General features: G+C 43.8%; 4 protein-coding genes across 8 annotated transcripts; 2 read left to right on the plus strand and 2 right to left on the minus strand.

The window, feature by feature from the left end:
- Window positions 1-2,757: 2,757 nt before the first annotated feature.
- On the minus strand, window positions 2,758-11,243 carry MCM7 (minichromosome maintenance complex component 7). The gene is made up of 16 exons (XM_075206489.1): window positions 11,132-11,243; window positions 8,054-8,133; window positions 7,754-7,918; window positions 7,516-7,640; window positions 7,209-7,389; window positions 6,988-7,125; window positions 6,711-6,860; window positions 6,503-6,617; window positions 6,291-6,422; window positions 6,032-6,115; window positions 5,725-5,936; window positions 5,352-5,533; window positions 5,151-5,234; window positions 4,449-4,617; window positions 3,381-3,490; window positions 2,758-3,299 (listed from the first exon to the last, which is right to left on the minus strand). The coding sequence occupies exons 1-16, from the start codon at window positions 11,157-11,159 to the stop codon at window positions 3,092-3,094; spliced, it is 2,163 nt and encodes a 720-aa protein (XP_075062590.1). The 5' UTR covers window positions 11,160-11,243; the 3' UTR covers window positions 2,758-3,091.
- On the plus strand, window positions 10,771-21,319 carry AP4M1 (adaptor related protein complex 4 subunit mu 1). Of its 2 annotated transcripts, none has more exons than XM_075206490.1 (16): window positions 10,771-10,873; window positions 13,445-13,517; window positions 15,399-15,487; window positions 16,316-16,422; window positions 16,504-16,600; window positions 16,688-16,798; window positions 16,916-16,996; window positions 17,073-17,135; window positions 17,443-17,509; window positions 18,426-18,479; window positions 18,768-18,874; window positions 18,956-19,047; window positions 19,964-20,011; window positions 20,094-20,144; window positions 20,360-20,477; window positions 20,652-21,319. In XM_075206490.1, the coding sequence occupies exons 2-16, from the start codon at window positions 13,460-13,462 to the stop codon at window positions 20,847-20,849; spliced, it is 1,341 nt and encodes a 446-aa protein (XP_075062591.1). In that variant the 5' UTR covers window positions 10,771-10,873; window positions 13,445-13,459; the 3' UTR covers window positions 20,850-21,319. The 2 variants fall into 2 exon arrangements, with proteins under 2 accessions (XP_075062591.1, XP_075062592.1); XM_075206491.1 differs by lacking the exon at window positions 10,771-10,873 and adding an exon at window positions 11,466-11,566.
- On the minus strand, window positions 21,286-82,842 carry STAG3 (STAG3 cohesin complex component). 2 transcript variants are annotated; one of them, XM_075206487.1, is made up of 33 exons: window positions 82,738-82,842; window positions 78,270-78,452; window positions 77,376-77,484; window positions 76,140-76,220; window positions 75,943-76,039; window positions 75,436-75,509; window positions 75,099-75,303; window positions 73,736-73,887; window positions 59,274-59,347; window positions 56,437-56,560; window positions 56,260-56,358; window positions 56,102-56,181; window positions 51,027-51,134; window positions 50,673-50,772; window positions 50,470-50,575; window positions 49,798-49,901; window positions 49,343-49,435; window positions 48,564-48,653; window positions 46,985-47,185; window positions 45,847-45,917; window positions 45,557-45,644; window positions 45,401-45,481; window positions 39,400-39,492; window positions 39,068-39,236; window positions 35,823-35,950; window positions 35,288-35,389; window positions 27,538-27,686; window positions 26,941-27,063; window positions 26,181-26,431; window positions 22,760-22,907; window positions 22,206-22,289; window positions 21,693-21,771; window positions 21,286-21,604 (listed from the first exon to the last, which is right to left on the minus strand). In XM_075206487.1, the coding sequence occupies exons 2-33, from the start codon at window positions 78,434-78,436 to the stop codon at window positions 21,557-21,559; spliced, it is 3,678 nt and encodes a 1,225-aa protein (XP_075062588.1). In that variant the 5' UTR covers window positions 78,437-78,452; window positions 82,738-82,842; the 3' UTR covers window positions 21,286-21,556. The 2 variants fall into 2 exon arrangements, with proteins under 2 accessions (XP_075062588.1, XP_075062589.1); XM_075206488.1 differs by having other exon boundaries at window positions 82,717-82,789.
- A 3,965-nt stretch (window positions 82,843-86,807) lies between these two features.
- Window positions 86,808-105,448, plus strand: GPC2 (glypican 2). 3 transcript variants are annotated; one of them, XM_075206495.1, is made up of 11 exons: window positions 86,808-87,239; window positions 92,720-92,899; window positions 94,311-94,469; window positions 95,878-96,191; window positions 97,836-97,916; window positions 99,008-99,173; window positions 100,276-100,406; window positions 103,021-103,155; window positions 103,239-103,375; window positions 103,550-103,725; window positions 104,220-105,448. In XM_075206495.1, the coding sequence occupies exons 2-11, from the start codon at window positions 92,749-92,751 to the stop codon at window positions 104,465-104,467; spliced, it is 1,698 nt and encodes a 565-aa protein (XP_075062596.1). In that variant the 5' UTR covers window positions 86,808-87,239; window positions 92,720-92,748; the 3' UTR covers window positions 104,468-105,448. The 3 variants fall into 3 exon arrangements, with proteins under 3 accessions (XP_075062596.1, XP_075062594.1, XP_075062593.1); XM_075206493.1 differs by lacking the exon at window positions 86,808-87,239 and adding an exon at window positions 89,777-90,227; XM_075206492.1 differs by lacking the exon at window positions 86,808-87,239 and having other exon boundaries at window positions 92,562-92,899.
- Window positions 105,449-130,815: the final 25,367 nt, after the last annotated feature.

Raw genomic sequence — 130,815 nt, forward strand, 5'->3', positions numbered from 1 at the left:
CCCGAGTGTCTAACCTGGTGTAATTTCTCCCAGCATGTCACTTATTGTTCCTGCAAATTTCCTGTCCAGTTGCTTCCGCTATATCCGTGAGATCCACTGTAGGCGGAAAGCACGCAGTTTCAGGCTTCTTGTGTTTGGATAATCGCCGACCTCAGAATCCCTGGTCTTCTGATTCCACGAAGTCCAGGATTTGACGTTCCCCCAGTACCAAGTCCTGTATCCCCTGGTTCCTGATATTCTCATCCCAGTCTTCCAACTGCGTAGAGTCCGAATCCAGAAGGCAAAGTATGGGAAAGCCTCGAGCACTTGGCTCTGGGTGCTAAGAGTTTAGGGGAATCCAGAAACCAGTTCAGGTGGTCCAAAAGCTTTCCTAGAGAAGTTGGCGAGGCGAGTTCAGCCTGTGAAACCTGGAAGAAGGGGAAGAGAACCTGAGGAACCCCGACCCCCTGTGCCCTCTAAGGCCGGAGAGTTCCCTGCTGCCACAGAGGCCCTTTGAGACAGGAACTAGATTCTCATTGACCAACGTAGATCATGATTACGGACCTGCCTGCCCACCCTCGTTCCCCCGCTTCACACTGCCCAGTCCTGTTGAACCACAAGCAGTTTGTCTGAGAAGGTATAAAATTTTATATGGGAATTCTTGACATTATCACTTTTTTTTTTTGTTAAATATAAAACAAACAGTACAGGTAAACACAGTAATATTAATTTCTTGTTTTGACCCTGGTTAAAAGCCTCATAACAGTAAAATCTGTAATAAAATGAATCAGTAGAAGCTAGCTTAAGGATTGACCCAAGTGCATATGGAGCCTAAAGTAATAACCCTATGTATCTATATAGTTATTCTAAAATAAGGCAATTTCTCAGACTTCCCCTAGCTAGGATACTCTGCTGTATTTCAGGAGGGCAGAAGGGAAGCCAGTAGCAGATGGTGCTCCATTAGTGATGAGTCCATCTGAGCGGAGAGAAATGGCACAAATATTCCCGCTCTGGGGCATAACAAGTGGGGGCAGTCCCCACACTAAAGGCTCCTGTACAACCTCTAGGGAGAATCCTCTCAGCATCCTACCCACTGTGTTGCAGCGCGACTGCTCCCTGCATTCCTTTATCTTGTCAGCCGTCTCTCAGATACTGCTCCGGCTGTGGCCAAATGAGATCCAATCCGTCGCAGCAGGGATCTCCCAGAATATTGCCGATCCTCAGACTAAGTCCCAGCATGCTCTGCCAAAGTCAACCCCAGACCTGTTGAGAGACTGAAGTGACAGCCACATGATGGCAGTCACTGGTTCTAAGCAGACAATGTTTTTTTTTTAAGAATTGTTTAATTAAAAACATAACTATGTTCAATTCAAACTCTAAGAGGATCAGTGTATACAGTACACTTATCCCCTCCTAACCTATTACTCAAAAGGTACAAAAACCAGAAACAAAATCTAACCTAGCAACAACTGCAGAGCAATAACCTAAACAGCCCAACTCCTTGGGCTCGTAAGCAAAACAGAGGTCTGTAGGGGTTGCAGACGGGAAAAGACAGCAGCAAGTTAGTTTAAATTTAAACTCCACGCTCCCTCATACAACCCCAGGGTACCAGTGCCCCCCAGAGCGGATGACTGAGAAAACACTTTTTGAATACAGAAAATCCCATGTTGAAAGTATTTGGTTTGAAGCATTGAGCAGCACCATTTTGTTGTTGCTTGAATGCACAGGAAGGGATGGCATGTCTTCTGTTTGTGTTGGAAATATGATAATTGTGCTGAAGAATACAAATGGGTCTTGTTAAACCTCAGTTTACATCCAGTTTAAGATTATGCTTTGCTTACTGTGCTATCCACTGACGCATTAACATAAATATGTGGCATCCCAGTGCAGACTTGGTGGTACTAGGCAGTTTGCTGGATCATTCCTTAGAAGAGCCCTTTAAGAACAATAAACCATCACTTAGTCAGGGGAAATCAGTCATTAGGAAAGAAGTGCTGCAGCAGCTATACAAAGTGTTCAAGGAGCCTGGTGGCAGCACTATCCTCCTACAGCTAGTTTACAGTTGGCAGGGGTCTAGTGACAGCAGAAGTGGTCAGTAACTGTAGGGGTCTAGTGACAGCAGAAGTGGTCAGTAACTGTAGGGGGTCTAGTGACAGCAGAAGTGGTCAGTAACTGTAGGGGGTCTAGTGACAGCAGAAGTGGTCAGTAACTGTAGGGGGTCTAGTGACAGCAGAAGTGGTCAGTAACTGTAGGGGGTCTAGTGACAGCAGAAGTGGTCAGTAACTGTAGGGGGTCTAGTGACAGCAGAAGTGGTCAGTAACTGTAGGGGGTCTAGTGACAGCAGAAGTGGTCAGTAACTGTAGGGGGTCTAGTGACAGCAGAAGTGGTCAGTAACTGTAGGGGGTCTAGTGACAGCAGAAGTGGTTCAGTAACTGTAAGTTAGAGACAAACAGAAACTGGAGCAAGACTCCCTCAAATGGAGTACGTGGTAGCAGACTAAGCAGAGGCACAAGGTTTATTTTTCCCCAAAAGGTCAGTGGGATAATTGGGTTTGACAACAACTTCTACGTGTAATAAGCACCCTCAATTATGTTACAAGAGGGCTCTTATGGTTATATTGAGGTAGGTTAGAAGCAGCCTAACTGGTGCAGTGTTTATCTTGTCTTACTCTCCACTATGAAAGGGAGGGGAGGGGGGGGGGGGGGGGGGTTCAGGGGAGATGGCAGAGACCAGCACTGGGAGCAAATCACAAATGAACAAGATCAGAAGCTCTTCAACTAAAAAACAAAACAAAAAAATCTTTATTGAACTTACTCCAGAGATCATGATTCCCATTCAGGCAGAAATTGCTCTCTATAGCAAGAATAGTCAGATATAGCAGAAGTTGGCTAAAGAGGTGGGGGGGGGGGGGTTGTAAGGGGATGGGGAGGAAGCTAACTACTTCTGACTTATACATCACTATGCAAAATCATTTTATCAAAAATATCCTGCTAAAAATTATTTTGCTTAGATCCACCTAGCTGAAAGTTTTGGCAGAGGTGTAGAGCTACAAAACGAAGCTGGAGCACATGGATTAGGAAGTCTGTAACAGGCAGAGTGTGTGTGGATAAGGTCACACGAAGGTAATCTTCGTCCGGGCCTGATTAACCAGCCAGACGTTCAGTTCCTCATATTCTTCTAGGGCGACCTCGAACTGTGCCGGGGTAAAGCCTTTGGACACACAGCGCTGCTCGGCCTCCAAATACTTGACATTACGCACCCCTTTCTCTGGGACCATTTCACGAATTGTGGCAAAGATGACATCGGCAGGTCGTTGCGTCCTGGAGGGAAAGGAAACAGTTAGGGGTGGTCACCTCCACTAGGCCATTTTGGAAGACATAGAATAGGGTGTGTTATGTTACCTTGAGGTCTGTCCTCTGTCGCCCAGCAAAGAGTCTTTAGACATCTCCATTAGCCTCATGGCTTCATTCACATCCTCCTTCTCTACAACATCTTCAAGACGCAAACGGGCCTAGTAGGGAGTTAGGATTAATATTGCCATCAAAATCAGTACACAAAATGCTCAAATGCAACCTCCAGAGTTATACCCCTATGTTGAGACCATCAAGTATTCAGTTTATTTTGAAGACAAAAAATCCTGCATGAAATCTTGCACATAAATAAGTCCCAAAACAAAACGATTTATTTTCAGATAAAGACTGGAGGCACGAGGGAGTTTTGAACAGCCACTTGTAGAGGATTGCAGTATCATGGAGCTATATGGTAGTGAAGGGAAAGAAATTACCATGCCTCAAGTTAAAGCATTTTCGTGACCAGGTATCTTTTCCTTTCACTGCTATGTAACTAAGACAATTCAATAAGGAGTTGTTCCTATACTGTTGCCCTCTCTATCCTCTGACCCACATTTGCACCGGTGTTATCAACACTGCTCAGACTGTCCTGGAACCTCACACTAAGTAAACAAATACACAAGAAAGCAGCACCCCCCTCCATATCCGCCCCACCCTCCATATCCACCCCACCCTCCAAAAAACCCCCCCAAAAAAACAAAGAAACGAAAAACAGAACAAAATAACTTCATATTGTAACCTGGTAAAGGGTAATAAAAAAATTGCTTCTTATACACGTCGAACTGTTTTGCCAACACTGTCAGACCGAGACAAGTGCAATGCTTCCAGGACACACCAGCAGTTGCTCCTGTCTCTGCCTGTCAACATCGGCCCTTCCGTTGAGAAGAGTGGGGGAAACGCAGATCACACAGTTTCAGAACAGCAGCATCGGGGGTAGAACAGGGTCACAGTGAGCACAGGAAGTGCTGTCCCTACAGTAGGATCACCACAAAGCTACCTGCACGAACAGCACTTTGGAGCTCCAAGGACAGAATAGGCACCTCTGGTCTTCCAGCAGGATAGACGGGGTAACAGCACAGCTAGAGAAAGTGACCTGTGAAAGCCTAGAAGACATCTTACCAGAGCTGTGGAAAGCCGGAGGACAGCAAGAAGGGTCCTTGCAGAAGTGAATGTGGTGTCCTTACTGGTCCGTGCCTCTTTCCTCATCTCCACGTAGGCAGCCGTCAAATAGTCAGCAAGGGATTCTGGGATTGCAGGTTGTTTGCTCTTACACATACTGATGTAACGCCTACAGGACAAGACGACAGACAATGTCATACACTGCAGCATGTTTAAGACACATCAAATAAACCGAAACTGTAGCCACTCTCATATTAACCAACGTGTCCTCCTATCTGGCATTCTTTACCCCCATTCATATATCTCATCTCAAAATACTCTCCCCCTCTTAGATCTACCTCTGACCAGTGCCTTCTCTCACTTCTGGTAACCACCTCGCACTCCTACCTAGAGAACTTCTCCCGTACAACTACCCACTTCTGGAATTCCCAACCAAGCCTGATCAGACTCCCACAGGCTACAAATCTTTAGACAGTCCCTGAAAACCTATAATACACACACAGGTACTAGCGATCACAATACACAAGTATCCCAATCGTCACACTAATGCACTCGCTTGCCTCAGCTGTGCCATTTTCCAGCTAGATTGTAAGCTCACAAGCAGGTCCCTCCCAACCATTGGTTTTTGGTCTATTTATTTTGTCAACCTTGTAAGTCCCCATCTTCCCCACGTCTATTGTACAGAAGTGTACCTAGACCCACCTCATAAGCTTCATATCCAGAGCCTCATACTGAGACGGTGGCTGTTTGCTGTGCTGATGGACGTAAGTGATGTGCTGAGCCAGCCTGTAGAGAGATTGAGAATTAGACACCAATAGCACTTTACATACAGGAGATGAAAGTATTCCAACAAAGTATTGTTTGATCCAATTACAGTACATATACAAAGACAGCTGTGCGCACCTGAGATCGTTGTCCCGGTCTGGCTTGTCCTGGATTAGCCAAAGCAGGTCAAATCGAGACAGTAAGGCCGCGGGGAGCTGGATGTTTTGCTCCACAGTCTTCTTGGGGTTGTATCTCCCATAGGCAGGGTTAGCAGCAGCAAGGATGGAGCACCGAGCGTTCAGCGTTGTCATAATTCCAGCCTAAGAACAACATTTCGGTTGGTTACAATTATAACAATAAGGTGGATACACACTTGTCTGTACACTTAATGACCTAGACGGGATCCATCAATTCTAGACGCCAGTTACAAGAAACCAAGATCCATCTAAAAGGTCAAACCCTATTATAGTTTGGGTTATAGTGACCACAGGTCAGGGACAGAGCTACTTACTTTGGCAATGGAGATAGTCTGTTGCTCCATAACTTCATGGATGGCCGTACGGTCAGTGTCCATCATCTTGTCAAACTCGTCAATACAGCAGACTCCCTGATCTGCCAACACCAAGGCACCACCCTCCAAGGTCATCTCCCCGGTCACCGAATCCTTCATCACAGCGGCGGTGAGACCAACCCCAGAGGATCCTCGCCCTGTCGTGTACTGACCTAAGGGATGGCAGAGAGGATATTCAGTCTGAACAACAGGAGTCCAGAGTACAACACAATGTGGAATTATGCTGTACCACTAAGAGGATACTCACTGCGAGGAGCCAGGCGATCGATATAGGACAAAAGTTGGGACTTGGCTACTCCAGGGTCTCCCATCAGGCAAATGTTAATATTTCCTAGAGTGTGAGAGAACATAAGTTAAACCTTGCGATTTCTATAGAAGAAAGCATCAGATATCTCCAATATTCTGTGGTATAAGGTCACAGCTAATCATAACAGAGGGAGAAAATTAAATAAAATCCACACCCCTACAAGACAAGTGCCATTCCACACAGGTGACTGGTGGCTTACCTCTTATCTTCATGCCGCGGGGAGAGTGGTCAACACCACCCACAAGGAGAAGCAGAAGTGCCTTCTTCACATCCTCATGACCGTAGATCTCCGGTGCAATGGAGGAAGCTAGCTTCTCATAGAAGTCATCCTCTGGAAATGAGATATCCACGTTATGGTAGGCAGACCAGAAAGAACTGCTGGTGTCTAATGGGCTACAGCTTCCTCCCTACCTGTGATCTGCCTTAGCTCCTCCTCACTCAGCTCCTCTGTTCCAAGCTCATCATCCTCTGTTTTGTTCATCTTCACCAGCCTATGGGTCTCCAGATAAGTCTCAGAAAGCAGTCCCTGAAATAGAGTACATAAGAAGTGACTTGATGCATCTGCTGACCCAATCCTGACCTGTGCCCAATTCGGGTTACCCGTTAACTCAGCACTTACCTGTACAACTTGCCGGAATCCTGTTCTTAGCATTGGGAGAAATACTCCAGTAATCCCAACATGGTCACCAGGCTGTACCAGACGCGTGTTCTCCCCACGTACATACACAGTCATGCAACGAGGAATGTTCCCGACCGGGACTTGGTCACTCTAGAGTGAGGAAACGAAAGTCGAATTTGGTCGCTAAAATTTGCAGTTACAAAACTGGACAAACATAAAATCCCAATAAATGAGCCCATAACGCCATTAAACAGATTTAGAAGTGTCCCTGACTCACATGTTCTTGAATCTTCAGCTCCTGAAACTTGATGAACTTTGAGCCTCTGGTCTGCAGGTAGAGCCTTCCGCCCGACCGATTAGTCTGACACTCTTTACTTGGACACATTATGAGAGGCATGAAGGTTGGAGACTGAATCTAGGAAAGTAGAGAGATGAATAAATGATACAACGACAGGGAGGAAACTACCACAATTTCTGCATACAACACGTGTTACTTACTGGTTGGTAAGTCTCAGCACCACACTGGTCACAAGTGTAGGTTGCCACCACCATCATGGGCTTGACCTCGGTCACCCTAGTGACGATTCCTCGGACTAAGACAAGTTTGCCGATGGACTCAGCTTTCACATCGCGAACAACAAGGGATTTGACAGTGGAAGGTGCCTTGAAGTACAGCTCACTGGAAGAGAGGTCCAAGAATCAGTCTAGAACGTCATGGCTGAGGGACGTCGCCCCCAGATACCCAACATAAGGTAGAATGACTGAACTGAATAAGCAGTGACCACTGTCATCAGAGAGTACTCACAATCTACGCATGAGCTCTGGAGGGTACTGGTTGTGGGAGTCTCGTATCTCAGTGGGGTCCCGGCCCTTCTGTTCCATCATTATTCGATGCTCTATGTAGACATCAAGGGAGTCTTTGTTTACCACCTGGAAGGAAGCCATGTAACCATGTTAGTAAAGGGTCTGGACCCCTTCATACGCTAGGTACTCTACGAAAAGAAGCAAAGCCAGGAAATACCCCACTAGAGTCCAGCTCTCACCTCTTTATCCTTATACTGAGGCAGCAGCTCCTGGACAGCATCAGCGAACAGATTGGTGTATCTCCGGGTGTTCTCACAGATGGCGTCCACCAGCTCCGGGTCTTCTTCAGCCAGGTCATCTAGATCTACGTACAGAGCAACCTGCTCCCTGTGAGCAATGCTAGTCTGAAATGAAGACGGAAGAGTTAGATGTTCTCAAATCAGGTTGGGTGGGTCCCACAGGCAAAACAGAGACCACCCATAGACTGAAAGAGAAGATAAACTGTATATACAAATGTTTTAACCAAGCCGCAGTCTCACCAGCTGTTCTCCATACTTGAAATGTTTCTTTCCAAACTCATCATCCTTGTAGAATTCCTGAAGGAAGGTCTTCAGTTTTTCTGAGGAGAGAAATGGAGATGTGAGTCACAAGCTAGCTGGAAATTGTTGCTATAAATAAAAAAGCCACCACATTCTCTTCATTCATAGCTAGAGAGGTAGCACTACACAATATAAAAACAATCAAACATAAGCACATGTAATGTACTATGAATAGGGGTAACACTAAAGGTTTCTCCCCAGGAGAGTGGAATACAGAAGTGTACTAGTTATCGATAAGCATCAACGCAGCTAATTTACACTAAACCATGTTCCTTAGAGAAAGGTTGGTTTGTTCCTTTGTTTGCAGTACATGATTGTGAGGCTTAGGATACTGCTAGCGCTGCCCTGCCATACAATCCAAGCACCAAGATTAAAATACAGTGTAGACAAATTGGAAGAGTCCTTGTAGCTTAGTGCAAGCAGCCAGATCTCATCTGGCACCACAGGGGCACCTTACAACCCTATTTACCAACATATCTGATAGTTTCATCAATTTCAGGAAGATTATTGTTGTGTCTCATTGTTTTGGGACCAAAGACAGGGACATATTGGCTTGTCTGAAAATGTAGCTTCACTACTCAACCGAATTCCACATCTGGAGTTACCAAAAGGACACTTCCAGTAATACAGGATCATATGATATTGGCCAACTTGTCTTGCAAGTGAACCAAATAATTCCTAACAAATGGCAGATCACTGACTATATTATACAACCAGGGATACAGGTATAGCACAGCTGGGGGAATATAGATATCTACACACGCAAATACAGTGTTCTTCGTAGCACCTATTTCCTGGGTGCTCCACCCTCCTGTTTTTACTTGTCAACCAGCTCTTGGAGCCAGAGTTCTATTATAGTATAACAGGAGAAACAATGGTTTATTATAAGAGGCACTACAGTCAGCAGTGTGTTGAGCCACTGATCACCACAGTCCTGGCAAGTGTGGGTAATAAGCTCCAACATTTTTCAATATTATTGCAAGGTATTACACTGCCACCACCCAGCTAGAACAAAAATATTGTACAGCCAGTAATACAGTTATATGGCAGCGGAGGGGAGATACATACACACTGTGCAAAGATGCTACAAAGTAAGAATACTTTTAAAAATAAAATTCTATTTTTAAATCAATTAACAAAATGCAAAGTGCATGAACAGAAGAGAAATCTAAAATCAAATCAATATTTGGTGTGACCATCCTTTGCCTTCAAAACAGCATCAATTCTTCTTGGTTCAATTCTTGTTCCAAACATCTTGATTTCAGCAAGCCTACTTCCACAGCAGATCAGTGATTAGTTCTTCCTGTCTTCATTTAATCCCAGACAGACTCAATGTGGAGATCAGGGCTCTTTGGGGGTCATATCATCACTTCCAGGACTCCTTGTTCTTTACGCTGAAGACAGTTCTTAATGACATTGGCTGTATGTTTGGGGTCATTATCATGTTTCAGAATAAAGTTGGAGCCAGACACCTCCCTGTTGGTATTGCATGATGGATGGACCTGTCTGTATTTCTCAGCAATGAAGACACCATTAATTCTCACCAAATCCCCAACTACAACTTTGCTGAAATGCAGCCCAAAACTTATAGGAAACCTCCACCATGCTGCACTGTTGCCTGCAGACAGTCATTGTACCACTCCAGCCCTTCTGTGAACAAGTTGCCTTCTGTTACAGCCAAATAATTAAAATTTTGACTCATCAGTCCAGAGCACCTGCTGCCAGTCGCTTAGCCTTGTTTCCACCAAGAAGGTAATGGCTTTTGGCTGCTATTCTTCCATGAAGACTGCTTCTGGCCAGACTTCTCCGAACAGTAAATGGGTGTATTGGGGTCCCACTGTTTTCCAGTTCGAAGCCGATTGCACTGCTGGATGTCTTCCGATTTCGAAGGGAAGCATGATACGTCTTTCATCTGACGCACCAAGTTTCCTTAACCGACCGCATATACGGGTTTCATTGCCCGTTTCTTTGTGCTTCTTGAAGAGCTTGAACAGTATATCTTGAAACCGCAGTCTGCTTTGAAATCTTTGCCTGGGAAAGACCCTGCTGGTACAGTATAACTACTACCTTGTTGCTGTGCTCAGACCTGTCATGGTGACCTGTGACACGAAACTGTCTTCCACAACCTCACCTGTGCAGCAGAGTTGCTCACCCAGTTTTAAGCTCTCCTACGAGACTGTTTCTGTTAATGATTGTTACCAGCTGCATCCAAAAATCCTCATATGTTTGGTATGATTGGTTAATCATACACTGGTCTATAATCCAGAAGAAATCCCAGACTTTATGCAAGTGAACTAAGACTTGATGCTGTTTTGAACACAAAGGGTGACCATACCAAATATTGATTTGATTTAGATTTCTGTTCATTCACTTTGCATTTTGATAAGAAAGAATTAAGACATTTTTTTTAAAATTATTCCTACTTTGTAGCATTTTTACATACAACTGTTGCACAGTAGAGAGTGTATAAAGATAGATAGAGAGAGAAATACAGGTATTGCACAGCAGGGTATGTATACACACATAGGTACAGTACAGCTGTGATATATGTATTTATAGGTGTAATAAATATATATATATATATATATATATATATATATATATATATATATATATATATTCACCATGACCTCCCTCGGTCACGCGACACACATGCCCCGGAACCGGAAGTAGCGGCGCAGGGACCGGCTGACACTGACCAAAGAGATTCTCGCTCGAACCAACCAGACCCCGGCTGTGCGGGCACCGTGGCCCCGGCGGGTGAGTCCGGGTGTATCACTGCCCGTAGCTGTACCCTCACACCGCCCGCCCGGGTGTAAGTGTGCCACCCGCCCCCTCCCGCTGCCGGCTGGGCGCGGTAACACCCCCCGTAGACCCTGCTGTGAGCCGGGCAGGTTAGACAGGGTCACCCGGCACAGACTCCGCGCACTCCGGGCGGTACAGAGGCCTCTGCCCTATCCCGGGCGGGGTATCCGGCCCACCAGATCCCTAGCACACCCCTCCCCCGCCGGCCCGTACCTTTCTCGGCCTGGTAGTCCCGGGGCATGGCTGCTGGTACCGGCTCCGCTGTGCGCTGGCTGACTGCTGGCTCCGCTTCTTTTCCCGGGCTTTTCTTTTCGCGGGCTTTTCTTTTTCTCTGCGCTCCTATTGGCTGCGGGTAACCAAGGGGCTGGTTACACCGCCCTTAACAACCGAGCTCGGGGCAGCAGAGCCAATCGGCGCTGGGGTTCGTTGTCGTCGTCCGGCGTGTCACCGCCCACAGCTCCTCCCCCGATAGTGGCAGAGGTCCCACGTGACCTATCAGCCAATGGGAGCGCTGGGTGAGAGCTGTTCCCGCGCTTTTTTCTTTCTGTGAATGATAATGTGACAGTCACACAATGTCCTCCCCCAGTGTGTCTTATTCCAACCTCACTGTGTGATGCCCAGTGCCCATTACATGGGCTGGATTTAGTGGTAGTAACAATATTTGCATTACATCTGATGCTTTTATAAGTGGAAGCAAATACTTTATGGTCTACCTCAGTGTTTAGTGTGAATGCCTCAGTGATCTCCTATTAAATGGTATTCTAGTGTCCACAAAATTACTCCCCTTATTTAGAATATATCCCAAAAATGTCTTCCTCTATTGAAAGTATATCCACAGAATGGCTGCCTCTATTTAGAGTATGTCCACATAATGTTTCTTATAGCTATTCTCAATTGCAAATCCAGCTGTCATCTTTCCACATGTTGCTTGTTAATAAGATAAGCTTCTAAGCAGGGCTGAGCAATAGGGGAGACCACCCAGGGCGCAACTCTGAATGGGGGCACAATTTTGGAATATTTGGTCATTATTGTATAGACGCTGTGAGGATCTGTTCACAATTTTCTCTTGTTGGGACCTGATGCTATTCATGCACCATGCCAGTAGGTCTCTCTGTGCGGTTAGATGATGCTTTTATAATGATCGCACCGGGAAACAATGTAGCTGCAGTCATCTTTTAACAGCAATAAATAAATAAGTTACCTATAACTCCCAATATATCCCTCTGTGCATGTTGCATCTATAAGATGAAATAGTGCAGTAAGCCCTGAGTGTGAGCCCTTCATGACTGAAGGGTTTCACCCCTAATGACCAGGGGCCTGATTCATTATGGATCTTAAATTAAGAAGTTTCTTATTTAAGTCTCCTGGACTTTTAAAACCATGTTACAATTCAAGGGGTGGAAATTAGTTTTCTGTTTTGCACATAAGTTAAATACTGACTGGTTTTTCATGTAACATACAAATACTTGATAGATTTGTACACTGAAATGTAAAGTTGATATTTGTGTGCTACATGAAAAAACAGTCAATATTTAACTTATGTGCAAAACAGAAGACTAATTTGCACCCCTTGCATTGTAACATGGTTTTGTCCAGGAGACTGAAATAAGAAGTTTCTCAAGTTAAGATCCTTAATGAATCAGGCCCCAGATCTTGAATTTATTTGGACATTTTTGTGTGTGTAAATTGCTCCCAACATTCGTCCAACTCAGCATCAGGCCCGATAAGCGTGCTCCCCCATTTTCCTACAGTGTTAATAAACTCACTCTCCTATTAGAATTCCAAATTCGGGTATTTGAAGAAAGACTAGGGAGTATATTTACTAAACTGCGGGTTTGAAAAAGTGGAGATGTTGCCTATAGCAACCAATTAGATTCTAGCTGTCATTTATTTAGTACATTCTACAAATTGACAGCTAGAATCTGATTAGTTGCTATAGGCAACATCTCCACTTTTGTAAACCCGCCGTTTAGTAAATATACCCCCTGCACTCAAATTTGTTCTTCCTTCATTTGTGTTTTGTACAGGAAAGTATATGTGCAAAGCTTGTATGTTTTTATGTTATGCTTTTTTCGGTAAATACATTTCTATGGGTGACAATGAGTCTGTTTACCCCCTGTGGACATGTGTTTGCTCCAACCACACTAACAGCCCACATTGCCAAATTGGATAGTGATTATGGCACTTGGACAATGCACCACCATCAGCCCGCCTGTGGTCAGCTTAAATATGTTGAGGTAAATATTTCCAGTGGTAAAAGTCAGGAGTGTTCTTGGAAAGAACAGTGGTTGAAGTGAACGTTTAGAAGCGGCGGTATGAAAAATGTAAGATAATGGAATTTGATAGTTTGACGGTGTATAGCATACCACCATATACACACCCATTTCCACCACCGTCTTATCACCCAACAGTCCCGTTTTGCCGGGATTTCAAAATGGAAAAGATGGGGGCATGGTGAACTTGATTGGAGGCAGATCTTTTTTTGTATTAATTTTTTTTGTTTTCAAATGTTGTTCTCTTTTTCAGGGTTGAGGCTGAACCATGATCTCCCAGCTGCTCATTCTGTCCTCTAAAGGAGACCTCCTGATACACAAGGATTGTATCCTTTACTAATACTCCCATACATACTGCCCAAAACAGACCAACAATCCCGAGCAACGTGCAATTATTATCCTATAGATGTCGACCGAGACGGCCTGAAGACCTGTTTAGAGTATGGGGTATATTTACTAAACTGGGGGGATTGAAAAAGTGGAGATGTTGCCTATAGCAACCAATCAGATTCTAGCTTTCATTTATTTAGTGCATTCTACAAATTGACAGCTAGAATCTGATTGGTTGCTGTAGGCAACATCTCCTTTTTTCAAACCCGCAGTTTAGTAAATATACCCCTATGACTCTATGTATCCAATCAATCATAGGCCAGGCTGCTCGATCTGCATGGGTATAGGCACCTGTAATATATCCCTCTCCTCATCCCCACGACGAGGACCTGGCCATATATTTTCCAGGCAGCTGAAAAATGTTATATATTTATTATTGCAATATTATGCAACGTGTAAAATAGTTTCTAAGCGCTGCCTTAGAATAGGAAATAATTAAATGCACATATGGTGCTGCCTTGGCAAAGTGGGGTAACCCTCCCACCGATTTTAACAGTGTAATCACAAAGGAAAGAAAATGACTAGTGCACCATTAGAGACTTCTTAATGGTAAAACTCAGGTATTCTATGTAGTATGTGGAAAATGGTAGTATTCAAATGTGTACAAATATCTCTGCAGTATTGCAAATAAATAAGTACAAAGATGTTTTAAATGTTGCACGTTTCTCAGTTACAAATGGACTATAAAGTGGCCAAATGCAACAAGTCAGCAGAAGTACAAATGGTTTATTCTTTTATTTAACATCAAAAAATAGTGGTAGGGAAAAAATCAATAGGTGAGAAGAAAAACAAAATAAAAACTAAAACAAAAACCAAATGCAGAAACAAAGCAAAGAACAAAAAACAATATCCCTGAACAAACCTATCGAAAAAAAATGCTTCGGAAAGAATAACTCACTGATATGACATCATTTTTGCACTTATTTAGTTGCAATACTAGAGATATTTGTACACATTTAAATAATTCCATGTCACATACTACATAAAATTTTACCTGAGTTATACCTTTAAGAAGTCACTAATGCTGCGCTAGTTATTTTCTTTCTTTTGTGATTATAATATTATGGACAGATCTAAACTTGCACAGTGGATAATATCAATACTAGCGCTTTGTAGCTTAGTGCATTTTCAGCCACCTCTCATCCTGCATGCAGTTATGACTGTGTCAGGCAGTGATTCGGTGATGTCACTAATTCCTAGCAAATTGATTGGTTGCATGCTGATTCACTCTCCAAAATGGTCAGACTATAAGATTGTCTCTTTTCAGCAGAGGACAGGATGGTTGTTCATGGGCACATAGCAAACTAATATATTGTAAATTTGTTTTGCTAGGTGTTGGTTAGAGGTAGGCAATCAATGGCTAACCTCTTTTGGACCTACCCGCTTGGGCTTAGAGGTCCACAAAAGCTGGAGAGCAGTAGGTCACCCAATCTTGGTCTCCAATCTTAGGTTATAAACCCAACCTTATAGTAATAATATTGTATAGTAAGTTCTTCTATTTAATTAGACCCATCTTTGTCTGACACTAGAATGTCTGTCTGTACAAAAGAGGTGTCTATGTGTCAGAGATCTTAGTTCCCAGTTGGATGATGATTCTCTTGGGGCTAGATTTACTAAGCTGCGGGTTTGAAAAAGTGGAGATGTTGCCTATAGCAACCAATCAGATTCTAGCTGTCATTTTGTATAAAGTACTAAATAAATGAAAGCTAGAATCTGATTGGTTGCTATAGGCAACATCCCCACTATTTCAAACCCACAGCTTAGTAAATCTAGCCCTTGGTGTCTTTTCATTTTACCTTCCTTACAAATCAACTCAGACCGTGGCTTCTCTGCAGCCACCAACTCGTCCGACGGTCTCTATCAGAAACTCTCGTCACTTCCTTCAGACCAGGCCCCCGTGGTGATGGTGTGCAACAATTTTAATATTTATATGTGAAATCATGTATCCGCTACTGTAAATTATAAGGGAACAAGGAGTTCCGTGACTATATAAAAAGCACAATGTTGCAGGTAGAGTAGGGTATAGGCAAACCGAGGGGGGGTTTTCTAGTGCCTAGAAACCCCCCTCCAAGTCTAAGGCATTGTATAATTGAGGTGGCTGGACCCTTCTCCCGCTTCACACAGCTCTGCTTGAAAAGGGAGAACTGCGTGCACCTAACAGTAGTGCATGCAGCATTGCCCATGTATATTATGGGGATAAGAAGAGTTGGAGAGCAGCCAAACACTGTCTAAAATTATAGCCTCGCCCCCATACTTGCTGGTCACGCCCACTGGCGGTGTGGTGTGGAAATCTCCCTCTACAAATCCTGCGTTTGCCCCTGTAGAGGGTAAATAATTCCTTACAATAACAAGTTTTAATAAATAAAAACCTGATCATTGCCCAGAAAATTGAGTTGTCGCTTTCATATGTGACTACGTTGAAGCCACAGCAGTAATTTAGTCCAAGGATGCGGCCTACAGTCAATTCGCGACTTCCTATTTCCCAGTGTAGGCATCCTTGGTCTCAGGAGCTGCCACGGTCATGAACAATACCGGCAGCACTAAGATACACTCAGTTACATCTTTGTAATGTTATGTCAGTATATACAGTACAGCATATTAGACCATCTTAGTTGCGACAAACTCTCAGATTGCAGAACCGCTGTCCTCATATGTCATTTTCACAAGTATGATTAGATGCCTGTTTGTTTTTGCCGCAGTCTAGCACCTATAATTCTCCATATTTCTCTACTAGGAATTTGAGGGTTCTCATTATATTCACACCCGTCACCGAGGTCTGTATTTCGTCATAAGCATTTGCTTCAACGACTCTCCGTTTATGTACATCGACCTTCTAAACCGGTGAGTGTGTTTCTTATTAGCGCACTGCATAAACCTAAAAATATGTGTACATTAATCCATCCCGCTCCGCCTGTGTCCTAGACTGGCTTCCCTGATCCGCGATTACTGTGGCGATCTCAGCGAGTCGGTCGTAAGACTCAACTTTGCTTTGATCTACGAGCTGCTGGACGAGGTTCTAGTGAGTGAAGTCTGGAGGTTTCTATCTATGTAATTCTCCCGTATCTTTTTAGTGGTCTACATAGTACTTGTGTTCTCCCCCACACAGGACTATGGATATGTCCAAACAACCTCCACAGACATGTTGAAAAATTTCATCCAGTCGGATCCCATCGTCAGTAAACCGTTCAGTCTTCTGGATCTGGGCAGCGTGGGGCTGGTGAGAGCTATGTACTTATCACTTTTACACTCTCCCGTCTGCACAACAACTTCATAACATGAATCTTCACCATCATTTCTCCTCTACTGGCTCCTTCCGCTACTTGATGATCTCCAGTTCGGAGCGGAGACTCAACAGAGTAAGGTCGCTCCGAGCTCAGCTTCCAGCCGGCCTGTACTTTCATCACGTCATGAGCAGGTCAGTCTGAAATCTTATACTAACTTCGACCGTTTATAGAGGGAGCATAAAATAACCTCTCGTTTCTTATTACTAGGGTGAGCAAAATGAGATCTTTCTGGATGTCATAGAACGCATGACAGTGGCCATTGGAGCGAATGTAAGTGCCCTCATTACAGTCTTTAAAATACCCCATTTCATCTATTAATGGGGTCCCTTTAAGGCATGGACCCACTAGAATTGTTGCTGCAGTGGCGCGCACCTGTCTGGAAACACAAGGTTTTGTACACACTGACACTTTACATACACGGACCGGACCAGAAATTCTATAAGGTGTGTTCTGCGCAGACCAAAACGTAGTTGTGTACAAACCACAACCCCCCCAAATCTGTAGTGGGTACGGAGGGTTGGAGTCAACCTACTGAGGAACTGTTCATTAGCCTCATTCTTAATCATTCATTTTACAGGGTTCTCTGTTGAAAACCGATGTTCAGGGTGAATTACGGCTCAAAAACTTCTACCCAAACTGTCCTGGTCAGTAACGTTTATTACTGTATTTTAGAGGAATGTTTATTTTGTGTGTGCAACTAAATCCTAAATCTCAGGACTGGCAGTATACATTTTTAACAATGACCCTCACAATGAACAATCGCACAAACTAGATTAGAAATGACTACACCCCACCAAAGTAATACATCATCGCCAGTGACCGCCCCTGCAGTGCCCTGTTGTTAATATGTATGATTTAAGGGCCACTGCACTTAAAATGCTTTATTTAACTTAAAAGTGGCTTTATTTTAAACATTCACAAAAACTGGAAACGTCTGGCACTCCCGATTCTCAAGAGAAAATTACTCCAAAAACAACGTAACAGGGACAGTCACCGATTTCACTCACTAAATCCAGTCATCACCATTTATCATCACCATTTATTTATATAGCGCCACTGATTCCGCAGCGCTGTACAGAGAACTCACTCACATCAGTCCCTGCCACATTGGAGCTTACAGTCTAAATTCCCTAACACACACACATAGACAGAGACTAGGATCAATTTTGATAGCAGCTAATTAACCTACTAGTTACTAGTATGTTTGGGAGGAAACCCTTGCAAACATGGGGAGAACATACAAACTCCACACAGATAAGGCCATGGTTGGGAATTGAACTCATGACCCCAGCGCTGTGAGGCAGAAGTGCTAACCACTAAGTCACCGTGCTGCCAGTCCCAAGTTTCCATTTAGTTAATGAACTTTCCCTATCCCTAATGAAAGTTTATTAATATATACAAGTTGAATGCGAATTTTCATATTGGGTGCAATACTTGTTAAGTGCATTGGTATAAGTAAAATATTGTAGAGCGCTAGCAGTGGGTAATCAGAGTGGATATCAGGTAAGCCAGGGCCATGCAGACAGTTTCTACATTTGTTTCTATTGTTTTCCCTTTCAGAACTGAGAATTGGTCTGAGCGATGAGTTCTGTGTTGGGAGCTCAGAGTTGAGAGGTTAGTGCCAAGACCTTGTTGTCCTCTCATTAGTATACTCTACAACTCTTCAATCTCGCTCTCCGTTCCCCCTCAGACTCTCTGCCGGTCCCTTTACTCTCCTCTACTGATCATACAATGCATACATTTTCCTCTACCTCCATTGTCATACTTGATGACTGCTTTCCCTCTCTACTATTGTCCTTTTTGATTGGCTTTGTCCGTAATTTTCCAAGACGAGTGCTTCACCACCCCCTATTAAGAACCACATTACAATCCTCATCCCCTGCTCCCTAATTGTCTACGCAGGATATGGCTCTGCAGTGCGAGTGGACAGCTGCCAGTTCCACGAGTCGGTAAAACTGGATGAGTTTGAGATCTGTCGGATCCTGAAGGTTCTCCCTCCCCAGGGAGAGGTGAGACGTGTTTATGTTACCTGACTATGATCAGATTTTGCACTATCATTTCATTTAATGTGTTCTTTGTGTGTATTTCAGCTTACACTCATGCAGTACCAGATCTCCGATAGTCTTACCACTGTGCTCCCGTTTCATCTATTTCCCAGCCTGGAGAGAGACCAGGGCAGCAGGTAAGACATCGGGAGACATTTATGTCTCTACACTGGCTGCCTGTTTTCTACCGAATCCAATATAAAATACTTTTACTAACCTACAAGGCCATCAACAAAGCTGTACCAACATACATCTCCTCTCGTCTCAAAATATTTCCCAACTTGGCAACTCCGTTCTGCGTCTCTTATCCACCCTCATTACATTCTCCCATTCCCGATTACAGGACTTTTTTCAGGCTCCACCCACTCTATGGAATTCTCTCTCTCGCACAATAAGACTCTCCTCTGGTTTACAAACGTTCTCTGTAAACCTATCTCTTTAGACAAGCTTATAATATTCCTCAACCACCCTCTTAACCTCACTACCTTACCCTATTACCACCCGTTACACAAGACAACTACCCCCTGACCAATATTGTTGTGTGACGGGATCATTTAGCCTACGAGTCACTTTTACCTTTGCAGCCGGTCTGGGCTGAAATGCAAAATGTAGACTTGGCCTTATGTGTCAAACTCCCATAGTCCCATAGATTGTAAGCTTGCGAGCAGGGCCTTCTCACCTCTTTGTCTGTTTTACCCAGTTTGTTTATTAGTTTACTATGTTTGTCCCCAATTGTAAAGCGCTACGGAATATATTGGCGCAATATAAATTGATGATGATGAAATAACAATGTGCAGGTGATAGAACTTTTTAGGATGAGACGTTGCTGCCTACATACAAGACCACGATCATACACCAGAAAGTGGGGCGTATTCTGTAAGCACCCTCACTTTGATGGTCAAGATATATAAATTACCTTGAATGTGTGCACATACCTATGGGGCGTGCACCCATGTATATACTACGTAGACAGTACATGTGGCTAGCTAATAACCCTTACAGGTGTCTCATGAGGTTATTCAGTCTTTGCAGTGACGACATATTCTCTTGCAGTCGCCTGCGGATCTACTTGAAACTGCGTTGTGACCTAAGTCCAAAGAGGTGAGAGGTAGATACAAGAGAAACAAAGTGATTAGGATTAGGAAGTGTTCTAATGGTTACTCTTGTTTGTATTCACTTCCAGCCAGGCAATAAACGTCCGTGTGCAGATACCCGTGCCCAAGGGAGCTACCAGGTAGGTGCAAAGCAGTCCGTCAGGCTTGTATTTCACTAGTGCAAAGAAATATGTACAGCAGCGGTGTCACTATGATCATCGAATCAGAACGTAGTCTGAAACAAAGTACTGGAGAGTTGACATACGTAAGAGTTAAAGACAAATACCTTTGAGTTTATTAGGCCATAAACATCTTGATTGTTTCATCTAGACTCATGAAATATGTTCTGTCATAGCGTATCTCAGGATCTGAGCAGCCCGGACCAGAGTGCAGAAATGTTACTGAATGCGCAGTCTCTAACCTGGAATATTCCAAGAATCCACGGAGGAAGTCAGCTTTCTGCTCTCTTCAAGGTAGCCACGGCTATTATCACACGTTCTTGTCCCATTAACATGTTGGATTTGTCTGGATCTCTGCATAAGTTATTCCTCTTTACCACCAATAATGTCTTCCTTACAATCACAGCTACATCGACATATTCAGTGGAGTTTAAGCCTCATTACGCTCTGTGTTTTTCTCTTCTATAGGTGGATGTCTCTGGCTGTCTCTCCCCTCCATCTGTTCTGGACCTACCTCCACTCAATCTCTCCTTCCAGGTGCCATCCCTCACAAGCTCCGGTCTTCAGATCCGATTCCTCAGGCTCCGCAGTGAACTTCCGACCATGATCCACACATGGGTCAGATATCTGACCCAAAGTGACTCGTACAGCGTCCGGTTTGGCTAGTGGCCATTCAGCAAGTTAAAAAACTTTCAGATGCTGGATCTCACTCTGCAAAATATCTCTTACTAAGTAACTCAAATATCGCCCACCTGATTTAAATCGTGCGCTACACCTATCCTGAAACCAAATTTAGCTTCTTGTCAGTCTAAATCAGTGTTTCTAAATTCCAGACTTGAAGAACTCTAAACAAGCTCATACGCTCGATTAAAGATAGATTACAATTGCTGGACGCAAAGTCACCTGACAACCAATCCACTCAGCCAGAGACCAACTAGCGTTAATGATACCACAATGTAACTTTGGATTCAGAGTGACTGGATAATGCTGGTTGGGGTAACACACGGTAGATATTTAGGGCAGAAGATATTCACATGGCAGAATATACAGGACAAGTTGCTCACATTTGTTCTGTATGGAAACAAACACAATGTAAATATAGTATTGCATAATAAAACCTTTTAATGTATAACAAACCCAAACGCGTGAGTGTGTTCGTGGTCTATGGCTGAGCAGGGCCGTATACAATGGTATATCCAAACATTACAAGAGCCTTGCAATGCACCTTGTGGCAGGAAGGAGACCATCTGACAGCTACAAACATTCAAGTGTGAAAACAAACTTTTTTTTGGTGTGTTCATATATACGGGTGTGAAATGCAAACATTACAAAACAGTGAATATTAACATGTATGAACACTATGTTGGAGGGTCTCACTCTATGCTTTCCAAGCTGACCGAATCCAGAAGGTCAGGAAGCCACTATAAAAAATAAAAAATAAAATAATCAGTAATACTTTGGAGCAGTGCTTATAGACTCTATATATATATCTATCTATCTATCTCTTACCCCCTCTCCCGCTGTTGAGTTGACGCTGCTCGCCTCCTCATCTATCACCAGCTCTTCCTCCTCCTCCATCAGACTCATCCTGTCACAATACAACAAGGTTCACACATCTCGTGCATTATTATTATTAATTTTTATTTATAGGGCGCCACTAAGTGTCCGTAGCGCCGTACAGGGACAAACAAGTACAATACAAGGTGGGACAGCACGGTACAGTAAACAATAAGCACAGTAACTCAGTAAGCTCAAAGCACAGCTAGAGAGAGGGGGAGGGAAGACCAGCAAGCGCTGGAGCCCAAGAGGAAGGGCACGGATGACGGGGAGACCCCTAGAGGGGTGGGGGGAAGGGTAGCTGGAGAGCAGAGTTAGAAGTGAAGGAAACAGGAGTAGAGATGGCCCTGCTCAAGGGAGTGTACAATCTAAGGGGAGGGGTAGACAGACAGAGAGACACAGGGATGAGTGCATGTTGTGAGGATCATTTATAAACATTTCAGGCTCTATGCTTGGGTATCTCACCTATCGAGGGTGGATTGCAGTGCTGCTGGATTTCTTTCCTTCGGAGAGAAGGGTAATGCCCGCATGGAACGGCGGGTACAGATACTACTCAAGAGAAGAAGGTTACAGTTTGTTTGTAATAGTACTTGGTATGATGGCAGGTATGTAGACATAAATGGAGTCATGGAAGAGAAAGGAGCGCAATCAATCACACTGAAGTTCATTCAAGACTGATATATAATAGCAATTCTTAAGGAGACAGATACATAGATTGCTGAAGTTCCATTTCCAGTTACTGAAGCCTCTTAAAATTTCTCACAATGGGGTAAAAAAAAAAAAATACTTTTGTCTGAATTCTAAAAGTAGCAGAATGTTGTCCTGTATAAACTGTGCCATGTACTGAGGATTCGCTACTGGGGTTTACGTTGAGCAAAGTGCTTTGATAACAAGGACACTCGCAGTAAGTACGTAGGAACGATACACACAGGGAAAGGCGTCAAATAGATTGGTGTAACAAGGGAAACATATATAGCATACTTCAAAGAGGAAAATATAAAACAATATGTATTGCTGACCGGCTATCGTAATCAGAGTCAGAATCATCTGCCGTTCCTCTCACTGGGCTTGGAGATATCGGCTTCCTTGGCAGTAACGTAGGACTGGTTACTGGTGTTCCCCTCTCTGCACCATCACCCAGGACTGGGCTGGAATCTTCTAAGCCATCTGTCCAAATACAGCGAGAACGCTAGAAGTGAGACTATTATTACAGCTGACATACACGGGAGGACAATGTTCCAGGAAACGTACTCGTACTGGGCTTACGTGTGCAGAGGTGGCCGTACGGAAACTATCAAACAAAGCTGTCGGAAAGGCAATTATGTCAGTGTAGACAACAGGTTTATGTCAATGCCCATTGTTCCCTCCATTCATTCATAAAGCTGCCATTGCAATTGTAACGCATACCACAATCACTGGCAGGGCCGGACTGGCCATCTGGCCCTTCTGGCAAATGCCAGAAGGGCTGATCCGGTCTCGAGCAGTCAGTGCACGGTGTACTGACAGCGTACACCGTGCACTGACTGTCTGGTGGCTGGCTCCTCCCCAGGAACTAGCCAACAGATCACATGTGCAGCGCTGCACAATGTCTCTGTGGCATAATATGATTTGGGGCACTATTGTGGCATAATATCAACTGGGGGCAGTATTGTGGTATAATATCATTTGGGGGCACCATTATATGAACTGGGGCACTATTGTGGCATAATATGATTTGGGGGATATTAATTGAAAGTGGGGCTGTTTGGGAAAAAAATAAACCGTCTATTTATTAAATGTGAATAGGAATTATTTAATGGCAGTGATGGTTGGGGGAAATAGGTATATTTCGTTAACGTAAATGCGATTTAATTTATTGCTGGGGTTGTTTGGAGGGAGGTATATAGGTTTATTTATTAAACGTGAATACTAGAATTTTAATGTTGAGGCTGGAGGGAGGCCTAATTATAAAACATGGGTTGCATTGATTAAACACCAGGGCTGGTTGGAGGTTTCTAAATAACATGTACCCATTTTTTTTTTCCAAATAGGGCCTCCAGCATTCGAGGATCCAAACAAGCAGCAACTAAAGACACCAGGAGCCACAGGTGGTGTAAGTGACAAGAACACTGGTGGGGAAGTCTCGAATTTTGGTGACTGTCTCGTTTAGTGAGATTTTGTCCGACTACAAGGACAGTTGGGAGGTAAGTCCCACTTCACACTGTACTGCTAGTGAGGGCAGAGCTACGTGTGCACAGTAGTGCACACAGTATTGCCTGTTTATTTGTCTAACATTTTGTCTAATATGATAACCATGATACATAATAGGGGCCCCTTGTCTTAAATACCCTTAAATAGATTTGGCAATCTCGTGAGACTAAGGGGGGTATTCAATTGTTAGCGAGATCCCCGGAAAACGAGCGCTCTAAAAATATTAGCATTAATACGGTAATTACTCGCTGAATTTCATCTCGCAGCTCAGGGAATTCAGCGAGTAAACTACCGTATTAACGGTATTTACGCGCATATTACCGTATTAACGCTAATATATTTTGAGCGCTCGTTTTTCCGGGGATCTCGCTAACAATTGAATACCCCCCTAAGAGCTTCCCTGCTCACTCTACAGGAAGTTCCCACCCTGATGGATGTCAGCAGCACCAGAAGCAAAGATAAGTACAATGGGCTGGAGGTGTATAATGTGCTTGGGGGGATGGCATGATGTGGCTGGGAGGGCGTAATAAATGTAATGTTTTATTATAATGTATGTATCAATGCCCCATGTTGGCCACACCCACAACACAATGTGGCCCTGCCCTTTTCCGCGCTGCCGATGCATGGGGGTACGCGATTTCTTTCCTGCTGGACCTAAGGTGGGCTTGTGTACTTTAAATGCCAGGGCTGGTTTTTAGCCCCAGTCCGGCCCTGATCACTGGAGATTACAAGGTTTGTTACTATGGACTTTTTAATGGTAAAGAACCTTCTCCTTAAGCTGGACATTCACTAACACCACATATGCAGATTAAAATCAAATCAGTAGGAAGTGTCTTAAATTGTTATGGGCCGCGGCAGTGCCCCGTACTCTGCTTGCTTCTTGGATGCATCCCGATAGTCACCATGACGAACTGGGCGTCATTTCTCCTTCCGTCCTGACCGTTGCCAGGACAACGGTCGGGACCCTCTCTGCTAATAGCGCCACATCCCGGTGTGACCTATAGCTGGGCGCATGTGCAAGTGGTGTATATATATATGGTGAATTTAGGGAGCCAGTGGCAACAGTTTTTGTTATTTATAGTATTGGCCCATATTTATATTATACCATTTTCCAGGGTTGTGCTGAGGTCCTATGCAGCCTACAGTAATTAATTAGCAGGCTCCTGGGCGGATTGACTGCCCTGTGCCTCCCCTTTTACCTGATTGGTTCATCAAAGTATTTAAGGCAGGGAGGACTTAGCCTCCCTGCTGGTTATAGCGTTAGTGGGCTGCACAGATTGCTGACCTGCTGTTGGATACTTTCCCTGTCCTTAGATTGTTAACCCGTTGTGACCCTTGGCTTGTTTATTGGACTCTGCTTCTACACTTGTGACCCTTTGACCTTTGTCTTTTTTCTCTGCTACCAGTACCAACCTCTGGCCTGTCTCGGATATCAGCCTCCAGTATTCGGTTTACCTCCATCCTGTACGGCGGTTATACTGATAAGCCTTTACTGCCCTAGAGTCTAAGTCCTGGGGGCATCTGAGTACCTCCGAACAACAACAGTTCTAAGGGAAAAGCGGCTGCTAAAGGTGAAGACCTCTAATAGCTTGGTTCTAAAGGCTCATCTACTTGCCGTGGTGATAACAGAAAGCTGCCGCTGTACATGAAAAATAGGAATATACTGTTACTATCCATCGTCATATAACTCCCACTAACATGGGATGATGCAATCACATATGCCTTGGCTGTTCATGGAGAGTTTATCTATAGAATTTTCACCAACACTCCACCCTTCTGTAGTCATTCTGGTCATCTGTTATGCTTAGCTCACGTGGTTATCCAGAATGCAGACACAATCAGTGAAGCATAAGGTCAGGATGCAGGTGTTCTACTGTAACGTTCCTGGCCGAATAATGAGTAGAGAAACTCTTTAGTTTCTTGTTTCACGATGTAGTCCAGAAGTTGTGAAAGAACTACGTCTTTATGACCTCCATGTACGTTCGGAACAATTTCCTACACTGACTCACCCGCCTGGTTATGAGCTTGATTCACACTCGTCAGTTCCACAATGTCCTTTTTGGTGAAGCCACAGAGGTTTCGTCAACAGTCCTACCTCTAAATATGGGGTTTTTACGTCTGCACTGACATAATGAGATTCTGAGACAGGCCTTTAGTAGCCTCTAGCTATCGGCAGATTCCAATGCAGCATAAAGGTTCTGTGTAATACAATGACAATTATTTAATACACCAACTTTTTATTATACAAACCTTTTTCCGATTCCTCCCCCTTGCTGGTCCTTCTCCTCTTCGCTTGCGGAGAGACCAGGGGCACCGGTGGCTTTCTCTTGTCCTTTACTCTACGTGTGCTGGCACGGCTCGGGGTAGTATTGGCAGACTCGCTGGTTGTACTGAGCGACTTCTTATATGCATGCAAGGGTGCCCACATTGCATTCTCCACGTCATTGTATTCCTGCTGACGGGGAATGTACTGCTGACAAGTCTCGCCAACGTACTGAAGGCTGGAAAATGGTGTAAGAGTCTGAGATTTAGACCACTGCTCCATATCAAAAGTTCAATATCCGTGCTATGAAAAGCAAAGAGAGGCATTCTACTAAAAAGTAGATGGGGTAGATTTATCAAGCCTTCTAAAAAGGAAAGGTGGAGGTGTTGCCCATAGCAACCAATCAGATTCTAACTATTATTTATCTAGCACATTCTAGAACATGACAGCTAGAATCTGATTGGTTACTACGGGCAACAGCTCCACTTTTCCTTTTTAGAAAGTTTGATACATCTACGGCTCTTAAGTTAAAAATTCCCAGGATCTCCTGACATGGTAGTATGGCTGGGACCCTTTCTTTCCTATTGTATCCTATCAACAGAAACTTATTTTCACAGGCACGCTAAAACTGACAGAAAATAAATACCTTTTAGCTGAAATAACCCCTGCAAGATTCACATGTTCCGTGTTTAACCTGTTTCTTTCCTTTATCTGTCACCCTGCCCTGGGTCTGCAATGTCTACTCACAGTGCTGCTTTGTCTTGTTTCAGAAGTTTGGGTGAGAATTCGCTCAACACATCAAAGAAGAGCAGGTTCTGGGTAGACCACGCATTGAACGAGGAGACCCACAAAGAAAATTTAATACCCTCTCTAGAAAACAAAAAAAAAGACAAACAAAAGACAGGTATGCAGTGGAGGTCAAATCCTGAATTTGGTGCAAAATTTTGTAGCTATAGGAAACATCTTTAATAATAAGTTTTGCCAGCTCTGCACAAATTTGACCAGGTTTCATTCATCTTTGGGCTACTAGATGGCGGTGTTCTACACAAGATATTCGGAGAAATAGAATGATAACCTTTCACTAAACACTTCTAACAAAGCAAATGTAAGGCACTTAAACACAAAACACCTTGAAGACCGGACAGAGACAATATTTTTTGGAGATCCTGGTTAACCAAGAGTGTCAGACTGCTTTTCAATCTGTCCCACATGTGATCAAGTTGGGCTATCGAGAAGCCACTTGAATTGTGCAGTCCTGATTTAGAAGCTTTAATAAAATACATGGAGGACCTAGGTGTAATATGAAGAGAGATAAACTGGTGTATACAGCACTACTGCTCTCACTTGTGCAGGAGTACAAAGTCCTGACGATTTCTCAATTGGTCCGGCCCAAACAGGAGGGAGAATCGCTTTGCAAGGTCTCGGATTTCCAGGAATGGACGCTTAAATCGGCGGTCAGGAGAGTTGTCCTCTAAGCTCAGACCCGTGTATGCCTGTGTAAATGGAGACGTGTTCATAATTCCAGCATGCCGTGAGACAATGATGACAATAAGAGGATTTTTACTTACCGTAAAATCTATTTCTCTTTCTCCACTGGGGGACACTGCCAGACATTGGGGTATAGTAGTGGGATTGGGAGTTTAGGCACAAAAAACTCTATGATTTTTACTCCCCTCCTCTGCTATGCCCCTCCTCTCCAGTAGATACCTCAGTTTTGCCTAACCAAGTGTACTATAAAGGGCAGAAGAATGTAAATCAAAAACATTCATAATCAGATCGTCTACAGAGCAATGAAGGTAGCGCATTGGGGACATACCAAAGCAGCCTCTATGGGAGGGAATGCTCTGGAGCGGCTGCACGCAATACTTTCCTGCCAAAGCTCGCATTAGCAGATGCGAAAGCCTGCAATCTGTAAAACTTTACAAAAGTATGAACAGACGTACAAGTGGCCGCTCTGCACAGTTGTTCAGCCGAAGCCCCATGGCGCGCCGCCCAGGACGCACCAACAGCCCTGGTCGAGTGAGCCCTAAGCGTATGAGGGACTGGCCGAGATGCTCGGACATAAGCCAGACTAATAGTGGAAGTGATCCAACGAGCAATAGTCTGTTAAGACGTCGGCCAACCACGCTTCTCAACGTTATATAAAACAAACAGATCTTTTGATTTGCGAATTGAGGCTGTGCGGTCCACATAGCACCGGAGAGCCATAACCACATCCATCAGGTGAAGATCGTAATCGACAGAGTCAATTGAAGAAGACAAATCCGGACGAAATGCCGGAACCACAATCTCCTGGTTGAGATGGAACCTAGACACTACCTTTGGAACAAAGGAAGGTTTAGTACGTAACACCGCTCTATCCTCATGAAACACCAGAAATGGAGAGCTACAACAGAGCGCTGCCAATTCTGACACTCTCCTAGCTGAGGATATAGCTAGAAGACACAGTCTTCCAAGACAGATGGTGCAATTCTGCGGCCTGAAGGGGTTCAAATGGAGGAAGACAAAGAGCCCTCAGCACTAAATTTAAGTCCCAAGGTTCTACCGGATGAGAAAATGGGGGCTGAATATGAAGGACCCCTTGTAAAAAGGTCTGAACCTCACTCAGAGGCGCCAGTTTTCGCTGAAAATAAATTGACAGCGCAGACACCTGAACTTTAAGGGAACCCAGTCTGAGTCCCTTATCCAGGCCCTCCTGCAAAAAAGCCAACAGTCTAGACAGGCTTAACCTGGAAGTATGGAAACCCTTGGATTCACACCAGAGGATATAAATCTTCCAGACCCTATGATAAATAGCCGAATAAGATGACTTTCTTGCCCTAATCATAGTAGCAATAACCCGTGACGAAAAACCCTTAGCCTTGAGAACTAAGGATTCAGTAGCCACGCCATCAAAGCCAGCCAATCTAATTTGTGGTGGTGAAGGGGGCCCTGAACGAGCAGGTCTGCGCGCATGGGCAGACAAAACGACTGATCTGCTGACATTCCTAGGATGTCTGAGAACCACGCCCTGCGAGGCCAATGAGGAGCTACTAAGATCGCTTGAACGCGTTCTCTTTTCAGCTTTTTCAGAACGCGAGACAGCATCGGAAATGGTGGGAACAGATACATCAGCCTGAAGCGCCACGGAATCGCCATGGCGTTTGCTGCATATGCTAGAGGGTCCCGGGACTTTGCACAATACCGAGGGACCTGACAATTTAGTCTGGAAGCCATGAGGTCTATTTCTGGTAGACCCCATCTCTGAACAAGAAGAGCGGAGACCTCTTTGCACAGGGACCACTCCCCCGGATGAACTGAGGAAATCGGCTTCCCAGTTGTCCACTCCCGGGATATATACAGCCAAAATGTGGGGTACATGATGTTCCGCCCAGATTAGAATCTTGGCAGCCTCTTGCATGGCTGTGAGTTCCTCCTTGATGATTTAAGTAAGCCACGGCCGTGGCATTGTCTGACTGTATCTGAAGGTGTTTTCCTTTCAGAAACGCCTGAGCTTTTAACAGAGTCTTGTGAACCGCTCTCAGCTCCAATACGTTTATGGGAAGAGCTGACTCCTGGGGAGACCAGAGTCCCTGAAACCTTAACGGTCCCATGACTCCTCCCCAACCCGAGAGACTTGAGTCTGTGGTAACTAAGGTCCAGGGGCCCAATTTAGCGTCTGATCTTTGCTCAGATTGCTCGTGGAGAGCCACCATGCTTATGACAGTCGAGTTAAACGAGACAGGCGGATGAACTGCCTGTCCAACTGTTTCTGTGACCCCGACCATTTCCGGAGAATCTCCAACTGAAGAGAGCGGGAATGGAATTGGGCAAACGGAACTGCCTCGTACACCGACACCATGGTCCCTAGAAGTTTCATGCAGGAGAGCATGGACACTCGAGGGCTATCCAATAATACTCTGGTTCTCCACTGGAGGGCGATGATCTTTTCCTGAGGAAGGAACACCCTCTGAGCCATTGTGTCGAACACCAATCCCAGAAAGCACATGCGCTGAGCTGGAATGAGAGACGATTTTGGCACATTCAGAATCCACCCATGGTCCTACAAGAACTCCATTGTGGTCTGAACATGGCGAGTTATTATTATTTATTTGTTGGGCGCCACAGGGTTTTCGCAGCGCCTTACATAATACGAACAGTAGACCATACAGGGTAAAACATTACAGAACAATAAACACTAAGTACCAATGCTTTGGAAACTCCAGCAGACATATGGAGTGAGGGCAGAGCAGAAGAGTCGGTATGAAGACAGGAGGGGAGGGGCCCTGCTCATGCGAGCTTACATCCTAAGGGAGGGTGGGTTAAGACCTCTGCAGACTTGGCCTTTAAGAGAAGGTCATCTAGATACGGAACTATCGTGACTCCCCTTCGTCTCAGGACACTCGCCATAACGGCCATAATTTTGGTGAACACTCGAGGAGCAGAGGCCAGACCAAAAGGGAGGGCCCTGAATTGAAAATGATCGGGACCCACCGCAAACCTCAGGAGCCGATGATGCTGTTCCCAGATGGGAACGTGTAAATACGCATCTTTTATATCGATGGAAGCTAGACACTCTCCCTCTTCCATCCCTGGAATGACTGTCCGTAGAGACTCCATTTTGAACCTCTGGACTACCACTTGCTTGTTCAAGGACTTGAGGTTCAGTATAGGGTGAAATGTTCCGTCCGGCTTCGGAACCAAGAAGAGATTGGAGTAGAACCCCTGACCCCTTTCTGGCCCCCGGCACCACCACTACCGCACCCTGAAGCTTCGCCACTGCCTCCAGCAGGGCCTGACTTCTGAGGGGACAAGCGGGCACTGGTGAAGAAAGGAACCTTGTTGGCGGAGACTGGATTAAGTCTATAACATAACCCCTCAACACTACTCCTCGAATCCAAGCGTCCGACGTGACTGACCACCACTGGCGCTTGAAGAGAAGAAGCCGTGCCCCCACCACGGGTACCCGCGTGGGGGCCAAGGAGTCATGCTGCAAGTTTTTCACCGGGACGCGACATTCCCCGTCTGGAAGCGCCCCTACCTCTGCCGCCACCTCCTCTGGAAACAGCCGGCTGACCCCTTGGTGGGCCGCCACGGCCCTGGTTTACGAGAGCCCATGGGAAGAACATTACTCTTACCTCCTGTGGCTACCTTAATCACTTTCTCAAGCTCCGGCCCAAACATAGTGACTCCATCAAAAGGCAGGATTTCCAAGGACCTCTTTGATTCAGCATCCGTCGTCCACGAACGTAACCATAGGGAACGTCGCAACGCCATAATAAGGCCGCCAATTCTGGCAATGACTGCTACTGCGTCCATGGATGCCTGTCCCATATAATCCGCCATCTCCTGAATGTGCTCAGTGAGAACCAGGAGATCAGGTAGCGGAGCCTTACTCTGAATGGCCGAGATCAACTCATATCTGCACCGCCTTATTTGCCCATGCAATTGCCATAGTGGGTCTAAACAAGCTACCGGAAGAAACATATGCGGACCGGAGAGCATTGTCACACTTTTTGTCGGTAGAGTCTCTGAAAGATACTCTCTCCTGGGTAGGTATGGCAGAAGAAGAGGACAACCTGATAATCGGTCTGTCCACCTTAGGAGACGCCTCACATTTAATACAATCCTCTGCTGAAAGAGGGTAAAAACTCTTAAATCTACCCGGCATAACGAACTGTTTTCCTGGATTTAACCAAGCGTCCGTCACAATCTGCACCATCTCTGATGACGGTGGAAAAGACATAACCTGAGATTTAGTCCTTTTAAAAATGGAGAAACCTGAGGGAGCCGAGGGTGTAGGGTCAGCAAAACCAAGGCAATGCCTAATACCTAACACCAGACTTTCAATATTACCCACCGAGGTGGTCATAATACTCAGAGAATCTTCCTCCTGAGTATCCAAGTCTAAATCCTCATCTGATGGATATCTGAGCCTGGGCTACGACCCTGGTTTACATGCGGTGAAGCCCTTTTTGCTCTGTGGGAGACCGCAAGTAGGCGATCATCACTATGAGTTAGAGAACTCTGTGAGGATGTGCCTGCACTTTCCATCTGGTCACCCCCCCCCCCCCCCCAACTACAACATGTGTGGAGCGCTGTCCTGCAGAGACAGATACCTGAAAGTCTGCAACAGCATTCTGACGTACCTCGTAACATCACCGTAGTAAACTTTTCCATGGTTGCAGCAAAGGACTTAAACCAAGGCGGCTCTTCCATGGCTGCCGGTGTCTGAACTGGGGCGGGACGCTCCTGAGATCCGGCCTCACAAGCAGCGCAAAGGGCACCTTTGTCATGCTGTTCTTTAGAGAGTTTTACTTTACACATGGCACAAGTAAAATACAATGCAGACCCTCCAGAGGATCCCCTGTCAGAGGACTCCTTATTAGACATCACTGGTTAAATATAGTATAAACTGATTATAACTAGACAGATAAATGATTTTTGTCTAAACAGTTAATGTCAGAATACAGCAATACACAATTTGTAGCCAGATCTATATACCCGGGTACAAATTAGCCCCAAAGTAACTTAACCTCTCCCGCTAGGCAGAACAATCAACCATGAATGTTTAAAATGTTTTTGTACACAAACAAACACAGGATTTAACGATACCAGTCACAGTAGAGGTAAATGAGAGGAGAGAAGCGACATGCAGCTACTTGATATAAGCTTAAAATGGCGACTCCGCTGTGCAGGATCCAGAGAAGTGCGGGAAACGAGGGTCCTCCTCCAGGTTCGCCCTCATTAAAAAAAATGTCTGCTCCTCTCTAAGCTACCAAACAGCTCATCTATATTATGGCTGTCGGTAACTGCTCCACAACACGCTATGTAACAGTGCCCAGGCTAGCGAGTGTGATCTCTGCCCTCCTCATGCAGCGCCGCTCTCTATAATAGAGGGAGCGCTAACGGACCCCCGCTGCTCGTTGTCAGGGGAGGTGGGGGTATGGAGGAGGGGGCTTGCCGGCTAGTCCGTCGGCGGGGAGAGATGGATCCTGGATCTCCCCCGCGCGACCTATCTCCGTGGCCCGCTAAAAGAGGACTACCTCTGTGGGCACCTAAAGCCCTAATGGCGCTACCAACAGCTAATAGCTCGTTTCTAGGGAATGAACTGCCGGCAAGACAGGTGAAGGGAAGACCCGGGCATCAGCCACTTCTTACCTTGCGCGGGGATCAGGGTTAAGGAAGCCCAGGACTATTCACCCTCTCTGGGACTTAATATCGATCACCGCGAAAGCACCACTGAGAAAAAATAAAATAAAAACATGACAAAGTATAACTAAACTAAGCATAGGCAGGAGCCTATACCAAACTGGCCTAACTCCTAAGGCACTAAAAAAACTGAGGTATCTACTGGAGAGGAGGGGCAGAGCAGAGGAAGGGAGTAAAAATCAGAGTTTTTAGTGCCTAAACTCCCAATCCCACTACTATACCCAGGGCTGGATTAAGGGAATGGAGGCCCCTGGGCTAAGGGGGCCTCCATTCCCCCGTGAGGTCCCCCCCCCCCCCCGTGATCCAAGCTGCCCGCACCCCCCCTCCCCATGACCCGAGCTGCCCGCGCCCTTCCCCCCCTCCCCCCCGGCACTTACCTCCTTCCCCGGAGCGCTGTACGCTCTTTACTGAGGTGATCTCGTGAGAGTGAGATTCACAAGGTCTCCTCAGTAAGGAGACTACAGCGCGCCGGGGAAGTACTGCAGTGAAAGTGCTCAGCAGCACTGATCGCGCCGGGGGCGCCCCCGCCCCCGACCGATCAATACTGCTGCTGAGCACTTTAAAGGGCCCCCTGGATGCCATAGGCCCCTGGGCTGTAGCCCAGTTAGCCCTATGGTTAATCCGGCCCTGACTATACCCCAATGTCTGGCAGTGTCCCCCAGTGGTAGGAGAGAGAAAAGTGAATTAACATATGCAGTATATTTAGTTTTTAATCTGGAAACCCGACAGCAGAGATGAAAATCATAGTTGGGTGGGCAAAGATGTATAAATGAAGTAACCAAAATCAATTTGCTTTGTAATGTGCACTAGAGTAAGGTAGCAAGTGTCTAAATGCAGGCCTGTCCAACCTGCTGCCATCCAGATGTTGTGAAACTACAAGTCCCAGCATGCCCTTCCAGCTATCAACAGGTTGTCTACTGGCAAAGCATGCTGGGGCTTGTAGTTTCACAACACCTGGAGGGCCGCAGGTTGGACAGGCCTGGTCTAATGCTTAGTGAACATTTTCCTTGTATCTGTGTGGTTACAACTTGCTGAAACAAGTGTCGTCATTTTTTTTTTTTAAACAAAAAGGCTTCTACTGTACTAAATACATTGAAGGCCACGTAGACAAGATTTAAACACAATTTGGTTTTTCCAGCAAACCGCAAAGAAGAAGGTCTGAAGTAATCATGTGTCTGGATCCCCAGTGTTTTTTACTGAAGATGGCAACCTCATATACTTACAATGATTCAACCATACAACGGCCATCCAGCCATGGCATTGCAGGTAAAAAGCATCAATGGTTTAGTGTTGATAGCTACAGAACGGCTAAATCTGTGTGTGTACGGACAACAAGGAGAAACAGGTTAATGGACCCCCACTCTGATCTCATGTGCGGAATAAAATATTGCAGAGATTGCCTTCACAGACGTCCTATCACTGTGTCTCGCAAGTTTATATAGAAAGGACATTCTCTTTAACCTTCGTGTTCTATCCCATAGCTTACAAACGTGGATAATATAATTGTCTGCTACAAATGTAATGAATGAAAACCCTTGTGTTAGTCGTCTCTGGGGACAATAGTGATTGAAATGTTTCTACAACAACTGCATTACCTTCAGGCGCTCTATTAAGTCACCAACGCGCCGCGCTGGCTCAGTGTTTGTATCTAGATTGTTTGATTTTGGGTCATATTTCGTTCATTTATGCTGCTCTGGGTTCTGTAGTTTCTAAAAGCCAAATCATTATATTCTCTGAGCTGCTTAGCAAGGATGTATTATCTAACAGATGGCCTGCTGCAGTTAGCAGATGTTGTTCTCATCTCAATGTAAAAGGGAAATTTATAATCCATTTTCCCTCGTCCTTACAAATGCTGTAAGGCTGAACCGTAACCTGCTGTAACGCCGTGAACACAGTGCCGTACCTGGGTGAGACAGAGCAGTATAGTCCTGGTGCTCTGCTCCTTGTTCAACACACGGGATCTGTGCAGGGTCTCCTTAATGATATCTCCATATTCTGTATAAAACTGAAAGGGAGAAATTATTCACAAAAGGGATAAGTCAAGGAAGTGAGCTACCTGCCCCAGGATTCAGAACAGGCAATTTTTTAACCCTTGGCTGGGCGCTAAGAGGGGGAATTCAGATACGTGGACATTATGAATACGTTTCAGGTTTGTAATGTGAGTCCAATTACCTAGCCCTCAACTCTCCAGATAGGATGTATGGGACCCGTCTACAGCTTTACAAAGGACTGTGTGTAGACCCAAGTGGTGCTGGCACGTAGCGGCTTATTTACTAACAATTGTGCACCGCGAAAAAAAATTGGTTATCACCGCAATTTATCAATAAAACCCAGGGAATCTTTACGTACACCCGTTTCGCCTGCAACACGGCTTTTCTCCTTGATAAATATATACCTCTGTCTTTGCAGGGATCGGCGATAAGCCCTGTGGCCCCTACCTTTACGTAGTACTTGAAGACTTCACTAGCAAAGCGGAGGTCCAGAATGTTATACAAGATCAGTTTGCAGTATCCCGCCAGGAGGATACGTTTGTTATGAAGCAAATCGATTTGCTGGTATTCATTCACTGAAAAAAAAAAACAGAATGAAAAGATTTACCATCGACTTACTAGGTTTTTGTATCTTGCTGAGTATTTTGGCTCTTTCAGCTACTTATTTTTTTGCCATATACCAATAGAAGTCTGCCATAAGACTGTAACCGCATAAAATAGGAGTGCATCTTGGCTGTTTCTTGTGATGCTAATAAATTTAATGTCACATACTTATCCCTATGCATATTTGTACATTCTTTTAAGATATATCACACATATTCCTTGCAATACAACTGGGACATTTATGAAACAGGTCAAGTGATGATGCCCTATGTGATGGCAACCAATCGAATGTTGCTTGCATCTGAGAAACTGCACTAGGAAAAGAGAATTAAAATCTGATTGGTCGCTAAGAATTACAGCAACTTTGTTCTGAGCTCCAGCAATCATAAATTATACTACTAGATACAGAGGTGGTGGGAGGATGCACTGAACAGTGTAATAAGTATGAGCTGCAATATGGACGGGGTAAACCAATCCCTTTAATAAGTAGAGTGCAAAAGTGGTCCAAATGCGCTCAATACTGTATGGACAATGGTAAGGCTAAGCAAAAAGGTGTACAGGCAACAATGATGAATGCACAAACTGGGATCTAAGTGTCGTTGAATGGATATTTGACCAATCAGTAGACAAATGGCCAACAGCATAAACAACAGTGAAACGAGAGCAAATTCAAAGGCAAAACAAAACAAAAACAGTCACAAGCAAAATCAGAGAAGAGACTGGAGTCCAAATGGAATACAGAACAAAAATCGGAACAAAACAAATCAACTGCGATCTTAATCGAATCGGCCACTGCGGATGACTCAGGTAGCAATATTTTGGGTGTGTAGCGTTGCCGAAATGCACGTGTACTATACAGAAGTAGGTACAGAGTCTGTGGTTGTCAAGAGTGGAGCAATACTGGAGGTGTATTTGCAACGTTATGCAGAATTCACTGTAGAGCTGTTGACAGCTCAGGTATCCAGTGATGCACACTTATGTAATTACCTTATGGAGGGTGGAAACTTGCTCAGAGGTAGGTAGTATTCTGCGGCATGTGGTGTCTGGAAGCTCTACTAGAATGTACTTGCCACCTTCAATATGTGGGAAGGACCACAAGAACACAAAGTCAGAATTAGTGAACATATACGCAACATCAAGAAGGGGTTCCTGCTACATAGTGTTCCAGAACACTTCCATAAAGTACATAATTCTGATCCAGAAGGTCTGAAATTTACAGCTATTAAACAAATCAAAAGAAATTGGCGGGGTGGAGACATTTTGAAACATGTAAATAAAGAAGAAGCCGTCTGGATATATAATCTGAAAACCCTCAATCCCAGGGGTCTCAATATTGATTTCGATCTCAAACCTTTCCTGTCTTAATTTAAAATCAACTACACTCACCCCCATCATTCCCTCTGGGTCCCATTCCCCTACATCCCTGGATACTTCACTCCACACCCGCCCGTTTCCCACTCAGGTACCGTTATTCATCAGCTTGAGAATCAACCACAGAAGTTCATTTCCCTATCTGAAATGCACTTTAGGTATATATCAATGGTGTAGGTCTCTATCAGCCTCTCCACATATGCCATAAATAAAGACAGATGACATCAGATTGAGTTACATATACCAGAATTGAAATGTAACATAGACGCTTATGGTTTTATTTATTTTGTCTAGTATTAATGATTTTATGTTTCCTGATATTAACGAAGGTTTCTACGTGCATTGGTAACACTGCACAATCCCTAGTCTTGCAGATAAGATACTTACTAATTGGAAGGCTCGACACCGATAACCACGCCCACGGTATCCTGACCTATCAATTTCCACTATCCCCACCCAATCAGATTCTTACCCTCCCCTTATAAACCTCAACACAATACCCACACACCCACTCCTTGAGAAAGTCCCTTGGGACGAAACGCGTCGGAGACACCACCACAATCTCCTGTAACCTGAAACCTACAACCTGTATTCCAAACTAAGTTTACGTGCCATTTATCAAGCTATTTTGATGTAAGTGCATTCCTGTATTTCAAATAAACTGTTATACAGTGCTTCACTTTGTAGCTTCTCCCTTCTTATTCCTGCTACGAGCCGCGCATGCGCGGCACTCAACGCTACCAATACCGCCCTACTGACCCTGCTTCCGACTATCCGCCGAGCGCACACAGACACCCACGGCTACCCGAGAAATATCACTATCGTGACATCACGGGCCATCAAGTTTGCAGAGTTATCCATCACATCGCGGAGGGCTGCGGGAGCTTCCAGACACCACATGCCGCAGAATACTTCCTACCTCTGAGCGAGTTTCCACCCTCCATAAGGTAATTACATAAGTGTGCATCACTGGATACCTGAGCTGTCAACAGCTCTACAGTGAATTCTGCATAACGTTGCAAATACACCTCCAGTATTGCTCCACTCTTGACAACCACAGACTCTGTACCTACTTCTGTATAGTACACTTGCATTTCGGCACCGCTACACACCCAAAATATTGCTACCTGAGTCATCCGCGGTGGCCGATTCGATTAAGATCGCATTTGATTTGTTTTGTTCTGATTTTTGTTCTGTATTCCATTTGGACTCCGGTCTCTTCTCTGATTTTGCTTGTGACTGTTTTTGTTTTGTTTTGCCTTTGAATTTGCTCTCGTTTCACTGTTGTTTATGCTGTTGGCCATTTGTCTACTGATTGGTCAAAGATCCATTCAACGACACTTAGATCCCAGTTTGTGCATTCATCATTGTTGCCTGTACACCTTTTTGCTTAGCCTTACCATTGTCCATACAGTATTGAGCGCATTTGGACCACTTTTGCACTCTATAAATTATACTACTAAATAAGATTTTCTACATGATTCACCATGTAGAGTCCAGAACCAATGAGTCCTCTAATTGAGCAGTGATTTTTTTGGAACTTAAATACAACTTTTGGAGCCTGCATGAAAATATGGTTACATAAACTCAAGAAATACATGATCTACTACGCACCTGTACATATTATTTGTATATTTGCTTAAGCAACTTCTGCATCACTTTTTCCTCTAATAATCTCTACATAATGGTCTTTCCCTTCACCATTGTGGAACACTCACCGTTTTCCATGTCCTCAGAGTTCATGAAAACGTGATCCATAAGGAAACCAGCAAGCTCAGCCTGGAGAGGAAGGTCTGGTGAAAGGACGAGTGGCTGAAGGTAAGACCGTTCACCGCGGCTGACGCGACTGTTATATATGACCAGAAGATCACTGAGTAGTTTAAATGCCTGAGAGAAGAACGAGAGGGTGATAATGGAGGAAGAGTGGTTAAAAAACCCAGGACATCTATAGAGGAAATAGTGGATGAAGAATGAACGGGATGAGACACACAAACTAGCAGACGTTCAGTAATAACACGAAAACGGTCAACTCAAGCCAACTTGATGTTACCTGCTCTCTCACTTTGCTATGAAGATCGGACAGAAAGCTCTGACACAAGTTGCAGAACACGTGAAGTCTCTTCCGTAAAACAGACAGTTCCTCCTGATGATTGACAGACACAGGCAAACTTATTACATGTAAGCTGGTTTATGAAGATCAGAGAAGACAGTATGTAAAGCATATTGCGGGCTAAATTCAGTTAATGACACCAAATTGATGGAAAATGCAGGATGTGGAGCTCCACTGACCACCACAGATGGTAAAGAACGACCGATATCCATCAAAAAGAGGAGTCGGCTGGTTGACCAATATTATTGTGTGTGTGTGTGGTCGTCAGGCATGGGTCAGGTCATTTGGTTGGACTGCAGATTGCTCATCTCTTAATTTGTGCTACATATGAACGTGGCATTTACATGAAGACAGGACAATCACCAGACCAAATGGTGATATGGATTTGTAGTGAATGAGGAAAGATTTGACTAAGCAATTCCTTAGAACAACTCTATATCTGTGAGGTGTCTGCTCCATTACCAAGCCAAGAGCAGAGATGGACAACCGGAAGAACAGTCCCCAGCAGACATCTTAGAAAGTAGTAGTAGTTCAGTTTGTCACTCAAAGGTATTGCTTAACTTAAAATTTAGCAGATTTATTGTTTACTTTTATATATAGTGTGTTACGTTACAAAAATATAGTGCAGTGCTCTTGCTGTTTCATATCTCCATAATGCTTTGGATCCCACCAGTAGCTATGCACTGTACCATCTTACAGTTCTTCCAATTAAACTTGTAATACATGTGGCTACGATACGTATTTTGTCTCCTACTCAGATTCCAGGAAAAAGCAGGTAGGAAACAACATCAGTGGGAGCATCCGAAAAAATATCATGGAGACCATGGGCCATGTAGTATACAGAAGTGGGACTGTGAGTATACCGGGTTTATGTATAGCTCTTTTGTCGCTCAGACTAGCTGGTTTGCCTGTAGGCAGCTGTGGTGTATTAAAGTAATTTTATCGTTTTCAAATAAGCATTGCCCAATCAATTGTATGTGTTTCCAAAGCACAAAGAGATTTATTTTAGCAGATGTAAACAGTTAATTATTCAATACATTATTATATTATGTATTAGTACAGTACAGCCAATACCAAAAGATAAATACATACCGATGCTATTGCATGCGCTCGCTGCGCACCCACGGGACCCGGTGGACAGTATATCTGTTAGTCAACTCTGACACAGTATTCTGAGAGCCATGGGGAGTGCTGCCATGATTATATACAGTACAGTGTTACACAGTGAACAATAGAGATGACGTAGATTGTTTCTATAGGTCCAGACGTTGGTTGGGTCCAGGGTAAACAGGTCATAGGCTGATTCAATCTAAGGAATCCAAAGGTGGGGGGTCGTCTCTCCAGGGAGTCTGCTCCTTTCATAGCCAGCATCATACAAAGGATTATTCCCTAATATCAATAACTAAAGTATGCAATGTGCGATCTCTTCGCCGACTGCACCGGACAGCTGCTGATGAATAGGGGATCAATATATCAGGCATGACACCTTTCCTATAACCTAAACCTTTAAGAACACTAAAATGTACATATAATCATATTATATGAACTAATAATAAAACAAATACTATCCTGCTCATAAATTACAGTGTAACGGTACCAAAATGAATACGAATTATATAGATAACTAAATGTTGTAATGCGAGTGTGTGCGTGCGTATTTTACCGTGCGATCTCACCACGCCACGTGTTACGTGGCGTACGGATCGCAATTACACGACAAAACAATATTAAACCAATATACTTTCGTTCATCCAATTATACGACTTCGACAGGTGAAACGAGGTATTAATATCACCCTAAGCAGTGTCGAAGTCAGCAAATTGGATAAAGTCATTTCAATTAAAATCGAGCAAACTTGGTTGTCTTTGTCTGAAAAAATGCGTACGGTACGCTACACCGTGGAAGGGCGTACGCAGCTACTACACGTGGCAGCAACAGTATTTGGTCTTTTACCATACATTCGCACAAACACGCATACTTGTAAAATAGTACACATTAATGGTAGTTGCAACACAGTTATGTCGAAATATAGTAGTATTTATGGGTTATAATATAAGTTATATGCACATTAGTGAAATATATGGAACAGGTTGAAGGAATCATATCATGTGTGGTATCATAATAAACCTCTTAACATTTGCTACTGTTTGGTTCACTCTGCGAAGGAATCGCAGAGTGCATACACAAGTTATGAATGATAGGGAATTATGAACTACTTAAGACTAAGGAATCTTGGCGGGAAGAGCAGAGCATACCCCCTGGAGAGATGACCCCCTCCTTTGGATTCCTTAGGATGAACTAGCCAATGATTGACAACCCCTTGGACCTTACTGAAACCTGGACCAATAGAAACAAGCTATACCATCTTCATTGTATTACTGTATTTTTGTGTGCATATAAGCAGCAGCTTCACATCTAGTGTTCAGACATCTTGTCCCCAGACTTCAGGATTGAATGACTGCACACTGGATCCAGAGCGCCTGCAATAAGTAACGGCTGTACTTATTATTTCGCTTGAATTATTCTGCTACTTTTTGAGAATAAATCTTTGTGCTTTGGAAACAGAAATCGAGGTTCGACAATCGTTATTGGTTAGCGACAATACGCACTTAACACCAGCCTGTCCCTCGTTTCTCACAAAACGTGGATTATAGCATGTACTTTTTATAGACCTTACTTTTGTTCCCCAGCTCAACAGAATACCATTGCAGTGTCTACTTACATGTGGATAAGGGGACATTGTAGCTCATTGTAAATATGTATATTGTTTATTGTATCTTGTTGATATTGCATGGAAGCTGTTAGTCATTGTCCTTAAAGTGAAGCCAGGTGGGTTATGGGTAAGGATAAGATTGCAGGATACAGGTCAGGGGGAAGGTCAATTAGTATCCATTGTTCTCAACATGACTAGTTCAGTCATTTTGTACAGCTCATCACCATCTCCTCCAACCACCCTGGTACAGCACCCACCAATGGTTAAAAAGCACAGACCCAGGGGTTTGCCCAGGGAGGGGAAAACACTGTGGAAATTAGACCCTAGATATAAAGAGTAATGTCAGGAGGGGAGGGGGGTGGGGGAGATATTCATTCTGGGACTGGAAGCTGCAGGGTGGCTGGTTTTTAGAGTTGCCGTTCTCTACCAGTGAAACACATTGGTCAAGTCAGGACAGCCAGGTGAGTATCTCCTTAAGCTAGTGGGATCAGGGACAGATAATGTGGTAAACCTGCCTGGCATTTATTTACTGTGTGTATATAATAATCTAGTGATTGTTTTTGTTACAATAAATGTATTGTTTTATTTGCACCCATGGTTGGCTAGCCAGCGTGAAGTGTGTGGAATTGGGCCAGAAAACCCGGCATCTTCACAGTAACCTTATGCACTAACTGAGGACACCCAGTACAACCTTATGAATTCGGAATCACCTAAGCAAACAAATACACAAATACAAATTTACTTTATTTTATATGAAAAAAAGACACAGGAATATTTACAATTAGCAACAGCCAGGAGGATCACTGCAGACGATCCCACTAGACAACCATACCATAATGGGCTATAGTCATCGAATCCCTTGGAGCGCTGCTTTAGCCAACAGAGCCTTGCCGTTCACTCCTCTGCCAACCAGGTAGGGACCAAGTCCAATGTCATCCTGCTTTTCTAGGTACACAAAGTAACAAAGTTCGTAGACTTGGGAGATTCACATACCAACATGATTCTGGACCAGTCCAATAGGAGCCACAAACAGCCCTAGTGGACAGCTGAGCATGCCATTTCCAAAGTGGCATGGCCTCAAGGGGGTTGGTTCCAGATATGGCTTCCCCACTGGATTAGGTGATCTTCTCTGAAGTCCAACTTAATTACCCTAGTCACCGCTGGCACCAAAATGGTTAGGAAGAGCCCTGACATACAATGAAGGGGAAGATGTCCAAGCTCTTCTCCCCACTCAAGCCTATCAACTCTCACCTTCTCCGCTCCCTCTCTGTCCAATGCTGCGTCCACCTCACCAAACTTTCCCTCTCTTCTCTCAATTTTCCCATCCTCAAGCATGCTCTCATCTCTCCATTCTCAAAAAACTCTATAGCGACCCTGCCTCACTGTCAAATTACCACCCACTCTCTGTCTCCAAAATATTCAAACATCCGCATTACCATCTACCTCCTCAAACTGTCCAATATGGCTTCCTTACACCTCAACTCCAAAGAAACCACTCTGACCAAAGTCACCAGTGATTTTATCTCTTCCAAATCCAAGGGTAATTTTTCTGTGCTCATCCACCTTGACCTCTGTATGTCCTTTGATGCTGCGGACCACCCTCTTCTTCTCTGCTCCCTTCACTTCATTGGACTGCGTAACACTGTTCTCTCATACTTCTCTTGTTTCTCCAAAAGATTCCTTCTTCACCTCAACCACTGTCTCCCCCCGCCCCCCCACCTTTCCAGCTTCCTGTTCGGGTCCCTCATGGCTCCATCATCAGCCCCCTGCTCTTCTCTCTCTACACCAACATCCTTGATTGTTCCGTCGATCTCCAGTACCACACCAAAGCCGAACTCATTGTCTTCCATTCCTCTTAAGTCTCCACTCCTTCCCACCTCTCCCACGCTGTTGAAAACACCACCATCTCCTCGGTTCCTCAAGTCTGATGCCTGTCTAATCCTTCCTCTCCTTCACACCCCACATCCAGTCCCTCTAACACCCTTGTTGTTTCCTTCTTTGGAAAACATTCACAGTATTAGACACTTCCTCTCCTTGAATGCTACCAAAACAATAGTCCTCTTCCTTATCTTTCACCTCAACTACTGCAATCTTCTCCTGTCTGTACTCACCCTCCTCTTCAATCTCTCCTTAAGGCAGCAACAAAACTGATCTTCCTCTCTCACTTCTCTGCATCTGCCAATCTTTTCACTGGCTCCCTATCCCCAACAAAATTCAATTCAAACTACTCACTTAAAAAGCCCTTGCCTATTCCTCTCCCCCTACATCTCTAAAATCCATCGCCTTTCTCACTCACCACTGCCCCCTCCTCTTGGCCAATGACCACCATCTTACCTCCAATGTGATAAGCCAGTCTCACTCCCGCCTTCAAGACTTTCCCGGTGCTGTTCTCCTCCTCTGAAACGCTCTCCCTCGCTCTATCAGTCTACCCCAACCCTCCAATGCTTCAAACACTTACTAAAAACTCACCTGTTTGCCGAAGCTTACAAGAAAACCGCTATCCCCACACCCCACGATCTTCCACCCTTTGTGTCACCCTCTGCCTATACCCCACCCCATTACTACATTTCCTATCCTGCTTTTTTCACCAGGTCTCTCCTCCTGTTAATATTAATAATAATGTTGTGTTTTAGGCAGTGTAATTCCCTCTACTAGAAGCAACAAGCCATGCTCTGACTGACCCATGAAGATAGGTAGCACTATTATGGAGGACTCTACTTGGTCAGGCTCCTTGACATCATGCCAGCTTGTCTACAGTACTGTTTGGGCTGCATACAGATGTCATTCTCATTTACATATATACAACTTGTAGCTTCAAATATTATAGGGGATTTCTTAGTACAGAAATTCTTGCTTGTCCCAAAGAGCGGTGGGTTTACCTCTCCGTCCTTTGTGACATGGAGGAAACAGTGTTCATGACTTCTATTGACAGACGAGAGGTGTCATTAACACACCACACCAACAGTACCTGCTCTTTACAGTAGGAGCCAGTTATTAGCCCTAATAGCATTTCCATTCAGTCACAACAAGGGCTCTGTTGCTGCCTCCCGGTAAATAGAACTTTTGGGTGTGATATTTTATTTAGGAGCATCCAGTCATTCTGCTTCCTGCATTTGTAAATCTAACTGACCAACTGCAGTGCTACCGTTTTATACTATAAATACCATAGTCCCTATTAAGTTGTCCATGCATTTTTGATGTTTGTCAAGTCACTTAATTTATTATTACCTCTGGAGGCTGAGAGCTGGAGAAGAGGCAGAGATGCCATAGCAGGGAGAAGTGGCAGCAGACCAGCGCTGGGAGGACAATCTGTGAAAGAGGATGTTTAATGAATCAGGGAATGGGACAGTAAGAAAGATACAGTATGGGGATAGGCCATTGTACCTGGGTAGGAATCTCTCCTGTGTCTACTGCCCTTTGCAAAATAGAACTACATGGATCAAACAGCTCCCACCGAGTGAGATCATTAGCGCTGGAGAACAGGAGGAAAGTGGTACATCAATTATTAACCTGTTGCACAGAGTGAATGAGACATCAGGAACACTTCTCTAAACCGTGACGCTGCTTGCAGAAAGCAGCATCATCAAAGCTTCAGTAGAAGGATTCGTTCTACCATTGTATAAATCAGTTTGCTATTCTGTCACCTCCCATCACTAATATGTCCCCTGCATCACCTGAACAGAGCCGAGAGCCTCTTCATTGTGGCTGCGGCGTTATAGACATCGTCTTCATCTAGATCGGACACCTAGAGAGGGAGGGAAAGGGGACCTGAAAAACAACAACTGAGCAGAACGGTTTATACGCAGAGTATTAACGGTTATTCATCATTAACCTACAGCACAGGATTGAAGCGACTTCCACCGGAAGAAGGATGAAGAAAAGGATGCTTTTGACATTCTCCCAGAAAAAACCCACTTCTAGAACCAACGTAAAAGCTGTCAGGACAGACAGTAAAATCAGGGTCCTAAAGGATGGAACTGGACTCCACCAATGTAAGCTCTGCGGGTACCTAACTAGAGAACTTTCTATTAATTTGCACTCTCCACCCCTTGAATCTCATATAAAAATCTTCTCCCGTAAAACGAAATGTAATTTTTGCATGAGGGTGCAATGCAAGTACATGAGGACGCCCAGACACAAACTTTTGCGCCACCCACTGAAGCCACCATCTAGATGCACAGGTTCGTGCACTTTGCCTATAAATGGGTATATTAGCTGAAAAATAGAAGCATGGCATTACAAAACAGTATTGGCTCTGTAGGGTGCATTTCTGTTCTCATAAATTAGCCATCTGTTCAACAAATAAAATACGGAGAGGGACAGAAGGAGAAGCACCAGCTATCCTATGCAATAGAGCTGCTTGAGCCACAAGCATGAAGAACGTACAGAGCACATCTCCAATTCTGGAATTACGACACAATTCCGCTTCTGTAAAAAAACCATTTATATTAATAAAATCATACACTAATGGGACACCATGGAAGGTCAAACAGACAGTGAAAATGGAGACCCTAGAATACCCTATCTTAAGGAAAATCTGATTGGAAACAGAGAGAAGAGAATATCACCTACTGTAGAAGAAGATCCCATATCCAAGGGTTAGACTGAAATATGAAACAATAAGAGCATAAGACTCCAGAGAGATGACCATCGGTGAAATAAGAATGTTAGAGTCCTCTTCTGGACTTCTCGCCTCACATCTGATCATAATTTCTACTTGATTCATTACCAATATCTTATAAAGAGGAACTGCTATCTTTAAAATATCAAAGTGAATTAACTGTAATTAGTGCCTGCAAGTCTGGAAGATACCTGCATGATGTCTGGGTGGTGATTCATGAAGAGATCAGTGAGCCTGTCAACTAAATGGCTGAGGACAATGTCTGTTCTCTTGTACAAGGTCAGCCTGCGGTCACACAGGAGGTACAAAGCCCGGGAGCAGACCTCCAGCACGGCGGGCTCTGTGTGTTTCTCTATGATGTCACTTACTTGGGTCAGGAGGAGATCTAAATGCTAGTAAGGCAAAGAGACAATGATTATCAAAATTATTATAGTGTCTGTAGTATATTCACATAAAACATGTGCTACACATGCTACTCCCATTAACTTCCTTCCTTTTACGCCTCTATAATCCTCACCGTGTCCCCGCGCCTCTATAATCCTCACCGTGTCCCCGCCTCTATAATCCTCACCGTGTCCCCGCCTCTCTTAACCCTCACCGTGTCCCCGCCTCTCTTAACCCTCACCATGTCCCCGCCTCTCTTAACCCTCACCATGTCCCCGCCTCTCTTAATCCTCACCATGTCCCCGCCTCTATAATCCTCACCTTTTCCAGCCTCCCTAACCCTCACCTTTCCCAGCCTCTCTAACCCTCGCCGTATCCCCGCCTCTCTTAACCCTCACCGTGTCCCCGCCTCTCTAACCCTCACCGTGTCCCCGCCTCTCTAACCCTCACCGTGTCCCCGCCTCTATAATCCTCACCGTGTCCCCGCCTCTCTAACCCTCACCGTATCCCCGCCTCTCTAACCCTCACCGTATCCCCGCCTCTCTAACCTCACCGTATCCCCGCCTCTCTAACCTCACCGTATCCCCGCCTCTCTAACCCTCACCGTGTCCCCGCCTCTCTAACCCTCACCGTGTCCCCGCCTCTATAATCCTCACCGTGTCCCCGCCTCTATAATCCTCACCGTGTCCCCGCCTCTCTAACCCTCACCGTATCCCCGCCTCTCTAATCCTCACCGTATGCTCGCCTCTATAACCCTCACCGTATGCTCGCCTCTATAACCCTCACCGTATCCCCGCCTCTATAACCCTCACCGTATCCCCACCTCTATAACCCTCACCTTTTCCAGCCTCCCTAACCCTCGCCGTATCCCCGCCTCTCTTAACCCTCACCGTGTCCCCGCCTCTCTTAACCCTCACCGTGTCCCCGCCTCTCTTAACCCTCACCGTGTCCCAGCCTCTATAATCCTCACCGTGTCCCCGCCTCTATAATCCTCACCGTGTCCCCGCCTCTATAATCCTCACCGTGTCCCCGCCCCTATAATCCTCACCGTGACCCCGCCCCTATAACCCTCACCGTGACCCCGCCCCTATAACCCTCACCGTGTCCCCGCCTCTATAACCCTCACCGTGTCCCCGCCTCTATAACCCTCACCGTGTCCCCGCCTCTATAACCCTCACCGTGTCCCCGCCTCTATAACCCTCACCGTGTCCCCGCCTCTATAACACTCACCGTGTCCCCGCCTCTATAACCCTCACCGTGTCCCCGCCTCTATAACCCTCACCGTGTCCCCGCCTCTATAACCCTCACCGTGTCCTCGCCTCTATAACCCTCACCGTGTCCCCGCCTCTATAACCCTCACCGTGTCCTCGCCTCTATAATCCTCACCTTTTCCAGCCTCTCTGTGCAGTAAATCTCCAATTCTAGGTGCCCGACCACCTTCAGTAGAACTGCAACTTTGTCTGCATCAGCTGAAAACTAAAATAAAACATAAAAAAGGGATAGGTGTTTTTTGAAAACAAAATGACCAATAATATTTTTCATAAAGCCACTTGAAGACCACACAAACACACATGGTGGAAAGGAAGGATGAACTAAACATCTGTATTTCACCATTCACCTTTATATTGATATTCTGAATGAACCATCAGCTGCATTAATGCATAGCGGATCTACAGACATATAACAGTAGTCTTCAGACAATACAGAAAGCAATGACAAGTAGTAGCACGGACAGAGTATCAATATTTGACGTAAGTCTAAAGGCAGATTAAAGGGCCTGTCAGTTTGAATATTGGGCTTAGTCAATTAACAATAAACTTCATTGAAGACCTAGTCCACAGCACTGACCTGCAGAAGATGAAGACTGGTGGCCATACCTGCTGCAAGATTGCCAGTCAAACAGGTCATTCTAGATCTAATTGACCACAAATTGAAGCACGAATGTGCCCAAATTGTATATCTCGATCAACATCTGAACACTGAATATTCAGATATTGATCACAGTGGCTGCTAAATCCATTCGGATGTTGACAACAAACCGTGTTGGTGGTATTCGTCCGAGTATGCCAAATAGTTGGTCTTGTATACAGTCAGGCCGAGTGGCTGAATTGCCCTGTCTAAGGACACCTTAAGGAATATCTCAAAGGAGGGTTTGCCTGAGGTACCTTAGACAAAAGATGGGGTAGAGTTATAATCATATGTCGGCTCAGTCTGAATTTATCCTCTGAGTGGGCTTTCCTATCCTTCAGAGACTGGATCTACAAGAGATGACTCGAATTAATGAAAGAATATTAACAGAATTGGCTTCATTTAGAGTTTGGAGGAAGTCCAGCTAAAGGATGCATATTTGCACTTGGACGTACCATGTTGCGATACAAGGAGTGTAATTTGTTTTGCATGCAAGTAAATTCTGGCTGCACACAAGCAATGGTCTGCTTTATTGTTGGACTGCGATTTAAGGTTGATGTTCTCCCCCCAACTCTAAACCTGTCCTCACATTTTTAAATATGCCCCTCCTGCAGCACAAAATGGTTTTGCCAAGGAGCAAAATTACTCCTTCTAGTTGGATTCACTCAACATTCTAAACGATGCATGATATTTTTACCAATGTCTATCACACCTTCTTTGCAGGCACTCGACCGACAGGAGAAGTCCCTTCTGCTGCCTGTCTTATGTTAGAGACCATGATCTCAATCACTGCGCTCTCCTCCTGGTCATCCAAACCTAAGGATTAGAAAACATCATTTTAAAATGTACTAAGCACAAGGGGGTGGACTTCTTACTCACTACTGGATCCAATTTTCGTAGGCGATTGTGGAGTTCTGTGACCTGAAGACGGTCACATAGAACATGTGTTTGCAATCAAAAGCAAAAGTAAAATGTATCTTACGTCCAGTAGACAACAGTAACATCATGATAATTTTTTTTTTTTTTTTTTTAATGATTTCTTATTAATGACTATATTATTAAAAGGTGACATTAACTGGATACTTTTTGTTTTCCTTTCTGTGCGTTCTGGTGGGACTTTATATCCACATATGTTTTGTACGCATCCAACAGTGTGTTGTATCTGCCAGAGCAGAGTATACCTAGACCCGTATTCAACAAGAAATGTCTCTTCAGATTCGCTTGTAGTTGAATACGGATGTGCGTATGCGCAAATTATGTGCGTTCTTTTTTTTAAAAAAAAAAACCGCACAATACGTTGGTTTTGCATGCCTTAATGAATCAGGCCCACAATGAGCACACGTAATGGTTAGGTCACCAATTCCATCACCCAGATTGAACTTACCAGCCTCCTTCTTCAGCAGTAGATCAGTCTGACACTCCCAGTCCTTAAACAGATTCCCCGCCACGTCCCACAGACTGTCCACCAGATAGGCGGCATGTTCATGGAGCTGGAGGAGGAAAATGGAAGAGGTGAGCCGAACCCCAAAAACAGCAAAAGAAGCAATTGCAGATATGTAATGTAAAATGTTAATACTCCCAACTCACCTCACTCGAGATAAAGAAAGAAACCAATTTGTGATAGATCGCTGAACGGGACCTACGACCAGTCCTTGGACTATGCTCAGCATCCTCACTGCGCAATAACCTGATATCAAAAAGACAATTGCACACAAGTTCATTAATGAAGCTAGTAATGTGGACGCAAAATGACATCAAAGGGATGACATCAAAATGTCATCCCTCATATCGCAGAGTGCAACAACATGACACAAAGGACGGAATGCTCGATCATTCTCTCCACAGTGTGACACGGGCAAAAGTATTCAGGTAATTTCCCTTTCTTGCAAGTCTCAAGTTCACTGACAAAATATAAAAAGTGAGAAAAACACATAGATGAACCTATGGTACAGAAAGGCTCCGGCTGCAGCTGCTACCGCTCGGTTTGTTGTGTATACCAAGGAATCCACAATCTCATAGGCCTCTCTGGTCAAAACATTTTCCAAGTTCCTGCAGAAAATACAGACAGAAATAGCATTTACTATAGAAAACATCATCATAGTATTTATAGCCCAGTTACGGCACAGAACATGCTATAATAAAGTCCATTAAAATCTGTGCAATACAAAAAACTAAATAAAGGCTATCTAATTTAACTACATTCAGGCTGGTACAATACTCCGTTCTTCACACAGAGTAGTATATGCCTGGCACTCTGTAATATGTAGAACGGTTTGGAATGACACATTTACTGAAAAACATGTAAAGATCACAGGGAGAACAGGCAGATAATAATCATTTCAGTCCCGTAGTAGAGAGTAGAAACCCACTATCCCTGCAGGTGCCCAATATGAGGACACTGGGCTTACGTTTAGCTATTTTCGCCCACTCGTTCTACCTGGTCTGCCTGAGGCAGCCTTATGTTCTAACCAAGGGTACCTCGTATCACTGTGAGTTTGGAATCACTTAGGCGAAACGACTGGAAAGATACAATTGCACCTTTATTTTATATAAAAATAAATAAATCTGTATTTACAAATCACAGAGAAAAGGGGTGCAGTAAATAACAACCAGGGGGTTCGCCGCACAGTGAGGCTTACTAGACTACCTTACCCTAAAGAGACTGTAGTCACTGTTCCTCATCTGCCAGCAAGGCAAGAACCAAGCCCAATGTCCTCCTGCTCTTACAGGTCCACAAAGTAGCAAAGTCTCAGCAGATCCTAATCTCAACACGATCCTGGACCAGTCCAATAGCAGCTGTAACCCCTTGCCAGCTGTCCAAAGTAGAAGGTAGAACAGGAACCGGATGGCCGAGCTCCCTCTTTTAAGTCTGGTCCTGTTCCACGTTGGTGCTAGTTTCAGATAAAAAAAATCCCAGCTGGATTGAGTACCTACGTCATGGAGAGCTGCCAGACTGCCTCTCCCAAATCCTGGGATTGCAGCAGGAACCCTGCATAGAGAGACTCTGGGAAGTCTGGCAAAAGCTGGAGAAGAACAATTGGTACCCATTTGCTGGGCCATAAAAGATAACTCACTTAAGTCTATGTCTATCCCTGAAAAGTAGCTCTGCAACATGGTCGACAACAAAGTCTTTAGCCAGTGGTTGGTGCAACTTCCCCGGGTGCCTCCAGATAACTGGGTGCCTTGATAAGCCCAGATGAAGATAGCTCTTTTAGGGGATATGTCGGAGAAACTAGCGATACTTACAGAAGCCACCCAGCAATATTTAAAAATATTGGAACACAGTACTGGGTGAGAAGGTTGCCAGATGGGCTTAACCTTTATTTCTATATGCCAGGCATAAGGCTCTCGATACACTGGTTAGGTGGATATTGGCAAAGCATCACAGAAGAAACATTTGATGTTTACAAGGTCTGGGAATTTTTTTTTTTACACCAATGATGCAGCGATCTGAGCTTTGCTGATCACCCAAGAGGTGTCTCCATGTAAAAGTAAAACAAATGCGGTGATTATAAAATAAAACTGTGCAAATCTAATTTGCTTCCAAGTGATGTTACAGAATTACAAACTGTATTGGCTTTTTAGGGCTAGTTACATTACATATTTACCAGGTTTTAGACAAGACTTGATCATATGGAAGTTTCAAAAGAATGATTTTATACACACACCAAAACACCCAGTATAACACTGTCAAAAAGGCTAGTAGCATAAGCAACACAAAATCTACAGCTGAGAAATAATAAGTAACCGTAGCCCTGGACTCAAAGAGGGGTGAACCCAGCCTCACACAAAAGGTCTACAGGGACTCTATAGGGCTGCTAACAATCAGACTTAAGATACTTTTTACATCACTTAGCGGATCCACAGATCTTAAACACCATCTATCGAAAGTGCTCATATACTGACCGAAGACTGGCACAAATACAATGTATATTTGAGGTAATAAAAGTTTTTCCATATGCTGACAAGATGGAGCTCCTATGCCACCCTGTCCGTGTGTTGCTGGGGACCGGTTGGGCTTGCCTTGCCGGCGTCCCCTTTTCTTTATACAAAATGCACCCTCTAACCACAGTAGAAGGGGCTTTTGCTGCTGTCACCACTAGGCTACTTCACCAGCACCTAGGACCGCTTCCTTCTGGGTAACTCTCGCTGCTAAGGAACCCCCTTGCTGGTACACCTGACCTCTTGCCTTCAGATCAGGGTTGCTGTGGATGGTTCCCCCTGGCCTATCACACTGGCCAGAGCTGCAGGTAGCGCGCAGAGCGTTGGTACTGGATGCAGGGTTCCAACCTCAGAAAATCCGATAATGGGTTAGATTGGTCACAGGAATTACAGCACAGCTAAGTAGTCCTCAAAGCAGGATCTTGAAGCAGTGATGATTTATAAGCTCATGTAGTCCTAATAAGGACAGTTACACGCCAGTCTGTGGTACTAAAGATGTTTCCAAGGGTTACAGAAGGTATGATGATACATTACATGGTAAGACAGTGCTTCTTTTATTCATATTTGGACACACGTTAGAAGGGAGTAACACTGGCCCCTGATCCTAGATGACTCTGCAAAGACTGAGATATTACATCTGATACACTGGGCCAATTTCCTCCCCTGGCATTGTCTCAGAAATAAACACATTTCATATACAGAAGTACAACACAATATAAAAAAAACCCCAGTACATTTGCAATGATATACAGCAGTGCATGCACCCCTAATTAAAATAAATATCTACAATAAGTTATTTCTACGTGATCCAGCCACAAATAAGTTACTTATAAGTGATCCAGCCACGTATGCTTTGTTTTTATTATATTTAATCTTAGGGCTAGATTTACTAAACTGCGGGTTTGAAAAAGTGGAGATGTTACCTATAGCAACTAATCAGCTTCTAGCTGTCATTTTGTAGAATGTACTAAATAAATAACTAGAATCTGATTGGTTGCTATATGCTGTAATAAGTACTGTTTTATATTTAAAACAGGGAATGTTAGTTCCACATATTGCAATATATGTTAAGCTGACCAACTCACGCCATGGCTGCTAGTGCTTGGGAAAGACTTGCCTTTAAAAGCTGTGTGCAGGTAAGCCTTAAGCCCAGATAAAAAAGCATAGCATTTGATCATGTTAGGACTGACCAGATTGGGAAGACTTTGGCGTGAGTTGGTCAGCTTAACATATATTGCAATATGTGGAACTAACATTCCCTGTTTTAAATATAGAACAGTACTTATTACAGCATTAATTATGTGTTTGGAGAGTGCAGAGTATCCCTGTTTTTTTGTCTATATAATATGGGCAACCCCCTCTTGCACCCCAGTCTGTGCATGGTGAGTGCAGAGGACTATGTCTGTTTTTGGTTGCTATAGGCAACATCTCCACTTTTTCAAACCCGCAGTTTAGTAAATATACCCCTTAGTGTTTTACGCATTTCAAAGGATTTTCACAATAAACCGTTACAGCAGTCGTCTCTTTTAAACCTTTAGGGGAATAGACTTGTGCCTAAGTGTTATGTTGTTTGAGACTGATAACATAGGTTTGGGAACCTATACATTTTTAGGAAGAATCTCTATTCTTAGATTATCCTTGGGTGGCACTTCTGCAGTTATAGTGTTTACACGTTGAGGGCTGTTGACAATGCCGTAAACAGATGAGTAGCTGCTGAACAGATGGCTTATTGATTAGTAATCAGTCCCTTACGATCAGCCAGAAGGTAACATACAGAAATGATGAGATAATTGAGCTTTTTAGCTTGATCAGACTGTGCTGTGACAGTAAAATTTGATTCAGATGCACAAAAGCATTTTCAGATGTGTCCCTAAAATCTCATGTCACAGTTGAGTGTGTAACTAGAAATAACACTAGGGGGGGTATTCAATTGACAGCGTGATAGACGAAAAACGAGCGCTCGAAAAAAATTACCGTTAATACGGTAATATTGCGCGTAAATACCGTTAATACGGTAATTTACTCGCTGGAGTAGCGAGCTGAAATTCAGTGAGATATTACAGTATTAACGGTAATATTTTTGGAGCGCGAGTATTTTAGCGGTCTCGCTAACAATTGAATACCCCCCTAGGAGTACAAAGGGCCTTTGTGGTGCTGTGACAGATCTGTTAATAAATACCACCCAAGGGTCGTGGAAGTGAGCCTACTATTACAGGGAACCACATGGATTTTCTACCAGAGAAGACAGCAACTGCAAGGGATCAACAGTAGGAGTCTTTCCAAGTGTGTATTAGAAGCACCAGTGCTTCGACTATTGTACTGGTGGGCAGAAAAAAGATTTTCTTGGGGACGGGACTATTTAAATGAGATAAATGGGGGGAACTGAGAGGGGTGCAGTTAGGAGTCCTTTTGTGCTTTATGGATCAGATTGCTTTAATAGGGGTGTCCCCATAGAACGTGATACGAGCTCACACCCCGAAATGCTTTCGGAGGACAATTAGGCGCACTTGCGTTCGTAAAGGTATTACGAGTTATTAGGTTAGCAGATTGTGCTGTTCATAAATAACCCTTATTCAAATAAAACCAAAAACCATGAATACAATATAGGTTTAAAAATAAAGTCAATTAGAATATGCAATGTATATTTAAAATACAGTTAATATATAATCTGTGCTACATATGTTCTACATATTTTAAGAATCCTTCCACTGTTATCCTGAATTCTTTTCGAACGCCTGGATTATAAGATTAAATAGGTTTAAGTTATCTGCAATTTTCCATCCCAGTGGCTTTTAGGAACAGTAACCGGTCAAATTGGGAGCCATTACTGGGATACTGGGATCAATTACCTGCATCGGTGTTCATTTAAGCCATTAAGCGGTCTAAATATAGGCGAGTCGGAAACATTGTGGAATTACTAGAGTTCCAGTCTGGGGAAGACACAATTCCTACACTGTATCACATAAGAAAACATAGTCCCCCTTTACGGTCTCCCTTTGACGTGCAAAAAAATCCCGTTGCCCTTCAGTGAACATGTCTACAAAAATACATCTCATTTATGTGGCATAACTCACTTGTAGATAAGAGTGATCAGTTTTACCACTTCGGCAGACACTGAATGCTCTTTGTCTAGAGCCATCGATACCATCCTGTCCTGAGAAAGGAGACTCTGGTCACACATACATATAAACACTTTGCATGCTGCGCACATGGATACATAAATAAATCTTACCTTGAATCTACTGGTGAAAAGCTCCATCTTCGCTGCCCACTGTGGAACTACATACAATTCCTGTAGGCTGCGTACACACTGTAACCTAACGTGCCCCTGCTGCAGAAACATAGCAGATTCCTCATCATTTAACATGTCGGACTATGCTGCACCGACTCACAAACACTTTCTCTTCACCTTGTCATGCAGCATCCACCCGAGATACTTCAGATAGCTGTCACTCAGGAAGGACTCTGGGTATGTTTTTATCCACAATCCAAGTTCTTCAAGGCAGAGTGCACGGACATCAGAATGTATGTCCCTAGTGGTAGACAGAAAAAGGGTCAGGGATTAAAGACAAGTGAAAAAGAAAAGACAAGTTGGGAGGGTCACATTGGAGTACAAAAGGGAGAAACGCGTTGAGTGAAAGTTAGGACAGATGAAGACGTGTGTATGTGAGAAGATTGAATTTTTAACTTACCAATACACTTCTCCAAAGCCAATGGACAAAAAAATAACTATTAGGGTCAAATTGCATCCTAAGGGGGCAGGAAAAATTTATTTAAAAAATAAAGGAGGGTAGGTTCCTTCTATTCTATAGTTAACCCTACTACCAGGTTTGAAGGGGCTACTTTACACATAGTGTTGAAGAAAGAATGTAATGACACCGACCTTTCTGAAGAACAAGTTGACAAAAAAGGTCAATAGACCTCCGACTACATAAGAACCATCCCTTAGGGGGTGCCACTAAAGAGGAGCAGGAAGATCATCCATGGTTATAGGAAATGGTTAATTGCAGTTATTTTGACCAAAGACTGTGCTACCAAATATTAAGTTAAGGGTGTCAATAATTTTGTCAATGTCATTTCTTATCATTGTCCAGGTCTCCCAGCTATTGAGGCTGTCTTATCCCAAATACTGATCTCAGATCTCTCCACAGGTGTTCTGTGGGATGTAGATCTGGATTCATTGTTGGCCACTTCAGAACAGTCCAGTGTCTTTTCTTGAACCATTCCTGGATGTTCTCTGAAGTGTGTTTTGTATCATTGTCCTGCTGGATGACCCATGACCTATTATAGAGACCCAGTTTTCTGAAACGGCATTCAACACTGCGCTCCAAAACTGCCAGGTTAACTCCAGATTTCATGATACCCTCATTATCATCATTTTATTTATATAGCGCCACTAATTGTGCAGCGCTGTACAGAGAACTCACTCACATCAGTCCCTGCCCCATTGGGGCTTACAGACGGAGACGGACAGACAGATGGAGATAGAGACAGACACGCAGACTAAGGTCAATTTTGTTGGTAGCCAAATAACCTACCAGTATGATTTTTGGAGTGTGGGAGGAAACCAGAGCACCCAGAGGAAACCCACGAAAACACGGGGAGAACATAGAAACTCCTCACAGATAAGGCCATGGTTGGGAATTGAACTGATGACCCCAGTGCTGTAAGGCAGAAGTGCTAACCACTACGCCACCGTGCTCCCCTGCACACGTTCAAGGCACCCAGTGCCAGATACGGCACAGCAACCCCAAAACATCACTTCTAAGCAATAGGACTGAAAATCGCCTAACCCCAGGGAAAGAAACCTGAGGGACTGTAAAGCTGAAGGAGCCTAAGGGCCATCTACTACCCGTGAGGTTCTCAGATAACTCCAGCTCCACGAAGAGGAGGTAAGTGGTCAACAGCCACAGACAAGGATCCTAAAACCTCAAGAACCAGAAGGTACAGAGGTACAGGTTGTAGCCAACACAGTAAACCTCTAGGACTAGAATGAGCAGAAGTATGGAGGGGATTTATCAGTTCAGTTCTGTTGCGAAATACTCACCCAAAAACAATAGCTAAAACACCTGACTACATAAACTGTACTGGAGGACACCGTCCACTGTCCCAACCTCCTCACAGCAGGACAAAACCAAGATAAAGTCCAGAGGGCTGGGGATTGCCACTGTTGTTGACAGAAGGAGCTTTAATACCTGTTTTGTCCTGCATCACTGGTGACACCTACAGTGAACCCACAAGGCAGGGCCGGTGGAAGAATGAGCACTGGAGATTCAAAGGAAGGACCTGTGATAATCCACCTCAGAATACAGTGAGGGAATATTCCAATATAACCCCAATGTCATACAGTTTCTCTTAGAGAAATGGTAAAGTAGAAATACTCATAAGGGAGTACTGAGGTGCTAAAATGAATACAGCACTGTCGAACAAAGGGTAATGTAAAATAATGGTCACCCAAGTACTGTGGCTCGCCAGAAGTAACTGTTCTTTGCATAAGATCCCTAATAGGAAAACCGAGTAGGATGAAAATCATATGAAAGGATGACTGACAACACCTTTGTGTAGCCCAGGCCTGGTCAACCTGTGGCTCTTCAGGTGATGTGAAACTACAAATCCCAGCATGCCCCGCCAGTTATCAGCTGGCTCTCTACTGGCAAAGCATGCTGGGGATTGTAGTTTCACGACACCCGTTCTCCTAGACAAGCTACACTCCTTCTAACACTACAATCTTCTGAACCAGTTTGACGGAAATCACATTTCTACTCTGTGCTCTTATTAAAGTTTACATGCTCAGAATGGCCACATATTGCCTATGGCGAAGGTGCTGAAATGCTCTGTGCTGATGTTATCATGGCAATTGGTCACAGATTGCTGTAGCTCCGCCCAGCTCATCACATGCGCGTCTGTGTGTGGTACGTGCCGCAGGAAACCACAGCAACCAGACAATGGCTTTCACTGTCTAACTAGCACCCGACAGGCAAAAGCTAATTGCTGGCTGGTTGTCACATTTCAGAGCACATTATTCATCTAAATGTAATGAGCCCTAATATGTGCTGTGTCAATCATCAAAAAAACAAACCAAAAAGTGTGATGTAAGGTTTTGGGAAAATCACTGAAACTGAAAAAATGTGCGAAAAGACTCATGGGTACAGTAAGGAATCCAAGCAACAGGTCAAATCATGTACACATTTAAAAAACATGGGGACAGACATGAATAATGGAACACAGATGCCAGACAAAACTTACCGAAAACGATGCACGAAGACACCTTTAAATAAGCCATTCATCATGTTACCCATTTCCTCCAAATTTGAATGAAGCTGTGTATAGAAGATAAAAATATGTATTACTTCATAATATGAGTGGTGTGAATACTTGTATAAACAGATGTGAAAATTTTACCAATAAATAATTTTATCTGAATCTAATAGGGGACACAGACATTACTATGGGCATAAGCTCCACCCACTAGAGGAGGGGGCATAGAGGAAAAAGTCTATGCCTCCCGATTAACCCAGCCTAACCCCGTTTATTTACATATATAAGTGAAAGAAAGGAAAACAGAATCACAATAGTCTAGAAGGGACACAAAGTAATCACCGTCCTCATATCATTTAATACATGTCCTCCGATAAAACAGGAAAACCATGGTACTGGAGCATATGGCCGCGCTTAGCAAGCACTATGAAACCTGAATAGCCATTAGACTAGGCTGATAAAAGGGACAATGAAAACCAGAGTAGAGGTATCAGAGTGTTCTACCCCACCAGGACTGGCAGACAGTGTAGAATTAGACTATCCAACACAGATCCACTTTACCTCACTACAAAGATACAGCTATACTATCCAAAGTGTAAGGGCAATTGCAACAAGGAGGAAGATGCAGACACACCTGTGCGAAGTACATCGGGCACAAAGTCACCAAAGGTCTTTGTAGGGTGAACCTGCCGGGAAGTGGAGCTTCCCAAGACTACAAGTGGGTCTCTCAAACGAACACACACTGAACCAGAAGGTCACTTCATCGCAAAGTGAAGACTTTCTGGGGATCCGGACAAGCAGTGGTAGGTAACTAAATGACAGAGTGTTTCACGAGTACTTCAGGAGAGGAGATGCACAAAAGGACCTCCCTTCTAAGTACTAATACAAGCACATTCGGGAAGTCTCAGCCCCCGAACTTGCGTGTGAGCACCGCACTTCAAGGGGATCCGCCACCAGTCCACTGCAAAAATGGCATGCAGTCTCCTTTAGCGCTCTACTGGATAATGACCCAAAACTGTTAGGAGGGTAAGCCACAAATAACATTCACAAGGCTAAAGAACTCATCTGCCCTAATAGAAGTTTCCCGAGTCCATCAGTTTCATTCCCAGGTAGTTCAGGGAAGATACCAGAGCGTGGGCAACAGATGGAGCGAGACAGGAATGTCTCTGCTACTCTCTGGTTATCCGTGTTCATATTCTGCCTTTAGAAAACATGCTTTGAAAAATGGGCAGAACCGTGGCCCAACATCCTCCTGTGTTATAAAACTAGCTGTGGGAAGAACTAAGCTGGAGGAGCAGATGACCTTTCTATTAAGAGAATCCAATCGCGTAGGTAGAGCTTAACCCCAATATCAATATCTGTCCTCCACAGCTAAAGGACAAACACCCTTTTATTTGGCAATAGTGATATCAAACACGAACAATGGTAATACATTTACTAACAATACATTTCACATGTGTTCCTAGACACTGGGACATATCTAATCCAGTGGTGCAATTTGTAATGATCTTCTGCATGTGTTAATACTACATTATGTTATTACATAAGCCAGAGTGTATGACTACAACTTCAGTATTGCCCACAATACACCCAAAGGTAGTCCTCCACAAACAATAAGTAGACATTCAGATATCTCATCATCCAAATCTTACACAAACCCTTTTATATTACTAAGGAAACAGGAGTCCTTACCACCCACCCCAGCGAATGCTCCTAATTAATGTACATTGTAAACTTCACACGAGACAGTTCAAGCAGTGAAAACATAAAAAGTAAATGAAAAAAATCAAATGTATAATAAAGATGTAATGTATTATGGTCAGTGATTATGAAGGTTTCCCTTAAAACATATCCTTGGAGTCCTGTTATGTCTAAGGTGGATCTTCTCCACTAGGAGACAGGACATTGACGCTCTGGATGGTGGTAGTGAGCATAACCAGCAGCAATCAAACACATAGAAGATGTCCCCTGCGGGAAGTGCTGTATTTTAGAGGAAAGGTTCAGACTCTAACAGGAAGTGGTTTCACATTAGGAGTTACAAAATTGACATTCTAGAACTTAATAAGTCCAAAGATAAACGTTTACTGACCAACCACTCTGGCTGATGCCCGTTAGAAGATGTGGCAACATTATAACCGGTAGGAGAGAGAGGCATTTGTGTGATCAGAGGACATGTCATTTTCAAGGAGTGCTGTAATTTAGGAACAGAGAATCGGTAACCCAAAATGGGAGTTCAGTAGGATATAGGAGCCAGAGATTTTGTATGAATATTTCTGAAGTGTTGGGTAGATGTCATTCCGGAGGATCCTTGACACATTCTTGGTTGCAGTTCAGTTGCTGGTTCCACCTTCATGATTGATGTAGGTGACCTGCATTGTCTGATTACTGAAGATCCATCTAGTGGATCAGTGCTAGGCAGATGGATTGTAGTTCTGTGAAATTAATTACACAACAAATACAGGGGTACAGCAGAGGCTGGTACCTGAGAAAGCTTGGTGTCCAGTTTTGAATAAGGAATAACTGGTAACCTGTAATCATAGTAAGCAATGTGGAGAACACAAGTCATCTCGTCTGATGGATACAAACCCTACTGATACTGAAGCCCCTGCTTCCAATGGCCCCTTGTGAATTAAGCTAGTCTACCAGTTCATTGGTTAAGAGTCCTTAAGTGCTGAGGTTCCACGTTAAATGTGCTTTATGGCTCAAATGACTCTCCAAGAAATAGAGGAACATTGCACTGGATGACTACGGTTGACAGCCCAATTGTCATTGAAATCGAGACCTTATAGCTTACCATAGACAAGTGACAATCTTGGAGTATTTTATGTTGGGCCTTCTAGAGAAGACTTACTGTATTCAAATGGAAGCAAATTTTTGGCCTATTGTCTAAAAGTAGCCACTTATTTACTCGTGACAGACTCCTGGCTTTATGTCATGTTTGTGCTGCCCGCAGAGACATTGGATTGTATTCTTGGCATTGCCCCTGAGCGGTCAGCACTCAACTGATCCTGTGTCTACCAATCTACTGTCTGCCAGCAGCCACATAGTGATACTAACGGGCCATGAACCGTGTGTTCATCTACCTGGGTACCCGTTAAGACTCCCTCCCTCTGATTTAGTCAGTGCCCATCGTCAGTGGCACAACAGGTCCACATATGGACTTCTCATGACACCGTATGCCGAGACTGACAAAGTCCTGTCGTCTTTGGTGATGTCCATCACTGGAGGAGATAGAGGTCTAGATCTTTCATAGGTACCTACAGTATGTGCAGTAAAGTGTCAAACCAACCAGACACGGGTAGAAGCAACAAGCAAATCGGATATGAATATAAAACAGGAGTATATTTATTTAGCTCATTAATATATAGTAATATTGGTACTTGGGACACAGTATTTGGAGAAACTTCAAAAAGCTTACTCCCCACTGGCACCATTACACTTGATTTCCCCTTTAGAGAGCTTTGGTAGATCTTTTCTGCAGCCATTTGCCTTGCCGGATTCTGACCTCAATCTTCTTTTCAAACTGTAGTGGGTCTGTGTTCCACAAATCTCAATACTATAAATCGTCTACAAGAAACAGTCTCAGAGTGCAGTAGTGTAGTCATAACATTTCATTTTATATTTTTGATAAAAAAAATGTTTGAATTCAAACAGTCAAGTTGCTGCAGACTGTCTCTTAACATGGGTATTTTGAAGCATAAACACATAGTGAACATATAATAAGATCTGGTATAGAGAAAATGCAAACTCTGGGAACTTTACAGTTAACAAATCACAACTAGTTTTAGACAATGAGAACAAGTCAGGAGAATGTGAGATTTACAACCACATTGTAAGGAGTCAAACAAAAGACATTACAGGAAGGACACATCCCTAATGACATGCGCAGGCAGAAGGTTGAATAGACAGGTCTTCAGGGGTCCTTAGGAATAGAGCATGACAATAGAGGATGACAAATGCATTTCGGGGCTGCTCTGGAAATGTGTTATCCATGTTCTACAAGACTTGTATAATCGCCCTGCTGAGGTGGGGGCAGCTGCCTCAGATTCTTGCCTACAACTACTCTCTAAGAACGGACTGAAGAGCAGAACAGCATCTCTGAGCCGCCCTGTTATAATGTATGGCGGCTCGCTGCTGGGGGAGGGGCCAGCGTGTGCTGTGACAACCGGTACAAGAAGGCAGCCACCGGCTGTGTTACTGTACTTCCTCTAGAGAGCCTGCATATTAGGAGTCCAGGACAAAAAAATGGGGTGGTATGTCCGAATTGTGGAGGCCACTAAAGATTTGTGATTAGCATTCTGACATCCATTAGAAATTTAGGGGCCAGCATTGTGCTAGCCAGCAGAGATTTGGGAGCCCAGCACTGTGCTAGCCAGCAGAGATTTGGGGGCCCAGCACTGTGCTAGCCAGCAGAGATTTGGGAGCCCAGCACTGTGCTAGCCAGCAGAGATTTGGGGGCCCAGCACTGTGCTAGCCAGCAGAGATTTGGGAGCCCAGCACTGTGCTAGCCAGCAGAGATTTGGGAGCCCAGCACTGTGCTAGCCAGCAGAGATTTGGGAGCCCAGCACTGTGCTAGCCAGCAGAGATTTGGGAGCCCAGCACTGATTTGGGAGCCCAGCACTGTGCTAGCCAGCAGAGATTTGGGGACAGCACTGTGCTAGCCAGCAGAGATTTGGGGGACAGCACTGTGCTAGCCAGCAGAGATTTGGGGGACAGCACTGTGCTAGCCAGCAGAGATTTGGGGACAGCACTGTGCTAGCCACCAGATTTGGGGGTCTGCACTGTGCTAGCCAGCAGAGATTTGGGGGTCTGCACTGTGCTAGCCAGCAGAGATTTGGGGGTCTGCACTGTGCTAGCCAGCAGAGATTTGGGGGCCCCAGCACTGTGCTAGCCAGCAGAGATTTGGGGGCCCAGCACTGTGCTAGCCAGCAGAGATTTGGGGGCCCAGCACTGTGCTAGCCAGCAGAGATTTGGGGGCCCAGCACTGTGCTAGCCAGCAGAGATTTGGGGGCCCAGCACTGTGCTAGCCAGCAGAGATTTGGGGGCCCAGCACTGTGCTAGCCAGCAGAGATTTGGGGGCCCAGCACTGTGCTAGCCAGCAGAGATTTGGGGGGCCAGCATTGTGCTAGCCAGCAGAGATTTGTGGGACAGCACTGTGCTAGCCACCAGAGATTTGGGGGACAGCACTGTGCTAGCCACCAGAGATTTGGGGGACAGCACTGTGCTAGCCACCAGAGATTTGGGTACCAGCACTGTGCTAGCCAGCAGAGATTTGGGTACCAGCACTGTGCTAGCCTGCCAGCAGAGATTTGGGTACCAGCACTGTGCTAGCCTGCCAGCAGAGATTTGGGTACCAGCACTGTGCTAGCCTGCCAGCAGAGATTTGGGGGTCTGCACTGTGCTAGCCAGCAGATTTGGGGGACAGCACTGTGCTAGCCAGCAGAGATTTGGGGGACAGCACTGTGCTAGCCAGCAGAGATTTGGGGGACAGCACTGTGCTAGCCAGCAGAGATTTGGGGGTCAGCACTGTGCTAGCCAGCAGAGATTTGGGGGTCAGCACTGTGCTAGCCAGCAGAGATTTGGGGGTCAGCACTGTGCTAGCCAGCAGAGATTTGGGGGTCTGCACTGTGCTAGCCAGCAGAGATTTGGGGGTCTGCACTGTGCTAGCCAGCAGAGATTTGGGGGCCCAGCACTGTGCTAGCCAGCAGAGATTTGGGGGACAGCACTGTGCTAGCCAGCAGAGATTTGGGGGGACAGCACTGTGCTAGCCAGCAGAGATTTGGCGGACAGCACTGTGCTAGCCAGCAGAGATTTGGGGGCCCAGCACTGTGCTAGCCAGCAGAGATTTGGGGGCCCAGCACTGTGCTAGCCAGCAGAGATTTGGGGGCCAGCATTGTGCTAGCCAGCAGAGATTTGGGGGGACAGCACTGTGCTAGCCAGCAGAGATTTGGGGGACAGCACTGTGCTAGCCAGCAGAGATTTGGGGGTCTGCACTGTGCTAGCCAGCAGAGATTTGGGGGCCCCAGCACTGTGCTAGCCAGCAGAGATTTGGGGGCCCAGCACTGTGCTAGCCAGCAGAGATTTGGGGGCCCAGCACTGTGCTAGCCAGCAGAGATTTGGGGGGCCAGCATTGTGCTAGCCAGCAGAGATTTGGGGGGCCAGCATTGTGCTAGCCAGCAGAGATTTGGGGGACCAGCACTGTGCTAGCCAGCAGAGATTTGGGGGACAGCACTGTGCTAGCCAGCAGAGATTTGGGGGACAGCACTGTGCTAGCCAGCAGAGATTTGGGGGACAGCACTGTGCTAGCCAGCAGAGATTTGGGGGACAGCACTGTGCTAGCCACCAGAGATTTGGGTACCAGCACTGTGCTAGCCACCAGAGATTTGGGTACCAGCACTGTGCTAGCCTGCCAGCAGAGATTTGGGGGTCTGCACTGTGCTAGCCAGCAGAGATTTGGGAGAGAGCATTGTGCTAGCCAGCAGAGATTTGGGGGTCTGCACTGTGCTAGCCACCAGAGATTTGGGTACCAGCACTGTGCTAGCCTGCCAGCAGAGATTTGGGGGTCTGCACAGTGCTAGCCAGCAGAGATTTGGGAGAGAGCATTGTGCTAGCCAGCAGAGATTTGGGAGAGAGCATTGTGCTAGCCAGCAGAGATTTGGGGGTCTGCACTGTACTAGCCAGCAGAGATTTGGGAGAGAGCACTGTGCTAGCCTGCAGAGATTTGGGGGTCTGCACTGTACTAGCCAGCAGAGATTTGGGGGAGAGCACTGTACTAGCCAGCAGAGATTTGGGGCCAGCATTGTGCTAGCCAGCAGAGATTTGGGGGTCCAGCATTGTGCTAGCCAGCAGGAACACAAGCTCGATCTGACAGCTACCTGCGTTCACCTCTATAGGGAAGAACCATTACAAGTCTTTCTTCATAAATTTTCATTGAGCTACGGAAATTGTACAGTGGGATCCCGCTTTAAGGGTAAAAAAACAAAACAAAACTATGTCTATGAACACACCACAGCGAACCCCGATCCCTAGTCACTTTACTCTGACTGAGCAGTCCCAGCATTAGCTGTCTCACAAGTCCTCCGCAATTTAAGATACAATCAAACAATTTGACCATCTGCTAAAGTGCGTGATTGTGAAATGTGGAATTATGAATTAAAATTTCTTCAGAGACGTGTATTAAACCATAAAGTCCTGTGTCTAAGTGTCCTTAATGAATAAAAGTGACCATAGTTATGCCTAAAGTTTGGTATTGTTATACAAGTTATATGGAATTTGTTGCTTGTAGACAGACACTGCAACTCAGTGCAAGACAATGTGGAGAAAATACATTGCCTCAAAACATGGCATCGCTCTATTCACTTCATCTGTATGTGGTGGTGAAAGTATATCTTTCAGGTAAATACTAACACTCTAAACTCCACAGGCTATCCTGCATTCTGTTCCATGATAGTGGGGAAATTCTTAGCCTGACCCCTGACTAATTAAACAGTCAGGGCAGGCTAGGGTCGGGGAAGTCGGAGGGGCTATTGCCTCAGCGGTCTATTAATGCAAGTGCAGCACCATTTATAATGGAAAAAGAGGATTTATGTACTTACGTTAAATCCGTTTCTCTGATTCCGTCTGGGGGACACTGCTTACCATGGGTTGTGGAGGGGAGCTTGTGGAGTTGGCACCTAACTAGTTAAGTTTTAGTACTGCCGTCAGACCCCTCCCCTCTACAATCCCCCTGCCCTCTCTTGTTCAGTTTATTAAAAAGCCCGAGGATAAAGGCCAGTCAAACAAGAGCACACAGAAGAACAGCAGAAGGGAGGGATCGCAGTGTCCCCCAGACGGAATCAGAGAAACGGATTTAACGTAAGTACATAAATCCTCTTTTCTCTTTCATCCAGTCTGGGGGACACTGCTTACCATGGGGACGTTCTAAAGCAGCCCCCTAAGGGTGGGACTACTCTGAAAATCTTGCTCGCAAAGCATTACGAGCGAAATTTGCATCCGCAGATGCAAATACATTAAATTGGTAGAACTTTGTAAATGTGTGGACAGAGGACCAGGTGGCTGCTCTGCAAAGCTGGTCCGCAGAAGCCCCATTTCTCGCTGCCCACGACGCCCCTACCGATCTGGTGGAATGGGCTGTAAGTCTCTCCGGCACAGGACGGTTAGCCTTTATGTAAGCTTGCCTAATGGTTGCCGTAATCCATCTTGCGATGGACTGTTTTGAGGCTGGCCAGCCTCTCTTATTAGCGTCATAAAGAACAAACAAGGAATCCGTACGTCTAATTTGAGAAGTTCTTTTGACATAGATGCGGAGAGCCCTAACCACATCTAACTTTTCCATAGACTGGTGATCCGACTGGGAAGTAGATGAAAAAACCGGAACTACAATTTCCTGGTTAAGGTGGAAAGCCGAAACTACCTTTGGAACGAAAGAAGGAAGGGTTCTTAACACCGCTCTGTCCTTGTGGAAAATCAAATATGGTTCCCGACAAGACAAGGCTCCTAATTCCGAAACTCTTCGAGCAGATGCGATAGCCAAAAGAAAAAGGACCTTCCAGGTCAACCACTTTAATTCTGCCACACGCAACGGCTCAAAGGGGGGCCCTTTAAGCATTTCCAGTAGCAGGTTAAGATCCCATGGTGCTGTAGGCGGAACATAGGGAGGCTGAATATGCAAGACTCCCTGGAGAAAAGTCCTAATATCTGGCAAATCGGCTAATTTCATATGAAAAAATACTGAAAGTGCCGATACCTGGACCTTTAGGGAACCTAACCGGAGACCTGCTTCCAGGCCATGATGAAGGAAAGCTAACAAGCGAGTGAGGCGAAAGTAGGACGAGTGGCAAGTCCTATTTTCGCACCATCTAATGTAAGCTCTCCAAATCCGGTGATAGATGCGAGCTGAAACTGGCTTCCTAGCTCGCATCATGGTATTTACCACCCTGGGGGAAAAACCTCTAGCCCTCCAGAGGCTGGCTTCAACAGCCATGCCGTTAAACTGAGCTGAGGTAAATTCTGGTGACGGAAGGGACCCTGCAGAAGAAGGTCGTCTCGGGATGGGAAACGGACCTCCGGTCCTTCCACCATGGAGTACCAGACTCGGCGCGGCCATGAGGGAGCTACTAAAATTACTGGCAGACCTCCCTACCTTACTCGTCTGAGAACGCGAGGAAGCATGGGGATTGGAGGAAACAGGTATCCCATCCTGAACTCCCATGGCATAGTCATGACGTCCACTGCCACCGCTAAGGGGTCTCTTGTCCTTGCGCAAAACCTGAGGACCTTCCTGTTGTGTCTGGAGGCCATGAGATCTATGTCCGAAAGACCCCACCTCTGTACTAGGGACTGAAAGACTTCCGGATGGAGCGACCATTCCCCCGGCATCATCTGGTTGCGACTTAGATAGTCGGCTTCCCAATTGTGTATTCCTGGAATGAATACTGCCGATATTGCTGGAACATAAAGTTCTGCCCAAGTCAAAATCTGGGCTGCAATTTTCATTGCCGCTGCACTCCTGGTTCCTCCCTGTCTGTTGATATATGCCACAGCCGTGGCATTGTCGGACTGAACCCTGACAGGGTGGCCCTGGAGGAGGGATTGGCCTCCTCTGAGGGCCAAAAGAATAGCCTTCAGTTCAAACACATTTATGGATAGGGTCGATTCATGAACCGACCAAAGGCCTTGAAGCCGGAGGTGTAGGATTACCGCCCCCCAACCTTTCAGGCTGGCGTCTGTCGTGGCTATGACCCATGACCACGGAGAGAAGGATCTGCCCACTGTCATGTGATCCTGAATCAGCCACCACTGGAGTGATTCTCTCGTCCTCGGGGATAGAGAGATTTTCTGGACGTCTAGGCGTAGGTGGGATCCTGACCACTTCGTCAACAAATCCCACTGAAAACAACGAGTGAGCTCGACCAAAGGGAATGGTCTCGAAGGAGGCCACCATCTTTCCCAGCAGCCGCATGCACAAGTGGATTGAGGGGCTGGGAGAAGACAAGACCTGGGTTGTTATGCTTTGAATTGAAGCAGCCTTTTCGACAGGCAGGAACACCTTCTGCTGGCTGGTGTCCATGATGAGACCCAGGAAAACCATGCGTTGACACGGAACCATCTGAGACTTCTTTAAGTTGATCAGCCATCCGTGGTCCTTGAGAACCGCCAAGGCAAGGGACAAGTGATAACGCAAACAATTCTCTGAGGAGGATTTGATGAGCAGGTCGTCCAGATAAGGCACGACTTGAACTCCCAGAAGGTGAAGACGCGCTGCCATCACCGACATGATTTTCGTGAAAACCCTCGGCACCGTGGAGAGGCCGAAGGGGAGGGCCCGAAACTGATAATGGGAGGGTCCCACAGTGAATCTGAGGAGGGACTGATGGTCCCTCCAAATGGGAACGTGGAGGTATGCATCTTTTATGTCTATGGAAGCCATAAATTGATCCTTCTCCAAACCGTTTATTACCGACCTCAGAGATTCCATCCGAAATCTGTCGACTTTTAAGTGTACATTGAGGCCCTTTAGGTTTAAGATGGGTCGGAAGGAGCCGTCCGGCTTCTTGACAAGGAACAGGTTTGAATAAAACCCCTGTCCCTTTTGGTAGTCTGGGACCCTGCAGATAACTTTCTGAGAAAGAAGAGAGGCGACACAACCCTGTATTGCCTGTCTTCTTGTTGGATCTCGGGGTAGAGGGGTTACGAAGAAACGATGAGGCATGGGGCCCAGCAGGTCTATCCTGTAACCCCTTGATATAATGCCCCGAATCCAAGAGTCTTGGGAGGACGCTGCCCACTGTTTCAGAAACAAAGACAGACGACCTCCCACTAGCATCCCCTCCAGGAGAACCGAGTGGTCGTCAGGACGCAGGCTTCTCCTGGGTCTTGGAGGCCTGGCCGTAAACGAGGATCTCCCTCTAGAAGAGGAGCCTCGAGCATTAGGCTGTTTACCCCTAAATGACTGTCCTCTGGACAAGGAGGTCCCCTGAAAGGGCTGACCCGGGGGTTCCGGCTCCTACCAGGGAATACCGGCAAGGAAGTGCTTTTGCCCCGTTGCCTGGGAGATCAAAGTATCTAATTCCGGACCGAACAAGCCTGCTGCTGAAAAAGGAATAGTTTCAACGGACTTTTTTGATTCCGCATCACCTTCCCAGGATTTCAGCCATAGCGTCCTTCTAGCTGAAATAGAAGCCGCCTGAATAGAAGAGGAGACGGCCGCTGAGTTTTGGGCCGCCTCATAAATGTACCCCGATGCCTCCTTCAAGTGCAAAGCCAGGTGGAGTAAATCAGAGTCCTGTAAGGCCTCTGCTAGCTGGTCTGCCCATACTTCCATGGCTCTAGCAACCCAAGCTGAAGAAAAAGTGGGTCTAAAAGAAGAACCCGCAGCCGCAAAGATAGACTTCAGCTGGGATTCAACCTTTCGGTCATTGGCATCCGGAAGGGACGCCGAACCAGGAGCTGGAAGTAAGGTGTGTTTTGCCAATCGGGCTATGGGAACATCCACTTTGGGAATACTCTCCCAGCGAACAACATCTTCCTCCTGTAAGGGATACAGGGAGGAGAACCTTCTGGGAACAGAGAACCTTTTTTCAGGTTGTTTCCATGCTCCTTCTGCAATGTCTTTAAGTTCTACAGAAGGGGGGAAACGGTTAGCCTTCCTATTGGCCTTCTTAAAGAGACTTCAAGGATCCTCCGGTTCTGGGAGGTCCAACGCCTGCCTAGCCGCCAAGACCAAATCATTAATAAATTGGCTTTTTGAATTTCCCTCCTGTTCCGAAGATTGAACCTGGTCAGAATCGGAATAATCTGCCCCCTCATCCTCAGAAGATTCCTCAGAATCTGAAAGGACCCTAATGGGATTATCAGATCTAGGTCTCTTTCTTTTAGTAGACGGGATGTTTGGGGACTCAGGCAACTGGTTTAGTTTATTCAAACCCTTAAGGAAAGCTGTAGACCATGCCGCTTCTGTGGGGATAGGGGCTTGGTCTGAAAGAGAAGAGGAATGTCCTGGTAAAGACGTTCCAATGGACCCTGTGGTAACAGGGAGGCCCAGCTGAGTACTATTATCATTAGTCACTGAGGTAGCCATATTAGATAGCAATTGGTTAGATTGTAAAACCATCTGAGCTAGCGAGGAAACCGACTGTGTCAGGGAGGCCACCCAGGCCGGCTCCTCCGTCAGTGGGGCTGAAGACTGCTGGGTTTGCGCAGGGGAGCCCCTGCTTCGCAGGCAGAACAGAGCGCCAAAGGGTCCTTTTGCCCACAAGGTAATTTTACATGACATTTTGAACATGTGAAATATTTTGCTATAGGGCCCTTTCCCTTAACTGTCATTCTTATAAAGGAAGGCACACCAAGCACAGACTAAATTGTTAATCTAGCTGGGTAAACAGAGATCGAGAGAGAGAGAGAATAATGTATGCAGAGAAACAGAGTTAAATAACAAGTAATCAACTAATCTATATAATAAAAGTTGAACTTGTAATGGTTAAACACAATATTTATGTAAGCAAGTAGGAGACTATAATGTAAACCTTACTAGCCCACTTTTTTGACACAGAAAAAAACGATATATGTGTTTAAAGAAGCTGATACTTAGCCCAGGGGCCACAAAGGGGAGAAGTCCAACAGCAGTGTCCTGTGCCTGCTCCCTCAGCTCTGTTCTCTCTTCCGGGGCTTCTCTTGGCGCCAGAAGACTGGGATAGACCATCTCTCTCTGGAAGGAGGGGGGAACTCTATGCTTTAGCTCCCCCCCTTCAGCCATTGCTGTCTCTGCAGCTGTAATCTCCAAAAAGGAAAAAAGTATGGAGCGTGGCAGATAGTGTAGACCTCTAGTACAGAGGTCTCCGCAGCGAAGATACCCGACGCCCCCCTCCTATGTATGAGGGGGGGATCGTGGTATAGCCCCCATCCTTCTCCTCTCCGTAGCGCCGAATGGCATAAAAAAATAAAATGGCCGCCGGCTTCCTTAGAATCCGATAACCGGCACTCTATGCCTGTAAGGGCAGCGCCGGTTATCGAGGAGGCGTGACAGCAGTCCCTGAGACCGCTTGTGACTCCTCAATCAGGCATCAATCTTCCAGTCCCTGCCAGTAAGAGCCGTTGGCTCTCCTCTGACAGGGAAAATGCCTGCGCTGCTAAGCTGCAAGTGTGTTCTCTATAGTAGAACACACTCCAGCGCTACCACCTGTAAAAAAACACAAGAATAAAATAAAATGAAATAAAATTTGTTAAATTTACTCTAGAACTAAAAAACACTGCCCAACTCCAGGGCACCTAAAAAAAACTGAACAAGAGAGGGCAGGGGGACTGTAGAGGGGAGGGGTCTGTCGGAGTACTAAAACTTAACTAGTTAGGTGCCAACTCCACAAGCTCCCCTCCACAACCCATGGTAAGCAGTGTCCCCCAGACTGGATGAAAGAGAAATATTAATTTGAAATGAACCATTTAGCACTTGAATCTTTTCCTTCCCTTAGGGTATTGCATTGCCACAGAGAAGCAGATGAAGTCTACTGGCAATGGACACAGGCTATAGCAAGCATAAGAATCTGTGGCACTGAAAGACACGGTGACTGCACAGGAGCAGCTGCTGAAGTCCAATCGTTCCAGCTATTGACCGGCAGCATCACGTCTACAGGAGACTATTTGTCCTGCACCCTTGAAGCGGCAGTCTTCAGAGGTCGCCCCTTGTAAACTACTGCTCCTTAATGTCCTTTACAATGAATCACGCACGCTATTCCTGGCGGATACTGTCTGGAAATGGGTTTCAGCTGTTCAGAATTAATGCACTGCATGTCATCAATCAAAACAAGTCACCTCCAACGAGACCGGGTCTCTGGACAGTGCCGCATGGGTGAGCAAAGGTGTCCAATCCCTCCTAACACTTGATGACGAAGGGCATGGCTGAAGCCAGGGATAGAGGTGGGGGTAAAGCACTCAAGCAATAGAGGCGGGCTTTTAGGGGAATGGGGTGGGAAGCTGTCCCTCCATGTCGTAATTAGAGAATTAAACCTGAGATGACCAAGAGGGTATTATGGTGGGAAGGAAGTTGTAATACAGTAAAAAATTGTGGTTATACAGTCAAATTGTCACTTTAAGTACTAACAGCACGTCACCAATATAAGGTGGAAATCACAAGCGTCTCTCCTTAAAGAACTGTAATATATCTTCCTTATTGTCATAACCACAGACTTATTAAACTGTACTGCAACTATCGTACAACGTAAAGTGTTCTTTATATTGTTACCGACAAGAAATTTTAATGAGCAAGTTATAAAGAAAGGCATGAAAATAATATAAATAAAAGTCTTTCCTCCATTTACCGGATTATTGAGTTAGTGAGGACTATCCCAACTAGTCGGACAGCCCTGTGTTATCATAGCAGCAGGAAACCGTGTGCACTCTACTAAGCATGCTGCGAGACCATTATATAATGGGTTATCTTTACTTATATCAATCACCTCTCTTATTTTCTCCAGCAGCGTCTCCAGTCTCTCCGGCGCTCTTTTTTCGGGGCTTTTTGATCGTTCCGCATTAAACTGACGCTGGCTTGTGTCAAGGTGAAGACTCAGTTCCTTCGCCGCTTTCACTAATCCGGTCATCAGCTTCATCGCTAGAGAAGAAAGAAAACGTAACTGAGGTCCCTCTCGCCAGGTTCATCCACATAATGGGTGTGTCAGTTTCCTGCTTTGTGAAATACAGAGATCAGTAAAAAAGATTTTCGTACTTACCGTAAAAATCTATTTCTTTAAACACAGTTGGGGGACAATGCGGACCATGGGCTATAGAGGGCGCTGTGGAGTCAACGCAAGCTATATAAGTACCTCCCATCTACGCCCCCCACTCTGGCCGGAAATCCTCAGTTTATTTAACTAACCAAGTCGCAAGACAGGGCGAAACTCAACCAACAGAACACACAACGAAGTGTCAGAAACAACAAAAGGGTGGAAGTGCAGTGTACCCCAAATGTGTTTGAGGAAATAGATTTTATGGTAAAATCTTCTTTTCTCAAGCACCAAAAGTTGAGGGACAATGCGGACCATGGGGACGTTCCAAAGCTGCCCCTAAAACGCAGAAAGGCACTCTCACTGTCTGTATCCGTGGCATTCACCGAGTGAACGCCGCTACAACTAATGTAAATGCAGGCAAAAAAATAAAGAACTACAAACTAAGATAACTAAAAAGTGCTCAACTCCGTTGGGTACTGCTGAAAAAAACTGAGGATTTCCGTCTGGAGGAGGTGGGTTTATAGAAGGGAGGTAGCAGGCTCTATATACAATGGTCCGCGGAGTCCCCCATCTGTTAGTCCTAGAGAACAACTGTCTATGATTACTATGTTGTACAAACAGTTAATGCTCCCAGAAATAATACACAGATTGGCTCGATGGTATGTATGCATTTATGTTGTACCTTTTATGTAAGTTGCAATTTTGTAGAGTAATTGAATACTTGTATCTAAAAAGGGCTATAGCTCGGCTAGAGCAAAAAGGTTTAATATAATATATATTCTTTACTCGAATAGTCTGTGTATGAAAATATGTTGAGAGAGTGCAGGTAGGTAGCCCGAGGATGCCCGGTATAATGACAGTAAGTAAATCTGCTGAAATCAAATAAAGGAAAACTTCGGAACAGAATTATGGGCCTTGTGAATCCCTTAATATAATATTGGTATACAGATAATTCCAGTGTTGACAATGCTCTATGAGAGAGCTCTAAACCAAGTCGAACAGGTAAGAATATATTATGGTATTATGTTAAGTATCACTGGTATGAGTGGTAGTATGAGGAGCAGTGAATGCGCTAGTGTAACTGAAGAGTTCTCACCTGCAAAGGTGCCGGTATGGCGGAAGGCTCGCACCTGCGAGTCAGACAGTCCGGCGAGCAGGGAGATGACAGTGTCCATGAGAATATCATCAAACATAACAGTATATTGGCAACTGCTAACCAGGGTTAGCAGAAACTCCCCAAAATTCAGGCGGAATTTCTTCCAGGGCTGAGTACTGAGTGACAGAGGGTAGTCCCTGGAGTCCTGCAGATGGTGATTAGACAAGACATTAAAACAGGTGGAAAAAGAAACACTGGACACTGTGGGGGGGGGGGGGGACTCTCTCCTTTAATACAATCCAGAAAGCCAAAAAAAAAATATTAGTTTTTTTCTGACCTCATCAAAGTCCTCCGTCATTTTCCTGATTATGTCTGCATTCTGCATCGCCGTCATCTCCTGGGTCACCACACCTGGAAAGACGAGGAGAGGTGGGATAAGCTACAAGAAATTTATTACACAAATTTATATCACGTGATTGTAGGCAGGTGGAACGCAGCAAAGCTGTCTATATTTTGGTTCCACAGAGATTCTCCATCATGGGGCACATTAAAAAACACAAATTGCCCTGACTGTTGGCAGGGTTGTGGCCACAGGGGATCAGTGCTACACATCTGGTGGACTTGCCCAGTTATGGCTTTATCAATACTCTATTTGAGGCTCCTGTTGTGAAGGACCCTTGGATATTTCTCCTTTGTTACCCTCCCCCAGACCTTGATAAATTTTCTAAAAAAACCGAACTGCTCACATCCTCACAGCCGCCAAATGCTGTGTGGGACTACAAGACCCAGCTTGCCCCGCTGGATATCTACTGGCAAAGGAACTGTGAACTGTCCCCGATCTCACCTTTACATCCGCATGCTTGGATGAAAAAGTTAATCAGCTCCAGAAGGGCAGGTTCACAATTGTCTTTGTAACTGTCCAACCAATCATCTACGAGTACCTGTATGAATACACGGCACAGCGATATACACATATCGTCACATGTGGAACTGCAGGAGACAACAGTACATGGCAGAAGTGTCAGACGAGCGGCTCCTCACCTGCATGGCACTTTTCCCCAGTTTGATGGCATTAAAGAGGTCCTCGCCGCCCCTCACGTCCCACCTGCCTCTCTTCATGGCCTAAAAGAAAGGTGAATATGGAGCTTGAAGGTAAAAGGTAAAAGTGTAAGGAGGGAAGGTATCTCATGGCAAGCAGAAGGTTGTGGCAAGTTAGTCATTAACCATATAATGAAATAGACAATTGGTTCTGTCTCTCCCACTACAGACAGCGGCATATACTAAAGGTGACCAAGTCTGTCCCTCCCCCTGCAGGGTGACACAGACAGAAGGGAGCTATGAGTCTGTCCCTCCCCCTGCAGGGTGACACAGACAGAAGGGAGCTATGAGTCTGTCCCTCCCCCTGCAGTGTGACACAGACAGAAGGGAGCTATGAGTCTGTCCCTCCCCCTGCAGGGTGACACAGTGACACAGACAGAAGGGAGCTATGAGTCTGTCCCTCTTCCTGCAGGGTGACACAGACAGAAGGGAGCTATGAGTCTCTCCCTCTTCCTGCAGGGTGACACAGACAGAAGGGAGCTATGAGTCTGTCCCTCCCCCTGCAGGGTGACACAGACAGAAGGGAGCTATGAGTCTGTCAATCCCCCTGCAGGGTGACACAGACAGAAGGGAGCTATGAGTCTGTCAATCCCCCTGCAGGGTGACACAGACAGAAGGGAGGTATGAGCCTGTCCCTCCTCCTGCAGGGTGACAAGACAGAAGGGAGCTATGAGACTGTCCCTCCCCCTGCAGGGTGACACAGACAGAAGGGAGCTATGAGTCTGTCCCTCTTCCTGCAGGGTGACACAGACAGAAGGGAGCTATGAGTCTGTCTCTCCCCCTGCAGGGTGACACAGACAATAGGGAGCTATGAGTCTGTCAATCCCCCTGCAGGGTGACACAGACAGAAGGGAGGTATGAGCCTGTCCCTCCTCCTGCAGGGTGACAGGACAGAAGGGAGCTATGAGACTGTCCCTCCTCCTGCAGTGTACACATATATATATATATATATATAGTGTTACACTCCAGAAGAGCTGCTTTGAAATACAGGCCAGCAAACCCGTCAAAAGATTTCCATGCATGCTGGGTTATGAGCACCGATCAATCATCTCTCTGCAATAGCTGGATAGGTATAAATCATAATGTATTATACCTTATGGCAGGGGTGACTTTATTTATTACAGTATACAACCCGATAGTTGCTGGACCAGCTAATGGAAGGTCACAAGTGACACGTACTTTGATCAGTTTCTGGAAAGGTTTGCCAGCTCTCTTGGGTTTTTTCTTCAAAGTATATTCAAAGTCACTTCCGTCATCATCAGAAAACTCTGCGGGACTGTCCGAATCCCTGAAATATATTCAGAAGAATCCACAAGAGTAAAAAAAACAAAAAACAAAAACACTTTCTAAAACTTCACAGAAGAGGCATTTATGGAGAAGTGTGAAGTCCACTAAAGGTTATAATGTTATGTCATTTCTACAGCTAAAGCCTCTGCATGTAAGGCACTGCAGACCTTTTGTGCGCCTTATAAATAAAAGATAATAATAACCTGAATTAGATATTTTTTACAAGCAGAAAAATACTAAATATGTATACCTTTTAGAACGCGATTTGGTATATTTATAGAGGAAATAAGCAGAAGTATTTATTTGTAATAATGGGGGGCCAGCGAGCGTCACAAGAGATTCAGGGGTAGATTTATCAAACCTTACGAAAAGGAAAAGTGGATGTGTTGCCCATAGCAACCAATCAGATTCTAGCTATCAATTATCTAGTACATTCTAGAATGTGTAGGGATCTCCAAAATAGCTGGTCCCCATATAATAGTGGGTTAAACCGAGCAGTTTAGTGCAAGTAGGTGTGAAGGGAACTTGGCCACTTATCAAAACCATAGTTTGCTGGTCCTGATGCAATAGCAGGACCAGCTCGAGTTGTAGTCGAGGGGCTGTGAAATAATGACCTCACCACATAGCAGATAGGGAATAGGGTAATGACATGTCAGAACCTGGCGACAATCTCTTTAGGTGTTCACAGAAACATGCGCTCACAATTTTACCACCAATACATGTTGTATGACATTGAAATGACATTGGTTAGTGTAGTATGCCAAGACGAGCAATAAATATATTCACGTGTGGCTTTCTGGATCTATTCTGGCACTGGGTGTTCCTTCTTTCATGCTCGGCGATTTGGCAGAGAAGCTCCTGGTATTGCATTGAGATGACGATGGGGAGGAGGAAACACTTGCGAGATGAGAAGAGGTCTCCAACGAAGAGCTACGGCTGACACGAGACGACATTTCTGTGCCCGAGGAGCTGTAGGTGACATACCCAAGTTTCTTTCTAATACTGGTTTAGGTTGTAGGTAAAGAGGCGGAGAGCCATGACCTTGGTTGGAGCCAATAACATAACTAGTGTTCAGAGGTAAACAACTATAGGCACAGAAGGCTCATTCAACCAAAAGACCATCTTCAATTTCCCAGTGGTTAAGCATTATTCCCCAAAAAATAAAGGGGAATAAATATACATACAAGCTACAAAAGACATACAGGATATACGGTATACTGTACATACACCATGTACAGGATATAGGTTATATACATGATACATTGCATATAATATATATAGGGTATATAGCGGATCACCCCATCCAACTCCAAAATTCAAGATTTCTCCAGGGCTGCCCCCCTACACTGGAAGGACCTCTCACTCTCCATCCGACTGTCCCCTAATCTGTGCTCCTTCAGCAGGCACTAAAAACTCACCTGTTCCTCAAAGACTAGCAGCCGCCCGCCTAACCCTCCCTCCATGCTCGCTCTCCTCACCTTCCTCTCCCTGTTTGCGCCTGCTCCTACGTCAGCTGTTTGCCCTCACTTTAGGCTATAAGCTCTAATGTCTATACCTATTCTTCTGCTCCAGCCTCACTGTACTAGCTATTCTTGGAGCTTTTGGAGTCTTGGGGGTAAATGTATCAATGACCGGATTCTTCAACTCCGGCGAGATCAGCGTCTTCAGCGCTTAAATTTAAAGCGGCGCTGCCCTGTAAAGGGAAGTTTCCCTTTTCAAATCAGCGCCGCTTTAAATTTAAGCGCTGAAGACGCCGATCTCGCCGGAGTTGAAGAATCCGGTCATTGATACATTTACCCCTTGGTATTATTTGTTTAATGTTCTGTACTGTTTTACCATGTATGGTCTACTGTTTGTAATATGTACGGCACTGTGGAAATCTTGTGGCACCCTATAAATAAAGGATAATCAGTGTTAGCCCCAGAAAAATTTGCCAGTCGGGTGGCATTAAGGAGTAGCCCAGGTGGGAGCAGTGTAGTACTTTACAATAATATTGAAAACTGTTGGAGGATATTGCCCACACCTGCTAGGACTGGTCAGACTGGTGGTCAGTGATCTAACACTCACTGCTGGCTGCAGTGCTCACACAGTGCCTGTTATAATAGAATAAACCATTGTTTCTTCTATTATAATAGGACTCTGTTGGGCTCCAAGAGCTGGGTGGAAAATAAAACCAGCCGGGTGGAGCAACCGGGAAACAGGTGCTGGGGAGATCACTAATAATAATTTAGAGTATATACTACATACAGAATACCGATATAGAGTAATACATGATATAGGGTATATAATATATAGAGGATATAGGGTATATACAGAATATAAGGTATATAGAGGATATATAATATATACAGGGTATAGAGGATGTATAATATATACAGGATATAGGGTATATACAGGATGTATAATATATACAGGATATATATCATAAATACAGGGTAAATACAGAATATATAATATATAGAGGATATAAGATATATAGAGGATATATAATATATACAGGGAAAAGGGCATATGGAGGATATGGCCTTATCTGTTTAGAGTTTGAATGTTCTCCAAGTGTTTGCATGGGTTTCCTCCGAGTGCCTATGGTTAATTGGCTGCTATCAAACTGACCCTAGTCTGTGTGTGTGTGTGTTAGGGAATTTTCACTGTAAGCTACTATGGGGCAGGGACTGATGTGAGTAAGTTCTCTAAACACTGATACGGAATTAGTGGCGCTATATAAATAAATAACTGATGATGATGATACAGGATATATAGAGGAAATACAATATATACAGGGTATAGGTTATATAGAGGATATAGGATACTTACAGGATATAGGTAGAGTATACATAATACATACAGGATATACAGTATTTCTAATATATACAGGGTATATAATATATACAGGCTATATAGAGTATAACACAATATATACAGGATATAGTGTATAGTGAGGATATATAATATATAGTGGATATATAGAGGATTTATAATATATACAGGTTATATAATATATAGAGAACATAGGGTATATAGAGTATACATAATATATACAGGATATAGTGTATAGAGAGGATATATAATATATAGTGGATATATAGAGGTTATATAATATATACAGGGTATAGTGTAGAGGGTATATAGAGGATATATAATATAAACAGGGTAGTGTAGAGGGTATAGAATATATACAGGGTATATATAGGTTATATAATATGTAGAGGGTATATAGAGGATATATAATATATACAGGGTATAGTGTAGAGGGTATATAATATATACAGGGTATATAGAGGATATATAATATATCCAGGGTATAGTGTAGAGGGTATATAATATATACAGGGCATATAGAGGATATATAATATATACAGGGTATATAGGGGTTATATAATATACACAGGGTACAGTGTAGAGGGTATATAATATATACAGGGTATAAAGAGGATATATAATATATACAGGGTATAGTATAGATGATATATAATATATACAGGGTATATAGTGGATATATAATATATACAGGGTATATAGAGGATATATAATATATACAGGGTATATAGAGGTTATATAATATATACAGGGTATACTGTAGAGGGTATATAAGATATACAGGGTATATAGAGGATATATAATATATACAGGATATAGTGTAGAGGGTATATAGAGGGTATATAATACATACAGGGTGTATAGAGGATATATAATACATACATGGTGTATAGAGGATATATAATATATACAGGGTGTATAGAGGGTATATAATATATACAGGGTATCTAATATATACAGGGTGTATAGAGGGTATATAATATATACAGGGTGTATAGAGGGTATATAATCTATACAGAGTGTATAGAGGGTATATAATCTATACAGGGTGTATAGAGGGTATATAATCTATACAGGGTGTATAGAGGGTATATAATCTATACAGGGTGTATAGAGGATATATAATATATACAGGGTATATACAGGATATATAATATATACAGGGTATATACAGGATATATAATATATACAGAGTATATAATATATACAGGGTGTATAGAGGATATATAATATATACAGGGTGTATAGAGGATATATAATATATACAGGGTGTATAGAGGATATATAATATATACAGGGTGTATAGAGGATATATAATATATACAGGATGTATAGAGGATATATAATATATACAGGGTGTATAGAGGATATATAATATATACAGGGTGTATAGAGGATATATAATATATACAGGGTGTATAGAGGATATATAATATATACAGGGTGTATAGAGGATATATAATATATACAGGGTGTATAGAGGATATATGATATATAATATATACAGGGTGTATAGAGGATATATAATATATACAGGGTGTATAGAGGGTATATACAGGATATATAATATATACAGGGTATATAGAGGGTATATAATATATACAGGGTATATAGAGGGTATATAATATATACAGGGTGTATAGAGGATATATAATATATACACGGTGTATAGAGGGTATATAGAGGGTATATAATATATACAGGGTGTATAGAGGATCTATAATATATACAGGGTGTATAGAGGATCTATAATATATACAGGGTGTATAGAGGATCTATAATATATACAGGGTGTATAGATGATATATAATATATACAGGGTATATATAGAGAATATATAATATACATAAGGTATATACAGGACATATAATATATATACAGGGTATATATAGAGAATATATAATATATACAGGGTGTATAGAGGGTATATAATATATACAGGGTATATAGAGGACATATAATATATACCGGGTGTATAGAGGATATATAATATACATGGTATATGCAGGATATATAATATATACAGGGTATAGTGTAGAGGGTATATAATATACACGGTATAGTGTAGAGGGTATATAATATATACAGGGTATATACAGAGGATATATAATATACATAAGGTATATACAGGACATATAATATATATACAGGGTATATATAGAGGATATATAATATATACAGGGTATTTAGAGGACATATAATATATACAGGGTGTATAGAGGCTATAATATATACAGGGTGTATAGAGGACAAATAATATATACAGGGTGTATAGAGGACATATAATATATACAGGGTGTATAGAGGATATAATATAAGCAGGTTACAAGGAATATACAGGACATATAATATATATACAGGGTATATATAGAGGATATATAATATATACAGGGTATATACAGGACATATAATATACACACTATAGCCCCCAGCTCACCGCTGTACACGCGGCAACACCAGATTACCACGCGAGCACGGAGGGCGGAGCCGCTTCCCGCTACGTCCTGACGTCACTAATGACGTCACCACACTGCGCGTTTAGAGGAGCCGGGGAGGAGAAAAAAAAAAGTGTAGGTGTTCCCTAAGGTGAGTAACTGGAGGGAGGGGAGATGTGGGGGGACTGTGAGCTTATTATATATCGGTCACTAGAGGACCCATTGACTTTATATCAGCCCTGTCCCCGCAATTGATTACAGTTACACCAACCTCTGGCATCTCATTGACTGTTTACCAGCCCCAGTGCCCCTCATTGTCCACCAGCCTTATGTTCCCCACATTGATTCTGTACCAGCCACTGTGCTCCTCATTTATCATCCACCAGGCAATGTCATAATCCCTGAACATAAAACAGCCACTGTGACATTAACTAATTTAAGATGAGACACTGGAGACAATTCACTAAGCTGAAAGCATCTCAATTTAATTTAATACATCTAGGCTTCCACCAATGAGCATGGCAGGGATGTATCATGGGTGGTGTGGCTTGTGCAGTCCACTGGTGACCGGGGGGGGGGGTTCAAGGTGCTGAGGTTGAAGAACAGGGGGGAATTACTTTGTGGTTTACCAATATATGGTACATGTCACAATCTGCCTCCTGCAGCTCCTGTTTGCCAGAAGCTATGTTGGACTTTCTGGATATATATAACCTGCAGTGCCACCAAAAGGGCCACTGTGGAGCATGAACTGTTTCCCTTCCTGCTGAGCTAAGTTCGTTTTTCTCAGGATGATTTACACCTGCTGCTACTCCTTAAAGACCGCATCACCCAGCAGTCTGGGCCAGATCATCAGGTCACTCAACCCAGTGGCGGATCCGGGGGGGGGGGGGGGGGGCGATCAAGGCAATCGTCCCCCCTAAGAGGGGCTTACTGCCGGCGGCTGCACACTATGTGCAGGTCCGTTTGGCAATGACAGGCAGGGAAAGTGTGCTGCCCAGCACACTCCCCCTACCGGTCACTGCCGAGCGGAGCTGCACATAGTGTGCAGCAGCCTCAGAAATCAGAAAGGGCGGGGCTTAAATCCCCCCCCCCCCTAAATCGCCCAGGGTACAACAATTCTCTAGATCCACCCCTGACTCAACCTGATAGGAAGCATTCTCCTTTGAATCCTGTTCCTGGTTATACTTACCTGTGTACTTGTCTTTGTGTGCTTTGCTGTTCAATCCAGTACCGCAGACTCAGCTTCATCTACCCTGTTCCTGAGTTATACACCTATGTGGATCTCGGTGCTTTTGCTCTCTGCAGCTCATTGCTTTTCAGTGTAACCTGTTCAGCTTACTTCCACCTTTCTCTGCTGTCTGCTCTCAAGTATTTCAGCATTACCAGGCTATTCATCTCACCACCTTTCCTGAGGTATCCAAACCTGCAGGCTACTTGTCTCGCCACCTTTCTAGAGGTATCTAACCCTGCAATCCGCAGGCTACTCGTCTCACCACCTTTCTAGAGGTATCTAACCCTGCAATCCGCTGGCTACTCATCTCACCATTGCTTTACAGTGTTGCCTATTCCGCTGCTAAGATCTGTGGTTATATTACTGCCTTACTAGTTATTGCATCCTGAACCTATATTACCTGTGTCTCTAATAAAACCACTCTGTTCACCTACTTTCTCTTTTTTGTGGTCTTACCTTGGAAACCCTGACAGTACATAAATATAGAACACACAATCAGTAATTCTATCCAATTGTACAAAATATATTGGTAATATATTCAAAAGGCAGTGATGTCTTTTATTAGCAATTTTAGTCTCTGCGAAGTGTGAGGGACATTTATAAGCTGTTGCATTGGTTTTGGGACTGATGGTGGAAATTTCTATTTAATGGGAATGTTATTAATTTAATGTTGGGACTGTTCGAGGGGAAGGTGGCTTGTTTTTTTAAACATGAGTGCTATTAATTTAATGTCTGGTTTGAATAAGGGTTGATAGGCATATTTATTAAATACGAATACTCTTAAGTAAATCATGGGGCTGATAAGGCCTGTTTATTAAGCGAAAAAGCTACTGATTTTGTCTGGTTGTTTGGGCGAAGCTTTCCAGGTGGTGAACAATAACCATCTCTTTTCCAAATAGGACCCCAACATTCCAGTATCCGGCCAAGCAGCAACAGAGCTCAGGACACCAGCAGCACCATGTCGTCCAAGCTGCAAGAACAGATAGGAGAGGGCAGCACATCCACCACACACACACACTCACACTATATTCTTTATATACTGGCTATATGCCCTATAATACACAGGTACAATGCACACATGCTGTGACAGTACATAGTCAGCGGGTGAGGATGCTGGATACAGATAAACACATGGCCTGGGCCGTACCTCTTCTGGGATCTACCATTTGATGTGCGGGAAAATGACTCCACATCCACCACTGAGGTCCCACCTATGAGGTTCTGAATCAGCCAGTAGGGAACTAGCTGTGTGCGGTGACCTGATGACACCATCTTGGTTGTGGCACCATCTTATGTAGTGGAGGTTATAGAGTAATCTGGAGTCTCCGGTGTGGTGATACCAAACTAGGGTCCCCCTTTTTATAGCCAGTGGGTGTAGTTAACGAACAGACTGTACGACTCAGCATTCCAGAACCAACTAGCCAAATAGAATGTTGTGTCTTACTAATGGCGTCACTTCACTCGCCAAATATAGGGATGTATTGTACATATACACATACATGCCTACTCTCCCGGAGTGTGTGGAAGACGCTCGATTTTTTTTTTTTTTGGGCAGTTTTCCCGCAACCCCGGGAGAGCAGGCATTCTTCTCAGAGCCTTCTCTCTTCCTATTAAACTGACTGAGGCCTCGATGACGAGACTTGCTGCAGATTGTGTGATTTTGTCTCCGTCCCACACAGCGCAATGCCGGGTTCGCAAAATTGTACCTCTTGGGCAAAGTCAGAATAAATTGATTTGTGACGCCACACTCCCTCTGCACTTGTCACCTGATCTCCCATATGGCACGTATGCATATATTTATGTCACGTGTCTATAAATATAAATATATATATATATATATATATATATATATATATATATATATATATATATACACAAGTTAACCCGTGCATGATACTCATGCATTCTAGTCAAATCAAGATACTTAAGGTCTTAAAAAGGTTCTTGTCATGCATTTGGGCCTAGCCCAGGCCTCCTCAGGGGAAGATCGTTACTTCCCGACGCAAGCGCCTTTTTTAATGTGTGTTCATGAGGTAAAATTACCTCACGAAAATGAGTTTGACACCTCAACTCGTAAATTTAGCCTTTACTACCCCTCCCACGGGGGGAAGGGGGGATGATGGAAGTTAACTGACTTGACTATTCTAATTTTTTGTCAAATAATGTCAGTATACCAAATTTCAGGTCAATTGGATGAGCCCTTTCTGAGAAAATAGTTTTTACCACACTCACACACACACACACTAACGCACGCCTCTACACCTGTGTGTTCATGAGGTAAAATTACCTCACGAAAATGAGTTTGAGCCCTACCAAATTTCAGCCCTTTTTGAAAAAATTTTCCCACACACACTAAGAATTTAGTAGGTCAGTGTATAACTCTGCCCAGCAGGTGGCGCTGCAACTTTTTTTTTTTCCCACACACACAGACAGACAGACGCCACTAAGCATTTATATATTATATATATATATATATATAAATTATTATAGTATATGTGTGATAATGGAAAATCTTTCACCCATACTTGCCTACTTTTTTATATGTCCAGGGGGCAGAAGCTGGAGGAGGGTTTTCACAGTGGTTTGGATAGCACTCTAGATTTTCTTGTGCAGATCACTCACATCAACAGAAAGACATTATAGAGTACAATCAAAGTGATAATCTGAGATCGAGTCATTTACCGGCCAATGGAGTGGGTATTTAAATGCTCTCAACCTGGCCTGCACCAGATAACCAGACCAAAGGACATAATAATGCCACTGGAATATATATATATTAGGCATCTGAAGACAGAGGAGTTGCTATATATGTTCATTATCATTTACATAGCGCCACCAATTCCGCAGCGCTGTACAGAGAATATTTGTCACTCACATCGGTCCCTGCCCCATTGGAACTTACAGTCTAAATTCCCTAACACACACAGGTTAATTTTGTCAGCAGCCCATTAACCTAACAGTAAGCTTTTGGAGTGTGGGAGGAAACCTGATCACCTGGAAGAAACCCACGCAAACACGGGGAGAACATACAAACTCTGCACAGATACAGTCATGGCTGGGAATTGAATTCATGACCCCACTGTTGTGAGGCAGATGTGATAACCACTGAGCCACCATGCTGCCTATATAATGAGTATTCTGAAGCATAAAGCTCCTCTAGAATGTAAGCTCTTGTGGTCCTCTCCCCCCTATGTCTCCTGTGTCCCTGCGATGTCCTGCGCCGGATCTTTGTGTGACCTCTACACTGGTTGTTTACTCTCACACAAGGAATTTGTACGTGTTTCTTGTAATTACTCCAGCATTACTCATACTTAGGTTTTTGTATCACACGTCTGCTGTTATACTTAATGGTATTTGTCATTAGACTTATATTTTCTATGTAATCTGCTAGATAACAAAAAATGAAATTGGAATATGGCGTTGGATGGAAATACTCTATAATTCGCCAATGTACCTGTCCACAAAACGCTAAATGTCCAGGCGCTATGTGTTGTGAGACTGTTCCTGTACCTGCTGATGACACCGGTCCCCCCATCTAGTAATCAATCTGCAGCACAACAAGCAACAAAGCTGCAGCTTCGCCAATGAAACAACACACAGTATCATTATACAGGAGTGTGTCTGTGTGTGTGTATGTGCGCATGCGTGTGTGCTCGTGCTCCTGCTGCCACTAATGTCTCTTAAATGGCAATTCACAGCCAGCCCCCCCCAGAGGGTGACAGATGGGACCACAGAGGAGGAGGGACAGTGGTGGTTATCATCTATCCGTCTATCCGTCTATCTATCTCATATCTATCTATCCGCCTATCTATCTATCTATCTATCTATCTATCTATCTATCTATCTATCTCTCATATCTATCTATCTATCTATCTATCTATCTATCTCTCATATCTATCTATCTATCTATCTATCTCATATCTATCTCATATCTATCCATCTATCTATCTATCTATATATCTCGTATCTATTTATGTATCTCATATCTATCCATCTCATATCTATATATCAGCTTTCTGTCTCATAGCTATCTGTCAGTTGTCTATCTCATATCTGTCTCATCGATCTATCTCATATCTATCAGCTGTCTGTAAATATATGTCTCATAGCTGTCTATCTCCTATAATATCTGTCTCATAGCTGTCTGTCTCTTATCTATCAGCTGTCTATCTATCTATCTCTTATCTGAGCTATCTATCATATCAATCCCTTATCTGAGCTATCTATCTATCTATCTATCTATCTATCTATCTATCTATCTATCCCTTATCTGAGCTATCTATCTATCCCTTATCTGAGCTATCTATCTATCTATCTATATATCTTTCTATCTATCTATCTATCTATCTATCTATCTATCTATCTATCTATCTATCTATCTCTTATCTGATCTATCTATCTATCTATTTATCTATCTATCTATCTATCTATCTATCTATCTATCTATCTATCTATCTCTTATCTGATCTATCTATATATCTATCTATCTATCTATCTATCTATCTATCTATCTATCTATCCCTTATCTGAGCTATCTATCTCTTAGCTATGTATCTCTATCCGTCTTTCTGTCTCATATCTATCCACCTCATATCTATAGATCAGCTTTCTGTCTCATAACTATCTGTCTCGGCTATCTGTCAGCTGTCTATCTCATCTCTAATATGTATCTGATATCTGTCTAATATCTATCTGCCTCATATCGATCTATCTATCCATCTCAGATCTAATGTCTGTCTCATATCTATCAGCTGACTATCTCATATCTAATATATGTCTCATAGCTGTCTATCTCATAGCTATATGTATATCTATCAATCTCATATCTGCAGGTGCGGGCTGGCATATTACAGCCCGGGGGGCACACAGGTTGCCGCATCACATGACAAGCGATGCGGCCGCGTCCAATGACGCGGCTGCATTGCGTGTCATGTGATGCGGCCGCATCCCGTGTTATGAGATGCGGCCGCCGGTCAAAATCAGGAAATTTTGCATCTGAGGGGCGGCCGGCCGGCCTTGCCGGCCCTAACAGCGCTGAAACCGAGTGGCCCGGGGGACCGATGCCCCCCTGCCCCCCAGGCCAGCCCGCCCCTGCATATCTGTCTCATATCTATCAGCTGTCTATATCATATATAATATCTCTCATATCCATCTGTCTATTGGCTGTCTATCTCGTGTCTCATAGCTGTCTATTTCATAGATGTCTGTCTCATAGCTATCTATTTATCCATCTCGTATCTATCTATCTCATATCTGTCTCATATCTATCTGTCATATCGATCTATCTATCTCATAGCTAATATGTATCTCAAATCTAATATCTAGCTCATATCTGTCTATATATCTATCAGATGTCTGTCTCATAGCTATGTGTCAGCTGTCTATCTCATATCTAATGTCTATCTCATATCTGTCTCCTAGCTATCTATCCATCTCATATCTATCTATCTCATATCTGTCTCATATCTATCTGTCATATCGATCTATCTATCTCATAGCTAATATGTATCTCAAATCTAATATCTAGCTCATATCTGTCTATATATCTATCAGATGTCTGTCTCATAGCTATGTGTCAGCTGTCTATCTCATATCTGTCTCATATTGATCTATCTCTCTCATATCTATCAGCTGTCTATCGTATCTAATATATGTCTAATAGCTGTCTATCTCATAGCCATCTGTCTCATATCTATCAGCTGTCTCTCTCATATCTAATATCTATCTCATATCTATCAGCTGTCTATCATGTCTTTTAGCTATCTGTCTCATATCTATCTATTTATCTATCTATAAGCTGTGTATCTTATGTCTATCCATCTCGTATCTATCTATCTATATTTCTATCTCATATCTGTCTCAAAGTTATATATCTATCTATCTAGCCCATATCTAAGCTATCTATCTCTTAGCTATGTATCTATCCCTCTCATATTTATCTCTATCTATCAAATCTATCAGCTGTCTATCTAAAATCTCGTATCTCATATTTGTCTAATATCTATCTCGTATCTGTGTATCATATATCTATCTCATACCTGTTTTCTATCTTTGTATTGATACATGTGTGATTATACTCAGAAGCCTGATGTGTAACTGTTCTCCTGATACCCTTGTGAGATTATATAACCCTCCTCCTGCACACGCCCTGTCTGTGATATAGATAGTAACCATCTGACGGCTCTAGGACCGTGGGGCACAGCACATCTTCTTTGTCTTCCAGCTGATCCAGTGCCGGACTCTTATACACCTCTTCTCTCTGTATGTACCACTGATTATCTGTGTATATATTATATGTACATAGCTCTATCCTCTATATACTATAAATATATATAATGTTTATGTGATGCATCTGTATTTTATTACCTCAATAGCTTTTATCCAATATGTAAGTGTGTGTGTGTGTGTGTGTGTGTGTGTATATATATATATATATATATATATATATATATATATATATATATATATATATATACATATATATATATACATATATATATTGCTTTGCAATCTACAGTGTAGGTTCCTGTGTATCTTTTATCTGCCTCTATGATTGTATATCTGTACATGTATGTCTATTCAGGTGTCTGACATATCTCTGTGTCTGTCTGTATTATGTGTGATGCCTTCTGTCTGGCCTCTGCTTCATTATCCAGATTACATCTTTACATCTGTCTGTACTGCCAATCTCTCCATACACTATTTCTCTATCATGTACTATGACTACATTCCCTCCACGGCCTCTGCACCTTCCCTTTATCTCATTGTACTGTGTCTACATTTACCTGTGCTGTCTCTATATCTCCCTGTATTGTTACTACAGTTGCCTATACTGTCTCCCTGTATGTCCCCCTGTACTGTTTCTCTGTCCCCCTGTGTGTCACCTGTACTGTCTCTCTGTGTGTCCCCTGTACTGTCTCTCTGTGTGTCCCCTGTACTGTCTCTCTGTGTGTCCCCTGTACTGTCTCTCTGTCTCCCTGTATGTCCCCCTGTACTGTCTCTCTGTCTCCCTGTATGTCCCCTGTACTGTCTCTCTGTGTGTCCCCTGTACTGTCTCTGTGTGTCCCCTGTACTGTCTCTCTGTGTGTCCCCTGTACTGTCTCTCTGTATGTCCCCTGTACTGTCTCTCTGTCTCCCTGTATGTCCCCCTGTACTGTCTCTCTGTCTCCCTGTATGTCCCCTGTACTGTCTCTGTGTGTCCCCTGTACTGTCTCTGTGTGTCCCCTGTACTGTCTCTCTGTGTGTCCCCTGTACTGTCTCTCTGTGTGTCCCCTGTACTGTCTCTCTGTGTGTCCCCTGTACTGTCTCTCTGTGTGTCCCCTGTACTGTCTCTCTGTACAGTCTCTCTGTATGTCCCCTGTACTGTCTCTCTGTATGTCCCCTATACTGTCTCTCTGTCCCCCTGTATGTCCCCTGTACTGTCTCTCTGTATGTCCCCTGTACTGTCTCTCTGTCTCCCTGTATGTCCCCTGTACTGTCTCTGTCTCCCTGTATGTCCCCTGTACTGTCTCTCTGTGTGTCCCCTGTACTGTCTCTCTGTGTGTCCCCTGTACTGTCTCTCTGTATGTCCCCTGTACTGTCTCTCTGTATGTCCCCTGTACTGTCTCTCTGTGTGTCCCCTGTACTGTCTCACTGTATGTCCCCTGTACTGTCTCTCTGTATGTCCCCTGTACTGTCTCTCTGTGTGTCCCCTGTACTGTCTCTCTGTGTGTCCCCTGTACTGTCTCTCTGTGTGTCCCCTGTACTGTCTCACTGTATGTCCCCTGTACTGTCTCTCTGTATGTCCCCTGTACTGTCTCTCTCTGTGTGTCCCCTGTACTGTCTCTCTGTATGTCCCCTGTACTGTCTCTCTGTGTGTCCCCTGTACTGTCTCACTGTATGTCCCCTGTACTGTCTCTCTGTATGTCCCCTGTACTGTCTCTCTGTGTGTCCCCTGTACTGTCTCTCTGTATGTCCCCTGTACTGTCTCTCTGTGTGTCCCCTGTACTGTCTCTCTGTGTGTCCCCTGTACTGTCTCTCTGTGTGTCCCCTGTACTGTCTCTCTGTATATCCCCTGTACTGTCTCTCTGTGTGTCCCCTGTACTGTCTCTCTGTGTGTCCCCTGTACTGTCTCTCTGTGTGTCCCCTGTACTGTCTCTCTGTGTGTCCCCTGTACTGTCTCTCTGTATGTCCCCTGTACTGTCTCTCTGTATATCCCCTGTACTGTCTCTCTGTATATCCCCTGTACTGTCTCTCTGTATATCCCCTGTACTGTCTCTCTGTATATCCCCTGTACTGTCTCTCTGTATATCCCCTGTACTGTCTCTCTGTATATCCCCTGTATGTCCCCTGTACTGTCTCTCTGTATATCCCCTGTACTGTCTCTCTGTATATCCCCTGTACTGTCTCTCTGTATATCCCCTGTACTGTCTCTCTGTATATCCCCTGTATGTCCCCTGTACTGTCTCTCTGTATATCCCCTGTACTGTCTCTGTATGTCCCCTGTACTGTCTCTGTATGTCCCCTGTACTGTCTCTCTGTATATCCCCTGTACTGTCTCTCTGTATATCCCCTGTATGTCCCCTGTACTGTCTCTCTGTATGCCCCCTGTACTATCTCTCTGTATATCCCCTGTATGTCCCCTGTACTGTCTCTCTGTATGTCCCCTGTACTGTCTCTCTGTATGTCCCCTGTACTGTCTCTCTGTATGCCCCCTGTACTATCTCTCTATCTCTCTGTGTATCTGTCTATATTGCATTCTCTTGTACTTCCAGACCATTGCTTCTCTCTATCCTGGGCCGCCATGTGTGTTCGGCCGCTCATCCTCCTCCTCCTAGCCGCTGTACCGGGAATCAGTGCTGTGGTTAGTGAAGTTCGGAGTTGCTTAGACACTGCCCGCGAGTTGAGGGAGAGAGGCCTGGGAGGTATTCCGGGCGTCCGGGCCCCTATATCTGGTACGTCTCCTTGGTATATATGTTGCGATATAGCCTATGCATACTATATATTCTATATTTTAAAATGAATGGCGATGTGTGGCGGATTGAAAAAGCTAAACCGCCAGTGGTTTGGTTAAAAACGCCATCAAAACCGCCATCCAAAAAATAGGACAGGACAGTTTTAACACCTGCTCCATGCTGTTAGGACTATTTTGCCATTTAGAACATAAGAGAAAGCACCATTGAGAGTTACATTATTTGGGCAATCATTATTTATTGATTAAGATGCAAATTTAATTTAATATTAAGTTATTGGGGAATTCTCCCCCCCCCCCCATTATATTAAGGGGACACAATTATTTAATTATTATATTATTCGCGCACTATGTAATGCCAAATTGTGCAACAAAAATAATAGTATCCACTATCGACAATCAGTTAATATGGTTATATATTCACCTTTCCTCCATAAATAAATGCTAAGATAGTGTCCCCTTAAAAATATATTTAAAAAAAATAGTTCCCCCATAAGTTAATATTAAATTCATTTTGCCCCTTAATTAATAAATAATGCCCAAATAATTGAAATGTCAATGGTGCTTTCTCTTATGTTCTGAATGGCAAAATAGCTCAAACATCATGCAGTTTGAGAAATCTCGCCACTATGGCTGTTTTGAAAACCCCAGCTTAGTAAATGTCATGGTTTGTATGTTTATCATTGTTAAAATCGGGATGGCGGTAAAGTAGGGGTTTTGAAAAATGTAAATTCTGGCAGTTTTAATGGCGGTTTAGGCTTTCGTTAATCTAGCCACAAACATTTAATTATTGCAATCAATAAATAAATGTAAAAAGTATATCCTTTTTGTGTTATATGTTTATCGGGTTGTCTTGATATTTCTCAAGATCTGAAGACATTTCAGGTTACATTTATACAGAAATTCAGTAAGTTCCAAAGGGTTCACAGACTTTCTATATATTAGGACACAATAGTGTACAATTGTTCAAATTCCTTTTTTCAGTCTTTCATTCGTCCATATAGGGTTCACATGCTGAGTGTAAATTCCCTTATCCTGCACTAGTGAGATCTTGTAAGGGTGACACAGTCCTGACCTTAGCCATTCTCTAAATACTGAATGACTATGAAATCCCCCTGTCCTGTTTCATGCTTTAATTATCCAATGGGTAAATGATTGACCCAAAGCACCACTATGTAAATGACTTCTCTAGAGCTGTAGAACTCTACAGTAGTGCTTCACCTTATTTGATCTCATCAGTGCAGGATCATGTTACTTCTCTTGATACTTATTTATGAGTGTATGTTTATTTAGCACAATAAAGTAACATCACTACTGGTATACTGGTAAATAAATGTGTCAGGACACCATGCATTATATATACTGAGCTGTTGCTATCCCGCTGATCTCTGTAGGAGAGCACCTCCGGATATGTCCCCAGGAGTACACATGTTGTCCCAGTGAGACCGAGCAGAGGTTGAGTGAAGAGAGCGTGAGAGATCTGGCCCGTATTGTGAATGAGAGCGTCAGCTACCCCATGGGGGTATTAACCGGGGCTAGAAAGAAGTTCCAGGGTAAGTGTGTATCCCGCTTTCCATTTATTGATCAATTCACCCTGTGCCTCATTCTCATCTTCGTCCTCCTCTCCTGATAGCTAGACTGTATTGTATCATTATATTCAATGTATTTAATATTTAGTCTACAAGAGTGATAATGTCCTCAAAAATACTCTTCCTAAACAAGTAACTAAAGGGTAGGGACACAATTCGAAAACTTTTGAAGGGACAGTAATGGGTTGCAATAGTGTAGGCGGGAGAGGATTAGTGACAGATGGAAAGTATAGAAAGTTCTTTGGGGGTATTTGAGCAAGTGGCGGTGTAGGCTTTGTTGGGGGTTATGTATGTGGAATGAAGAGGAGAATGGCTTAAATAAAGTTGTAGAGGTGTTCATGTTGGGTAACATACGACCAGTCCCAATAGAAAATCGCTCACTAAAAGAATTGCTGTAGGTCCTAGCGGAGGAACTGCTGCAAAATAATGCAATGGGCAAATGATGGGGCTTTAAGAAAAATGTATAAATAGACGAGAGCCCCTTTAATAAAGTCAACAGTTGCAAATTAACAGATCTGCATTTTTGGAGAAAACCATTGGCTGCCCCCCCACTCAATCGATTCTTTAAGCAGCGGAACTTAGAATATATTGAAAGCGAGATTGTGTTGCGTCAGTTGTCGTGCGTGGCCTTGTCACGGAACTTTGCTGTTCCTCCAATCAGGTACATTCCGACAACTGGTATATACCACGTTTATCTTCAAACTATACCACACATTGTGACCGAGGAATGGATCACAGCAGCATGCTCTGGCGTGACTCTCTACAGAGCAGTAGGGGCTTTCCAGAAGGGTCCCCTACATCTGTCATAACTTTAGGTTGTCCCCCAAAAATTAAACGTAGATCGGAGTTCTCCTTTTAAGTAGTTCATTCGACTCTTCCCATAGGGAGGGCTTCAGCATGCTCTATAGGTGTGTTTTATCATTTTACAGTATATAGAACTGGCACGTGTGTGATGTATACAGTCAGTCTCTGGCTGGAAGGGCATGCTGCGACTTGTGGTTCCACAGCAGATGGGAGACCTCAGATTGCTTCCCCATGCAGTTATGAAGGGTCTTACTCTCCTCTGTACCACGTAATCCATAACTAGATACCTCCTCTGCGGACTAACCCATTGCCGATGTGTTACTGATATCTGTGCTCTAATGTTTATCTACAGTGGGGGCAGCTAATTGCTGGGCAATGCCAATCAATATGTTAGGAATTAGTGACAACACTGTGGCACGAGACACTGTCATATCATTAGATCATAGTGGATTGATCATATTGATTCATGACCTGGAGGCAACAAGTACTCTTAAAGTTACACTATCTGCATAGTACTATGTTATGTATTATACTATTATGATATAATGTTCCTCTCTATGTTGTGCAGAATTTTTCCTGGCCCTCCTTGACTCCTCTGAGCACTCCCTCTCCGCCATGTTTGTACTCTCCTACGGACGCCTATACTCCCAGAATGCCGTCCTGTTCAGCACTCTCTTCTCTGAGCTGCGAGCTTATTACATGGGGGGAGGAGCCTCCAGACTGGCCGACGCGCTTTCTGAGTTCTGGGCGGGGCTGTTGGAGCGCACGCTCCGCCTGCTGCTCCCTCATTATGAGCTAAGCGCGGACTACATGGAGTGCGCGGCCCGCAGAGCTGAGGAACTGAGGCCCTTCGGAGACACCCCACGGAAACTTCGACTACAGGTGTGACCGAGGGGGAATATCCTGATTAACTTATGAAATTATATACATGATTGTTAGGTGCATTAAAATTAATTGAAACTTGACTTCATTTAATCCAGCAATGATTACTTGGTAACAAAGAGCACTGCTTGACATGATCAGCGCTCTATAGTAGGGAAAACAGGACATACATAAAACAGAGACATACAAGGCAGACATAATACATGCAGACATGAAAACAAAGAGTATGGACCTTGCTCATTGGAGAGCTTACATTCTAAGTGGAAGAGGGCACAGCTGAAACAAGAGGAGCAAATGAGGTTCAGAGTGGAGATTGGGACATGTGTGAGGGTGCATTAGTGTGAATAGTGTCATCAGGGATAAAGTAAGCTTAAAAAAAGAGATGGGTTTTTAGAGAGCGTCTAAAGATTTGAAGGCTGTGGGAAAGTCTGATTGAGCGCGGTAGGGAATTCCATAAGTGGGGAGCAGCACAGGAGAAGTCTTGGGAGGGAGTGAGAGGTGGTTATCAAAGATGAGATAAGGCGCAGGTCAGAATTGGATCTAAGAGAGCGGGAGAATATTTTGATATGAGATTTGAGATGTATGTAGGGATAGTGTTGTTGAGGACTTTGTAGGTAACAGTGAGTAATTTGAATTTGATTCTGAAGGACACAGGGAGCCAGTGTTGGGATTTGCAAAGTAGAGCAGCAGATGTGGAGCTGTGAGAGAGGAAGATCATTGTTGCAGTAGCATTTAGGATGGATTGAAGTGTGTGTCAGGAATGCCAGATAGCAGGAATTTGCAATAGTCAAGACGGGAGATGATGAGAGAATGGATAAGAGTTTTGGTAGCATGCTGAGTTAGAAAAGGGCGTTTTCTGGCAATGTTTTTAAGATGGAGTTAACAAGATTGGGACAGAGTCTGGATGTGAGGAATAAAGCAGAGGGTGGAATTAAGTATGACACCATGGCAGCGGGCTTGGGAGACTGAGGAATTTGTGGTGTTATAGACATTGTGGGAGATTTGAGCGGAGGTAGTAATTCTGGGAGGAAGGAAGATGATAAGTTCTGTTTTAGACTTGTCAAGTAATGAAGACTTCTGGGAAATTCCCAAACGTTTTACTGTCTAATAGTTGTTTCATAAATATGCACTGGGGGCATATTTATTAATACGTTCGTAGTATCTTATGAAATAAAGATTCTCTGATGCGATCACTGTGGTTCCAAAGCACATAGGTTTTATTCGCAAAGTATTACAAGGCTAAGTATTGCATGCATACACCTGCGAAGTTGGCACCAACAACAAGCTTCTATCAGAAATCTCTGGTTTACAAAACCAGAGGGGAACAGTTTATACACTGTACAGTCGTAAAAAGCAATGACATCACAAGGATACACAGTTACAGTATCAAGGTCCACATTCATAGGTCGATGGGTCATGACCTCCCAAGAACTCAACGTCCCATTGGTTGATTCCTCTGGTTATTGTTCTTTGAGGTGACCACTTTATATTTTATATTAAATGATAGAAATTCACTCATTATTTACATATTGCTATGATAATAATTCCGTTGCATACTAATCGCATCGCAACCAGTTTTCATTGATGTCCCCCTGTATAATGTTTTATTACAGGTTGTACTGACAATTACTCTGTCTTCTGCAGATCACACGAGCATTGGGAGCTGCCAGGACACTGGTCCAGGGACTGGCAACAGGAAGTGACATTGTCAGTAGAGCAGCCAAGGTACAGTGCTGGGTGATATTGTGTGTTCCTGTCCCTCCCCCTGACATAGACAGATGGGAGCTATGTCCCTCCCCATGCAGGGTGACACAGTGACACAGACAGAAGGGAGCTATGAGTCTGTCCCTCCCCCTGCAGGGTGACACAGACAGAAGGTAGCTATGAGTCTGTCCCTCCCCCTGCAGGGTGACACAGACAGAAGGGAGCTATGAGTCTGTCCCTCCCCCTTCAGGGTGACACAGACAGAAGGGAGCTATGAGTCTGTCCCTCCCCCTGCAGGGTGACACAGTGAAACAGACAGAAGGGAGATATGAGTCTGTCCCTCCCCCTGCAGAGTGACACAGACAGAAGGAAGCTATGAGTCTGTCCCTCTCCTTGCAGGGAGACACAGACAGAAGGGAGCTATGAGTTAGTCCCTCCCCCTTCAGGGTGACACAGACAAAAGGGAGCTATGTCCCTCCCCCTGCAGGGTGACACAGTGAAACAGACAGAAGGGAGCTATGAGTCTGTCCCTCCCCCTGCATGGTGACACAGACAGAAGGGAGCTATGAGACTGTCCCTCCCCCTGCCGGGTGACACAGACAGAAGGGAGCTATGAGTTAGTCCCTCCCCCTTCAGGGTGACACAGACAAAAGGGAGCTATGTCCCTCCCCCTGCAGGGTGACACAGTGAAACAGACAGAAGGGAGCTATGAGTCTGTCCCTCCCCCTGCAGGGTGACACAGACAGAAGGGAGCTATGAGACTGTCCCTCCCCCTGCCGGGTGACACAGATAGTTGGAGCTATGAAAAAATATTGAATTATTTTGTTAAAAGAAAAAAAAACAAATATAGAAATGTCCAAGTGAATGGATGCCCTGAATCTTCATACATTTATAGGCTTCTGTGGTCAGAGTTGACCTTTCCATACATAGACAGGAAGACTTGGGACCAGTAAGGAACAAGACATTGCTCCTTCCCCGGTATACCCCTTACTGTAGAGGGCTCCAGTCTAGTAGATGTGAGATGAACCTGTGATGGAGACATGAATCCCAGTGTAACAAGGACTCTACGACCTATTAGACACACTCTCTATCCCCTTCTCTTTTCTATCCAGGCAGTGCCACCTCCCGATTGCCTCCGAGCTGCCATGCGAATGTGGTATTGCCCTCTATGCCGGGGTTACACTGGTCTCCTGCCCTGCCACGGTCTTTGTCTCAACGTCATGAAGGGCTGCCTCGCCCACCAGGCGGATATGGATGCTGATTGGAACAGTTTAATAGGTTGGTATTTCAAAAATGACCTCTGAACTAATGTCATGTTCCATCATTTCATGCACCCTCCCTCCGGCTCTCACCCTATAGCTGCTCACAGTACTTGTCTCTGACGTGACTTGATCAGACTGCAGACAATTCTTGTGGCGCGGAGTCCTACAAATTAGTTCCTTTTTTTTTTTTCTTTTCTACATTGGGCAAAGTTCACCAAGAAATTTGTGTCTCCACTGCAGTGCTTTACACCCTACTGCAAATTTTACTTGTTGCTCAGTTTTACTGCCCTTGGATACAACACTGAGCAGCTCCCGGGACACAATGGTATCTAATGCAGCATAGCTAATCTTTGTCTTACCCAAGGGCAGTGAAAATAAAGATCTCTGCCTCATTGAGATTAAGACCTATCTAAAAAACACAGGGGAAATCCACAAAGTTAAAGCTCTGTATTTAGTAAAAGTTACAGACTGTTATGTACAGCACAATAGGTTTAAGTCTTCTGTAGGTCAATGGACGATTTAAAGGAGAAGTACACCCAAAGCTGAAAATTCATTTGTGGGTAGAATTCATTATGCTAAACAATATTACAGAATATTACTTACCTGGGAACTGCGGATCCACCTGATCCAATGTCTCCCTTGTCTGTATTGGTCCAGTCACATCTCTCTTCTCTAGTTTCACACAGACAGCTAGTTGTCAGAGCCCCTCCTCCTTGACCTCTCCAGTCATGTGACTGGGACGTTCACGAGTATTGACCACAAGCTGTCTGTGTGTCCTGCTGAATTGAGAGCACACTGGACCCAAGCTAAGTAATTTGCATTATTATTTATCTTACTGGACTCTCTGTAAACTACTTTCTCTGCTTTGTCCTTTAGAAGAATATTGGCCATTGTTTCTAGTTGTCTGTCTCCTCCTTACCTGTGCTGCAGATACATCACATCCAGACGTTACCAGTAGTTGTCACCATTTCCTCTGTATTTTCTGTGATCTCTGCTGTTTGGTGTCTAGTAGCTGGGTTTAATAGTGGAGTGTTTTACAAGCCAGCTCTGGTACCCTCTCACCTTTCTGTGCTGTTTGGTTAGGGATATTCACAATTAAAATATTTGTCCTTTCATAGACGGACTGCAGGAGGTGGCCGAGCGTCTGACGGGACCCTTCAATGTGGAATTTGCCACTGAATCCATCTCCGTGAAGATATCGGAGGCGATAATGACACTACAGGAAGAGAGTGTGCAGCTCACAGCCCAGGTATCGGGGTCTACTGAGGGTACCCAAAAGGTTTAAAAAATCCCTGGATAATTACATAATAGGCATCCACTATTGGGCTTATGAATAGGGGTACAACCCCCCTCCCCTCTTAACTGAGCTCATCCTCAAAGATTTTTAATACAATGCTGGAATTAGAGTTATACAGGAGTTCTATTAAATAGGTGTTCTATTAAAATCTTCTTCTTGCTTTTAGAATATTTAACACTGAACTCCACAATAAAATCATTGATCAATAGCCTGGAATGTTAATACATATTAAGCCCCCTTTATTGTATATAAAACACCTGCGAGTTAGATACTTGATTTATATTGTGACACATTGGGGGCAGGAGACCTAACACATGCCCCAGTATGTTGTGGGTAGCAGAGTTTTAATGTATGAACGTTCCATCCTGTTGATTAATGCTTAGATTTATTGTTACCATTAATTAACACTGACAGGAGGCTGGGACCAGTCACAAGTACCACGGTAGCTGGACCCGATTCATCGCCGCCTTATACCACAAATTAATAAGTGTGAACCGATACGCAAACATACTGCAAAATTAAACTGAATTGTTCTTTAAGGGGTTTTGTATCATCAGATTCCTTTAAGTTATCGGCTTGTAGATGCCCCCCTGCAACTTTGACTAAACACTTTACCTCTGCTATCTAGCTTCCCTCTGTAGAGTTTTGCTGTGCACCAATACAACTTGTTTATTTAGTTGCCCAGGGATACGAGGCAGCTTTGTGTATCCCATGGCATCGGGAATAAACAGCTGTCTGATGTTAGAAGAACATGGCTGGGAAGCACAGACGGAAGCTTGAAGAACAAGAAAGGCATTCAGTATTGCATAAGCCAATAAATTAAAGTTATATGAATATGGAAAACTCTGTTACCACTAATCGGTTTTTGGATTTAGGTGCAGTTTTGTTGTTCAAGAAGTGTCCACTAGATGGCGCTCCAGTCTTCTTACAGAGACGTTTTCACCATACAAGGCCTGATTTAAAATCAGCGTATTGTGTGTTTCGTTTTTTTAAAGTTTTTTTTCATTCCCTTCTCCCCCATAAAATACATTTATTAAGATATTATGAACGACCATGGCCATAAAATAAATTTTTACGGTTACTCCTGATTGCACACATGTTTCTGGCATATATACGTGTCCCTCATCACTATCACGCAGCACTTACATCTGCCCTGTAGTTGGTGCAAGTGATAACGGCAGAAAAACACGTACCTGAGCGAAGTCCAAAGCTTGCATCGGACACTGCTGCGGTCGTCCTTGACACGTCCGTACTGTACATTGACTACCTGCATAGGCTCAGTCCCCTCCACTGACACCCATGAAACGGTAGGCTGTCGGAAGTGTCCTTTGAGCTCAAAGGTGAATTGCATACACTTGTGTTTTCTGGCATATGGTCCAGTTTTGGGCATGCGCAGATTGATTTAGCGCAAAATACATCACAGATCTGCTTTTACATACCTTAATGAATCAGGCCCACAATGTCAGAACCTTTAGTAATGATGCAGCCACAGCATAAACATCAACATTTATTTATGTAGTGCCAGCAGATTCCATAGCGCTTTACAATTGGGAACGAACATTAATAAGACAATACTGGGTAATACAGACAGACAGAGAGGTAAGAGGGCCCCTCACACAAGCTTACAGCATGTGCCGTACACTGTAGAGAGGCCGTCTGCAGAGTGCAAGCCTGCTGTATAGTGTATACCCCTGTGTCAAATAACAGGGCACAGAGCTACAGTCCTATCACACCAGCCATTTCCTACGTGTGACTGTTGTGTCTCTACACCTGTGACTGGGTGTACAGCTTTACCAGTGGCTGGCTGGGCACCAGCTGTTGTACTGGATTACTAAATGGTAAGATTTCCATTTTCAGTCCCATGCCCTTTATGAGTACCTCACTGGGGATACTGATAGCAACCGTCAATTGTAAGCTCTTTGGACAAGGGTTTTACGTCCATGTTGTGTAAATGTTGGTGTTGTCTCATCGTTACAGTACCCAGGCCAGTGTGCACGTGTATTACTTACATTTCTCTGCCCGGCGGACCTGTTGACACTTTATAAATCAATAGTTGTCGTTGCACCAGACTAATTAGAGCTAATTGGTGATTGATTGCTGCCTGTTTGTTCTTTGCAAGTAAATAGATGTTGTCAAAGGCAATTCACCTCCCTGTGGGAAATAGCAACCAATCAGATTCTGTCATTTTCACGTGCAATTTGGGAGATGAAGGCAAATATCTGATGGTTTCTATGGGTAAGATGAGATTTTATCCTTTTGCACTGGTTTCCCCACTAGGAGTGCTGTAAGCGCCATGGTTTCCCTGTCTCATCATCATCATCACCATTTATTTATATAGCGCCACTGATTCCGCAGCGCTGTACACAACATGACTTGGCATCTAGTTGCAGATTAATCTGTTGTAGGAGTTGTTAATGTACATGGCAAGGAGCCAACCTGCAGCTCACCAGCCACTGTGGAACTACAAGTCCCAGCATGGTCTCGCCGTTCCAATGCTCCTGGGGAACCGCAAGCGGCCTAGGTCTGTTGTACACAGTAATACTGATAAGTGTGTCCTTTAAAATAGATATTCCAGTCCTGTGGCACCCCGCCCCCAGCTCGCGCAAGACGCTCTCCCCAAGAAGACCCCAAAAGGAAGTTTCGAGTTTACAGCAATGAGGAGAAGCCCACGTCAGCGGCTGGTACCAACATAGACAGACTGGTGAGAGCGGATTACAGATGAAAATCTGTGGTTTTATTATCTGCATGTTCTCCTCCTTCATAGAACAATTGGCTTCTTGATAGGTGTCAGAGGTGGTGTCCAAGCTCCGCCCACTGCGTGGCCTGTGGAAGCTCCTCCCTCTGTCGCTCTGCTCTGATCACAGGGTCTCGGCTGGGCTCAGCAACCAGGAGAAGTGCTGGAATGGACAAACCAGGGGACGGTGAGTTTGGACACATTGTTCTAGATAAGTGGCGGGATTGGGCATCCATTGGCTGATGTAGCACACTAACTCCCCAAAATATTTACCCTGTTTTTTCTTCATTTAGTCCAGAACAACGTTGATGTGACTTTTCTTGACATGGATTTGTTGTGTTGTATTCCCATGATCCGACAGGTACCTTCCACAGGTGACCGGTGACGGACTGGTCAATCAGATTAATAATCCAGAGGTGGAGCTACCGATGTCCTCTTCTGACCCCAGAACCCGTCAGCTGGGCCTACAGCTTCGGGTGGTGAGGAGTAAACTGCGGGCGGCCTACAGCGGAAAGGACAGCGACACCCAGGATGCCTGTAAGTGATCACGTGTGTGTGCATGTCTCCGTTGTACCATGTCGATTGTACGCCAATTAAGTTCCAGTATTCATTCTTAACTTCCAAACCTGTGTTCAATTTGGTCACACGTGTGCGTTGGCTAAATTGCGAAGATACAATGGTTTGGTGGTCTGGCCAAGGAGCCCAATTCCATGAGGTCCTCTTAGTGTGGTTGGCCAGTGACCACACACACACACACACCAAGAACGATCTCAAGAGATGTCATCTGTTCTTGACCATTCATGGTAGTTTATGAAGGTCCATAAACTTCATTATATCAAGACAGTGTGGTCTAAACTGGCTGACGAGTTTTGGTTGCAAGTTGTAGGGCTCTAACCTTTTGACCTAAGTTCCCTTCTGGAGGTGGATATTACAGCCACTGAGGACTCATTTTGTTGAACCTCCTACGTGTACCAGAATACCACATTGATGAACATGTTACTTGGAATGTCTTGTCTCCCTTCTCCAATTAGACGATGAGGGCAGCGGGGGCTCCGGAGGAGGTGACCCAGTGACGGTGAGACCTGTGATCAGGACCCAGCCAGGAGGTGCCGAGCGCAAGGAGAGGCCCAGCAAGGACAAGAAGCAGAATGCTGGCGGGAAAGGGAGGGGGGGTAGGAGAGGTGGGGGTAGGAATACTGATGGGGCAGGAGGGTTGAGTGTCCCCTCTTATATAATTATCTTAATGACCTTGCTTGCCAGACTTTTAGTGTCGGTGTGACCTGAATGATATCTTAGACATTAATAACACATCTCTAGGCCTCCTGGCACTGGACCCCTGAAAAAATGTAGATGTTATAGTCTAAAACAGACATCCCATTCAATGATATGTTACTGGTGTGCAGGACCTTCTCTCGGCCACTATAAGCGCTGTGTTATGCTTTAGGAATGTAAATAAATGCTCACATTGAATAAGGTATAGTGCCATCTACAGGAGCGAGAAGGTAATTCACACCGCTGAGTTAATTTTCCATGATTGATAGAACTAACGTCAAAGTCGCTTTGTAAAAATTAACAATGGCTCCTAGTTTATTGCTTTCCTGTTGTGCTGCAATTTGTATGGTGGTGTAAGCTCAGGCCTTGGAGATCAGGGTATTCATTCTCCTACTGCGTTCTTGGACCATATTTCACCCACCTGGGTTTAGTCAGTTTGTCGTCACTTCTGGCTGCTACTTTTATTCAACACCCAATGATATGAGTATTTTTGCACCCCGGGTATGGAGTTTTCTAAGCACATCTCCCCTTATACAAGTTTAGGACTTATACAAGGGCCTCATTCTCAACCTTTCCCCATTAAAGCTGTTTTCAAGTTTCAAGTCAAAATCTACAAAATCTCCAATACTCACCCTTCATTCATTGCCACTTACCAGATCCACTATGCTGTGAAGGCCTGTATGTCCTCTAGCCTCTGTAGGCATCGCCCAACTCCTTGACTACATCTCCCATCATGCAATGGACCTCTCCCTTCTAATGAGCCAGTTTCCAATGCGCACATGCTGTGTGAAAGGGAATATATCAATGAGAGGCTTTTTGTGACAGGTGGCGGCCATACCCATCGATGTGGTGGGTAGGGGTGGATTACATGCAGGGACGGACAGTGGAGGCCATGTAGCCTCTCATTGCAACCAGTGTCAAAACAGAACCAGGATCACCAGCTGACAGTCACACCTATGTTAGGTAATAGCCTACTATACCTCAGTAACCATACAGACCCTGCCTTTGCATAATGGGACAGACCCTTTCATTCAAACCCAATTTATTTGACGGTCATCCAGTTGGACGTGAATTTGCGTTGTCCAATTTAGCAGCACCCAGTCCATAGAGGCTTAGAAATGAAACCCAGGAGCTTCCTCTGATCTCAGATGATGTTGGCTTTATAAAGTATTTCTCTTTTACTATTGTATTCATAAATTTAAAAAAAAAAAAAAACATTTTTAGTGCCAATATTACATTCCATTTTTTATAACGAAAAGTTGGTCATGTTTTAAAAGGATTTTGTAGGGGAACAATGGATGCTTAAGGGATGGTCAGCTTTCAGACGTCTCACCTAGGTATTGCCTCCCAAGGACCCGGTTGGTGGGTTTTTTCCCGTGGAGCCCTACACTTTCATTTTATTGTTAGTGTGCGCTGTATCTCATGCTGGAAGACTTGAGGACTTGAGGCAGAAGGGCTCTGATTAGATGGGTTTCCTCCAGTTTGTAGTTTGGATATTCGTCCATGGCTTCAGTCCTCCCTAATTTGGCATCTTGTCTTCAGTATTTAATATAGTTGCCATTAGCAGCAAAACTAAGGTGTCAGCTTTGAAGACAAGAGAAGGACACCCCAATAAATGCCACCCATGGGGGGCCCTGGCTAGGTGGGTGTGTCCAAAAGTACACCCCTATAAGTTTTGCTAATTTATGTATTTAATGTTTGTTTATTTAAACGTCTGATGTAAATAGCGTGTTATTGTTTTTAAGAATTCCGTTAAAATTTAATATATATTTTTTAAAATACTTGTACGGTCAAGGTTTTCATTTGATATCTGAATTTTTGATTTTTTTTTTTTTTTTTTTAAATAAAGATTTCATTTTAATTACTTGTCTTTTATGTTGTCATTTGACATGATCATAAGGAACACTAAAGCCACAACTTTTAAGGAGTTTTCATCTTTAGTAGACAATTTGTTTTTTGGTTTTTTTTGGTACTATATGTACGTCATAGCAGCTTTTAATGGAGCTCCCTGCAAAAATTAACCAGGGGGATAAAGGATTACACGCAGTAAAGTTACACGAGGGCATGCAGAAATCAATAAATTGGTATGAAGATGGACATTCCTGTTAAAACATTCATATGTTTACTGTATATATACAGTATTTTTCCATTACATCAGCTTAGTGGGAGCTAAAAAGCTAATTCAAAAGTGATTGAACATTTAATAAGTATTTAATACCTTCTTTGTTAAATCTATCACTTAAGAATACTGTTAACAGTTCTCAGTCACTCTGCGACCTTAAGGATTAAAGCGAAAGTGGTCAGATTCTAGCAGCCTCTACATGTCTGCTGTAATGAGTCACCACTGAGATAATAGAATGGGGCTTTGAATGTCCCGAATTTTCAAGGTTACTTTATTTAAATCAGCTGGAATTCCAGCTTCAGAAAAGCAGGATATACAAGTGCTCTATTTCCACCAGATGTCCTTTCACTCTTGTGGGTAATTTAACACATAAATGGATCTAAAGCCAGCAGTATTTTAGGAGAAAAAAGTAAACGTGCAAATGAATAAAGAGGAGGATTCAAAAATATTAAGAGAGTGGACATTGAAGTCATTTTCTGGGGGGGGCAGCTCCACGCAGAGGGGTGTACGCCTTGAAACGCACTTGCACAAATGCAGAAGACTTACGGATCTGCTATCTTTGTAGTTCGTAAATGACTCCTAGTGATATGCAAATAATGAGCGATATGTGACATCTTTAAAAAGTTGATTGGTCGTGTGGCCGATAGTTGGTGCTAATTTACCAATTACGTATGTAATGCCAGATTTGCATAAATGGGTTTACTAGTACCAAAAATCACGTACTAAGGCAGAAACGGTTCACCTGTGTATATAAAATGTTTAAAACATATATATATATATTTTAAGAGTAGATACACAAAACTACTGCCGGACTCCAGAAAGAAAGCTTATCCAGTTAATAGACACTTCATATCTAAGCCACATGCAAAGAATAAATGTTATTTTCCATTTACATGGCTTAAAGCACACATTTGTATGGCATACCCTGCCAGCATCACTACCTATAAATAGAAAGAGAGTAAATATGTATTTATTAGTTCATCTGGTTTTAATCTGATCTAAGACTTCAGAAAATGATGAAAGCTTTTTTCCAGGTTGTAATGATAACTCCGTACAGAATTAACTCATTCACTTTTTTAATGTATTTTTTATTTTTCACTAAAGCAAAATGTATAGTAACATTCACGTTGTTATACTAAACAATCAGTGGCGTTATTCGACTAACCAAGTGCCGTCGGAATCTCGCGTGATGTACTCCAGTTATTACAGTAGAGGAATCTCTACTGGGTACAAGGAAAAATTAGCTGAGATTCCAATCATCGTGGAAGGCCCTGGCGGTACTTCGCTCAGAATTGAATTCCCCCTCTCCTTGAGTATGAGGGTGGTTCACTCTCGCTCCTCCTTGTCTATCAAGGATCCTTCCTTTCTTTGCAGTAGTTGAAGGTCATTGGCCTCCTGCCTTTTGAGCGAGTATAATAAGTCATGGTTGAATCAGGTTTATTTCCCACCAAAAATGAGGTCCCTAATTTTGTTCTGAAGATCTTTGATGAAATTTGGAAACACATGGATTGGGAGACTGTAATATATAAAATATTTTCAGGAGGTGGTTCATTTTAATTGTATGTGTCCTACCGGTCCATGAGAACTGCAGGGAAAGAAATTTAGCGGCAATGTCTGGACCCCCGCAAGTTAAGTGTTTAAACACTTAACCTGAGGGGTCCACACATTGCTGCTTTAAATTAACATAGATGTAAGTGGCGATGACGTGACACTGAAGTGCCGGAGAGCTGTGTCTTCGGCATCGGACATCTGGACCTTGGGTTTGCAGGTAAGTCTGTTTTTGAAGCCAATCAGATTTTTTGGGGAGGTATGAACATTGTCGGAATTCTCGGCAGCGTTAAAACGATTATCACCGTGAGGAGCAGATCTGTAATTAGATTTATTCTGAAGAGAGAGAGAGAGGATAAATGGAGCAGATCATATTTATGGACATACAAAATTAGTAACAATGTACTAAAAGTTTCACTTACGCAATGAAAATAAATAGAATAACATATCACAAGCAATATGTTACTGCCTGGACTGACCTAGAGCACACAGCAGACATTGAAAAATTCCCTCTTGGTGGTGGTGGGGGGCTACTGTGTATTAGACCGGCGTGGAAGGGGGCAGTGCAAGTATATTAGCCTCGGGCTACCTCAACCCTTAATCAGGTCCTAATGATAAGATAAAACTCTTATAGGCATTTATGGTACGTTAAAAAAAATGTAAATATAGTGTATGTTAAAGTAATTCTTCTTTCAATTATCAACGTCCAGCTTATCTGTGATTTATTATAAACCAGTTAACTGGGAGTAAAGTGATCAAGACACACACAAGTATATCCTTTTAAGATTCTGAGCTGAGGTCATTTATTTTTTTAAGTCTTTTAAGAATATAACATGCGTTTCTACTAGCTACAGTATAACATATTCAACAACGCCCCCAGTCCTTATTTGGATATCAGTAGTTTCCTTTCACCCATGAACAGTCACAAGTTAAATTTCTTATCTGTAGCTTCAGTTCCCAGCCTGCAATGCTCTGGGGGGACAACCACACTGATACTAGCAAGGCCACAGCTGTAAATTGGTTCTTAGAACATCAACTGATTTGTCTGTTAAGGTTACACAACTCAAAGTGTTTTTTTTTATATGTTACTACCACCATTCTGCCTTGTAAGCTTCCTAAACCTCCACATGTATGAAACACAAAAATGTTATCCAGATGATCTGATTCTGGATGACCACGGTCACTTCCATAAAGGGAGGAAAATAAAGAAACAAAAAAGACTCCAAGCACTTCAGGTTTGAGTCAGAGTCATTGAGGGAAAAGGTGCTGGGGGGCACCAAAGCACAACTAAGATCCTAAGGACAATTAATGCAGCATAGTCATGAATGTTACAATCTGGATTATGGTGAAAAGCGTAAAGATCTCATACAGATATCCAAGGACACTTACATTAGAGAACAATGAGGAATACAGGTAAAGAGACAGCAGCTGGCTTGAAATGAAAAACGCTAAGTCAAAGGGTCCCTCTAGTGGTGGTAGAAAATGTTACATATAAACCAATGTGATGCTCTCCACTTACATAGATTCCTGTTTGATGCTATCAGTTCATCTCAAGAGAGCCCTCTTGTGGTGTTAACAGGTAAAACAGGAGACCAAATATATTTCTTGCAGAGAAGTTCCACGCATTCCTAAGTATTTTAAGCTGCTATCTTTGGAGCTCTCTAGGAACAATTGAGTCTGGATTCACTTATTTATGTCTTGTGTGAACAGATCTTTTTTTAGGTCCATTAAATGCTGCAGTGCAAGTCCCAGACTGGGGGTGAATGCGGGATGTGGAAACTACTGCTGGCTTCAGGTCTAGGATAGGCCACAAGTCCCAGTGTGTCAAATTCGCCCTGAAATAGCTCCCAGTGCTCAAAGGTAACCAGGTAACTCCTGCCCATATATTTGCAAAGTGCTGCAATGTAGGGGACAGGGGGTTTCCAATGTTAACGGGTTCCTGTCCCAAAATTGCAAAGCTATTCCAAGGCACATCCTTTTGCTATGGCGGTATATAAGCCACACCCCCTACACTGCTTTTTTACTTTTTTTGTTCACTGAGTGCCAAGGTCTTCCCATGGAAAGCCTTAAACCCAGTCCAAGCCACCTCCAAAAATGTGGAAACATAACGTCATTTTGCAGCTAGAAGAATGCTGGGCCCCCTCGCATTTGCAAATGTGTGTAACTGAGAATTCTACATTATATATACACAAGTAGAACAGCATCTCTTTTACCGGTTCACAGCTGTGTGCTGGGGGATTGTTCTCTGTGTATGTTTCATTACTGAGCATAATTAAGCCACTCTTCTCAGACACGTCTTCTACCATGACGTTGCTGTGTCACGCAGTGATAGTCACTTAGCACATAATATTTCATAAAAGCTATGTCCTGCAAAAAATATTTATTTTTCACACCCCACCTCTCTTTGTAGTAGCTGAGTTATAATCTATCATACTTCCAGCCTTGGACAAAGTTCCCAGGCCACGCTATTTCTGTTTCAGACACGTATAGCTTGTTCTAATCTTCTGTACTGTGATAGCGCATTGTAAACCAGTTATACTAAATTGTGCTATCATACTATAAAAAGAATAGTACAGTATATTATAGCCAATTATAGATTACAAGATTGGGAACCTGGGAATTCCTTAAGGTTGGTGTCACACAGGTGCTTGTCATATTTCAGATATTGAAACAGTCATGTCAAGTTTTAGAGGCATTTTTATCACTGCTCAAAAAGTGCTTCATTTTTTTTGGGCAGGAATGGTGCAGTTTTCTGAATAGAGGAATTGCTTTGATGTGATAAGGGAACAGTATTCCTCTTTCAGTTTTATAATACAACGGCAGAGCATATCTTTAGAACAGCACAGTTGCATGGTCAAAAAATTATGTCTTTCTAAAAAGCCTGTCTGGCACAGCCCTCAGGGTCGAGAAAGTGGTGATTTGATGCACGTTGTCCTCCGACGCTTTTATTTCTTTAAACATGATATCCTATTGAAATGAATACATTTTTCTTTGAATGTGTTATGCAGTCAGATGCTTTGTTCTGGAAGCTGATTAAAAGCGGCATGCAGCGTTTAGGGCCAGCAGCAAAACAGCATAGAAATCTTCGTTACTTCTACTGCACCTGTTATACTGATAAAAACTCCTTTCCTCTGATGAGCATCTGTACCTAGCTGTTTTTCTGCCGCCTTATAAGCTCTCATATGACTCAACCGAAGAAGTCATTCCAGTTAGCGTTTATAATGTTCAAAGCTCCCAATGCAAATTGCAGTGCAAAATTGTTTTTGGTGCCGTTATGTACTTCTGTTTGTGGGAGTTTGCTGGTTTTCCTTTAAAATGCAATGGATTTGAGGGCCAAGATGGATTTTTTGGAAGTGCAAAATTTTGCACCGCCCAATTGGAATAGTTGAGCGAGGTCAGGGTAAGGGAGCCTAAATTTCTGCGTGTCTAGATTCGTAGACCTGGGTGAAAATTCTATATTCTATATATTCTATATTGTTTTATGGCGTGAGATTATAAAAATGAATTGCTTTTCAGGGGCACATTTTTGGCATGTTTCTTGCTTTCCACTCTATAAAAACAGTTGAACTTTGCATCAGCTCAGGACCAGCGGAGATCGGGTTATAATAAAAGGTTCTTTGCATCTGCTAGTTGGTGAGAAGCACATTTCTACACTCTTGTATGGTGCAACTCTTCAGATTTTTCTCGCGACAGACCCTGGATGCCCCTCTGGTTTGCATAGGCGTCTTCACAGGCTAGAAAAGTAGGTAAATACATTGCAGTTGTTAGATCTAAAATGTGATCCAAGTGTGCCTGTGGTGTCAAGTATATATGGAAGCGCTTCAATCAGCTGTAGAGAATAGACACAGACCATGTTCTGTATACAAGGAATAGTCTCTGTTTATTGATATCAAGATACAAATCTTTATAGCCTACTGAATATATGAATCCTACGTCATAAGCATACAATAGTCTATGGGATGCGCTGCTGATTAACTATCTCACGTATTCTTGAGGTGTTTACTTTCTCCCCCTTTTAGGACATATGTGTCAATTATTCTTATCCCAAGGGGGCTGCAGGTTTATATCTTGTCTGCCATATCCAACATCATGGGCACAGCTCCCACACTATAAGCTGAAGATGTAACTACCTATTGTTCACAAATCTTGCTACATTCTTACAGGAGTTCTCTATGTCAGCTTAACCTTAAGGCCGTGGGCTTACATCTTGCAAAACTGCATTTCAGCAGAAAAACGAATAATCTCTGTTAGCAAATAATATATCTATGTGAGTTACAAAAATGGCTGAACAAAGGTTTTATGAGGCTTTAACAAAACATCATGTTTAACACAGTGCATTGGGTTATCTGTATAGGCGCAGTAGTGCAAGAGCCAGGAAATTTGAGGTGTGCATCTTGAGCATGTTGTAAAAAGCCTGACTTGATGTTGAGAGATTGGGGAAGCTGCTGAGGAGGACAAAGTGTAGAGGTCGGGTTGGGTCGGGGTGAATAGAGTGACAATCCCCAAGCTACGTGAGTGTCAGCTCTTGTGCAGAACCTGTAAACCATGTGCAAGGTCCCTTTTACAGCCTGGGAGTTTAAGAGAGACTGAACTAGTCTGGAGGAACTTGTACAAGAGGAAGGAGCACGTGTTGAGAGCACTCACACCCAGGGCTGTTTTTCCCATTGGGCACACTGGAGACGATGTGCAACCTTGCCCGGGGGCCCCTCGGGAAAGGGGGCCCCATAGGCAGGGCTCCGAAGTAAGTTCTCAAAAAAAAACCCAAAAACATTACCTTTTTGTGGTCACGCAGTGGCGATCCGGCTCCCTCCCTGTTCCCCTCCTCCGTGCTGCGCTCACACTGAATTTCACTTTCAGTGAGGAGCGCAGCAGGGATACAGGGGGATTGTAAAGATCTGATACAGGGGGAGACCCTGTATCAGACCTTTACAAGCCAGGTCCGGCTTGTAAAGGAAAGGATAACCCCCGACCTAACTCCTAACTTCTGATAAAGCAAAAAGTACTTTCAAAGTCTTCTGAAGTAAGTATGAAGTCTTTATTCCTTTCACATCAGATGTGGACACCTCTCAGCACAAGAAGTGTCATTCTGTAGACAAGTACAAGCTTTTATACATTTTAACAGCATCTGTTAGACAATGTGAAGATCTATACTGTCATTTACAGTTTGCTAATATGGTAAAGAAGTTTTATTGTCTACATTGTCTACCTTGAGATAAAGAAACCACATAAACCAACATTGGGATCGCAAATCTCACTTCACTTTATTTAGCTTGTCCTTTCTCATTGTTCTTTAAACCAGCGGTTCCCAAAGTGTGCGCTGCGGCTCCCCGGGGTACCGCGGCGCTGTCACTGGGGTGCCGCGATCGCCCTGCAAGAAAAAAAAGAAAAAAAAAAAAAAGAAAAAAATTAGCCATCCAGCGCCGGATCCTCCTCGCTGTTCTCACTGACTGCCGGGCGTGACGTCATCACGTCTGACAGTGAGGAGCGGCAGAGAGGACATCAGGACAGAAGACAGCGGAACATGAAGAAAGAAGGAAAGTACAGGAACGGAGAGTGAAGGGGGACAGAGAGAGGTGCTGAAAGAGGAGGACAGAGAGACGTAGAGAGAGACACTGAAGGAGGGGGACAGAGAGGCACTGAAGGAGAGGGACAGAGTGATGCTGGAGGAGGCGGACAGAGAGAGACACTGAAGGAGGGGGACAGAGAGAGGCTCAAGGAGGGGGACAGAGAGACACTGAAGGAGGGGAACAGAGAGAGACGCTGAAGGAGGGGGACAGAGAGAGGCTCAAGGAGGGGGACAGAGAGATGCTCAAGGAGGGGGACAGAGAGATGCTCAAGGAGGGGAATAGAGAGACGCAGAGAGAGACACTGAAGGAGGGGGACAGAGAGACACTGAAGGAGGGGGGCAGAGATGCTCAAGGAGGGGGACAGAGAGATGCTCAAGGAGGGGGACAAAGAGATGCTCAAGGAGGGGGACAGAGAGATGCTCAAGGAGGGGGACAGAGAGACACTGAAGGAGGGGGACAGAGAAACACTGAAGGAGGGGGACAGAGAGATGCTCAAGGAGGGGGACAGAGAGACACAGAGAGAGACAGTGAAGGAGGGGGACAGAGAGGCACTGAAGGAGAGGGACAGAGTGATGCTGGAGGAGGCGGACAGAGAGAGACACTGAAGGAGGGGGACAGAGAGAGGCTCAAGGAGGGGGACAGAGAGACACTGAAGGAGGGGAACAGAGAGAGACGCTGAAGGAGGGGGACAGAGAGAGGCTCAAGGAGGGGGACAGAGAGATGCTCAAGGAGGGGGACAGAGAGACACAGAGAGAGACAGTGAAGGAGGGGGACAGAGAGGCACTGAAGGAGAGGGACAGAGTGATGCTGGAGGAGGCGGACAGAGAGAGACACTGTAGGAGGGGGACAGAGAGAGGCTCAAGGAGGGGGACAGAGAGACACTGAAGGAGGGGAACAGAGAGAGACGCTGAAGGAGGGGGACAGAGAGAGGCTCAAGGAGAGGGACAGAGAGATGCTCAAGGAGGGGGACAGAGAGATGCTCAAGGAGGGGAATAGAGAGACGCAGAGAGAGACACTGAAGGAAGGGGACAGAGAGACACTGAAGGAGGGGGGCAGAGATGCTCAAGGAGGGGGACAGAGAGATGCTCAAGGAGGGGGACAGAGAGATGCTCAAGGAGGGGGACAGAGAGATGCTCAAGGAGGGGGACAGAGAGACACTGAAGGAGGGGGACAGAGAAACACTGAAGGAGGGGGACAGAGAGATGCTCAAGGAGGGGGACAGAGAGACACAGAGAGAGACAGTGAAGGAGGGGGACAGAGACACTGAAGGAGGGGGACAGAGATGCTCAAGGAGGGGGACAGAGAGATGCTCAAGGAGGGGGACAGAGAGATCCTCAAGGAGGGGGACAGAGACACACTGAAGGAGGGGGATAGAGAGACGCAGAGAGAGACACTGAAGGAGGGGGACAGAGAGATGCTGAAGGAGCAGGACAGAGAGATGCTGAAGGAGGGGGACAGAGACACTGAAGGAGGGGGAGGGAGACACTGAAGGAGGGGGACAAAGAGACACTAAAGGAGAGGGACAGAGAGATGCTAAAGGAGGGGGACAGAGAGACACTGAAGGAGGGGGAGAGAGAGACACTGAAGGAGGGGTCAGAGAGACACTGAAGGAGGGGGACAAAGAGACACTAAAGGAGAGGGACAGAGAGACGCTAAAGGAGGGGGACAGAGAGACACTGAAGGAGGGGGACAGAGAGACACTGAAGGAGGGGGACAGAGAGATGCTCAAGGAGGGGGATAGAGAGACGCTGAAGGAGGGGGACAAAGAGACACTGAAGGAGGAGGGCAGGGAGAGACACTGTAGGAGGGGGATAGAGAGACGCAGAGAGAGACACTGAAGGAGGGGGAGAGAGAGACACTGAAGTAGGGGGAAAGAGAGACACTGAAGGAGGGGGACAGAGAGACACTGAAGGAGAGGGACAGAGATACGCTCAAGGAGGGGGACAGAGAGACACTGAAGGAGGGGGACAGAGAGATGCTCAAGGAGGGGGACAGAGACACTGAAGGAGGAGGGCAGAGAGAGACACTAAAGGAGGGGGATAGAGAGACGCAGAGAGATACACTGAAGGAGGGGGACAGAGAGACAATGAAGGAGGAGGACAGAGAGAGACGCTGAAGGAGGGGGACAGAGAGAGACGCTGAAGGAGGGGGACAGAGAGAGACGCTGAAGGAGGGGGACAGAGAGAGACGCTGAAGGAGGGGGACAGAGAGAGACGCTGAAGGAGGGGGACAGAGAAACACTGAAGGAGGGGGACAGAGAGAGATGCTGAAGGGGGGGACAGAGAGAGATGCTGAAGGGGGGGGACAGAGAGAGATGCTGAAGGGGGGGGACAGAGAGAGATGCTGAAGGGAGGGGGACAGAGAGATGCTGAAGGGGGGACAGAGTGTGAGCTGATGAAGAGGGACCCAGGGTGTGAGATGGCGAAAAGGGGGACACAGGGTGTGAGATGGCGAAGAGCGGGACACAGGGTGTGAGCTGATGAAGAGGGGGACACAGTGTGAGATGGCGAAGGGGATACAGAGTGATATGGTGAAGGGGTGCAGTGATATGATAAAGGGGCACAATGTGATGGTGAAGGGGTCTAAATACATCTTACATCATTTTGACCCAACTACTTAAAAAACGGGACTACCCGGTAATTATTTTTGCTTAGGGGTGCCTTGGAAAAATTATGGTGACCCTAAGGGTGCCTCGAGCTGAGAAAGTTTGGGAACCACTGCTTTAAACTCATATAGGTAAATAAGATTGTCCTTTTGCACTAAGAATACATCTGTTCAAACCAAGTCAAACTTTGACCCCTTCCAGCTGAATTCTGAAAAGAACAGAATTGGACACATAAAACATAAGAATATTGTATTGCTTAATTGATACAATATTAACCATAGAGTCAATATTGTGTCAATATTGTTGGCTTCCACATCATTCCTCCCTTTGATCAATCTTGATCACAATATACAATAAAAGCTAAGAATAATGTATAAACAAGGGTACCTGTATTTTTCAGACAGAACTACAAGGAATCACTCACCCTCCTGATTTCTCAAATTCCCTTGCATATACATATATTCTGGAATAATTTTCATTCTATATGGTTTTCTACATATACTGTAAATCATTGGTATACTTTTAAAAAATACATAGATAATAAAGCATAGTACAATAAAAATAATCACATTGGATAAAACCTGGAATCATATTTGATATTCCCTTGCCTAACCATCCAAAGGGATCCCATCCTTCTCCTGGTTTATTTGTTAATTGTTGTTAAAGTTTGGTTATCTCATTAATATGTACAACATTCTTGACCGACCATGGCACAGACTCCACCTCTATCTTTTCATAAGAAGTGAAGTGTCATTCTATTTTGTAAAGCTACTTTTCTACACGTTTGGTTAAAACATGATCATAGGTATTTCTAGGAATCCCTTCAAGTGTTTTTTTTTAAATAACATTTATTATTGGACAGTTGGTCGGTATTACTCCAACTACAGGTCATGTTAAAATCAAATGAAAGGGGGTCATTATTTTTCTCAGATGCCCAAAACCAAATCTTAGCTTGTGTGCAATTGGAATGGCCTTCCTTTTTATCTTTTAATCTGACATCTCTAATGACATTTTGAAATGTCTATATTCCTTCCCCACTGGGCTCTTAAATTGTCCACAGATGCTAGGCATCCCCAATGTGCCTGCCAGTCTAATATATTGATTTTGTAATTCATACGATGGAGTAGTGTTCCTGAATTGGATTATGCCATTGTTAACCATAATTTCTTCTAGCGATACAGGAATACCATATAATGGAATACCCCTTTCTGCAGAGGTAGGAATAGGAGTACAAACCCAACAATCAGTTTGATTAGTCCCATTGGCAGTAGCCAAATGAAGCTGGTGTATAGTGTTCTCAGTCCATGCTGCAGAGGCAACCGCCATTGTCGTAATCAGAATAAAAAAAATAATTTTCACGGGTAGAGAGTACTCTTTTCCAACTTAGGTGGTGACACATACACTGGGGTGTTATTATGGCCTGCTTGCTAAAGGGAAGTGCGTTCACTGGTGATTAGGGTTTGATCAGACTTGTCAGCACCTCTCTTTTGTTCTTTTATTTTCTTTTTGCAATGCGATGCGTGGATTCAGATGTCTTTACCTTCTAATTTTACGGCTGTAGGCATAGTCAGTAGTACCTGTAATGGTCCGTCCCACCTCGGGTCGAAGGGCTCCTTTCCTCAGGAAATTTTTAATGAAGATCAAATCTCCAGGCTGCAAGGTATGACACTGCACATCTGGTTTGTTGGGGAGGGAGTCAGCAACTGATTGAAGACAAGAGTGGTTTGTAACTCCTTTACATACTTTACTAACAAGTCTTGTCCGATTTGAAGAGACACTTGTTCTCGGAATATGGGGTTCAGCCCATTGTTACCTGGTCTTCCAAGCAAGATTTCACAGGGTGGTAACTTAGTTGCACCTCTAGGCGTTGTTCTGATAGAGAAAAGCACCAAGGGTATGGCATCAGGTTTGCTTCTGGACCTTTGCAAGTTTGTTTTTTTTATAGTCCCATTGTATCTCTTGACCTTACCACTGCTTTGCTGATGGTAGTGGGTTTGAAGTTGTTGTTTTATACCTAAAGCTTGACACATAATTTGTGTGACCTGAGCAGCAAAAGTTGTTTTCCTATCAAAGGAAAGTACCAAAGGAAGTCCATATCTACAATCAAATTCAGCTAATAGTTTCTCTGCTCTTGCCTACACAGTGGCCTTTGCACATGACCATGCTCTAATGCATCCATAAATCAACACCTGCCAGTATTTATTCACATTGTCTTACTTTAGGAAGCTGTATGATGTCAACCTGCAATACATTGAAGGGTCATTGAGTTCTTGATAGACGGCCAGAATCTGACACTGCAGTAGGTTTGCCTGGGTTGTTTTACAAGCATGTGTGGCATGAACTGCAAAAGGTTTGCAGGGGCAAATGCAGGATTTGTAGAGGGGGGTTTCCACACCACGCCGCCAGTGGGCGTTACCAGCATGCATGGGGGCGTGGCTATAATTTTAGACAGTGCTTGGCTGCTCTCCAACTCTTCCTATCCCCATAATATACATGGGCAATGCTGCGTGCACTACTGTTAGGTGCACGCAGCTCTCCCTTTTCAAGCAGAGCCGTGTGAAGCGGGAGCAGGGTCCAGCCACCTCAATTATACAGTGCCCCAGGCTTGAAGGGGGGGGGGGGGTGTTCCAGGCACTAAGAAACCCCCTCTCGGTTTGCCTATGGTTTGGTCAATGTAAGAAAAACCCAGTAGCAAACCACTGTACTAATCATTCCTTCCTTACCACTATGAAAAAACACCATAAGCAGCAACCGCTTATGGCTTAAATAGTGAATTTTAGACACACTGCCCATCTCACCAGATCAACCCAGAATTCAAAATCAATTATAACACGTCCATTAGATACTCAATGTTCCCTTTCTTGTTTTATCAATAGGGTCATCACAATTTATATTTAAAAAGAAACATTTTTTTTCTTCTCTTACTTCATGACATTTTAAATTCCAAGAACACTACATTTGATATGCATCCTAAACTATCACAGTGGAATCAGAGAAAGATCTGACCATTCTCACAAGGACCCATTAATTGGTTGCACATGTCACTGGAGAATGTCTACCTTTTCCCAGATTCCCTACAATTCTAAAACATATTCTATGTTAAAATAAATACTTCCATTAATCTAACATTTTCTAGTCCAGACTATGAAAAAATATCTTTTAACTCATTAATTATAATCACATATGTAGGTACAGAACAGAAATATCATCACTGAATTTTAACAAACATTGTCTTATTTAGATGAAGCACAATGCAATTTTCATATAAAATATCAGTAGCAATAGTCATCATGTCAACAATTGTCATACAAGGAAAACAAAAACACATTGGAGGTATGTTACCTCTAATGTACCCCCAGAGTCTAAAAAGACACTCACCAGGCGACTCTTGACCATTAGTGAGGCAGAAAAAAACAGAAACCGGAAAACTGTGTGTTAGCATTAGGGATATATGCCAAGACAGTTTGTAGTTTGTGGTCAATAAGGACACAGGTATGCCAGTATCCACAAACATAATTTTACCAGTTACCAATCTCATTTTTCCTTCTAAAATTTGACCAATTATCACTGCAATGAGGACAAAAAAAAATCCCCCCCCCCCCAAAAGAAAATTAAGCAAGCAGAAAATTTTGGGAATGCACCATCATGCAATTTTAATTTTCTCTAATTTAATATAAGAACTTCTGACTGGTGCAGAGAGAGGATGGTGTTTACAACTCTCAAAATGTTCTTTAACTAACTACATCATTTTTTGCTGCATGTTATTCCATGCTCTCATTTCTGTATTACAACCTGATAAATGCAGGGCTCTTTGCTCGGTAACGTCACGGCTGACCTAGGTGTGACCCTCCCTTTTATCTATGTGTACTGTGCTGCTTGATGAGCAGTATTTATTTTACATTTCTGAACACTTTTTCAAAAACTCAACTCTAAAAGAATACTTTCCTATCTTTATCTCTCTTTCTGCACACAAATTGCAATATCATGGCATAGTACTACTTCCTTACAAACGTCTCACAGAAATTTACTATCTATGAAAGTCACATGTGATCCACAGACAATATCTGTTACCCTTGAGCCAGAAAGAGGTGACTCACCTCCTGTAGGAGCCAAGATGGGAAAAAAAATTACACTCTTTTAAAGCCTCACCCCATTCGTGGACTCATTCCCTCTAGGTTAAATGTGCACAATAAGCCCAAAAGCTCCATAATGTAAATTCCACCATTATTTTTAATTGTTCGCTTTAGTGGAGTGTTTCTAGCTCTTACCTCTGCTGCAGCATTTTCTATCTACAGTGGGCCAACTGGCCGCACTTCTGAGTTTCAACAGAGTAACATGAAAATCATCTACCTATCTGTCTGTTTGTCATGTGGTTTGCTTACCAAACACAGTAAGGGTACATCACAAGCTTTCGTGAAGAATGAAAGTTTATTACCAGAAGATGCACTTGGCCAACACACAATGTAGGCAACAGGTCAACTAATTCAAAGAGCAAAGTGTCCATAATCCTGGGTTATAGGTCTATAAGGGAAGGGCAATGCTGTAAGGGGAATAGCTAATAGTATCTATGTCTCTCTAGTATCTAATATATATATATATATATAGATATATGGATATATATATATATAGATATATGGATATATATATATATATATATATATATATATATATATATATATATATATATATATATATGTTTATACTTTCTGTGTCTCTGATATAGCTAATAACTCTCCAACTCTATCTTTGAAAAATATATAAAGTATGTGTAGTTTTTAATACAATGACGAGCCAGTCATCACTATCAGTCGGCACTTAAACCTGCCCTGTAGTTGGTGCAAATTATACAGCTTAAAACCTGTACTTAAGATAAACACAGGACTTGAATCAGCCACATCTGCGAAGGCACCGCTGGTAGTCATATTTCCGACAGTGAATCTGTCGACACCAAAATGTCGACAGTCTACCTCTCTACCCTACAGTCTACCCTGTCCGACATTACCAATATCCGGGTTCTTCATCTGTAAGGGATCGAATTTTGTAAGCTTCAGCCAGGAATCCAAGAGCTAAACTGCTGTCACTTACTTGGAGCCTCTCACATAGCGCTAATACAACCTGTGATGAGAAGCCGGGGCCCCTTTTCTGGGTGTGGGTAAATTTATTATAGGCTTAAACGGGCAAATGGGAAACATTGTGTGTGTATGTGTAGATTAACTTTATTTAAAAAATAAAACTTACAGGAAACAAAGTATGGTGCGGTAATGGTGTAAGATCTCTCTCCACCAGCTGTATACGGTTCCACAAGCTGCACGGATTTACTCAACTTGGACGAGAGTTCCACGAGAAATAGGATCATTTGCCGATGAACCAGTAAGACAGGCTGACTACCTACTACAATTCCTAGTAATGGCATTCAAATGATGGAAAAATCTTAGCCAATCCTAAATTTTAACCATAGCCAAACTTTCTTCCATACAGGTATACCTACGTCCAATTTATGATAAGCCCCAATTGACATGACCCTCTATGAATGACTGCTGATAGCTCACACCAGGAAATATAGAAAAGTCACCAGGCATTAAATGGCTGTGTAACGTAATGGCCCATAACCTGATTAAAAAAAGATACAAATTCTCTCTGACGAGTATAAAGTGGTTGAGATCACTAGAACCCTGAAGGATAAATGGAATGCAATAACAATAGTACAATATTACTACAAAAGATGAACTGAACAACGGCATTCCATAATGGCAATGAATGATGAAAACATATAGCAGTAACATGCAGCATGAGAATCAGTGATAGCATTTATGAAATGGCAGATTCAACAATGGCGGTAGTCTCAGTAACACTTTTCAATAAGAACAGCGATAATAATTCTAGCCTAAAATGAGGCTTTGTATCAATGCCACGTTAGACGTCACACACTTTGCTCAAATCACTTGTTGGGCGAGGGTTTTACAGTGGGCTTTACTCTCATTTAAACCTATACTGCCGTACACACTGATCTAGCTAGTGTTTCATATAGGAGACATGGATGAAATGGGAAAACTAGACCATGAAGAATGTTAACTCTAAACCTTCCTCTCTGAGTCATAAAGAGATGAGGCACCAGTATATAGCATTGGAAGTCTTTGCAACAATTATGATGATGAGGATACTAATGAAGAATAATAATGAATCTGTTGACAATAAAGAAAGTAACTCTTACATTGAAGAAGATATTTACAATGGGGGTTGTAATTCTAATAATAATAATAATAATAAAAATTGAAAGGATGTGGGTAGTAGTCCCAGTATATGTAATATTTGGTAAAAAGACAATAATAAGGTTGGTAACACCAATGGACAAGGCTAAGCACAGATATATGCAATGGATGAGGTGAGGAGTAGCCTCAGCAGTGTAGAGCAGTTCAAGGCCAGATCTCTAGCTCAGGTGGGCCGCAGTATTGGTGGTTATCTTTATGGACACCAACCTGAAACATGGAGCCTGGATGGTTTTTCAGTGACTTTCCTCTATAGGCTGTATTGTAGCAGTCGTAGTAGTAGCCGCAGACACCTGGAACAATTGTAATGGAACATCACATTCTGCAAACAGCTGGAATTGTTCTAGACTCCCTCTAGACTGGAACTGGCCTTGGTCTGAACTATGGACCTCTAGGTTGGACCCAGACTCCCTCTGGAAGTTTACTCTCTGGCAAGGACCATCTCCCTTCTGAATTTGATTGTTGCCTCCCTGAGCTTGTCAGCTTTCTTTAGTAACCTGACAGCTTTCCCTAATAGATTGGCAGCTCTTTTGACAAATCTGGCAGCTTTCAACATTATGAAGTATTTTGAAACAAAAGCAGAGAAGAATTAAGGCAGTGCTTGGTTAATCCCATACCATACATCGTACTGGCTGCATGGCAATGTAAAGTGCATATAGGGCAATATAAATGCTCTATATGTATACAAAATGAAAAGAAAGAGATGGAATCAAAAATAAAAGAGTTGATATTTTAGTTGGTATCAGTGGTGATTGGTAATGGCACCAGACATGAATGCCCACTTTCACCCGTCATTTTTGTGCTCTGCATAGCAGCCGTGGCCAGATCCATCAGAGCCAACCTTGATATTTCTGGGATACAAGTAGAGAAGATGGACTATAAACTAGCACTTTTTGCAAACGACCTCCTCGCAATGGTCACTAATCCAGTCATTTCAATTCCCAACTTGATTAAGGAATTTCATCGTTTTGATTCCCTTTCCCACTTTAAAATCAATTATTCAAAATCTGTAGCCCTTAACCTCTCCTTACCCACTCATATGATGGAAGGACTCCAGCAGGCTTTTGATTTTCAATGACACCTCTTACATATTAAATACTTAGGATTGCTCGTCTCCAAAGATCTAACCAAATTATTTGAGCTCAACTTTAGTCCTCTAGTAGCCCGGATCCGAGCAGACTTAAGAGAGTGGCGAGACAGGGACTTCTCCTGGATAGGGAGGATCAACATAGTAAAAATGAACATTCTTCGAAAATTTTATATCTTCTACAGACTTTCCCAATTCCCATACCCGACAAGTGGTTCCTGGACCTACAGAGAGACTTTGTGTGGGAAAGGAAGAGACTCCATTTCAAACATAACATCCTATACAGGCGGAGACACTTGGGAGGTCTAAAACTCCCACACTGTTCTTCATACCATGATGCAGTCATCTTCGGTAGGATTCTGCAGTGGACAAATCCCACTTGTGATAAACAATGGGTTAAGATACAGTCGTCACACCTATTCTATCCTACCAACCTACTATCCTACCAACCATCCATTTAACCCCTCATCTCTTCTGCTCATCCTCCCTTGACCCCTCATCTCTCTCCCCTTTGATTCACTGGCCCCCTTTTGTGCCTGACTTTGTTTACCCTCCCTTAGGATGTAAGCTCGAATGAGCAGGGCCCTCTTCCCTCCAGTCTCCATACCTGTTCTTCTGCTCCGTCTCTACTGTATCTGCCCTCCCGGAGTTTCTGAAGTACTGGTACTGTGTGTTTATTGTTCTGTACTGTTCTACCCTGTATAGTCTACTGTATAGTCTACTGTTTGTACTATGTGCGGCGCTGCGGAAACCAAGTGGCGCCCTACAAATAAACGATAATAATAATAATAATAATTCTCCTCGACCAAACACAGCCCTTGGCTGAGTAAATTACCTTGTGCTTAACATCCCACAATTGGCCCTACCATCACTAAGTGGTCCAAACTCAGAGCACATGCAAATATTTACTCACCCATCTCACCCATGTCTTCTATATTTGATAACCCCTCATTCCCTCTAGGTTGCCCAAATAATGCATTCAAGGCATGGGTTCGGGCAGGGATCACACGTGTTGGCCAGCTGATTGGTTACATGGGTGTATCTATATTTGAGGAGGTACAGTCTAATTGGGACTTACTGAACTCAGAAATATAGAGATACCTTCTAATCAAACATTTTCTGTTCTCGGGGCTACCTCCTACAGCTATAACCGGAGACCTCACAGAATTTGAAAAGATGTGCTCGATCTACCATCCACATTTACTCTCCAATATCTATAAACTTCTTATCGAAAACTTATTTAACTTCATGCCCAAGTTTACCATGGCTTGGGAACAAGACTTAGGTGATCTGATTCAAGAAGGAGTCTGGCCAGCTATTTTTGAGACAGTCCAGGCATGTTCCACTAGTGTATCTGTGGTAGAAACACATTATAAAGTACTCACTAGATGGTATAGATGTCTTGCCCAATTGACAAAAATCTACCGAGAGATACCTAATTTCAGTTGGAGATGCCAAAATGTTAATGGCACTCCTTTACATATCTGGTGGGGTTGTACGGTGCTCCGTCCCGTTTGGACTCAAATTATTGAGATATCTTCAGAAATATTAGGTGACGAGGTGCCTGATAACCCTGCCTTCTGGTTACTTAACAAGCTTAACATACCACACTCCTGATTAAAAACATCTATTTTGAAATACCTTATTTTAGTGGCCAAAGCAGTAATATCAATCCACATGAAATCAGCAATACTTCCATCTATCCGAGATTGGTTCAGAAGACTGGAATTTTATAGAGCCATGAATGAATTTACATTCTCCATGACCGGTAAGTTCACAGAATACTATACCATTTGGTACCCATGGCTCAAATTCCAGGATTCCAAAAAATTCAAATTCCTAAACACCCCTTCATGACAGCTCTTATATTCGACATGCGACTGGATGAGTGAATTGTCCCCACAGTCTGTGCAATCTGTGCAGCCCGATGCATCCCTCCTTGCCATGAAGGACAAAGTGCTTGCTGAATTAGACCTCATGACAAGTCTCTGTATAATTCAGGGACAGGCTGGGCTGGGGGGCAGGTGGGCCAGTCCCATAATGGGCTACATTGGACTGGGTCACTAGGCCACCTGCATTTTATTTTCTTTAAAATGTTCCTAATAGACTGCTGAGTCAAGTCTTGCCCCTCCAGGCTGAAATTTTCCAGCCCTTCCTTCCCTGGTATAATTACCCCAATAGAGGAAGCAACAGGATTTCGACAGGTAGGAAGCAACACAGTGAGTCTCTGTCGTGGTAGCTGCAGTGAAAAAAGATGGGTCAGTCAGTATATACATAGACCATGTGCACCTAAATAAAGCACTGCTGAGACCTCGACACCCATTGAGAACGGTAGAACAATTTATTACTGACATGCTTAAGGCAAAAATCTTCAGCACCATGGATGCGAAATACAGATTTTGGCAGCTACCTCTGGACAAAGAGTCGTCCAGGCTCACTGCGTTTATGACACCCGCTGGACGATATGCTTTTTTGCATATGCCATATGGCCTAACCAACGATGCATGCATGGAACACCTGTTTGCAGGATACCCGTGCAAAATCATTGTTGATGACATCTTCATTTGGTGTAGCAACATGCAAGAACAGGATGTACGCCACCGTCCCGTGTTGGAAAGGATCTGTGCCATAACTTAAAGCTCAACCCAGACAAATGCAAGTTCCGGTTATCGGAAGTTTCATATCTGGGTCACTTCCTCACTGACAAGGGGATCAAACCAGACCCTGAAAAAATGCCGGCCATTCAGGAAATGCTTTCCCCATGGACAAGCTCAGTCTTCACTGATTCCTGGGAATAACAAACTACCTGTCAAAATTTCTTCCCAACTACAAACAACTGCACCACGGAGACAAATCCTACGTCAAGATACAGAATGGTGCTGGCAGGAGACACAGCAAGTTGCAGTTACCAAATTAAAACACATGTTAACAAGCCCTCTAGTACTGCAGTACTTTAATGTGCATTTATCAGTGGTGATCTCTTCAGATGCCTCACAACATGGACTGGGTGCTGTTTGCCTCCAAAATAACAGGCCCATAGCCTTATCCTCCAGAGCACTGACTGAGACTGAAACACGATATGCACAGATTGCAAAAGAACTTTTGGTGTTAGTATTTGCCTGTCACAAGTTCCATGACTTTATATATGGGTGTCCTGTCACTGTTAAGACAGACCACCAGCCACTCATCACAACACTGAGGAAGCCTCTGCATAATACTTCTGCCCGCACACAAAGAAAGATGCTCACATTACAAAGATACCATCTGGATGTCATATGACAATTAATTCTTTGTGGCTGATGCCCTCTTCTGCCCTCTTCTGGGCCTACTTGCCTCACACTGAGTGCCCACCAGTTGAGGATGAATATGACGTCATGTCTGTGCAAATACTCCTCCAACCGAATGGATAAGCTTCAGCATAATACCTTGGCGAATGACCTGTGCCAACGGCTGTCTCAAATCATATTACAAGGGTGATTCCAGTTGTCTATGAAGATCTCACAAGATTTGTGCTCCTTCTTTGCTGTGAGAGATGAGCTTATTCTGTTTGATGGAGTCATCCTAAGAGGGCAACGATTCATAATACCAAACACCCTGCAGAAGTACAATGCAAAGCAGCTCCACCAGGGGCACCAGGCCTTGATGCCACCAAGCATAGGGCCAGAGAATCTCTATATTGGTCTACCATGTTCAGTGACAATGAAAGAGAAGACTCCATATGTGTCTCCTGCAATGCTCTTGAAGCACATCAATCAGAGGAACCTCTGCACCTACACAAGATTCCTGACTTGCCCTGGTCTGTCACTGCTGCAGATGTCTTTGTATGGAGAGGAAAGGAACAAACAACTAGTTTTGGTGGACTCTTATTCAGGGTGGTTTGAGATTGACTACCTACCCAATCTCACCAGTGCTATTGTTATTGCCAAACTCAAGAGACACTTTGCTACACATGGAATCCTACAACAACTCATCATGGACAATGCCATGCAATTCATGAGTAGAGAGCTCAGAGAGTTTGCAAATAAGTGGGACTTTAAACACTCTACCAGAGAGCCCCCAGTATCCTCAATCCAATGGGTTAGCGGAAAGAGTTGTCCGCTCAGTCAAACACCTGCTGGAAAAATGCAAAAAAATAACACTGACAACTTTGCAGCTTTGCTTAACCTCAGAAACACACCACGAGATGATTTTCCACATCTGGTTTCGGGTCAAGCTGTCCAAAAGCAAATTCCTTGTGGGTATGATAGACCTACCACCATGCTCTGAGAATCTGCTTGTGCAAACAGTTACGTGGTACAAGCCGAGGGTGCCACCTATGAGTGTAACCGTCGCCATCTGCTGAGTGTTGCCTGAGAAAGTTCCTCCAGCAATCAATTCAACTATGGTTGACCCTGAACTCATTCACACTTCACAGGAGTCAAGATCTGATAGGCACATCACCATACCTTTTAAACTCCAGACTATCACTTGATCTGCCTAAATGCTCAGGTGGACTTTTGGGAAATCACCAACCAGTGACGCATCCAATCGTCACAAGTTCTGGTCGTGTGTCGAAGCCTAACCCGAAATTCCAAGACTATGTAAACTAGTTCTATTTCTTTCATAGCCTTTTTTCCCATTAGCTTTCCGACACATCCTACTCCACTGCCACTTTAGGTCTAACCCATTAGCTTTATCTTGAAGGGAAGGATGTAAATGTATGAATTGCCAGAGCCTGGGAGGAATTGAGGTCATTGGCTATGCATGCTGGAAAGTTCTGGTTCTCTGTTCTGCGTTCTGTTTTGTATGTTGTGCTGTGTAAACACATTGGGCCTGATTCATTAAGGAAAGTAAAGCAAAAAAAAAAAGAGTAACTTTTGACCTTGGCAAAACCATGTTGCATTGGAGGGGGAGCTAAATTTAAAATGTGGGGACAGATTTATATTTGGGATAAGGCATGTCCTAGATCAACTTCAATTTCAATGTAAAAATAAAGCTATCAAGTATGTGTGTGCTACATGAAAAAACAGCCAGTATTTAACTTATGGGCAAAATAATAAACTAATATGCACCCCTTGCATTGTAACATGGTTTTTTTCCAGGAAAAAACTTACTCATATTATTTGCCTTACTCTCCTTAATGAATCAGGCCCATTATGTTTCACTCCTAAAAGTTGTCACTCCAGTCTTTCCCACATCTACAAGGGCAGAGAGGTGCGGGACCACACAGAGGGGAAGGGAGGAACAGATCAGGATAATCTGTGGCCATATATAAGGTAATTGTTCCCGGAGGAGGGGCCAGCCACTAGCAAGTATAGTGGCCAGAATGCTTTACCACATCATTCCCGGGGTCGGGTATGTGTGTGTTCCCAGGAAAGCCCCTCTAAGTACGTGCATGTTGCCCATTCTAATGTATATCTGTGTTTATCTACCAAAATGAAAACATGGAGAATCAATTATTAATTTGATCAAAACATTTAAGCATGCATTCCAAGTTCAAAGTAACATCATTGTATGCAGGTGCTACGTTAACATATATGCTTCAAACACATTAAAATGCAGTTAAAATGAAATGTACGCTGTGAAAATAATAAATTATAATAATCCATATTATCACAATATGTATTTATTATATATAATAACATATTAACAAGCACAGAAAATATTATGCTTTAATACTTGCACTTAGTAAAAATACAAAAATGTCAGCCTAATAAGTCTTATAAATCTAGATAAAGAAATAGTGTGACAGCTGGTCAATGTCTAAATAAAACGTGGAATATTACCAAAAGTACTGAAACTAACATTATACATAATTAAGAAGGATTTTGATTGGTTAAGAAGATCATTATGTCATTTTGGGTATAAAATACTAAAGTTATTTTATCGCTTACCAATAAAACATTGTCTAATGCGATTATTGTGGTTCCAAAGCACAAAGATATTTAATTGCAAAATATAGCAGTATTTACAGCAAGCCTTTAAAACACATTAAAGATGTTACAATAAAGCAGGGAAGTATAAAAACACTGAATACATTACATTTTCCTTATAATGCTGCACCTAGGCCCAGGGGATACAGTCATGGTCACATGTAGTCAGGATCAGAGAGACCAAACAATGGGAGCCAGCATGCTTATATGCAGCTTCAGTATAGAAAAAACACTGATGATGTCAGTATGTATACAGATAACACTTAGTGACGTCTTCATTGGTCCAGGGTTAATAATATTCCAGTTGCCTGCTGGTCATAGGTCAGTTCATTTGATCCTTTCAAAGGGTGAGAGGCAACTTCCCCCAACTGTTGTCTATGTGTCTTCACTCTGAATAACCAGTTCAAACTGACCCACACACAAAGTACTTTTGAGTATTAATCTCATATTGTTTATATCTTGCGATCGCTAGACGCGATCGCTACTCTGTCCAAACCGGGTTAATGCTGGTGAAATAAGCTTTAATATGAGACCAAACTCTTTACCTTTTAAAACACCTGAACCATAATATCTTTACTGTAGTATTATCTATGCATAAATAAACAATCTAATACATTTTACTAATAAATAATGGTGGATTGGAACCTTAATAAATGTGTATTATTTACAAGTGTAAGTGTGAATGTAAATGTCTGTGTTATGAACCCGTGTGATTGCATCATAACACGTGGCGTATTAATGGCAATCGTACGGTAAAACAATATTAATCAATTTGGTTTACTTCATCCAACTATCTGACTTCAACAAAAAGATATGTATACTAAAAATAGACTCTGTACCTTATAAAATCTCAACTGATTCTGACATCTTTATCATACTGCCTACCCCTGGAAACTTGTTTCTGGGAGAGGGGGGCGTTACTGGAGGGCGGGGCCAATCTTGGCATTTTGGCCCCTCCCCCCATGAAACCGTCATTTCCGTTGCGGGGGGCAGGGCCAAAATGACGCGATTGTTCTTGCCCCGCCCCCTCCCACCCTCCAAAATGGCGTGATTCACAGAGAATCGCGTCAAATGATGCGATTCTCGGTGAATTCCGGGATGTGGGAGAAATGCCAGCTCTCGCGGGAGCCCGGGAGACTGACCCGAATTTTGGGAGTCTCCCGGACTTTCCGGGAGAGTTGGCAAGTATGATCTTTATGACATTCATGCTGTAACCTGTACCCAATAAACATCTATATTGCATTAAAG

Source organism: Mixophyes fleayi, chromosome 4, assembly GCF_038048845.1.
Source record: "Mixophyes fleayi isolate aMixFle1 chromosome 4, aMixFle1.hap1, whole genome shotgun sequence".
NCBI lineage: Eukaryota > Metazoa > Chordata > Amphibia > Anura > Limnodynastidae > Mixophyes > Mixophyes fleayi.

Bases quoted from the DNA above. Each gene is read 5' to 3' on its own strand.
- STAG3 (XM_075206487.1), bottom strand. From the start codon at position 78,436: ATGTCGTCTCGTGTCAGCCGTAGCTCTTCGTTGGAGACCTCTTCTCAT. The intron at 56,561-59,273 runs GTAAGTTTTGTC...GTCTACCACTAG, and splicing joins GTCTTCGTGCATCGTTTTCG to GGACATACATTCTGATGTCC. The intron at 50,773-51,026 runs GTTCATCTATGT...TTTTGATATCAG, and splicing joins GGAGCCTTTCTGTACCATAG to GTTATTGCGCAGTGAGGATG.
- MCM7 (XM_075206489.1), bottom strand. From the start codon at position 11,159: ATGCCCCGGGACTACCAGGCCGAGAAAG. The intron at 6,861-6,987 runs GTGAGTCAGGGA...TCCTCACTCTAG, and splicing joins AGCTGAAGATTCAAGAACAT to AGTGACCAAGTCCCGGTCGG. The intron at 6,423-6,502 runs GTAGGGAGGAAG...TCTCATTTCCAG, and splicing joins GGAGCTAAGGCAGATCACAG to AGGATGACTTCTATGAGAAG.
- GPC2 (XM_075206492.1), top strand. From the start codon at position 92,581: ATGTCCCCTGTACTGTCTCTCTGTATGTCCCCTGTACTGTCTCTCTGT. The intron at 96,192-97,835 runs GTGTGACCGAGG...TGTCTTCTGCAG, and splicing joins CACGGAAACTTCGACTACAG to ATCACACGAGCATTGGGAGC. The intron at 103,156-103,238 runs GTGAGAGCGGAT...GCTTCTTGATAG, and splicing joins GTACCAACATAGACAGACTG to GTGTCAGAGGTGGTGTCCAA.
- AP4M1 (XM_075206490.1), top strand. From the start codon at position 13,460: ATGATCTCCCAGCTGCTCATTCTGTCCTCTAAAGGAGACCTCCTGATA. The intron at 17,136-17,442 runs GTAAGTGCCCTC...TTCATTTTACAG, and splicing joins CAGTGGCCATTGGAGCGAAT to GGTTCTCTGTTGAAAACCGA. The intron at 20,012-20,093 runs GTGAGAGGTAGA...ATTCACTTCCAG, and splicing joins TGTGACCTAAGTCCAAAGAG to CCAGGCAATAAACGTCCGTG.